This window comes from Cynocephalus volans, chromosome 1 (assembly GCF_027409185.1).
Source record: "Cynocephalus volans isolate mCynVol1 chromosome 1, mCynVol1.pri, whole genome shotgun sequence".
NCBI lineage: Eukaryota > Metazoa > Chordata > Mammalia > Dermoptera > Cynocephalidae > Cynocephalus > Cynocephalus volans.
Window position 1 is genome coordinate 206,822,889 of NC_084460.1, and position 144,179 is coordinate 206,967,067.

Consider the following 144,179-nt stretch of genomic DNA (forward strand, 5'->3'; position numbering starts at 1 on the left):
GTAGCTGACTATGGGAGTGTTGACATTGCCACCATTTGAGAAACTCCAGATATCCATCCATGGGAACTTACTTAGTGAAAATGAACTTGTTAACATAAATGAAGAAGTAGTTGTGATGGACAGGATTATGTCCCAGAGAAAGTGAAAACAGCAAAACATTTCACATTAAAATATCTCAGAGATATTTCATGATTTTGAAAGTACAGAGGTTTTGGAAGCTGATCTGAATTTAGGATGGAGTGTGACAATTTGCCAAATCATAGAAGAAATGGCCACTCTAAGTTACATGATAAGAAGGGACACTGTTCAAATTACTCTCAATTTTTTTTTCTTTTGCAAAGGAATAAACCACTTTAATTTTCATTGTTTCTAACATTTTAAATTACAGTGTACTACATAAATACTAGTTTTACTACTTTTTTCATTTCTCTATACTCTTATATGCAACAGTAAGAGAATTTTTGTTTTGTTTTGTTCTGGTTTTGGTGGCTTGCTGGTATGGGGATCCAAACCTGTGACCTTGGTGTTACCACAACCATGTTCAAAATTTTTAATGTTTGACAATTTTTAAAGATCTAGTACAATCATATTTTACTCTTTGAATATTAACATTGCTTTGCATGATTTTGCTTTGCATGGTCATTTTTACGGTCCCACACAACTTTGCAAAGTGAGGACTGCCTGAACTGTGTTTTTCAGTGGCTGATTAACATTCTATAAAATGGATTTAGCATTATTTCTCTATTAATGGACATTAAGCTTGTTTGAAATTTTTTCACTGGTACAAACAATGCTGCAATAAATATCCTTATACACATCTTTTTTGTGCATCTGTATTGTTAGAATAAATTCTAAGAGTGAGGGATTATTGGGTTAAAGGATATGTACACTCATGGTTTTTTTGCACATTCACAGTTTGATACATACTGCTAAACTGCCTGCAGACAAGCTATACCAATTTATACTCCTCAAAGCTCCGAATTCTCCATCCTGTGGTGAACGATAAGCATATTTTATCATCATTGCTAGTCTGACATCTCACTGTTGTTTCAACTTGATTACCAGGGAAATTAAGTATCTTTGAGAGATAAGATTTTGTTTGTTTGTCTGTTTTGGTGGCTGGCTGGATTGGGGGTCCAAAGAGATAAAGTTTTAAAAAGTTACTTGAAAGTTCCCTAAAGATTACTGATGTTGAAAGTAGACAGAGCATTTCCTTACTATAGGGGCATGATGATACCTTGATCCATGAGAAATCTTGTGGTGGCAGCCACCAGTCCAACTCTCTAGGTAGCAATTAAGAGTCTGGCGACTCATTTTAATTAAGCTAACGTATAAACAAACAATGATTTGAAGAAAGAGTGTAGAGAAAAAATGGTAGGACTCTGTAAATTGGTGACTACTTGTTAGCCAGATGGCTTATTTTTAAAGGTCTATGGGTCATATTTTGGTCTTTCAACTGAGGATATACACACAGTCAGATTTAAAGATACACAATCCACTATCAGATATAAAGGTAAAAACAAAACTTCTAGCGTAAATACATAGTATCTTGGGTTTATTAACAGCTTCACCCCTGAACTCCCCAAACTAACCAATCTGTTTATAATTAATATCAGGCACATGCCATATACTCATCATTTTGCTATAAATATGGGACTACAAAAACTTTGCCCTCACCATTAACAACAGTATCTGTTTAGCAAGTATATTTTATTTTTTTATTTTTATTTTTATTTTTATTTATTTATTTATTTATTTATTTTATATGGGATCCGAACCCGGGGCCTTGGTGTTATCAGCACCACACTCTCCCGAGTGAGCCACGGGCCGGCCCATAGCAAGTATATTTTATATGCCAGGAATTGTAGGAGAGATTTCACCTATGTGTCTCATTTAATCCTTACAATCCTGTAATGTAGGCATTGTTAATTTCACTGTATAGATGTGAAATCTGTACTCAGAATTATATACTTATTATCAGGTCAAGATTTGAACCTGTAGTTTTCTGATTCCACATTGCTACACCAAATTGTTTAAAATCTAGTTTAAAACCAAAGAAGAATTGTAGAGAAAAATTAGGTATAAAACTGTGTGGTCTTGATAGTAACATAGTATAGGTTTTTATGGACTAAATAGTCAATTAGATAGATGGGTATTTAGAAGATCCTGAGCAGCTCTGGGAGCAGAAGAGTTATTCTTCTAAGTGTTGGGAGACAGAAGCAGGCCTGCGAAAGAGAGGGTTGAAGGAGCTTTGCCAGGGTTTCATGATAAAAGGACAAAATTTTATGGCTGAGCAAAGGGAGGAAATGACAGATGTGGCCCATCTGGAGAGTCAGAACATCAGGGCTGGTGGCATAGGTTCTACTGTACTGATGAGGTAATATAAGATATCACACAGTGCAAAAAAAGGGTTACTCTGGCTAGTTAACCAGTCTTTTGTACAGGTGTTGACATTTGGCAGAAAATGGCAAAATAAAAATGTTTGGTTTAACCTGGGTCTATCCAACTTTTAAGAAACTGAGGCAGCAGATAACAAATACAACTCAAAATCTAGAGAAATCCTCAAGCACCAGCAGAATGAATTGAAACAGAAATTAGAATGTTGTATTTTCTCCTCAGACAGTGCCAAAGGCAGTGTCATTTAGAAGCTTATAACTATAGCCTTAAAAAAAACAACACAGGCCGACCCATGGGCAAGACTATTGTAATGACCTAAATACTTCCAGGGATTGCAAGAGTTATGTTTTGTGAAAAATATATTTTTATCTAGCTATCTATATAGTAATGTTCTGTTTATAAACATTCACTTAAAAATATTAATTAGTTAAAAGAAAAAAACTTTTTGTCTTAACAGGTTGTAGCTTGAGGTAGCAAAGTGTTCCTACCTATAAATGAGTGAAAAAGAAAAAATCTGAAACACAGGGAATTATGCAATACAAGAACTGGCCCATGACAAAAGCCTCAATACCAATTTGACTTCCCTTTGTTGTTCCAAGCAATAGCCCAACAGAAAACATCCCATAGAGCTTGCTACACCCTCAGTCACTGCAAACGTCAACTGGGCAACAACTTAAGAGTATGAAAACTACTGTGCTGGTGATGTGGAACAGAGTGGTGTTAGACACACCCTCGTCTTGCTCCCAATTCTTTGGGGAAATTTTTAACTATTTCACCATTGAATCTAGTGTTTGCTGTAGGTTGTTTTTGTTAATAACTTTTATCAGATTAAGAATATTCCCTTCTATTCCTCATTTGGTAAGGTTTCTTTCTTTTTTATTTGAATGACTATTGAATTATTTTAAGTACTGCATCTATTGATATGATTATATGATTTTTCTTCCTTTTTCTGTTACTGTGTTGATTAAAAGTGATTGATTTTGGAAAGTTAAACCACCCTTCCATGCTTACAATAAACTCCTGTTAAATTATCCTTTTTATATATTGCCAGATTAGATTTGTTAATATTTCATATTTTTTAATATGTTGCTGGATTCAATCTGTTGAGAATTTTTGTGTCTATATTAGTGAGAAGAGATTGGTCTGTAATTTTCCTTTATTGTAATGTCCTTTTCAAGTTTTGGAAATCAAGGTTACATTAACTTCATATAAAGAATTAGAAAAAGGAAAAAAAAAGAAAACTACTGTGCTGGAAAACAGCACCTAATCATTTTGTAAATATTATTTTCTTCTTTCATATTATAATCATCTACCTCAAGATGGTCCAGTGAGTTTATGTGTCATAAACATATGTATGTGAACACATAGCAAGAACAGACAAAAACAAAGCAAGACATAGGCAAGATATTTTGTAAGAGTCTGATAAGGAATTATTGTAAGACATAAATGAGGACATAACTGCCGCTAAAGAATGTATGAACAAAAATATTCATAAAGGAGATAACTAATTAGAAACTTTAAAAATGAAAAATATAGTCACTGAAATGAAAAAATGCAAAAATGGGGTTAATTTTTGACTAGGCATATTTGAAGAATAATTATATACATTAGAAGACAGCACTGAGGAACTCATCCAGAACACAGTATGGAAACAATGACGAAAAATGTAAGACACGATAGAATAGCTGAGAGGGCTGGCCAATTAGCTCAGTTGATTAGAGCGTGATGTTGATAATACCGAAGTCCACAGTTCAACTCCTGTACCAGCCAGCCACCAAGAAAACAAACAAAAAAAAACGAATAGTTGAGAGGCCCAATAGTTATTTAATTCGCATTTCAAAAGAAGATGGAGGAAATGGTATAGAAGCAATATTTGAAGAGATAATTGCTGAGAATTTTTAATAATTAAAAGCAAATGTTGGTCCTAGACAATAAATGCACTGAATACTGAGCAAGATGAGTAACTGTCAATCCTATACATAGGGAAGTAGTATAACAACAAGGATAAAAAGGCAACTTAAAAGCAAATAAAGAAAAAGGACAGATATCTATAAAGGAAAGACAATTAGAATGACAACAAAGTGCTCATAGGTACAAAGATGTCAGAATTACTGGTGTAACTTTTCAAAGTGCTAAGGGAAAATAACTGCTAACCTAGAATTTTATAGTGAGCCAAACTATCATTCCATAGTGTAGCATACTCCTAGAGTTTAACAAACCCTAACTTAAAGAAATATTAAAGAAGTATTTCAGTAAGAAGAAAAGGGAACCTAGATGAAACATTCAGATATAAGAAACAATGCTGAGAACAAAAACTGATAAAAACAAGTCAGTATATTTAATTAACTGTTGAGTATAAAAAAGAAAACAAAAATTTAGCAAACTAGGGAAAAAATCTTAAAGAAAGCAGATGGAAGGAAAATGATACAAGAACAGAAACAATGAACTAAAAAAAAAATACAATAGAGAGGATCATGGGATCAAAACTAAAGACATTAGTTGAACAGATTAAAAAAATAGACAAATGCCTAATAAGACTAATGATTATAAAGAGTTAGAGAAAAGGCACAAATAAAAAGGTGAAGTTAAATTTTTTAAAACCATAACAGAATACTATGAACATTATTTCATTAAATATAAAACTGTCTCATACAAACTGTTTCAAAAAACAAAAGAGCCTGGTATGTCATAGCAATCTAAACTGGAAGAGACAGTATAAAACATAAAATTATGGCTATAAACATAGATGCAGCATTCTTAAATATTAGCAACTATAAGTGGACTGTAAAAGTTAAAGATGTATATTGTAATCTCTAGAGCAATCATTAAAAAAAAATACAAAGTTTGGCTGAAACACCAATAGAAAAACCAAAATGAAATTCTAAAAAATATTTAAATGATAATTTTAAAAGAACTCCCACGATACCAAAGTCTGATACTCAAGTCCCGTATATAAAATGGCATAGTATTTGCATATAAGTAACACACATACTTCTATATACCTTAATCTCTAGGTTACTTATATATAATACAATGTGAATGCCATGTATACAGTTTTTATACTGCACTTTTAAAGCTTGTATTTTTATTGTAGTTATTTTTTATTTTTCGGATATTTTCAATTCATGGTTGATGGAATCTGTGGATACAGAACTCAAGGATATGGAGGGCTAACTGTATTTTGAAAGATGCTATAATTATATGAAACTGAGAAGAACAGCTCTAGGGCCATTATTATTGTACTACTTTAAAGTCTGGGAATTACACAATATAGGAAATAAGTACACCAAGGTCAAGGGTTCAGATTTCTGTACTGGCCAACCACCCAAACAAAACAAAACAAAACAATTCTAGGATGGCTAGTTAGCTCAGTTGGTTAGAGTGTGGTGCTGATAAAACACCAATGTCCAGGTGTCCAGGGTTCAATCCCTGTACTGGCCAGCCACCAAAAAAAAAGAGAAAATGATGGGTAGTGGTCCATTTTATTCTTGGTGTGAATTATTCAAACACTTTTGGGGTACCTACTATATTAAGTTACTCTGGTAGGATATGAAAGAAAGATATAAAAATTGAGTCTGTACTTTCAAAGAGCTCATAACCTAGGTATGAAATAATGTTCCCTTTAACTTTCAAAAATAATGGGCATATGTTTATGGTTCAGGGGTAACTTCCTACCTTTGTGACCCTCCTATTTTCCTGCATATTATTTTTTCTCTCCTTATAGGAAAATATCTGCATTACATTGTTATGCATTGCCCATTACTTATTTAATTACTGTAAAACCAACATCAGTATCAACATAATAATCTCGAAGGAAAGTGTTTCTAATTGTAATTCTAACAGAATTTCTTTTTGGTGGGTAAGACATAAGTGCATTTTAGCAAGATTCACTAAGTACTAGTATAAATTAAAAACGAAAACAGAAAATTCTGCAATATTTTTTAAACCATGGAATGATCTCTCTTAATCAACCTAATCTGTCAGCTTTAAGAGCTGTATCCTTACACCCATGAGTGAATATCTGTTAAGAATATATCAGTTTTCATACATTTACATTAAGCCAGTTGTATATTTTTTCTTTTGCCTAATTATAAATGCCAAGATAAAGTTATAAAATCAGACTGCCACAAAAGTACATGAAGACAAACTATAATTTAGCTTTAAAATTTTATTGAAATTCAGGTTTAGAATTCAACAATTTAATACAATATTATATTCAATATTTTCTCACCAGTATTTTCACCTGCTGTACATGATTTCTGGGCATAACTTTTAAGAAGTGATACTTTCTGGCTCATTTTCCATAATATGCCAATTATACATTCATTAAAATCTCAGATAGTTCCCCAATTGTTCTTATCTCAATGTCAAAATTTTAAAAAATAAACTCAAATATTTAAATGTAAGACATTAATTCTGTGTCCATTGTAATATAGAAAAGAAAAAAATTTTGCATAATCTTAACTGTTAAAAACTCTTGTTAACATTTATATTAGTAACGGAATATGAATTTTTAACATAACCATATGAAGTTCTTATTAAAATGTTCAAGCATTTCCTGCTAAAGCATTTCTGAAGTTATAAAAAATCTTCTCTTTTAAACTAATCTATACTCATTTAATCCAAAAATAATACTGGTACTTTAGATAAGACATTTATTCTCTTGCATATTTAAGTACCTAAGGTACAGCCTGATCAACACAGCAGGTTACTGGAAAGAATAAAAAGCAAGACTTTCTTTAAGGAGTGAGTCGTTTGGGATCACGAGGGAACATGGAGGTCTGACGAACATTATGCAATCCCAAAAACAGCATAGTCACTCGCTCCAACCCTGGGGAAACAAAATGATCATTAATTCTTTTTCTGAAAACCTCTAAGGGTCTTATTTACTTAGAACTACTAACCTAATATCATTGTTCAACTAGATACTTTTCCTTGTTAGGAAGGAAAAGTACTTATTTTACATTTATCTAAAATTGGATGTTTTGGGTATTGATTCAGAAGTGGAGATGATGCTGTATGTGGGAAGGACTACGTGAGATATTCTTAGTGGTATGGAGTCTGAAATGTGAACCACCAAAATCTGTATAAATGGCGGCCGGCCCATGGCTCACTCGGGAGAGTGTGGTGCTGATTAACACCAAGGCCATGGGTTCGGATCCCATATAGGGATGGCCGGTTAGCTCACTGGGTGAGCATGGTGCTGACAACACCAAGTCAAGGGTTAAGATCCGTATACAGGTCATCTTGAAAAAAAAAAAAAAAAAAAAACTAAATAAATGACCAAGTTCCACCTAAGAAGCAGAGCAGTACTAGCAAAAGAAACTCTTTGTGTGCATTTTGATTCATTTATTTCATTAAAGTTTTAGAAGGCTAACATATCACACAAAAAAGGCAAGGTCAAAGAATATTCTTACATAGCAACAACTTTTAAAGATTTTAAAGGAATACTGTAAATATAAATATAAATAAGAGAACTAACATTTTTATTGCTATTTCTTTACCAAAAGACATCTATCTGCAGATGAAAACTTGAGCCTTGTATTACAGTGATCTAAGACTAATCTTAAAAAAAAAAAATCACCATATCAAATAAGATTGTTTTCTTCTTTTTCAGATAGTTCATTGTTTATATATAGAAATGCTACTGATTTTTGTATGTTGCTTTTGTGTCCTGTAACTTTACTGAATTCACTTATTAGTTCTAACACTTTTTTGGTGGACCATAACTCTTTTTTTTTATTTTGTAAAACTGAAACTCTGTACCCACTAAATAGTAACTCCCCATTTATTCCTCACCTCAGACCCTGGCAACTACCATTCAACTCTCTGCTTCTATGACTCTAACTACTCTGAGTACCTTACATAAATATAATTATACAGTATTTTCCTTACTGTGACTGGCTTATTTTACTTAGCATAATGTCCTCGAGGTTCATCCATTTTACAGCATATGTCAAAATTTCCTTCCTTTTTTTTTTTTTTTGTCGTTTTTTCGTGACCGGCACTCAGCCAGTGAGTGCACCGGTCAGTCTTATATAGGATCCGAACCTGCGGCGGGAGCGTCGCCGCACTCCCAGTGCAGCACTCTACCAAGTGCGCCACGGGCTCGGCCCAAAATTTCCTTCCTTTTTAAGGCTGAATAGTATTACATTGTATGTATATACCACATGTTGCATATCCATTCACCTGTGGATGGATACTTGGGTTGCTTCTGTGTTTTAGCTATTGTGAATAATGCTGCTATTAACAGGGGTGTACAAATATTTCTCTGAGACCCTATTTTCAATTGTTTTTGACATATACCCAGAAGTGAAACTGCTGGATCATAATGATAATTCTATTTTAAATTTTTTGAGGAATTGCCATTCTGTTTTCCACAGCAGTTGGACCATTTTACAGTTTCACCAAAAGTATACAAGGGTTCTAATTTCTCTGCATCCTTGCCAACTCTTGTTATTGTCTGTTTTTTCTTTTTAATAGTAGCCATGCTAATGGGTGTGAGGTGGTATCTCATCGTCATTTTAATTTGTATTTTACTAATGATTAGTGATGTTGAGCATGTTTTCATAAGCTTATTGGATGTTTGTATATTTTCTTTGGAGAAATGTCTCTCCAAGTTCTTTGTGCATTTTTAAATCAGGTTTTTATTGTTGTTGTTGAGTTTTAGGAGTTCTCTATATATTCTGGATATTAATCCCTTATCAGATATATAATTAGCATATATTTTCTCCCATTCTGTGGGTTGCCTTTTAGTGGACAGTTCTTTTGATGCACAAAATTTTTACATTTTCTTAAGTTTAATTTGTCTATTTTTTCTTTTGTTGCCTGAGCCTTTGGCATCATATCTAAGAAATTATTGCTAAATCAATATCATGAAGCTTTTACTCTATGTTTTCTTCAAGAGTTTTATAGTTTTAGGTCTTACATTTAGGACTTTGATTCATTTTGAGTGAATTTTTGTATATGGTATTAGGTAAAGGTCCAATTTCATTCTTTTTGCATATGATTATCAGGTTTCTCTGTACCATTTGTTGAAAAGACTAGGGTTCCTTATCCTTTTAATTTGAAATTTTTGTTAAGTATATTACTTATTCACCAAAAAATCCCCAAACAACAAACAAAAACTTCAACAAAACTATACATTCAGAATTCTTTTTAAGAGTCTTTGATATGAACATCCAAAACATGAGTTAAATATTTACTCATTTCAAATTGCAGAGCAGTCTCTTACATATACTCTAGAAGTGGTCCTAAAAGTCAATGAAATGCTACATTTCAATAAAAACAGTTAGCAGCTCTTGGAGCTAATTACTGACAAAGCTTTAATTTGGGTTCATCTGAATGAGCTTATAGTAGCAGAAAGAAAACAGGATACTCAAGATTTTTAAGACACTTGGCTTCTAAACTTAAGAAAAAAGGGATGGCTAGAACTTTATTACAATAATATTTTAGAACACACAAATTAGCTGTTCATTTTGTTCATTGGAAATCAAATTTCCACTTAGTCATAACTCACTTAAAAAAATTCTTACAATTCAAATTTGTTTTATACTTAGCAATTATAGACTTATTTGTAAGCAGTAACAGAATATTACCAATGCCTCCACCGGCATGGGGAGGGGCTCCAAAGCGGAAGGAATCAATATAAGCCTTAATTTTCTCCAAATCTACAAAAAAACACAAAACAAAATATAATTTATTGTCTTTCTAAGCTTAAAAAATTACAAAAGCAATTACTTTTCTATGAAGATTAAAAAAAGACTAACAGGTTAAAAAAATTATCCTGACAAGGACCAAAAGATGTAAACCAAGTACATTACAAGATCATCTTTAGTGTTAGTCCAACTATTTCAGATATGGTATATTCATCACATTGGAATACATCTTTGTAAATAAAGTTAATGAAAGCATACCTTTCTGATACTAAAGCCCACTTTACTAGACACAACAGAATAAAATTTCCATAGAAATAACTACTTTCTAAAACAAAGAAACAAAAAAGGACTATGTTCCTGGAAAGTCTTTAAAATGTTTAAAATGTATTATTTCAGAATATACATTCTCCTAACTATACTTTGAGTTTTTTACCAATTCCATGATGTAATGCTCTCTCTGTTAGCAGCTGAGGATCATGTATTCTTTGAGCTCCTGACAATATTTCTTCTCCTCTCATGAACATATCATAAGAGTTGGACTGTTTCTGTAGGAAAAACAAACAAAAACACTACTCTTCAAGTGGCTATCATCCTATTTCAATTACACATAGGTGGGAAAAAAAATCTCTGCTGCATGAAGAGCAAGTCCATTTTTTTTTAGAATTAATGACGTAATCTATTTCAGTGAAAATAATTTGTTTCTCCAAAGTAAAATTAAACTACTGAGGGTTGAATAATACATCCTTTCTTGCCTGTATCATATTTTGTGCTCTTCACTCACATCCCCTAATAACAAATCAAAGCGCCACATCTAACTATTAAGAAGTAGTGCTGATCCTTATTTCACTTTATCATCTGAAATGGTTTTAAGTGTGACATGACTTTTGGGTCACTTTTGGAACTTCAATATAAACAGGTGTTAGTCTTTATAAGGAAATTAAATTGAAAATTAATTTACCAAAGCTTAACCTACTCCCTATCAGTTATCTGATAACAGTAGTTTTAACTTACTTCCCAGTCTTTCAATAAACCACATAAATGGTTCTCAAAGTGTGATTCCTGACCTAGCAGCTTCAGTATTTCCTGGGACTTGTTAGAAATGCAAATTATCAGGCCCCCACCCCACACCAACTACAGTAATCAGAAACTCTGGGTAGTGTGCCAGCAATCTATGTTTTAAAAAGCCCTCCAGGTGATTCTGAGGATCTCTAAGATAGGAACCACTATAATGGAAAAATACTGAAAGGCCAAAACATTATTTAGATTAACTCCCAGGAAACAATGTAAATTCTCAGTTCAAGGTCAATGACAAGATGATTTGCTAAAGTGTGCAAATCTGGTAGTACTATTTATCATTTATATGGTCTTTCTTTCTTATAAATCTTCATAAAAGTGACCCAGGAGAATGATTTAATATAGGCTTTGTAGGCTAATTTGCTAGAATACTCAAATTTCACAATATCATTTTGACCTATACTGACAGATACCAGTAGTAATACCTATAACAATGTGTCTATCGAAACTGCAAATTATTAATTAAAACCATTATTCCCATAATACAATTTGATACACTGACAATAAAGTCTTGCTTCTTCCCCCAAACATTTAAAACCAAATAACTTACAGGATTTCTTGGATCAGGCATGGTATAGAAAGGTCTTACTGCCAATGGGTATTTATCGAGAATATAAAAATCTGTGTCATACTATAAAGAGAATAAATGTAATTAATATACACTTTTTAATAGTTAAAATAAGGCTAACATTTGGTAATTAACTTACTTTTTTAATGCATAATTTTTGTTCTTAAAAATTATTGTAATTACACTGTATATACATACAATGAGTATCCTACTTTTTTCAAGTAACATCTGTATTCTATAGCATTTTGCCATGATGTCATAAATTCTTCTAATACCTCATTTTTAGGAGTTGTTTATTATTCAATTATAGTTCACATATTCATTTTTTTCTATTTCTTTTTGACATGTAATGTCTTTCCAATTTCTCCCCTATTGTAAATTATGCTGCAATAAACATCACTAATTTTCATTTTTTACTTTGTTATTCTAGCTCATTTAGTCTTTCAGATGCATTTTATAACTGTTTTGCTAAAGTATCCAAAATCCTTTTGGGTTTCATAGAAACTGTTGAATCTACAAATTATTTTGGGAAAAACTAACATCTTTTACAATACTCATCTTCCAAAAACTTGTATTATTTTCCCAATAATTTAAATTTTTGTTAGATATACAAGTGAAATATGGCAGTTTTCTTCAAATGAAAACTACAATTGAAAGAAATAAATAACATTAATATGAAACGATGACATTTTTCTTAGAAAGAATATTTACTACATCTTACATTTAAGCTAAGAAGAAATCAGTTACATTTCAACTTTTTTTGACGACTGGTACAGGGATTGAACCCTGGACCTTGGTATTATCAGCATTACCCTCTAACCAACTAAGCTATACAGTCAGCTCCCAGAAACAGCATTCTTTAAATGTATAAACTCAATATTGTAAGGTTTCAGAAACATGTGAGTCTCCAGTCAGTTTAACAATTTCAAGTGCAACCAGCAGGAGGAGCTCTAGGACTATTTTCATTTTATTACATCACTCTTAATTTTTAAAAAAAGACCACAGTAAGTTTAGCTTTTATCCTCTTTGGAATTTTAATTTTAGAAAATGAGATAGGAAAGCGGTGTTCACATAAGAGGCAGAAAGGAAGCTCATTCCTCTTCAAGTATCATGAGACAGCAGGGGCACCATTTAGCATTTAGCAATGGGAAAACCATTTCTAAATAATTTCAAGTAATTTTTAGGTCCTATCTAATCTGACTATCTGACATATAGGTATCACTTTTAGAGACACCTCAGTAGAGTTCAGTACAAATAACAACTATTGAGTTAATCAAACCATTTGGGCTGAGCTTATTTGCAAATATTTGTTTTTGTGTTTTCTAAAAAATATAGTTTCCCACTTGGTTTTTATTTATTCTGGAATCATACCATTCTAGGAAGATTAGTCCTCTCTGCAATTCTTCTTTAGTATCAGAATACATTTTCAGATTTAGAAAAAGAAACTCAGCATGTACAAAAGAATCCTACCTTTTCCTTTACCAAACGACCCAGCAGTTTTTCATTTGGTGTACTGAAAAAAAAAAAACAACATGAAATCGGGTGCTTGAAGATCAAATAACGACTTAAAAGAGTTTTAAGTTAATAAGGCACCACTTCTATTTGAAGTTCTCAAAGGATAAAAAATTCGATCAAAACACATAGTTGTCTATCGTACTCCTTTTTTAAAAGGCAAGTACTATTGAAAACCACTTATGAATGTACCTGGTACAGGGACTCAGTAGGTTCAGTCAAATATTTACTTAAAACCGTAAATAGAATTTAGCAATTCATTGATTTAGAAATATTATAAAGTAATTTCCTATAATCACAACTACTAAAAGTTCACTATACCAACATGGGCTAGTCTTGCCATTAAATGGGCTCCCTCTTTTGTTACTTTATCAAAAGTTTATAAAACAAAAATTGGTATTTGCAAGTCTTTAAAATGTAATAATGTTTATATAAATATGTCAAATTTCTATTGCCAAGAGCTAGCTACTTTAGGTTCTTTCTTATTTAAGAACAATTTCCAAAATATTAAGAAAATATTGCCCAACATAAAGTAATACCAATTTATGGTTTGCCTTAAAATGTCAACAAGCAATGCAGGGGGAGGCTTAAAACCATATATATATATATATATATATAAAAAAAAATATATATATATGGTTTTAAAACCATATATATATATATAAAAAAAAAAATATATAACTATATATATATATTTTTGTTACACAAGCAAAAATAAATAAAGAATTTTGGGTGAATGTTTTTTGTTTTTTGTTTTTTGTCTTTTTTTGAGACTGGCCACACCGCGCTCAGCCAGTGAGCGCACCGGCCATCCCTATATAGGATCCGAACCCTTGGCGGGAGCGCTGCTGTGCTCCCAGCACTGCACCCGCCCGAGTACGCCACGGGGCCGGCCCAGGGTGAATATGTTTTTAAAAAATTCTAAAAAATGACAGTAATCACCCCCTTTCTGTGATGGTTCCAATATTTTAACTAGGAACTCTTGAATAAAATATAAAGAGACAGTAATTTTTAATCTTTATTAAACTACATAGTTTGTATCAAAATTATAAGTGCTATGACCTGAATTTAGATAATATAATAGTGTACATCAAATAAAGAACAGTGATTTCTATAACTTTTGGAGATGTTAACGGTTTTATATCTTAATCCTCTGTGGGATGGATTTAGATTGCTGGATTTAGAGTGGGGGGCGTCTAACACCATTGACTTGAAAAGATGAGTTCTAGATTAGATGATAAAATTATAGGCAAAACTTACAAATATGAGGGGGGATGAAAAACGGTGTTTATTCATGAAATTATTGAAGCTTAAGCAAACCATATTAAACATAATATTTTTATTTCAGATCATACATTACATAAAATTGCATCATATTATATACTTCAGTTAATAAAATTTATCAGCTAGGTGAAAAATCACCACCATTTACTAATATATTCTTTCTTTATACCTTAAACCTAATTACTGAAGTGTTAACAATCACAAAGACAAACCTCAGGTCATCTTCATCTCCCATTTCGACTCCAGCTTCCCTAAGCATAGCCAATGCTTCACAATACTCTAGTCTTAAAGTTGGCTCCAAAAACTTGAAAGGCTCACATGGGAACTGTTTAGTCACCATTTGAATTTCAGTCTGAAACCTATTTGTATAATAATTTTGAGTTAGTGAAATGAGTGAGATAAATGCTTTCCCCACAAGAGGTCACTGTGGCAATATACAAAATCATTCTTTGAATCAGTATATGAACTAGGAAAAGCATTATCAAATTATTACGTTAAAGAATAAAATTTCAATACTTATAATATATAACACCATTTCTCAGTCTCATGTTTTTGTAACCAAAGAAGCATTAAAGAATTAAAACTTCATAACTTACATTGGCTACCACTGTTAGAAATATAAAATACCCATTTTATGAAGCATAATTTGACTCTTTAATCCTTTAACGACACTTGTTATCATCAAGGAAGACAAAATTAATGAATATGTGTCTTACCCTCCTCTATTCCCTTTATATTGGAAATTTGTTTAGGGAAGTGCCAATTTCTTTCCCATTTTGATAATCCCTATAGTGCCTACCCTATACACTGTAGGAAAAGACAAATGTTTACTGCATTGAACTGAATTCTGCTGTAGAAGATGAACTTTTATCAAGATCAAAAAAGTATATTTTTGCTAAAGTATTTATGAATAAAATGATAGCTGGGATTTGCTTCAAAGTAAAAGGGGGTGAAGGAAATGGGTAAAACAAAATTGGCCATTGGTTGACAGTGGTTGAAACTGGGTAATGAGTACATGGTGGTTATTAGGCTAGTGTTCATACTTTTCTATGTATTTTGAAACTTTTCATAATTAAAAGACTTAAAAAATATGCTTATATTCTACATACAGAATTCTCTATCTAGAATTTATATTCTAGAAATTAAACTCTATCACTTCTTAGTTTGTCTTGAGAACTTTCTTATTGGGAACAATAAAGCTTAGCCATAGATTTATTAAAATATTGATACAAGAAGAGTTAGGAAAACTCAATAATTGATTTTTAAACAGCTTTTCTTTGTTTTGGATATTAGTCCCCATTCATATCTATCAGTGATAATACAAAAATATGACTGATACCTTAAAATACATTTCTATATGATTTTTCTATGAGAGATAAATACTAATTAAAAACATGAGAGAAATATGACACAAGCCAGGTAACCCAATTTACAAGTGACACAGAAACTAAAAATTCCTAAATGACTTATGGAATATAGAAAGAAGGCTTTTATTTTCAATTGCCACTTAAGTCTACTGAAAAAGTTCAGCAATAATGGTGTCCAAGTCTATGATTTGCACATGGTCTTGATTAATCCCACGCACCGGATTCATGCTTATTATAAAAAAGTGGAAATTTCAAACACTGATATTAAATAGAGAAGCTATCACTATCTAAAATAAATGGGTTTCAGAAACGTTCTTGAATTATAAACATGAAGAGAAAATGAGAAAGGTTGTGTTCCTTCATCATCATGTTAAAGGATATTTTGTTTTATAAGGAAACATCAGTTGTTTCGTGGACTATGTGAATGAAAACTGCTTAAGATAAACTGCATCAAAATATTTCTGAGTACAAATTAGTCATCAAAGGTACAAAAGCAATGCCGAGAATTCCTGGAAAATATTGGTGCTCATGTTATAGTATTTTTATGTATGATCAATGATTAATTTCTGCATTCTTGAATTTACTCATTAGCCTTGCACTGGAGTAAATAAAATTCGTATTTTTGGACTCTTAAAATATCAGCGAAGCATATTAAATACATCAACAATAAACAGTTAAATTGGTGGTCTTCAAAGAAAAATTTCAAGTAGTTCTTCATTAGTTATTAAAATACTAGATAAGCCTATTATGATGTACCTAATGCTTGAAAAAAAAGGAGACTCTCTTGACCAACTTAACTTGCTCTCCATTTTCTTTTCCTATTTTCTCTATGTTAAACATCATCACATGTAAACAACTTTCAATGACCTTTAAGAGAAAAACTATTTGCCAGTTTAGAGGATGTACTTAAAGTGGACATTTTACATAATTAAATTTTCTAAACATCTTGAACACGTCTAATATTTCTATAATTCACCAAATAAGTACAAAGTCCCTTCAGTCTATTAAGTCTCTAATCTTTACTGAGCACTCATTGTAAATATAAACCTATTTAAGAATTAACCATTCCTGACACAGGCTTAATTTATATGTGGACAGATTCAGTAAAGATTAGAAACTAGCAGACTGAAGGGACTTTTTATCTCTGAGGTAAGTAATAATACTATTTTCACTTAATAGCTGAGGAAACTGAGGCACAGACAGTGTGTGGGCACAAAGCCCACACAGATAAGTAGCAGGGCTGAGATGTGATGTGAACTCAGGTTATCTGGAAGTAGCTGACCCACTAACCCAAACTACCTCCCAAATAATAAACTGCTATAAAAGTAACACATGCTCTATTTCTTCAGGTATTCAGGATGTTAGTATAAAGGAAAAAAACAAATATATTTGGGCTGTACCACAATCTGGTAAACTTCACCACCAAAAAGAGGCTAACTAGTTGAGGCCCCAACTGACATGGATCCAGAAACACTGTTTTCAGTGTGAATTTTTCCAACTAATTAAACGGATCATCTAAACGGAAAGTCTTTATAAATACTCCAATAAAAACTTCATTTAAAGAATTTTTTTTTTCCCCCGAAAACAACTCAGTTATAACACCAAGCTCAAGGCTTTGGATCCCCGTATCTGTACGGGCCAGCTGCAACCCCCCCCACCCCCGAAAACAAAAAGAACCCAAACTGATTTGAAACTAAGTCCATCTAGGAATATAAAATACTTTTTACCTTTCTTGAAGTCCTTTGAATATCTGTACCATGGTGTCAGCAATTTCTTCCATAACTTCATGGTAATGGTAATTAAAAGCCATTTCAATGTCCAAACCAACAAATTCAGTTAGATGTCTGTGGGTATTAGAGTCTTCAGCTCTGAATACTGTGAAGTTAATAAAAGAAACAAAGAGAAAACGGAGAAAATGGTGTTTTAAATTTTGAATAAGTTGGGATTTAAATACAAGATTCTATTTAGTAGTACTCAAGTGATACTATTTTCATATCATCATATAGCTGGCAGGACCTTTGATAAACTGTTTCAGCATTCTCTTGGACAGCAAGTTCATTACAAACTCCTACAGTCACGTAGCAAAAGCTCTACCAAATGTAAATTAATAAATTAGGCTCATAAGAACCCCGACGGAACACGAGATCCTAAGGTGCCTTCTCAATAATTAAAAATAGATTCAATTATGAGCAAGATAGTGAGTTCTCGATTTTATCAAAACTTGACTCAAGTTAAATGAAACTCTGTAGAGATGAAGTAACATTACATATATTCTAGCCATTACATCAGTCCAGTTCTTATTATTCTTATTTGCGTTTTCTTCTTTTCCAGTCTTCCTGACTAGCTCGGCTTATCACTGCCAGATTAATATTCCTATAACACATCCTCACTCAGTAACTTACAATGGTTCCCAAATGATTACTGTAATGAGACATAAGATGACAAAAAGTCTAAAACCTTTATGCTTTCACAATTTAATCCTAACCTGTACAAGGGTACTTCAAAAAGTTTGTGGAAAAATAAAAGATAATACATATCTTTCCATGAACTTTTTTGAAGAACCCTGGTATTTCTCATTTCTTCTAAATACTGATTAGTCTCATTTTTTTCTGCCGTAGTCCCTGCTGTTTACTTATCCTGCTTCCTCTGACTAGAATGCCATGTCTGTTGTCTATATATCTTACTGTGTTCTTAAAGCCCGTTTCAGTTTGAATTTTCTTTTATGGTGACTATAGCAAACTCCATTTTCTCCCTCTTCTTACACTTACTATCTATACTACATAATTAACATCAATGTACTGACTGTACAGCACAATCTGATTATTTGTTGTGAAAATTATTTGATTATTCCTTGTGACTGCTGTATGTATGCATGTCTTATTCAGCCTTGGAAGCAGGGACAATGTTTACTCCCTTGTCACTCAAAGCACAGTTTGCAAATCAGCAGCATCAACAGTATCTGGGAGCTTGTGAGAACTGCAGAATCTCAGACCTCACCCCAGATCTACTGATCAGAATCTGCATTTTAACAAGATCCCCATGTGATTTGAGTGCACATTAACATTTGATAAGTGCTGGTTGATTCTTCTTTTATGTACACGGTACCTAGCACAAAGCTATATATGCAGCAGGCGTTCAACAAATAATTGATCAATAAATTTGATCAGAAAATTAAAAATTTAACGATCATGCCAGTTTCTCTATTAGCAAGCTTTTAATTTTTATTAAGCTATCAAAAAACATATATAAAATAACTTGGCAAGTTCTAAAGAATGAAGTAAAGATGGTTTTTTGCTTACAATTAACTTCATAAAAGAATTTGCCATATGATTATGTGCACATGACTTTTAGCCAATATTATCTAAAAAACCATGTTAATGAAATCTATTTTATTTTAATTTTTACTTTTTATTATTATTTTTTGTGGCTGGCCAGTACAGGGATCGAATCCTGGACCTTGGTGTTATGAGCACCATGGTCTAACCAACTGAGCTAACTGGCCAGCCTTAATGCAATCTATTAAGACATTTGTTAGTAGTTTGTGATGGACATTAGCATATTACCAATACTAAGGACAGTGCAAGCAATAATAGAGACACAGAACAGCTCTTGAGTAAAACCGGTAGCAGAGTGGACAGAGGGACACTGTCAACTTACAACAATAGTAAGGGGTTACAAAGGACAACAAAGTATATTATTTGAAAGATAGCATCTACTTGTTCTTTGGTGTTGATAAGGAGTTGAAAGGACAGTTCAATCAAGAGCTAATTTTATACTAACTGCACTTAGGTATAATAAATAATATACTTAGATATATCTCAGATGGTGTACATTTTCAAAGCATGCATTTTTAAAGTGAGATATTCCCAAGATAAACATTTTCTTCAGCATTCCTCTGTAAGAATATATAATGCTTATGATTCTATTCACATTAATGATGTTCAAATGTTTAAAGAACTATTGAGCTTACTATTTTTTTAATGTCTACCCAAACATTGTCATTTCTACTTCAAAGTCTAGTGTTTGTGTAGTCTGAAGATGAAGTAATTTAAGCTTTCAAAATATCTGTACATTCTATATGTAAAATATGTTTCTAAAATCACAACTACTGTACAATTAATGAACTTGGAAAAAACCATAATCTTACCTGGTCCAATACAGAAAACCTTCTCAAAATCAGCACAAATGCACATTTGTTTATACAATTGTGGGGACTGAGCCAGATATGCATTATTTTTAAAATAGGACACAGTAAATACATTGGCTCCTCCTTCACTGGCAGCTGAAATGTAAACATTTATATTATTATAATTAACTGTAAATTTATCAGTGCAAACTCTAGTAAAAAGTTTATACTTTTGATTCAAGTAGTTCACTTAAAAAAAAAGAAAAAGAAAAACTGGAAATCAAGAAATGCAGATAAATTATAGCCTATTATACATTTTCTTATATATGATTCTAAGTAGTTTATATTTAAATCAGATTTACTTCTTTGGATATACATGCTCCCTTTCTGCCTCAGTTTCAAAGCTATTTAATCTACTTTTGAGGCTGGCCAGTTAGCTCAGTTGGTCAGAGTGTGGTGCTGATAACACCAAGGTCCAGGGTTTGATCTCTATACTGGCCAGCAAAACAACAACAACCCCCCCCAACACCTAATTTGGGCATGTAAAAACTTAAAAGAAAAAGATAATCACTTTTCTAATTGTTAAGAACGCAAAGTTCAATTTTTATTGGTCACCAAATGCCATTTGTAACACACTTTTTAGTGTTATTTAAGCAACTCTAAAAAGGGTAAAATAATTAAGATTCTCATATAAGAATGAGAATTAATTAGTAGTATTTAGTGATTTTACAATGCAGTTTGTGCAAAATTGCAATACCAATTTTGAAAGAAGCCTATATAATGAAAATAGTTCCTGGTGTAACTTATGTAACAAGAATCTTGCTTTGTGTGTTCTTGCCTCATTTTATACTCATTATCACAAAATGACTCGTGGAATGAGATGTGGTATCATTGTAGTATTTGATTGTTGCTATATAGATAGCATGGTCTTAGAAATAAGTAGTCTCATGGCAATAAACCTTAAGGGACAGCTGGGATTCTAAAATTAGAAAAATACATAAGCAACTTTGGGGAAAGCTATTTTTTTTTTTTTTTTTTTTTGTGATCGGTAAGGGAATCGCAACCCTCTGGCGTGGTGTCGCCCGTACCGCGCTCAGCCAGTGAGCACACTGGCCATCCCTATATAGGATCCGAACCTGTGGCGGGAGCACTGCTGCACTCCCAGCACTGCTGCACTCCCAGCACCACACTCTCCTGAGTGTGCCACGGGGCTGGCCCGAGCTAATTTATTTTTAAAAATGAAAAGAAATATTTTGAAGCATACCTGAAATAATTTTAGGAGTCTGAATTTCCACAAAACCTTTGTTAATTAAAGTTTCTCGGAAGAGATAGCAGATGCCAGACTGGAGTCGGAAGATTGCCTGACTAGTTGATGTCTATAAGACAAAAATAAAATCTAATTAAATCAATCTGACACATTTACTGAGTACTCACTATGTGTGGTATGCATTGTGGGAAACCTAGGGTAAATAAAACTATTCCTGCTCTAAACATTTTTTAAGTCTAATAGTCTAATATAGTACAAGGCAGAGGTGATAAGGCATGCTGTAATGACTATATATATGACTATATAGAGCTATTCTCACTAGAAATGCTTACAGAGCAGATGTTTTAATTTGTAAGAATTCCATAAAAGAAATATATTCCTTAATTAATGAAACACCTTACTTGTGAATTCTTAGTGGTTTTTTTTTTTTTTTTTTTTTTTAAGGCAACTCAATAAGTGAGAAGTACCAATGTTTGTGCAGCATAGCATACTAATGTTCTCCTAAGGAAAGTAAAATTTTAGCATTTGATAAGTGAATAAAGCTACCATATACTTCACTATTTCTTCTAGAACCCCCAGAAAAGATACCATGTACTTTTATCTTAACTATTATCAGCAATACATAAACTGCAGATAGTCATGTATTTGTTACAATTAAATTAAGAAATTAAGGGGAAAAAAACAATAAAAGGAATAGGCATCCCATGTCACTGATTTCCCAGAATGGCACAGAAAGCAATTAAGAGCAGTACTGTCTACCATAGTCAACTTTTCTTTCTTTTTCTCCTTTCCCTCCTTTCTTTCTCAGTTTTTTTGGTTTCCCTATTTTACTTTCAGCCTCAATCAGTTCTGATGGTGGCCAGAAAACTCCAGAGGTAGTTATCTCTGCTCTAGACTAACTTTTGTCCATTTTTCTGGCCAAAAGAAGTGGCTGCTGGGCCGACCCCGTGGCGCACTCGGGAGAATGCGGCGCTGGGAGCGCAGCGACGCTCCCGCCGCGGGTTCGGATCCTATATAGGAATGGCTGGTGCGCTCACTGGCTGAGTACCAGTCACGAAAAAGACAAAAAAAAAAGAAGTGGCTGCTTCTCTTTAGGTCTTACTTATTAAAAAAAAAAAAAAAAAAAAGTTACCCTACGACTACATATGTGTTTAGTAAAATACCTGACCTCAAACTACTAATTTAGCTGTGGACAGCTGAATTAGATGAAGAAGATGTCTTACTCATCTTATTATAGGAATTTCAATTACTTGCCCTATATGAAAGGGCTCACTCCTGACAGTGCACACAGCATTCTGCATTTAGACAGTAGCAACCTTTGAAAACTCTACTAATGATGAAATGGTTACTCTACATTTCTTTCACTGTAAAGAATGCTATTGAAATAACTTTGGATTCCTGCATATCGGGTATAAAAAAAATTCATGTAAATTGGGTATTATTTAAAACATTATTTTATAATTCAAACTCAAAGATACAAATCAATAATTTCTCAGAAAATAATGGAGATCATTTAAAAGATTTTTATAATTTGTTTTCATTTGAAAATGAATTTTTTATTCATTTTCAAGATGTTTACATCTTAACTAGAAAGACCTAAGGCTTTTTAAAAATGTGGTTTAGTGAACTATTTGGTTCATCCAATCAAAATAAATTGCATAATCTGCTTTCAAAAACCTAGCAACCTGTTTGAAACAAAAAGCTGTCTCACCATTACTGACACACATAAAGAGACATATTTCGCTTTCATAAAATAAATTCTATAAGTGGGTCATTGAAAACATTTTACTGCTACTTGCCTCTTTTAGCTAGCCCAAATAAATTCACTTCAACCTCTTATCAAATGGAAACTAAACTTCTGATCAGGTCACAGCTTATATAGTAGTAATAGAAATTGAAATTTCGCTGATTGTTTTTTAAAAATAATACTGTACCCACATTTTTTACTTCCTGATTATATAAATAAGTACGTTTATGTGTAACATTTATAGGGAAAATTATTCTATGTCATATATAAGAAAAAGCATTTTTTTCTCATTAGGTTTTTCAAGCCACTTGCTAACTGTTAGGAAGATGGGTACCTACTTAATTAGACAGTAAACGGTTATTCAGATGATAATTCCAACATGTCCTAATTTCCTAGATCTAGCATTTACAATCTGGAGAACATTCCCTAGGAGATTCTGTCTATGAAATGGTAATCTGAGAATTGACAATCGTAAAGAATGAGGATGGGGAAAGTTAAGCAAAAAGAAATTACTAAATATAATATGCTCTTTAAAAGTAAATAACAAGGAAGAAAAATAAAATATTTAAAAAGAAATCCTCAACTATTTTGGTTACTTATTATATAAAGAAGACTGTCCATTACTGCAAAGAGAATTACATTGTGCCAGTGAATTTTTACCAGCTATCTCTGCTAGTTAAAAGATAAATAGTTAATATTAGGAAATTTGAATGTCCCTGTAAGCCCTCCAACATCGCCCAGAGAAAAATACCATCCCGAAGCCCAGGGTGGTCCGTTAATTTAACAGAGGAATAGTGTTCAGCAGACTGTATCAGAGTCTGAGAAACTTTCTGCAGCTACCATGGATCATCTTTCAACATTTATTCCTCCTTCAAAAAGTATTATTATTAGATGAGAGGACAACACAGAGCAGTTAAAATTTAAGAAACAGAAAAGATAGTTTTTTTTCCTCTCTGGTCAAATCAGATCATCTGAAGAGAACTAAAGCAGTTTTATTAATAGACTCATTTTCAAACTATTTCCCTATAACATTGATTGCTACGATCAACTTCTCCATGTGTGTAAGAATTTGATGGTTAAGGTAGAAGTTAACAATGATCCAACTTCTCAGTAAGATTACAGAGCGTATAACATAAGAAATATATGTTTAATAAAGTATTTGTGTATTTAAACCTATTTCGACTAAAATGCTTCTAAAATAGTATAATACATAAAATTAGTGCAAAGTACAATGTTTATTTCAAGGTGAAGGTATAACTAAATCTTATTTTCAACTGGCTAAGAGCATGCAAATACACTATACATTTAATTTCCCATTACTATACTTATCCCTACCTTCAGATATATCAGTGAAAGAGAAAAAGGTTTTCTTTAGCATTTAAGTCATAAACCATACTAATGATGATGATGGTTTCCATGATGTTTAAACCTAAAAATTGTTTTGGGTCAAATAAATACTTTAATAATATGTTGAAAAATAGCACTAACTCATCACTCATTAAACAAATATTTATCAATTACCTATGTCTGGCACTGGGTTAGGTGTTAGATAATAGTGATGATCACAGTGGGCATAAGGTAGAAGACAAACTAAACAGAAAGCAGAAAACTAATCTTCCCATACTTAAACAATTTTATTTTTTTAGAAAAAACAAAACAAAATTAAAACCCAGTCCTTGAACTTCATTTCTAAAAAAGTTTGACAATCCTTATATTAAAACAGTATTTTTTGGGCTAGCTGCTTAGCACAATTGGCTAGAGCACAGCCTGATAACACCAAGGTTACAGGTTTGGATTCCTATGCCAGCTAGCTGCAAAACCCCACAAACCAAAAACCAAAACAAAACAAAAAAAGTAGGAAAAAACCCAGTATTTTTTTATTCCATAGCAAATTTTCCAAAAATATGATTATTAAAAATTAAAATGTTGTCATTCTGAATTACATAAAAGATCTGAAATAAAAGAAAAAGCAATATTCTGTATTTATAGAATTCCTTTCCTTAAGGTCCTCACAGCACAAGAAAACAAACATTTCATCTTTTATGAGAGAAGAGAGGCAGCTGCATGGAAAGTACTCAGGGTGTTAAGAGGGAGAATTCCAATAGAAGACAAAAGTTTAAACAAACCAAAAATTTATAATGAAACCTTTAACTACTCAGCTCCTTATAATTTTCACAAGAAATTACTTTTATGTTGCGATAGGCTTGTAGCTTAAAAAAATTCCTATTTATGTTATCATCTTAACTGGACAGCTTTTGCTTTTTGTGACTGTAGAAGACTTCTTGTCAGTTTATGGTTTGTAAAGTCAGTTTACAGACACTATTGTGAAGCTGGACTATGGATCAAGAGAGATAACTGAAAAGGGGGTAGAAAGACATTTCTAAAATATCTGATTTAATTCCAAAAGAAATGATTATTAAAAATTAAAACAGATTGATACAAAATTTCTAGTCAAGCAAGAGTAATCTCTGTGAGAAAGAATCTGAACTGTCTGCAATCGCTAATAGTCCTGTGCTGCATTAATGTTTCAGTCAAGGACAGTCCGTATACATGATGGTGGTCAGAGCAACAGGCAACATATAACCTAGGAGTGTAGTAAGCTATACCATCTAGGTTTGTGTAAGTACATTTTTGATGTTTGTACAATGATAAAATCACCTAACGATGGACACATTTCTCAGAATGTATCCCCGTCAGGAAGCGATGCACGACTGTATATTACTGTAATGAGGGGATTCTAGCAGTGCTCAGGTTTACTCTGTGTCAGGAACATTCCAACATATATCCATTTTAATTTACAACAAAAATGCTAGCAGATGAAAAATGTATGGCCTATAGATGGACCCTGTGATACATACAACAGCGCCGAGCATCCTTAAGAGATTTCTCTAATTGATGAGTTGGTCCTAAGGCCAACAGTTACAACATCCCCTAGGACACCTCCCCAGACTATTTCAGATCTACTCTCTTTTCTTTTTTCTTCCTGGCACCTTGATCTTGGACAGATCTACTTTCACAGAACCTCTATAGCTGCAGTGACCATACACCTATGATTTTCAAAGAAGTCTCAACTTCCCAATATTCTGTCCACTGCTGACACAAACCAGCATTTCTTCAACTTGCCTTTTGCGTTCTATTATCATTTTTGTCATACTGAGTACACTTGTACTATTATTTAATGTTCTTTAAATTATATTTTAAAACTCGGCTCAGCCTAAGCAATAATATCCATGAAAACACAGATTTTATTTGCTGGTTACATTACATAGCTATTAAAATATAAAATGTGCATATCTGTGTATCACCCAGAAATCACTGTGTACCTCCACTGGTAAGGGTACCACACTTGAAAAAAACACTAGAAAACCACTGAAATGTCATATAAATTCCAATATATTGGAATTAAAACTATATTGCCAAGGCCATCTCTTGTACTCTAAGAACACAAATATTCTTCAGGGGTGTGGAGACTTTGATTTTTAGTTTGGAAAAAATTTACTGAAAGTAATGAGCTAGGAAATGACTTAGAAGATGAGCACTTGATTATAAATTATCTAATTGTTCTCTAATTGTTTCAGGATTTTATGATTTTGTTAATGGACAGTTTCAGGGAAGAATGGCAAATAGCTTATTTGTAATCCATTTGTGGAGGCTGTGTGGAGTTCAGTGTGGCTACTCTAAGCTTACAGTATGTTGTGACTGACTGGGGGTATTTGCCATGGACGCAGGGGGATAATCATCTCATGTACTTGCCTTGATTTAAGGGGTTAATAGTTTGTACAGAGAAAAGAACAGTGGGGGAGGCATGGATGAAGACTAAGATGACCAATTTTAAAGTAAAAGATATATATAATTGATAAGAAGAAACCAAAACCATAATAGCAGATACTGTCCATTCATTAACCCAAAGGGCTCAAAGTGGGGTTCATTACTGAGCAAAAACACACATGATCAGATAGCTACCTTTTTAACCATCCTTCCCCTACCAGAATATAACTGAACAGATAGAAAGGAATATGCTATGGAAACGTATCATATGGGCTATCTTGGTAGTGAGGTTTTAAGAGATAGCACTAGAGTAGTGTGGTGTGTTGGTAAAGGAAGGGGACTTTAGGATAGCTATGGGGTATCCCATGGTGTCTCTTAAGGCTTAGGTTGCCTGTGAGTCCTGAATTGCCTACCCCCTTGACCATGTCAAACCAAGTGGAGAAAAAAAAAGCTAACATGATACACCTTTTAAAATAGCTCAGTCTTTATGCTTACCTGTCAACCAAAGAGAGAGCATGACTATATTGAGACTTATACTAATAGTCTTATTTCCTCAACAAAACTGTGAATTCTTTGAAGATAATCAATACATACTATACATTGTTTACATAGTATAAAACCTATAACATAAACATAATAAATATTTTGTAGACTAAATAGCTTTAGCAGAGGGGATTTAGATAAAGAAAAAAACTGTAGTTTTAAACCAACTAAAGTAATCCATTCCTATTTGGGAAAAGTACTTATTAAAAAATGATTCCTAAGACAGAAGACTAAATAACTACTACTTTGACAAACTTTAGCTGTACCTAAGAGTGAGGAGAAATAAAGAGAATAATTCCGATCTACATGGAACTCTCCAAACAGGTTCCCAGAAAACCCACATAAAAACCTGCCTAATAAGGATGAAGCTAATTTGTCAAGGCAATCCAGAATATAAGCTAGGTGAGTGCTGTGTACAAAAAGGGTTCCAGACAAAGAGATTTTAATTCAGACTTTTCCAGGAATGAAAATTGCTTTAATATTTTAACATTCCTGGGAGCCAGGAGATGGCGTATTTTTTAATCAGGCCACGTAGCTGGAAAGTTCGTAGAGAAAACAATTCATTATATGAGAGAAAAGTTAGGCTACACTAGAACCGATACGAGGATATATCTTGGAAAGTTCAAATTATAGAAGGAGAATGGAAATTTTGTCTTTTATTTCCAACCTCTCCAACACTTGACTTTGCTAAACTGATTTCTATAAAAGACCTGGTTTGGGGTTAAATGAGATAGTTTACACATAAACTAAGGAGTTCACAGACTTAAAGTTACTAATGTACATAATGCTTTCCAAAATGTAAAGTCAAAGTATGGGTTAAAAACATAAATACTTGCAAGGGCCAAACAAATACCATGTATAAAATAAATAAATGATACTTCCTGAGTGGTGCAGGGCAAAGCAAAAGACATATGCCCCATCTAGTGTGCTAGCCTACAGGGCCCCAATACTGCCAGATTCTCCTCCAATGTTTTAAGAAAAACATACAGATTTTAATATGAAAACTCCCATTTTTCAATGGTAGCAATAAACTTAAGTTAAAAAAACAAAACAAAACAAAACCTCAAAACTCTCTCAGCCAAATTCCAGAGGCATAAACCAATAATGACTTATGTGAAGAAATAGCCTGAGCAAATACAGAATGAGGTCTAACTGCTATGGCCAAAATATATTAAAAACCTGAGGTTTCTAGTCAGTATCAAGCTCACTTTTTCTAACCAAATTAAAATGAAACAGGTAAAAGCAGACAAAAAGCAAATAGTCAGGAGTAGCATGAGTATGTGGTAAGGGCATACCCACATGATTGCAGAAGAGTTCAAAAGAACTCTTAAGGTGACAAAGAATTTAAACTTTAGGTAGACTATTTAAGTAAAGGAGAAAGATATGTTCAAAACACTAAGGAAGAAAGATGACTTTGGTTTAACTACAATGATGAAACTAGTGAACTCTTTCACTTGCAACCAAACCAGAAAGGGAAACAGAAGACCCATGAGACTACTATATAAACCACCAGGGCCAACTACTTTTTTATTTTTAATACTGTGCTCAGATCAAATTCAAAGGATTGAGGCATTAATTACTCACCTCCCACCTGGTTGTTCTAAAATGTGCACATAATTTCTGTCATAATTTTGAAGTGATTATATTTCCATTTGCTGACTAATTTGTCCAAAACAGATATCACCTGGAGGCAAGCCCATTTATTGCCTTCATGTTCATTTGTCATTTTATTTATTTGTTTTGTTTTTTGTTTTTTTGTGGCTGGCTAGTATGGTTTATTTGTCATCTTAAAACAAAGCAAGTCAATATCTTGTGAACTAGTACTCAACTGTTCCCGCTTCCTACAGTTTTTTGGGGGAAGGATCAGTCAGACAGGTAAATAATTTCTTGTATTATCATACTTACATATAAGCAAATGCCAATTAGCTTTACAAGCCTAAGATAGATATAATATCCCTTGCCCATCTTGATTTTGGCAAAATCACAACATTTAATAAATAAATGAGGCATACCCTAAGATCAATGACTCTGTTGTCTAATCTTGTATCCTGGTTGACAGTAGCTCTTCCTTCCTTAAAAAAATGAAAAAACAGATTTTTAAATTTTTTGAAGAACATGAAAAGCATTTTTAGAAGCCATGTTTACTTTTAAGTGAGAATGGGTGTGTGTATCTTAATTTTATGCACAAAAATCAAAGATCCAAATAATGGTAGAAACAAGAAGTGGTGCCAGAGAGAAGTTAGTGTTAAAAGAGAAAAAGAGACAGAAAGAAGAAATGAGAATGAATAGATGTTAATACTTTCTTTCCCTAAAAGCCTTGCCTTATTATTGAGACATCAGAAGAATTAACCACTTGCACCTTCATTAGTTCCTGGATTTAACCTGATAGCCCCAGGTTAAAGGAACAGATTAAAGCTGACATAGCATACTGGTTCTCAAAATATGGTCTAGGGACCACTGAAGGTCCTGAGACTCATTCAGGGAGTCCATTAAGTCAATATATTTCATAATAATACTTTTTCACTCTCATTCTTCATGAGTGTACTGTGAAGTTTTCCAAAGGCTATAGAATGTGTACTATCACAATAGAATAAATGTAGAGGCAATATGAGAATCTAGCTGTTGTCTATTAAGCCAGACATTACAAAGATTTGTAGATATGTAATGCAGTGTCACTCTTGACACTAAATTATTTTTTGCTTTTGAAAATAGTTATTTTTCATAAAATGTTATTTAGTTATTTTTATTATTTATATAGGAATAATATATACAAACATGTATTTATTTTTTTAATAAATTAAAAAATATTTTTGAATTTCTGTTTTAACTTCTAAGACTATAAATATTCATAGATATATGAACAAAAACAACAGCTTGCGGGGTCCTCAATTATTTTTAAGAGTGTAAAAGGGATCTTGATACCAAAAAGTTTTTAAGAATTGCTGATATATGAATAAATTTTAATAAAAATGGAGCTCAAATCAGTTCATAGGCACTCTTAATACAAAAGCAGGGCATCAGGTTTTCAATGTTTTGCAAACTAAACATATAGAGGAAGCATAATTTCATAAGTATAATTTTTTACCTCTTCTTCTACCTCAGGTCGAATAGCATCATCCAGCTGCAGGGGCAGGCGGGGTTCAGCCAAACTGATCACATAAATCTGAAAGTGAGAGATGGCCAAAAATAGCAGGAAGCACACAAACCTGGTATCTTTTGCTTAAAACCATCTACAGTTGACTTAAACATGAAGCAATGTTTGTATACATCTTAAACAGAAACTACTTGCTGAAATCAAACAAAATGACACACATTTTTCACCTATAAAATGGGGATAATATTCTTTGGCAACCTCCATGGTTTGTTGGAACAGTCAAATGAGATAACACGTATAAAGATACTTTGTAAACGCTAAGGTGCATACCAATGCAATAATTCAGTAATGACTGGGGTGGAGGGCACTGAGAGTAAGGCCTAGCTTTGTCATACAAAAGCTGTTGTTAGGCAAATCACTTAATCTCAGAGCTTCAAATAAAATGAGATCTGCTGTAAGAATCAAATAGAGAAATGAATGTGAAAACACTCTATTCATGTGAAGAGGCCATTAAAATATAAGTTATTACTGTTAAAAGCATTTGGCCACTGCTACCACTAGGACCAAATTCAGTCTGGCTCTGCTATACCTCTTCTTTCTTTTCTCATTCTTTTTTTTCCCAAGTTCATTGCCTCCTCTCATCAAACATGTTACATCTCATTTCCTTCTGCTCTCTTGGTTGGGAACTACCACAGAAGATGTTCCTTTATGTTAAAATCCCTCAACATTCACTCACACTAATTTCACATTTTAATGATAAAAAGCAATTAGGTTATAAAGACTGAGGTAGGGTTTTTTGGCTGCCCTTAAAAAACATGTTATTGCATTAGTTATCCCCAACTTCTCCTGGAAAACATGCTAAAGCACAAAAGGGAAAGAGATCTTATTTAGTTAATTTAGGAAAGGGAATCATATTCTTCCAGCTGGCATTCCAGTTAACATTCAGCTCAGACACTTCAGGAAGAAGTTTCAGAAAGATACTCCCTCCAGTCAAAAGAGAATTATTTGTCACCACTCCCTATACCCAAAAGTTGTAGGGTTCTCTTTGATGAGTTAACAGAAACTTGATTTCCAATCCAAAGCTGAAGAACTGAAGAGCTACCTCTTCTACTTTTATAACTAGTGGAAATTGATCATCTCCTTCTTTAGGCTGTGAGTACTTTGATCCTCAGAACTTCACATAGTACTTGGCACAAGTATCTACAATCAGTAACTGCTTGTTGAATAAATAAATGATAAGGGAAAGTTATTGCTTATTATAAGATTCTATTTAGTATACAATACTTAATGCTTTGTGAAATACTTTATAATTAATTTTATTCAGGCAAAATTTGTCTGTAAGCTCCTTGGGCTTTATTATTACTAACATAATTTATTGAGGCTGTAATGCATGCTAGATAATAATGTAAAAGTACATTTGCTTGCTCTAGTCACTAAAATTTCCTTCATATAAAGTAATGAAAAAATATCACTTAGAGATGAGGGGGGATATCTTTCTTGGTCAGCATAAATAAATTTATTTACTTATTTCTACTCTTATCCTTTGGTTGATTTGTCTTTACAAGGTTATAGACTTCGTGGTGGGGCTGGTTCAAAGTGAGATTTACACAAAGAGAACAAAGTAATTTGTTAAGTTAGGTCAGTAAAAAATACAAGATTTTCTAACTCTTGAAGAGTTCCGTGCCAATCAATTCCAGTTAAATATAACCTTACTTCCATATTAGTGAGTACATATGGGTCTAGCTCTCTGAATCTGTCCACTTGTCAGTCTGCCTGACTCTCTTACATATACAAGCTCATGCATATGCACACACAAATAAGGGTGAGAGTGGGAAGAAGTCATCCTGTCTTAAAGACTACTCCTTAAGAGAAATTTAATGATGCATATTATAAACACAACCTAGAACTGAACCTGAGAACTGCAGGTTCAAAGCTGCAGGGCTATTTCAGTAACATTAAATATGTGTGTTTTAAGTCAATGATAATGAGCTCATTCAGTTTTTATGCCTGAGAAGAAAATAGATCAGGGATAAGTCTTGTACAAAAAGAAGTTACTGTTGGAATGTAAGACCAATGTGGTATTGTCTCTTTGACTTCTCTATGCTGTAAAAATATCAGAAATACAGTCAGCCCTTTGTATCTGTGGGTTTTGCATCTGTAGATTCCACCAGCTACAGATCAGATATATTAAAAAAACCCAAATGCGTCTGTACTGAACATGTACAGACTTTTTTTCTTGTCATTATTCCCTAAACAATACAATAACTATTTACACATTGTTTTAGGTATTATAAGTAATCTAGAGATAATTTAAAGTATATGAGCAGAGGTGCATAGGTTATATGTGAATACTATGCCATTTTATATCAGATACTTGAGCATCCATGGATTTTGGTATCTGTGGGAGGTCCTGGAACCAATCCTCCATGGATACCGAGGGACTACTGTATAATAATTATAATGAAATATAATGATTAAGAATTAGTATAATTAACCAACCTTCCAAAGTACATCATCAGAAGAAAATTCACAGTAACACAGGATTGTAATAGTGAATAAAGCTTTTCAGATGTGTTTTCTACTTTTCCCTATATGATTGTGGTAGACTATTGGCAAAAATGGTTGCAATCATTCTTCCTGTTCCTATACTTATGCTTCTTTGCAACAGTGTTACTTCTCCTCCCATTAAGAGCTGGAATCTATTTCTCCACTCCTTGATTCTGAGTTTTGCCATGTGACTTTGACCAAAGGGATATCTACCAAACGTGACACAATCACAAGCTTGAAAAGTGCTTGCACACTACGGCTTCCCTCTCTCACCCCTGGGAACCCTCCTGGTACCACATCAACATGTCTAAGCTAGCCTACCAGTTGAGGAAAGGCCACAGGAAGAGGTGCCCTAGATATATCTGCAAGCCCAGCATTGACTTTAGCAGATGAGCCATCCCAGATGGGCCCACTCTAACTACTCCTTAACCGTGAGCAAATTAATGTTTGTTGTTTTAAGCCACTAAGTATTGGGGTGATGTTATATAACAAAAGTTAATTGATTCAGTAATCAACTTACACATCTCAATATTTTATATCAACTAATTAAGAACATATAGACTTTACATGAAAAGTTGTAAGAACTATTCAAATCTATTTCTATACATAATTTTATATTTTGAAAAAAGTTACCTTGTGAACATGTAACTCAACATCTTGCTGTGTACAGCTTCCAATTTTCTGATTCACTTTTCTCACAACACCTTCTACATCTATGATACTCTCTTTGTTGATGCTGTCAAGAGAAAAAATTCCCAACTTTAATCATCTCATCAGAGGTGTCAGAACTCATTTGGTGTTTCAGCAGTAAAGCTGGATATGTTAAACCCTTCTTTAATACTGTAAGCCACTTGAGATAAAGCCAGTCTATTTAACCTACTTACAATAAGCTATTATGTAGCATACTGTGTGAGATTCCTTAAAGATATGATTTTTTAGATGCCATAACTTAGTTACCCTTTATAAAATACTCTAGACATAAAAGACCAATAGGACTAGAAATAAATTGTGAAAAACAGTAAGAAGTCTTTCAATTATTTATTAAAGAACATTTCTCTTTCTATATTTGAGATTTACTAAGATCAGCATTTACTATAACGAGCAACGCTGGCTTCAATAAATGCAATTACTGGTATGTAATGGAATTAAACAATAGAAGAAGGCCAAATGAAAAGATTTCAAGGTAATAAGGGGACATTAGGGTGCCATTTTGAATTAAATCCTCATTGCCTTCAGTTTTGGAGTATATTCTGTAACTGGACTTGTGATAGACAGCCTATTGGATTGTGTATTCCCACTTAAAACAATGCCTATATGAAGCTTGATATATGATGAATGTAAAATAAATGCATCTCCTGAGCTGTTTATTCTATAACAAACTTGAAGTTTGAACACCAGACACTCAAAATTCTGAAATATAAAATTGTGCAGTAGCTTATTAAACATACCAATTATTTTTTGATCTCTAGTACATAACCAAGGGAGAAAAGGTGTAATCCAAAATGGTGATTCCCATACAAAATGTACCACAGTATATTTGGTGAAAAGAATAAGATTTAACTTTAATGGAAAAATTCTATTCATTCTGAAGAGGAATTGGTCCTTTAATAGTTTTGGTGCTAACAGACATTCCAGACATCCAACAGTGCTTACTTTACACAAGAGAACACCACAATCTATTTCAATGAACATTTGCTTAGGGTCTGAAAAGGATCAAAATGAGGATAACAGCTGAAGAGTGGTGAAGAAAGAAAGAAAAATTTTCACTTCACTTTGCTACACTGCCTAGAATTCTATATGTCTGTTATCAACTACCTTTTAAAAAAAAAGTACACATATCTCTTGCACTCTCATGTCTCCTGCACTCGAGCTATCACCTAATACTTAGCTAAAATCTTTTATACTGAAGAAACTCAGAATTTATTATGGCAAAAGAAGTAGTTGGTTAACTAAGATAAAGCTCCTCTGAGACTTGAAGAGATCGAGGATTCAGTTTACTGTTAAAAGGGCTAATACTGGCAATCTTGTGTCATTGAATCATCTTCAATGTGACTGCCTCCTGTCAGTTGCCTCATCTTTTTGCATGAATAAACTTGATACCTGAGTATATGATTCAGGCCTTGTGAGGCTTCTACTGCTTATCTCACATGTCTCCAAGAGGAAGGTTTTCTCCTCCTCACTTGTTCTATTGCTTCAAGTAACTTGCCACACCCTGCTACCTTTCCGCTATGTCTCCGATCCCCTTGGTTCTCTTACCGCCCCTTTGACTCCCTAGTAGAAAGCATTTGCTGGCCCTCTGGACCTTCCATTATAAGACAGTCTTCTTCAAGTCAACTCAAGTTAAACACATCTACTCTTAAGGATTGAGTATCATGCTAGTGTCTTTCCAGAAAGAAGCTTGAATGTGGTTGAAGACAACCTGCCCAGGACTGGCTTTCTTTCTCCAATTGAAGAAAATGATATTTTCTCTTCTTTATCCCTCAGAAGTACCACATGACTCCTTTTATCCAGGACCTGAAACTTGGAACCAAATTTACCTTTAGTACTTTAACTTAGTAATACTACGTGCTAAAATACTTGATCAGCTAGACCAGAAAGCAACTACCATTTTAAAAACTGTTTCCAATACTAAACAACTTACTTACAAAATAACTTCTGAAAACATACCTATTTCTTAAACAAGTATCAAAGACAAACGTCTGCAATTACAAACTGGTCTACTGAATCTATCAGAAAGATGGCAGGATTAATCAGACATAAAGGATGCTAACAATTAATTTTTCACCCTTCCAATCTCAGTATTTCCCCTTATTATACTTAAGTATTAAAAGAACAGCCTGTTTAGACATTAGTAAAATAATTCCATGATTTTTTAAAAACTTTTGATAATTTAGCTCTAATAGCTCTACACATCTACATTTGTATCTATAACTATTCCTATTTGTAGACATGAGCGAATTCAGAAGAAAAAACATTAAAACAACAAAAAAGTTGGATTTATGAAAAAGGGTTAGGCTAAAACTTGCTAGCTAGAACTCGTAAAAGGCTATATGAGGGTTCTGTGTGTGTAATTAGAGTTAAAACAAGAGGAACAGGAATACTTGAGTACATTACTGCCAGTAGAAGGATATAATTCCACTTTGATTATAGGACACAGTCTAATTAATATGATTTTAACATTGATGTGAAGATGGAGTGATACTTAATGGTATACAGTTGTCCCCTCTTTTTTCAGTTTAGCTTTCTGTGATTTCAGTTACCTGTGGTCAATAGTAGTCTGAAAATATAAAATGGAAAATTCCATAAATAAACAACTCATAGGTTTTAAATTGTGTGCTGTTCTGAGTAATGTGATGACATCTTGCATTGTCCTGCTCCATCCTGTCCTGGACATGAATCACCCTTCTTCTTTTTTTTTTTTTTTTTTTGCGCTAGCTGGTAAGAGGATCCAAACCCTCAACCTTGGTGTTGTCAACACTGCTCTCTAGCCAACTGAGCTGACTGCCTATGAATCATCCCTTTGTCCAGCATCTCCACGGTGTGGATGCTACCTGCCCTTCAGTCACTTAGTAGCCATCTCAGTTATCAGATCCACTGTCATGACATTGACATGTGCTTGTATTCAAGTCACCCTCATTTTACTTAATGATGGCCCCAAAGCACAAGAGAAGAGATGCTGGCAATTTGGATATACCAAACAGAAGCCATAAAGTACTTCCATTAAGAGGTTGCTAAGATCTACAGTAAGAATGAATCTATTGGTGAAATTGTGAAGGAAAAACTGCTAGTTTTACTGTGTATCTCAAACTGTATAACTTTTATTACATTACATTGTTATAATTGTTCTATTTCATTACTAGTTATTGTTGTTAATCTCTTACTGTGCCTAATTTATAAATTAAACTTTATTGTGGGCATGTCTGTACAGGAAAAAAACATACTATATATGGGATTCACTACTTTCTAGGGTTTCAGGCATCCACAGAAGGTCTTGGAACATATCCCCCTTAGATAAAGGGGGATACCCTCTATATGCTACAGTCTGATTGCTATCATAAAAAGACCCTATTAAGGTTTCAGTTTTACATTTTGAAACTCATATGCCGCTATGTCCATATTTTCAAAAAAGAGTTTTATCTAACAGGCAACTAAAAGCCTTGGGTTTTTACAGAGGATGTGGCTGGGGAAAAAAAAAAAAAATCCACAGTGGCAAACAGAGAAACTCATGGGAACAACTTTATTGCAGGAAAAGTAGATGAAGTAAATTAAACTCATCTTTTCAAGAGATAAGTCAGCAATTTTTTATTACCACCCCCTCCAAAACACACCATCACTGCATTGTTTTCACACAACTTTCACTTTCCAACCATCCTTTTGACCCTCCATATAATTAATCACTCTACAAAAAAGATAAATTAGTACAGCCTTGATATTAAAGTGCCCCAGCTAATAGGCACAACAGAGTTCATGTCATCCATTAGAAACTGTCAACCATCAATTTAATAGCTTAGTTCTAACTAAAACTGTCTTTATAAAATTGTAAAAAGCACCATTCTTTATGTATTTTCTAAAAATATTTAGAGTTTGCTATCTTTTTTTTTTATTTTTATTTTTTTTATTTTTTATTTTTTATTTATTTATTTATTTATTTTTTGCTATCTTTTTTAAAAAAATAATATTATATGAATAACTCAAACAACTCGGAGGAAAATAAACAGTACACAGTTATCTGAAGGAAAAGAATTCATCTTTCCAACACTAGTGACACTAGTGACATATAATTTTACTACTTAGGGCCTCACTAATAACTTCGGGGACACTTACATTATCTTGATTATCAATCTTGATTATCAGTTTCATATCTACATTACTTGAAAAGAAACTAAAAAAAGTCCGATGGAACTATCAGAAGTGGGCATACCTGTTGGATTAAGTAACAGTTCACTGCTTAAGAGTATTTTATACCCATATGAGTACGAGGGTACTTCAGAAAGTTTGTGGAAAAACAGAATTAAAAGATAATACAAATCTTTCTGCAAACTTTTTGAAATAACCTTGTCTATAGGAAAGTGGCAGAGAGCCACATTATAACCTAGCACAGTAATTAATAGATGTTCACAATTATGGCTTTCTGTGTTAAGGAAAAGTTTGAAAGGAAGACTGTGTAAAATAGACTTCAAAGACTGTTAAAACGGTCAAAATGGTTTCAGTACTTGAAGGAGGTATAAGCTTCATAGTCTAAAATAATTTACTGATAAGTAATACTTTATCCTTTAATGTTGCAAAAAAATTTTTAAAGTTCTTAATCTCTGCGTATACTGAATTATTGATCTCACGTCTTCATTCTCCTATGGTAGTAGTATACATCTATACTCTTGCCATAGCTTCAAAGTACACTCAAAGTACTTCTCTGCCCCTTGACTTTGAGTTTGGCCATGTGACTTGCCACTGGATGGTGATGGCACTCTTGCTGAAAATCAACTGACCACATATGCAAAGACTTATTTTGGGGCTTTCTGTTCTACAGTATTGGTCGATATGTCTGTCCTTATGCCAATACAGTTTTGATTACTTTAGCTTATCATAACTTTTGAAATTAGGAAGTATGAGTTCTCCAACTTTGTTCTTCTTTTTCAAGATTGTTTTGGCTATTTGCAGTCTCTTGAGATTACTTATGTGAATTTTAGGATGGGCTTTCCTATTTTTGCAAAAAGTGCCATTGGGATTTTGTTAGGGATTGCACTGAATCTGTAGAATGGTTTGGGTGGTATTGTCATGCTACCGAGTTTTGAAGTGGTTGTTACACAATTTTTTCAACAGCTGACTAATATAATCTTAAACTTGAGACAGTTATGAAATTAAAAAAAATCCTTGAATTCAAAGCTATCATTCGATTATAAGGGCTTTGAAATAAGTAAAAGTTTATTAATACTTCATCCCATACACTGAGAACCTACAGTGTGTATTAAGCATTGTAAAGAGATTTAAAAAACAGATATATAAAATTTGACTATAAAAGGTTAGGGTTAATTTCTCATGAAACACAGTAGAATTTATCCATTTAAGTGAATATTGTTCTCTTCAAAGTGACTGCTCGGGGGAAGGAGGCAGGGGCTACAAACACATATTTCAACATCAGCCCTGCTCAAAATAATTTTAAAACTACTCATCTGGAATTACCTCTTGGTTTTGTCATGCAAATCAGTTTTTCGGAGGGCAATCTCATTTATACGTATTGTTTACTATCCTTCAGAAAAGCTGAAGACCATGATAGAACTCTGGGTGGAGAAGAACAGGAGACAATGAAAAAAGAATAAATGAAAAGAGAATGGTGCTCGAGAAGCCAAGGAAGTAACATGTTTCAAAAAGGAGAGAATCGTTAATATATCAAATAGGACTGAGCAGCTGTCTCCAAACATTTGAGACTATCAGTAAAAAAATTTGGGTATCCCAATATATATGTACATTTATTTATAAATTATATACATGTATTACTAAACTTAGGTATTACATTTAGGCAATTTTAAACTTGGGATAAGGTTCATAGTTAGTAATAGTGAATAGATGCAAATCCATACTTAACACAGTCTGTCTGATAATTTCTAATTTGGGGAATACTGACATCTTATCAGATCTGATTAGACTATCATTTTTTTAAAACCTCATAATGCAGCGAATACAAAGATCTCACTCTGTGAGTAAAAGTGTCAGCATTTTCTTGTTTGTGCTTACATTTTCGGTTTTATCTTCAATCTATGGCTTCTTTGTAGAAATTCTTTTAAGCCACTTGTCCATTATTTAAGTGTCAGTTTATTAAAATAATATAATCCCCCAAAACCAGTTAACTAGAAATTGGTAAACTGAAATTGGTTGCAATACACAGATAGTGAACCAGACAGTGAAGGTAACAGTGTTAGCTCCTTTTTGTTATTGGAACCATACAATTTTCCTTCAGAAATCTCACGTTACTGGTGACATGTGACTTTCTAAGATGCAACCCAAGTGACGGGCCCAGTGTTTATCTATAAACTAACTATTAGAAAAAGTCAAATTCTTTCTCACCCTTTTAGATAAAAAATGACAGGAAGGAAGAAAGGAAAGGAGGAAGCAAGGAACGATAGAAGGGAGGATGTTAATTATTTTCTTTACCCCAATGAGTAATATTGAGCATATCACATTTTGGAGACCACTGGGGTAGCAAACAAGAATCATGAACACTGATAAAAGGGTATGTTGGATTAGATGATTCAGAGGTCACTGGTGAAGGTATCATTTCAAAGAATACCTCCAATCCAGACTGCCCCTCATGAGTGAGTGATGGGAAATGGCAGGGTTTGTTCTCATGTTTTTAAGTTATTTTTGAAACAGTATTTTAAAAATACTGTTTCAAAAACTTATTTTCGTATTATAAAAGTACATATTTATTATCCAGAATTCAAATGTTAAATAAACATGTAAATTTAAAAGTTTAAGTCCTACATCATATACTCACCCCCCTTTTCTATAATCACTGTTTTCCATTTGGTCTATATTCCTTCACATTTTTTCTCATTTGCAGAAAATATGTAATGCTTCATAAATTTTGTGTTATATTTCTATAGTAGTTTTTGTTCATTTTCTCTTCATGTTTTTGTTTAATGTTGAAGAAACTAACACAATTTTATTTTTATAGCTCAAATGAAAGTGATCTTAATAATAAATCCCAAAAGTGTTATTATTGCAACTATCACTGAGTAATTTCCTTTTATGTTCCAGTTCCTGTGTGTTTTATACATATACCATATCATTTAAACTTCACAAAGGCCTACCAAGGTAGGTATTATCGCCATTTTACAGATGAGAAAACTGAGACTCTAAAAGGTTAAGTAATTAGCCTACTATCTACACAGCTAATAAGATCACTTACGATTATTGCACTAGTCAGTTCTGTTACAGACTTACAATTAGAATTAAATTTAAATACCTCAGAGTGTATCATCACTCACTTTGAAATAATACCTTCTCATCCTTAGAAGCTCACGAGCTGCCAGATTCCTTTACAGTTTATGTGACAGAGTGTGGAAATAACAAGCCTTTTACTAGTAGTTTCCCAAATACCCAAGGATCATGCTACTCTCCCCAGAAACACTAATATATTTTGATGTTCTGCTGCTGTTGCCAGCCTCAGTAGAAATTCAGCAGAATTTTTGTATAAAATATGAAGTTCTTATTTAAAGTTATATTTAACCTGGAAGAATTAACCTCATAAGCTATCTGGAAATTTCTGACACTAGATTTTAGACCTTTTTTTAAAGTACATCTTTATCTTTATCCAAGTTTTCAATACAACTGTTGAACTGGACAGAATATAGAAGTTGTTTCTCCTCTAATAGGTAAATCCCTATTCCAACAAAGAGGTATAAACCATGTAGGTGCAGCTGGTCAAGGAGTTGCAATACACTAAGTATACTGGCTTAGCCTATGTTCACCAACTTGTCCACACAGATGCTCAAGGGTTAGTACCCACATGTCCGCTTCCCTCTGGACTTCATCTACAGATAATATATACTCCTACCAAAGCACCTGTAACATGTCTCTGCACGCAGTTGTTTATCTACCTTTTCTTTCTCCTCAAATTAAGTTTCTTATATGATACACATATTATACATAAATCATTGTACACCCAAGCCCAGCAAAGGGTCTGGCCACAGCAGTTACTAAATAAAAGATTCCTAAATCAATGAGATTTCTTCTGAGTATTATTTTGGTATTTTCCCCATGTAATATTGTAGCAAACTGAAATTTTAACCTACCAACTGGTAAGATACCTATTTTTAGGTGAAAGATCTAGAAAAGAAAGAAAATAAACAAACATGTGTAGTTAGGTGACTCATTACAGGATGAGACATACTTGTGACTCACCAACTACCGATAAATCACTCAACCACAACGACAAATACGAAGAAAAAGAAAATGAAATACATATGTATACAAATAATGGTCCTGAATAAGCCCTATTTTCAGAATCAAAACATCTCTATGGGGAGGGGAAGAAGTATTATATAAGTACAAATAACAATATATAATTTTTACCTTTAAAAACTTCTAATCACACATTACTTGTGGCCCTTTATAGTAGTTGCTATAACTTTAGCTTTAAACTTTAAAAACTTGTGTTTACATTCATTGTTGTCTTCTACAGCAGTCAACACAAAAAGGCCTCCAGCGCTGCCTTTGTAGAATAAAACCTTGACTTTAGAAGATGCAACCATAACTAACACAAATTACTCTGTTAATTTCTTTAAAATAGCATGAAATAAAAAATAATTTTAAAAAGGGAATATACTTCTTGCCTCAACTCCAGTATCAGCTATTAAATATTGGATAATTAATGTCAACATAGGATTTATGTATGACTTGTATCATATAAGAAACTTAATTTGAGAGGGAAAAGGCAGATAAACTGCATGCAGACACATGTTACGGGTGCAGAAACACAGGCCTGGATATGTACTGTATCTCCCTGCTTCCAGACAAATTTCATTTAAAGACCTCAAACCATTTCAGATATACAATTAAGAATCTCCTCTTAACGTCTACAGGGAATTAGACATGCCAACCTCCCCTATGTAACTCATTCAATTTCTTCATTTTTATATGCACTCAGCCATGAAAAAATTGATCTTTCCAACAAATTGATTAAAATAACGTGTTGAAGAATCCTGTGGCATTTAAATCCAATTAGTGAGTCAACTTTCTGGATTAGTGTATTAATGAATTAGATACTCCTAAAACAGGTAATTTGGGGAAAAACAGCTGACTCCATATTAAACTCCAATGTTTCTTTTAAGGAAAACATTCAAAAGTTAGTAACTGGCAGCAGTAGCATCTAGTCAGTAAGGCAAAAGATAAGCACCTCATTTAATATCTAAAGTAAATGCAAAGTTCGTTATTTACTTAAGATATTAAAAGTCACCTCATATTTTGCCTTTTATCAGCACCGCATTCTACCAAGTGAGCCACGGGCTGGCCTTGTATATTTTGCCTTTTAAATGATTAGGAAACCCCAGCTGGAACTATCTGATTTGATATTTTTAATAGTGGAGTCCTTGCTCTTTTCCAGCTGGTATATGGCCAGAGGGAATACAGTTAAATGTAGGGCCTCATGGAATTAACATATAAATATCATTATTTCTCCCATTTTGTTGTGTATGTTTTAATGTCCAGTCTCTTTGGGTAGTAACGTTCAAAATAGAAACATCTTGAGGATAAACAAATAGTCCTTAGGCACTCCCCTAGTACTAAAGATAATTGCAAGCATTTCATATATAAAAATTGGTCTAAGACAGAATGAAATTTAAATGGAGATTAGAAATGGCCTTTTTCTATTCATACTTTGTTTTCAAACCAGATTCTGGCTGAGTGGTTAGATGGCCCACTAACTAAGCTGCTAGATTCCCAAAGGGAATGTGTTACTAAATATTCTTTTGAATTACCTCATGATTCATTGGTCCTTAAATTTCTAAAGTAAGCTGGAAACTTCTATAAGTAAGGATTTTCATTTGATTTAAACAGAGTCCACCAGAATTGGGTTAGATGTCGTTGGTTTTGTGCTCTTTTTAATCATCATAGATGGCTGACAGTACTAAAGCAATGAAACTCATAGTGTTTTCCAAATTTTTCCTTTCTAGTTATACTTAGAAACACGGGATAAAGAAGAATCATGAAGATTTCAGTGAAACAATGAAAATACAGGCAGCCTGTAAACTTCTATTTTCACTGTAAGGTAGAATATATACTACTGGGCTCAGCTGAGGAATGAAAATCAATCGTTAAGCCACAAATACACAATACACTCTAACCTTGGTATTAGATTATGGGATCAGGAGTCTGTTCGACAAGGGAGTGTGTAAGGTGTTTGCAGGGCAAGAGAAACAAAGAGACAGGGAACAGTGGATATAGGTGCAGTAAGAGTAGTTCTAGGAATGGAACATGGGGTTGCATGAGGGTTGCAAAAATACTGGGAGGAGATGGAAAGATTGATAAAGAGACGAGAGAAGTCTTGATGAGGTCCAACAGAAGATTAGGAGGCATGGGAGAGGTACACTGGTGGAAATTACAGTCAGAGAGAATGGCCACTGGAGTTTAAAATAGTGAAGTTCTGTGAGGCAAAATCCAAGCTGTGGCCATAGAAGTGAGGTGTTAAAATGGAGCAATGATGAAAACAGTGGAGGAAAATTAAGGAATTGTAAGACCGGGGTATTCCATATGGACACCTGAAAACATTTAGAATAAGGGGAAGATTCATAATGGGAGGAGCAGAATACTATCAGCCAGAAAAACTAAAGGGTTTTAGGTAAAACAATCTATTTCAGTCTTTGGGCTTTTCATGAACTCAAAAGGCTGGAACTGTTCTTCAATTTACTCAGCATAGATAAGCTTAGGAGACACTGCTGGCTGCCTACCCAGTAGACTGCCTTTCTTCTTTGCTAACAGAGCTCCACCCTTTATTTGGCCCAGTGCTCAAAGAGAAGGTGAGTACATCCCAGCTCCACAGTAGGTTGTGTCTAGTTAGTCCCAGCCCATCCTGGCAATTTACTCCAGATGAAGTGTCATTTCCACTTAGTTTCTCAAAGTAGAAACTTTGCATACTGAAGATCTTTTTCAAGGTAAGGTGCTGTATATTTATTGTAGTATTTAGGTATTTCTTAACTATTCATCATGCATAAAACTGTTCAACCTACCTTTAACAAGTTATCTTGCCTTTTAAAAAAATGTGCCATTGATAAAGCTTTTGATGTTATGACATTAACCCCGTTTTCTCTATAAACCCTGTGGTTTTTATTGCACAATTTTGCACAGCATGGTGATTTTTAGGAATGCATATGTCACAGCAGAATTGACAGTATATTAGCATCACTCTACAAAAAGCTAACCTAAAAGGACACGCATACGTGAATGTCCCAAGATCTGTTCTTGGTTGCTGAAGGTAGAGCAATTCTAGAAGAGGATTTCAATATGTACAAGGGTCTAATAAAAAGCCTTCAATCTGATGTGTTAAGGAACAGAATCAATCATCCAGCCACACTTTTCATTTCCTTCTTGTATCCAGAATCTTAGTAAATGATAAATCCTTATTTTAAATTCTAAGTCTGTGGTCTTATTTTCCACATCAGTTGCATACACCACACAGCTGCTTTGCTGAGTGACTTTGTGCCTCATTTCTCAAAATAAGAGTGATGAAGGCTGGCTGGTGGCTCACTTGGAAAGCATGGTGCTGATAACAAGGTCAAGGGTTCAGATTCCCTTACTGGCCAGCCACCATAAAAAAAAAAAAAAAAAAAAAGAGTGATAAGAATGTGTAAGATGTACTGGCAGTACTGAGGAAAAAAAAAAGTCAAAAGCATAAGCAAAAGTAGATGCAATTAATTATCAGATCTGCCTAGTAATGTTTGGATTTTGTGTTTATAATTATAACTTTAAAATTTTTATTATTAAAATTATTCAGGAAAAATAACTTACTGAAAGCATGAAACTCTCTAGGTTCCACCCCCCCATTGTTTTTATAGCACACTTTTTAACAGTGAGGTGATTCCTTAGGGAAGGCAACTACTGCTTTACAGTAAAGAGGAAAAACTCGTTACTATCACTAATGAATAAAATTTTAAAAAATTCCTCTTTGGAATTGTTTTTAGCATCAATTGATGACTTGAACATAAAAATATTTTTTATATCTTTATAATCTGGAGTTCCAGTCAAGATGGCAAAATAGACGGTCCCTAGCGTCACTCTCTCACACAAATCAACAATTTACAACTATAAAAATGCAACAACAGCCAAGCTGGGGCTGCTGGAGCTCAGAAGAAGAGGAGAGACCTACGGAGTTCATGAATGGGGAGAAGCCATGATGAGAGAAAGAAAAAAATTGCTCAAAGCATTTTCTGCTGCAGCCGCTTTAAGGCTGACTGCATGCTGAGTGCATGGAGCAGGAGCTAGCAGAAGCCGCAGCTGTGCACTTCGGATGAAGTTGCTTGGAGACCGCAGGGAAGAAGAGGGCCTTGGTGGCCCCAGGGACAGCAAGACCACTAACAGGGTTCCTGTGCACCCATGCAGGAGCAAGGAGCCAGAAAAGCTGAAAAAGGGGAGCCATTCAGAGGTGAGTCATCGCAGGGCCCGTCCCATGGGAAGTGTTTGGAGCACGGGTGGTGGGGGAGACAGGCCCACTGGGAGAACACTGGAGCACAGCAAGGACAGTCAATCCACCCCCAGTCAGCACAGGACCACTCAGAGGAGACTGGTCGGGAATGCAGAATTGCATGGGGTGCAGTTTGATAAAAAGACTCAGGCCCAGATCAGAGTTTCTACACAACCCAGGTGCACCCAGTCTCTGGAGAGCTGAAAGTACCTATAAGGTCAACCATTAAACCCTGAGCTACACAAAAAGTCTTCCCTAGGCGAAAGCAGCAAAGCAGCAATTTAACTCAACCACAAAGCTCAAGTACTGGTTCTCACAGGAAGTTCCTTCATTTTAAAAGCAAAGGACAAAAAATTAGTTCCAGCCCAGGCACACCATCAGTGCCTCTGAGTGCCAGGGGATCTGAGGCATGGAGCCAGGTATCGGACCACCCACCCACAACCAAGCACACCGCCAGTGCCTTGGGATCTGCCTGGGGACCTGAGGCATAGAGCCAGAGACCAGACACTCCCCACAACCAGACACACTGCCAGCACCAAGGAGCATGCTAAAAACATCACCTCCATGTGGGTGGCCCACTACAGCCACCACAGTAACCACAGTTGCTGCAAAAGCAGCTAGACGTCACAACCACCACACAGATGGTCTGCCAGCCACTGGAGGGCATTGACACCAGGAGAGTCACCAGCAGAGACCAAAGAAAAGACTAGGATGTCTCAAACCAACAGAATAATCATTACTCTTTCAGAGGGAGAGAAGAAATCTAGGGTTATCAGTGGTGAAAGGGGGGAGGGAGAGGGGGTTAGGGAGAGATTCGACAAGGGGTATAAAGAATAGGTACAATTTGTAACAATATACATACTAGTAATATTGATTTGGTCAATATATGTCAACACTGAATCCCAAAGATATGTATAATCAATTATGATTCAATTAAAAAAAAATCTTTATAATCAGATATACTTTTTAAACCAAAATTTTTTTCTCCGGATTTGATTCTCAATAACTTGGGGGCAGTGTCTAACTAACAGGTTATATTTTAAGTACAGCTACATTGTGGTGGGCTTTGAACTAACATCACTGAACTATCTCAGAGAGGCAGATGACACAGAGGCTAGAACATGAGCCCTAGAGTCAAAGAGACCTTAGTGAAAACTCTTAATATTTCAAATCTCAATTTCCTCACCTGTAAAAAAGCATAAAGCCCCCAAAATTTACGATAAACCATGGAAAGCTTGGCAAGACAAAGCAACAGCAGTCATTATACAAATTTTAATTGTGCATTGTTTCTTAAATATTAAAAATAACATTTCACATGCAATAAAAGTCCTCTGTGTGTGTGTGTATGTGTGTGTGTGTGTATTGGAGGCAGAGGACTTTTTTCCCATAACCTTTCATTTCAAAAATATATGGCACCTATTAGAGGTCACTGAAAAGTATCCTATCATTCACATCTTCATCACTCATATAATTTACTCAATCTACTCAGCATAATGACAGAAGGTGAGCAGTATAACCTATGTATGAATACTGTTTACCTTTTAATTCACATCGTTTTAAGTATCACAGATTTAAGCCCCTTGAAATACTTTATTATACTATGTAGGCACAATAAAGGCCTAAAATATGAGTATATAAGAAACCCTATATATTACACATGCTGACTTGTTAACAACAGGGATAAATTTGGGAGTTGGTAGAGTCTTGGTAATAAAATTATAATTTTGGTAATCATGAGCTCATATTTTTCAAAACTATTTCCATTTATCCCCCCCCAACCAAAAAAAAAAAAAAAAAAAAATCAATAAAGGTGAAAGAGACACTATCTACATTAATAGTTTTCCATTTGTATATTTTTATATTCTAATACCAATGAAAACTAATTATTAAAATTTTAACACTTATAGGAACTTGAGTATTAAAGGTTCTCAGCAAAACTGGCAAGGAATTTGTTAGCTTTCTGGTTGTCAGAAATAACTTGTTGAATCTTTCTATACTCAGTGAAAAAATGTACTCACCGATCTACATAACTAACCACCCATATCCAGATTAATAATTTTTAAATCTTTGCATGGGTAAAAGATTAGTTAGAAAAGAGGAAGACCATAAAGTTGCTACACACTAGTTCTTTGAATAATGCACTAACATAAAATGCTTCAATGTTGTAAGTTAAATGTATAATTCACTGAGTCAAGAATTAAAAATGCCCCCAAAACCAAAAACCATGTATTTGCCAGTTAAATCAAAACAGCATCCAAAAAATGAAAATTAGGTAAGTACTTTTAAAAATAATCAATACATTTTTTAAAAAATTGAAACATATTGATTATACATATTTGTGGGGTATAGAGTTGAATTTCAATTTCAATACTTGTATACAATGTAGCATATTCATCATTACCAAACAAAACACTATCGATACATCGTAGGGCTGCTGCGAGTGACCACTTAAATTAGTTTCATCATGTTACTTAAATACCTACAAATACAAAACTAGTATAAAAGCTTATGCTTACTTACAGCTCTTAACTTTAAAATAAAAGTGAATTTAAAAAAATTCAAACTAACATTAATTTAAGGTTTTACTAAAACTAAATTGCTGACATTTGGTTTATTGCTTAAAGCTGTAGCCTCCGTGCCAATTCTATTTTTAATGTTACTGTATTTTGACTTCAATACTAATAATGTGAAGAATGCCTCACAATTACATAAAAACATTAAACTCTGAGGTTGATTCAGGATAATTTGGCCTCACAACCAAATTCTGCAGAAAGCAATCCAAGAATGACAATTTAAATAAAGTATCTGTTGATAATTTTATTAAACTATTTTGTTCATGTGAAAATTAATAATGTAGCATTGTTAACTGAAATTTGCATTCCATGAGTTATCAAATATCTAATCTGATAACTATTGGAACTAGGAATGGAAACATTTTTCCTTGCATGGAAACTATTAAACTATTAGTGATCCGCTGTCCCTGTACAGATGAAAATAGGATTCAATACATTTACTTGAGAGATACAGGCTCTTTTGAGTTCAGAATGTCTCAACTACCAAGTACCATCTGGTAATTCTACTTTTCAGTGTCTATCTCTATTCAAATTACTGTGAAACCTCCACTTGTACAGACCACAGGTATCATTTGGCTTCAACTGGCAAGAACACAATTGTAAATGTGACAGTAAATGCTAATTGAAGCACTAAATTCACAAAGAAGTTCTCAGTTGTAAATTGGCCTTTAAGATGATACGGATGGGTGGCTGGTTAGCTCAATTGGTTAGAGGTGCTGATAACACTAAGGCCAAAGGTTTGGATTCCCATGCAGCCAGCCACCAAATAAAAAACAAAAAGAAAAACCCAAAACATGAAAAACACTAAGGATAACATGGAATAATTCCCTTATAAAACTTTAAGATTTATCATCAAAATGTATACTTAAATTAAAACATACATATACAGAAAATTTCCAGCTTCTTAAAAATATATATGTGGACACCTAAGAAATGAATAGAGAAACCAATCAATGAGGATCTTGAAAGATATGGGCTTAAACTAAATGACAAAGAATAAGGATTTAATTAATAAAGCTAAAGCCTTTAATATAAGAAGAGAGGCAGGCACGGAGAATCTGCCCAATCTGAAGAGTGTTTATTGAGAAGTAGTGGGAAATAATATTGTAGTGAGGGAACTAACAGGCGGAATTAATACTGGACATGGTTGGAAATAGGAAGCCATTAAAGATTTTAGATAAAACTAGCACTGAAAAAGAAACTTCTGGCAAGTATAAACATAAGGAAGGAGGAGAAAGTACATGTATCCCTCAATAAATATTAGTTTAATAAATGATTGAACTATTTTGTTTTATCCCAAATTGTATATGGCAGAAATGATAAAGAACAACACTAAAAAGAGACAAAAAATTTTGAAACCAAATATTTTTAAAAACTCATTTGGAGACACAAACAGAAGACTTTACTCTAAGTGTTTCTTAAATTTTGGTAAATAATCAAAGTATTACTTTCATTGTGGTGCCGTATTTGAAAACTGAATCATCCTTCATACTTAAAAACATAGAACATCCATGTGAGCTTAGGGTTTTTGCAGTATGGTATAACAACAATAAGTGAATATAATTAGACCACAGCAGGTTATAAAAATTCTTACACTTCATTTGTTAATATCAAATAGAGAAATTTATTTTAATTGTTGCTTATGATTCAACAATAAACTCACACCTTAGATTCTCGTTTTATAGAAGTGCATGCTCACCAAACAGTATTGCCAGAGCAAGTGACCTCAAAGATAAATGTATGAAAGCTACCTTAATCTTTGTTTACATGATGGAATCGATGCACACCCATTTTAAATAAAACACACTGTTTATGTTATGCCTAATGAGTACTAATCATTTTTAGGAAAAGGTTTCTGAAAGATGATAAAACCCATACATCTTTTTCCTAAATAATTTCTAAAAGTTCTTTAGAATTTGCATTACAACCTCAATTGATTTATTATCCACTAATAGAGCAGGTAACAATTTTCAAAGTAAAATTTTTCTGGCCTTCATTTTTTTCTTTAAAAATTGGTACTTTGAATATAAAGATCATAATGTTGGCTTTCTTTCAGAAAGGACATGTGCCCTAGACATCAATTACCAAGAAGGATCAGATTTCTAAATAACCTTAGTAGTATAGCCTAAAACCACATAATGACAAGCTGACGGACCCATCTGAAGCATGAAATCATATTCCTAAGAAAATTGGCTTATCAACCAACACAAAAACTAAAAACTCATCATTTTTCACTGGAGTCTTAGTCATTAGAATTTTCCTTTTTCACAAGGTAGCAAAAGCCATTAATATACCTACTTCTAATTACTTAGGCTTGATTCCTTAACATATTAGTGCCAAAAGTTAAATAATAATAATCTAAGTACCACATGTTGAGCCTATTGTATAAAATTGGCTCTATTCACTTGTATATAACCAAAGGCTTTATAACTAGCAACAGCTCAACCTTTTTCCACATGTAGCTAATTATATAAAGTCCATTTTAAAAAAGGACTAAAAATAGCTATATGTTCTTCGCTTAAAGAAAAAAAAAAAAAAAAAAAATCAAGTCATAACTGTTAAACCAGAACAGCATTTGGATCTTGACTGATCCTGAGTTCCACTTCAGAAATTATGAAATCTTGGTAAAATTACCTAAATTCTTCCCTTACCAAAAAGAAAAATCACCCTTATACTATCCCATTTGGATGAAAGATTTTCTTTAATTGATATATTACGAGGGCACTAGTGAACTAAGTGCTGTTTGGGAGACCATTTGCAAGTAGCTCTTCCAGAGAGTAAGCTTTGGTGGACATTTGATATGGTCAACTGCTGTTACTTAGTCAAGTCCCAGGAGTTTCTGATAAGATCCAAAATAGTGAAAATAACTTATCTGTGGACTACTTTAACTTGTATACTTCCAAAGATGTCACATGGATTGATGACTGCCTATCTGTCAGTAGAATGCCTCTCAGTGAATATTCTGGGTAAGTGGGATTTTCAAAAGACTTTTAGACTAGAATATTTTCTTTAGGAATTGAACACTGAGGTTATAATGCAGTTGAGTGGAAAAATATATTCTATATAAAACTGCCAGCTTCACATGTTTTCAGAACCAAACTGATACATAAAAGACAAAAACTGTGAAAATTATTTGTTGATTTGAGGTTGACTTTTTTCCAATATTTTTCAGTATATTAAATATAATTTAGCATACCTATCTGTGGCTTCCAGGGCCATCTTTTCTTCTTTTTATAGAAGGCTCTCTGTGTAGATAACACTTATTTCTAGAGATCAAACTCATTTCTGTCCCACTTCATAGGATAAACATTGATCTCAGAAGGCTGGATGACAAATGCACTCCACAAGCACACACCCTTACTATGAGATGTAAGTGAGAAAACCTAATTCCCAGAAGACACAGGTAGGAGACATGAAAGTGGCAGTCCGAGCAGCAGGACTGGGGGATAAGGAGAGGTGGGGCTAAGGACTAGTAGTACCAATACTACTGAATTTATCTATGAATTAGTGTAATTCATGGCACTGAAGTTTTTAAACCTGAGTGCACGAATTACTATGGTATAATAAAACTGAATTTGATAAAATAAATCTCTAAACCAAAACCAGTTGCTGAGCATCCACTGTAAAACATACTGGGAGGTCTGGGAGGGCCCAAACATAAATTAGGATATTGAATTAGATCATTTTTAGTTTTATTCTAACTCTAAAATTCATAATTCCATCTATATTAATCCATTTTTGAAAGCAGAGATAATCTATAAAAAAAATAACACTGACAAATTTCTTTTAAAAAATATTTACAATTATGAAAATTACTCTATTACTTAAAATGTAAACACCACCCATATTCCTATGTCTTCTTTGATCATTATCATAGAAATAAAATTCTGATTGAGAAAAATACACAACAAAACCAGTCACATCATCAACTACAAAGTACAACTACTCTCATTACTTCAGAGCCACAGCATGCACAACCACACTTCTATCTCTACATCCTGCCTCTTGCAAGCTGAACAAAACAACATGCTTCTACAGGAACTCTGAGCCAGACAGCAAGATTTACCTTTTTTATTGAGGGCAAAGCAAGTTTTACCTTTTTTTCCTAAACCCTTTAGGAACCATAGTTAAAAGTTGTTACAGGTTATATCATTTGTTTTACTTCCTTACAGAGGGAATAATTTGCAAAACTACACTCTTTTATTTTATACACTGAGCACTTTTATTTTATATACTCTTATTACTCAGAAAACTTGTTGCTCAATATGCAAATTTCAAACTGAGGGAGGGACGGAGGAAATGAAGCTCAACAAACACAACAAAATAAAGTCGCTCTACTATGTTGAGGCTGCCAGGCTTTTTGTTACTCCACTTGAAAGTAAATGTGACTTGTCTGTAGAGAATGCTGCTTCAGCAGTTCCAAATGAATTTCAAGCCTGCGCTCCACATTTTCTCTTTTGTGAGTTTAATGTATTCAGCAACACTGAACTGACAATTTAAATAACTACATTTTTAAACAAACGAAGCATTGATGTTAATGTATGAAAATGGTCCAAACCCCTGGGAGTCTTGGTTCCCACCATTGTTTATTCTGACAACAGGATATAATTGCTTACTTACTTGGCAGCAAATTTAACCATCTGCTTGCTTGCATGGTCTCCCACCGCCACAAGAGCCTGGACATTAAACTGCTGCTGACGTAGGACTAAGAAGCACTGCTTTCCTGAATAAGACAGAAGGATCACAAGTGTATTAACATGCTACTTCAGGTTTTACAAAGAAGGAAAATGCTTCTCCACTTCAAACTTGGGCAAAAATTTACTATACTCATCAGGCATGTACACACAGGTGTATCCATCTGGCTTCTACAGCCAAAATACTCATACTCAACTTTAAAGAAAACCCAAGTTCCTATTATGAGTAACAAAAAGTGTTTTAAATATGTTTCTTATGAGAACAAAGACAAATCACCAATTTCAAAAAAATATTCTAAATCAAGAAAATTATGTTGTCATTGCATTGATTTATTAAACAATTTCAAGTATTCAAATTTCAAAGTTCAGATCCCTTTCAACATCCATTCAATAACTAGTATATTCTACAGACAAAGGCACTGTACTAACCACCAACGGAGCTTCAATGACATAACCACAAAAGTACTAATGAAGTGCTTAATAACAAGGACACAAGCATTCTATGGGGGTGGTCCATCTACAGAGTTCTTCCTTTTTACCAAAGTGCATTTTTAAAAGCATTTAGATTGACAGGCTAATTTCTTTCCTGTTCCATTTTCCTCATTTTTCCTTTATCATCTTTCTAATCCTTCATCCTTTATAACTTCACACTTTTTTTTACTCCAAATAACTTACTCTGTCTATAAAAGATCATTCTCTTTATATCCTGTACCAGTTTTATTTTTTATATCCTGGGCCTCTTAATTCCCCCTCCTTTCATAAAGAACTATCATTCCTTATTTTTAACCTTCTGAAAAATACTATTTATAACAGATTTCAGTAACTTTGTATCCTTGTGACATCCCTTTTCCTCCAAAGCAGATCCTTTTTAAGTCTTTGATCAAATTCTGGGAAACTACTCATAAAAACGAGTTAAACATCTTCAAGACCACTTTTCTCATCAGATTGTCTTGCAAAACACCAAAAGATTTTGGTTTTTAAACTGAGAATTACCTTTTACGTTAAGAATTAGCCTTCCAGGGGAAAAAAAAAAAAAAAAAAGCAAAAACGGAAGCAGATATAACAGTATTTTGAAATGTAAATCAGATAGCAATCATAAGTAAAAAAAGACAAGTTGCAAACAAAGTGTCAACACATATATAATCTATTGATTTCAGAGTAACATATGATTGACAGGTTTTTACTACTAAAAAGACACTGTAATCTTCCCTTTTCCTTCAGCATATGATGTAGTAACAAAGTAATATCTTTAAAAAGGAAAGTTGTATTAACTAAACAAATTCAAAAGGATTTCAAAATATTGCATGGACAAAGGTGTCACCCAGAGAAACTTGCAGATGGATCAAAGTGACATTATCCTAGGAACTACTTCTGGAATCAGCCAGATATTACCCCACTCAGAAAAGAATGTTAGTGTGAAATGGAAGGTAATGTGCATACAATAGTGCTAGGCTAAACTATGATTTATAATGGACCTTGAACATAAATAGTGCCATTTTAGGCAAGGCCAAGCACAACCTGCTTCCCTTTACGAGAAGCCTCATGACTTCTGCGAAATAGAAACTCTTTTTGCTTCTGGATGGGTGCAATGCCCCTCCCTCACAATGCCCCTCCCTTGATTGCTTCAGCAAGCCCTTGGTGCCCTACGGTCTATATAAGCTCTCCCACCCCCAGGCCGGCTGCTGTCCTCCATTTTGAGGGCAGCCCTGGCTGCCCTCCGTTTTGAGCGCAGCCTGGCAGATTCTTTTTCTTTAATAAAGCTTGATCAGTATCTGGCGTTTTGGCTCACTTTCTTTCATTTTGGTGCCAAAACCTGGGAAGGGTCCTGGCTGGTACTTTTGGAGGATACCCTCTTGGGTTGATTGGCCCCCCAGCCGCTGTTCCCGGATGTGCCAAACCAGGTACATTCGGGACTATCTCCTTTTGCTGTTTCAGACCAATGCATCCAACATCGGCCTCAATTCAGGGTAAGTCAGTGGGTCTGTCCTATTTCTATGGGTCCCCCCAACTACTCTCTATGACTACTGTCTACTCACTATGAAGCCCAAGTGCCTGGCCAAGGGAACCCCTCTTGTGCCCCCCAGCTATTGGAGGATGCTCCTGTAGCTGGTTGGTGGCTCCTCTCTGGAAAAGAACACACGCACCAAAGAGGACACTCCTTGGTGTTACCCTCCTTCTACTGGGACTGATCACCCCCTTTCTCACCCTATAAATGGGATCCTCACAATCCAAACCTCCACTCTCTATGCCCTTGGGCTGTCTCCTGGCCAATTTACCCCTTGGCCCCCAGGGAGACATTAAACCTAACCGTCTCATTTTCTACTGTAATCCGCACTCTACGCCTCCAGGCTGTCTCCTTGCCAACCTCTTGGCTTTCAGGGAGATATTAAACCTGAACACCTCATTTTACAATCAGGTTTGGCCTAAGTACAAACTAGACAATGGATCCCAGTGGCCAGAAGACGGCAGTCTCAATTTAGATACTCTTAGAGATTTGAACAATTTTTGTCACTGAAACGGCAAGACTGGAGAGATTCCTTATGTTCAAGCCTTCTTCTATCTCCAAACGTGTCCTTCTCTTTGTCAAAACTGTCCTATGTCTCAAATTCTCCTAGCTAATGCCCGACCTCCCCTTCTGAACTTGGATCAATCTTTTGAACTGTCAGATCACTCTGCTCCCTGACCACCTCCTTATGCTCTAGATCCTTCACCAGCCCCTTCAACCTTTTCCCTCTCTTCTCCCTACCTGGCCTCGAGATGCTCATCCTCAGCCACCTAACCCCTCTCCTTCTCCCCCTTCATCAGGTAACAACTCCACCTCAGCTCCGGCTCCTTTATATCCCCTCCATGAGGTGGCTGGGATGGAGGGAATTGTCTGGGTCCATATCCCCTCTTCTCTTTTTGATCTCTCCCAAATTGAAAAATGGCTGTGATCTTTCCAGTCCAACCCGGACACATAGCTTAAGGAATTCAGATATCTCACCCAGTCTTATGATCTCACCTGGCATGGTATCTTTATGATTCTCACTACTACTTTGTCCGCTGAGGACAGGGAACGGGTCTGGATAACGGCCCAACAACAGGCAGATGAGATACAGGCTCAAAATAACAGGTGGCCTGTGGAAGCCATTGCTGTACCTTGCATGGACCCGAATTGGGACTACCAGGCTGGCAACGGGGATCAGAATCTCTGGGATAACATGATCACACACTTGATTTATGGCCTCCAAAAGGCTACTCACAAGTTGGTCGATTATGATAAACTTAGCAAAATCACACTGAGATCCACTGAAAATCCCAGCAAGTTCCTAACCTGCTTCTCTGAGGCTTTACATAAATACACACATATAGACCCAAACTCCCCTGCAGGCATGGCCCTCTTACACTCTCATTTTATTACCCAATCAGCCCCTGACATTCGAAAAAACTAAAAAAAACCTGAGGATGGTCCAAATACGACCCAACAAGACCTCCTCAATGCAGCTTTCAAGGTTTTTAACAATAGAGGGGAGGAGGAGAAGAAAGATTGTTACAAGAGATCAGGTCAAATACCAGTTCCTGGCTAATGCTATCCATGGTTCACATACCCCAAAGCTGGCTGCCTCTAGGGGCAAGCTACCAGGGAACTGCTTCAAATGCAGTCAACTGGGCCACTGGGTATGGGTCTGTCCTAACCCCTGGCTCCCTCCCAGACCCTGTCCTCACTGCAAACAGCCAGGTCACTGGGGGGTTGACTGTTCCGCTTGCCAGAGAGGGAGTGGCCCAGTCCCCAATGCACAGACTTTGGCTTCACGGCCACCCCTACCAGAGCTTCTTGGCTTTGCCCAGGAGAAGGACTGATGATGCCCAGGGCCTGAGGCCCCCACAGAGATCACCACACATGAGTCTAGGGTAACTCTCCTCATAGCGGGTAAGCTGATCTCTTTTGTCATTGATACAGGGGCCACTTATACTACCCTTCCGGAATATGCAGTACCAACAACCCCATCCTTTATCACAATAGTAGGGGTCATGGGATCAGAATACCACCCAGGGATCACTCAACTCCTTTCCTGCACCCTACATCACACCCAATTCACACACAAATTTTTAATAATGCCTCAATACCCAGCCACCTTACTGTGATGGGACATTCTTTTCAAATTCAAAGCTACTCTAACCCTAAATACTTTAACTCCAGCTACAATACTCCTGGTTACAGGTCACCCCAGATCTGGCCCCTGAGGCTTCCACCTTCCCCTCCCCCTTGGACAAGGTTAATCCCATAGTAGGAGACACTTCTTCTCCCTCCATTGCTATGCACCATTCACCTATCCTTGTTAAGTTGCAGAACCCCTCTTTGTTCCCTAATGTCCCACAATACCCCCTCGCTAACAAATACCTAATAGGCTTAAAACCTGTCATACACAAACTCCTTCTCATCTCTTATGGCCTACCCACTCGCCTTTTAATACACCCATCCTTCCAGTTATAAAGCCTAATGGCTCATACCATTTAGTTCAAGACCTCAGGGCCATTAATGTGGCCATTTTACCCATAACCCCAATTGTTTCTTGACCTCAAAGATGCATTTTTTTCTATCCCCTTATACCCATCTTGCCAAAACCTGTTCACTTTCACTTGGAACTGATCCTGACACGCGCTGTTCCCAACAACTTACTTGGACAGTTTGCCCCAGGGATTTTGGGACAGCCCCCACTTTTTTGGCCAGGTGTTAGCACAAGACTTATCTGAGCTCCCTTTGACTCTAGCACTTTAATACAATATGTGGATGACCTCCTCCTTTGTAGCCCCTCCTATGAGGAGTCACAGGCCCACACTGTTGCTCTTCTTAATTTCCTGGCCTCCAGGGCATATCGAGTGTCCCCCAGCAAGGCCCAAATTTCTTCTCTTTCAGCTACCCATTTGGGAGTCCACCTCACCCCCAACACCAGAGAAATAACAGTGGCTAATTTCTGAACTCCCTACTCCTACCACAAAGGGTGAAATCCTTTCTTTCTTGGGGCTTGCAGGGTATCTTTGCCTATGAATTCCTAACTTTGGTGTGCTAGCAAAACCACTTTGTGAGGCAGCCAAAGGGGATCCTGCCCTTCCCTTAGATCCCACAAAGCCCATTCATTCTCCCTTCCAGCAATTAAAAACCGCTCTCCTCGCAGCCCCAGCTCTATCCCTCCCAAACCTATCTCATCCTTTTATCCTATAAATGACTGAAACCCAACGGTGGTCATGTTTTTGGGACAAGAGGCAGGAGCTATTTTCTCCCTGGTTGCATACCTCTCTAAACAACTAGACACCACAGCCTGGGGATGGGCTCCCTGTTTGCAGGCCTTGGTGGCAGCCACCCTTTTAGCACAAGAAAGCTCTAAACTAACTTTTGGACAAGAGTCATTTGTTCCCCCCATCACCTTCAAGACTTCTCAGCCATAAGGCCATGTCAATTCACTCCCCTTTCTGCCTACAACTTACCCACCTTACCTTCACTGAAAATTCCCAGTTCTCCTTTAAACCTTGCCCTCCCTTAAATCCAGCCACTCTCATCCCAAAACACTCACAACCCTTAGAACATAATTGCATGGAGTTCTTAGACCTCTTTCTCAATCCCTTTTCACATATCTCCCCGCATCCCATTCTGCGGCCCCAACATACATGGTTCATAGATGGGAGTGCCACCTCCATGCCCACCCCCCCTGGGCAGGTTATGCCATAGTAAATCTAACACAAACTATTGAGGCTGCCCCTCTCCCCCCTAGCACCACTTCCCAACAGGCAGAACTCATTGCCCTCACCCGTGGTCTCACCCTGGCAAGTAACGAATGAGTCAATATATACACTGACTCTAAGTATGCTTACCACATCCTACACTCCTGCACGGCCATATGGAAGGAGAGAGGATACATGATCACTCAAGGAGGGCCCATAAAAAATGGACATCTTATCAAGATACTTCTTGAGGCTGCACAAATCCGAAAGGAGGTTGGGGTTATACACTGCAGAGGACACCAAACCTCCAATGACCCAATAGCCCAGGCAAACAAACTGGCAGATCTAACCGCAAAACAGGCTGCTCAATCTCCAGGCCCCCACTCTTCCTCTCCTGCTCAGGTCCTTCTCATGGCCCCTACGCCCTTACCCCAGTACACACCTCAAGAAATACAATACCTTCAATAGTTGGGAGCACAGAGGAAGGACAACTGGTATACTATTTCCAGTCGCTCTGTCGTCCCTACCACATAAACTGAGCAAATCCTTTTAGATTTCCATAATTCAGTTCACATAGGCTATGAACCCCTACTATGCCTTCTTCAGCCCTTATATTACTCTCCTCATATGGCCAAGTTACTTAAACAAATCACTCAAAATTGTCCTTTGTGTACCAGTTGCTCCAATCAAGGTGGCCTACAAGTTCGGTCCTTTCCCACCCACCAGGCCAGAGGATACAATCCTGGCCAGGACTGGCAAACTGACTTTACTCACATGCCTCCCGACACAAGGACACACTATCTTCTAGCCTTAGTAGATACCTTTTCAGGTGGTATTGAGGCCTTTCCCTGCACTTCAGAGGATGCTACAGCAGTAATGCACGCTCTCACCTCTGAAATCATCCCTCGTTTTGGCTTGCCCACCAGCCTCCAGTCTGATAACGACCCAGCATTCACTTCCCAGATTACACAAGTCACAGCACAGGTGTTACATATCAAATGGGACTTACATATACCATATTGGCCTCAATCATCAGGCAAAGTAGAAAAAGCCAATCACCTCATAAAAACATACCTCACCAAGCTGTCCATGGAACTTCACCGCCCTTGGACCCAATTTCTCCCTTTAGCGCTCATTCACCTGTAAGCTGCCCCCCACAATCCCACAGGCCTCAGCTCCTTTGAGCTTAGGTATGGTAGACCCTTCACTCTCACCCCTCTCCCTTCCAGCTCATTGCCTTTAGGCCAGTATCTCCCTACTCTTTCACTCATTAGGGATCTTCTTCGGGAACAGGCCAACCTTCTATTACCTCATCCTATCCCCACCACGCCCTCAGACTTTAAATTGAGCCCAGGACAGCAAGTGTATATAAAACCCAAATCCAAAATCCCCACTCACCATGTTGGGAAGGGCCTTATACAGTACTTCTCACCACCCCCACGGCAGTAAAAGTACTAGGAAAGGCCCTTGGTATTACTTATCCTTGGTAAAACTAGCACCTGAGACTTTACCCAAAGAATCTGTTAACACCAAGCCAGAGGGGTCCCTCTGCTCAACCCCCAACCCAACATCTCCTTACACTTCATCCATTTTAGGACACACAAAATTGAAAATCTCCAGGACCTCTGCTCTTCCCCCAATCCCAGAAGAAGGATGATCTTTCCCCAGGTGATTATCCTCTCACTCTTTCAGGCCTGCTTCACGTCCTTCACACAGGAGCTGCTCCAAGACTGGTCCTGACCTGCCAGCTCCAGTGTTGAAGACATCCTTGAGTGGGTAACTGAATTAGCCTGGCAGAGCACCCTCTGCAATTACATCCTGACAAGGTTACCCTCTACTTCTTTTTTCTACTGTGCACCCTCTCAACCTCTCGGTCCCTCAATGCTTGCCTTCTCTCTTCTTCTTGCTTCTTTTCCTAACAGAGACATATGCCACACTCTGTTCACAATGTATAACCAAGGTCTTGGTGGGTGGAAGGACACCTTCCAACCTCCTGGGTCTGCCACCCAGAATCTTCAGGGGAACCCCACAGGACACATTCACATCCCTGACATACGTTCCCACAACATGCTATGACCAGACAACTGTCACATCATGTTCTTACGGGGGTAAAAACTACTGGATAGCTCTTTCCAGAGGACATTCTGCTGGAGTCCAGTGCCCCTCCTCTGACAACAACATTTCTGCTTCACCCAAACCACTCACCTAGGCTATAGCAATTAGGGAGGACTTCAGGACAAAAACACGTTGGACCCCTGACCATGATGGGACTTATCCTTCTTCTTGGTCCCTGCCTCTTTCAGTGTTTCTCTAGTTTCTTACAGGAACGTATGCAGGCTTTCACCAACCAAAAGGTCACCAAATTCTTCATGGGAGGAGGATATCAGCCCCTCAGAATCAGCGACCCTTCCCCAGAAGAATACAGCCTCCCCACACAAGACCAATACCCTGCCACCTAATTGTTTTACCTGCCAACATAAATCTTTTTTTTTTTTATATCTTCACCCATCTTCAGCAGGAAGTAGCTCCAGAAGAATGAGACCTCTGCCCCTTTTCCCTTCTCCCTATACTTATAAGGTGGGAATGACAGATCTTGAACATAACCAGCGCCATTTTAGGCAAGGCCAAGCACAAAATGGCCTCCAACCCCTCCCTCCTTTCCTTTATGAGAAGCCTCTTGACTTCTGCGAAATAGAAACTCTTTTTGCTCCTGCATGGGTACAATGCCCCTCCCTCACAATGCCCCTCCTTGATTTCTTCAGCTAGCCCTCGGCCCCCTACAGTCTATATAAGCTCTCCCACCCCCAGGCCTGCTGCTGTCCTCCATTTTGAGAGCAGCCCCGCCTGCCCTCCACTTTGAGCGCAGCCCAGCAGATTCTTTTCCTTTAATAAAGCTTGATCGGTACCCGGCGTTTTGGCTCACTTTCTTTCAATTTAGAGTACTTCAGCTCCTTGCTGTGGATTGACTGAATTGTGTCCCTCAAAGTACATATATTAGAAGCTTAATTCCCACTGTAACTGTTGAGTGTGGGAAATCCTATTATGGTAACTGAAAGGTGGGTCCTTGAAGGGGTGATTGTAGGACCATGCTATAGTGAATGGATTAATAATGGTGGTCAGGGGCGTGGTTCTGAGGGCATTAAGAGAGTCTCTCTCTGCACCACCATTTCTGCCACGGGAGACCACTGGGTCACTGTCACAACCACCAGATGTGTTCCTTGGACTCTGGACTTCCCAGCTTCTGAAACCATAAGCAATAAGTGTCATTTTCTTATAAATTACTCAGTTCCACTTATTTTATTATAAGCAACGGAAATGGACTAATACAGAAAATTGGTGTGGAGAGTGAGGTGTTGCTTATAACAGATACTTGAAAATGTTCAAGTGGCTTCAGAACTGAGTAATAGGCAAAGGCTGGAGGAATTTGAAAGATAGGCTAGAAAAGGCATAGATGCTGGAGAGAGTTTAGAAGACAAGAAAACCAGGGACAGTTTGGAACTTCTTAGAGATTGGTTAAATGATGGTGACCAGAATGCTGATAGAAATATGGACAGTAAAGGCCATTCTGAGACGATATCAGGTATAAATGAGGAGGGACTTATAGAAAACTGGGGCAGAAATCACCCTTGCTATGAACTGGCAAGGAACTTGGCTGCATTCTGTTCATGCTCAAAAGTTTTATGGAATGTGGAACTTCAAGGTGCCAGGGTATTTGGCAGAAGAAATTTCTAAGCAGCAAAACATTCAGGATGCTGCATGGCTACTTGCAACAGCCTACACGTGAGTTATGGCAGCAAATGCATGATATGAAGCCAGAATTCATAATTAAAAGGGAAGAAGAGTGTAAAGATTTAGAAAATTTGCAGCCTGGCCATGTGGTAGAGAAGCAAAGAGCATTTTCCGGAGCAAAATGCAATGACGCTAAGATTAGTACAAAAGAAAGAGATTATCAAAAGAAGGGAGAAAAGGCCCTGAAGGCACTGCAGAAGCCTCTGGGGCCAACCCTTTCAGAGGCCCAGGGAGATAGAATGGTCTTGAGGAACAGGCCCGAGGTGCCCTCCACAGGCTTGCTGCCCAGGACCACCTCCGGAACCTGTTTCTAGCACCAGCACCCTAGCTGCTTTGGCTGCTCCAAGTACAGCTAAATTGGCCCCAGGTGTGGCTGGACCTGTAGCTTTGGAAAAAACAAGCCAGAAGCCTTGGCAGCAAGCACATGGTGTCAGATCTGCATGCCTGCAGAATGCCAGAGCTCTGAAGGCTTGGGAGCTTCTGTAAGAACCCAAATGCCCCAAGGGATCACACTCTGATCCTTCTCGGCCACACCCACCCCAAGCCCCATGCGGTATGCTAAGTAGGGATTGTATTTTAAGCCAATCAGCCTTCACTTAAAGCCCTATATATATGTGTGTGTGTGCTGCCTAATAAACGGGCTTTCTCCAGTGGATCGTCAACTGGTGTCGACTCGTCCTTTCAGCTTCCACTCCAATTTCAAAGGATGTATGGAAAAGTCTTGGGGGCCCAGGAAGAGATCTATCACAGGGGCAGATTCACTGCAGAGAACCTTCACCAGAGCAAGGCCAGAGGAAACATGGGGTCAAAGTTGCAGCAGAGAAACCCCATCAGTGCCATGCCTAGTTGAGCTGTGAGTGCGGGACTGTCATGGAGAGCCCAGAATTGTAGAGCTACCAGTGTGCAATGCCAGCCTGTGAGAGCTAAAGCATCACCTGAGACCAGGAAAGCCATAAAACTGGAGCTATCCAAGTTCTTGGGGATCCAACCCCCACACCACAGTGCAGAGGACATGGAACATGGAGTCAAGGTACAGGATTTACCAACTCTGAGATTTAATGCCTGCCCTGCTGGATTTTGGACTGTTTGGGACCTGTTACACCTTTCTTTTGGCCTATTTCTCCCTTTTTGAATGGGAGTATGTGCCCTATGTTTGTCCCACCATTCTATCTTCGAAGTAGATAACTTGTTTTGATTACTTAGATAGGATTTTGAACTTTGTACTTTTGAGTAAAACAAGCTAAGACTTTGGGGATGGAATGAATGTATTTACCTGTGAGAAGGACATGAATTTTGGGGGCCAGGGACAGAATGCTGTGGATTGATTGAATTGTGTCCCCCAAAGTTCATATATCAGAAGCTTAATTCCCACTGTAACTGTCAAGCTTAGGAAATCCTAATATGGTAATTGGAAGGTGGGGCTTTGAAGAGGTGTTTAGATTGTAGGACTATGCCAGTGAATGGATTAATAATGGTGGTCAGGGGAGTGATTCTAAGGGTTTTAAAAGGAGAGCATGTGAGAGTCATTCTCTCCCTCTAATCTGCCATTTCTGCCATGTGAGAGCCCTGGGTCACTCTGTCACAACCACCATATGTGTTCCTTGGTCTACGGACTTCCTAGCCTCTGAAACTGTAAGTCATAAATGTCATTTTCTTACAAATTACACAGTTCCATGTATTTTGTTATAAGCAACAGAAATGGACTAATACACTGCTCTAATAGTACAGAGGAAGCACAGAACTGACTGCACTACAAAGCCATCCAGTGATGAACTCCAATGCTACACAAAAGAGTTTGAGAGAGAATAAGTGAGTTCTTAAGGACTTACAAAGGGTTAGAATAGGAAAATGTCTATGAGTCAGCATTAGGGAGTAAGAGTTAGTGTAAGGACTTGGTAAGGACTAAAAGCTTTGAAATTAAAAGGCTTTGGGTCATATCCTATCACTTCTTATGTAGGGGCCTGTGGGAAAATTACTAAACCACTTTATATCTCAGTTCATCTGTAAAATGGAGAAAATAATAGTATATTACTCGTGGGGTTTTCTTGAGTTTTATTATATAATATTTAGGATTATATAAGTAATATGTTTAAAATCAAGATGATTACCAATTAATGTTAACTATTAATTAATGTTTACTATAATTATTAATAGCACTTCTACCACTGGCTACTTATTTGAGGATTATCATTACTGTTTCACAGCTGGATGATGAGGTACAAAAGTTGGACTCTAGGAACACAAAGAGATTTATGATTGACTATTACATGAAAAAAAATGATAAAACCATATGTAGAGTATAATCCCAATTCTGTTTGTGCACAAGTATATTAAGATTGTTTTTATAGGGAAAAAACACCAAAATGTAGTTACTGATGGATGGTGAAACTACAGGGAATTATTCTGTCCTTTGAGTTTTGTATTTTCTGAACTTACTACACTGAACATGTACTACTTTTCTAAACCTCGGCCATACTTAAGATTAAATACAAGCAGTTTCAGCAAGATGGCGGAATAGACAGTCCCCAGCGTCACTCTCTCGCACAAACCAACCAATTTATAACTATAAAAATGTAACAACAGCCAAGCTGTGGCCACTGGAGCTCAGAGGAAGAGGAGGAGAGACCTACTAAGTTCATGAAAGGGTAGAAGCCATGATGAGAGAAAGAAAAAACTGCTCAGAGTGTTTCAGGCCACGGCTGCTTTAAGGCTGGAACTGTTGAGCACATGGAGCAGTAGCCGGCAGAAGCCGCAGCTGTGCCCTTCCGATGGTGTTGCTTGGAGGCAGCAGGGAAGAAGAGGGCCTTGGTGGCCCCCAGGACAGCAAGACCACTAATAGGGTTCCTGTGGACCCACATAGGAGTGAGGAGCCAGAACAGATGAAAAAGGGGAGCCATTCAGAGGCCGGTGAGTCATCACAAGGGCCCGTCCCAGGGCCCATCCCATGGGAAATGTTTGGAGCACGGGCAGTGGGGGAGATGGGCCCATTGGGAGAACATTGGGACACAGCAAGGACAGCTGATCCGTCCCCCAATCAGTACAGGACTACTCAGATGAGACTGGTTGGGAATGCAGACTTGCATGGGGCGCAGTTTGATGAAAAGATTCAGGCCCAGATCAGAAGTTTTACACAACGCAGGTGCAACTGGTCTCTGGAGAGCTAGAAGTTCCTATAAGGTCAACCATTAAACCCTGAGCTGCACAAAAAGTCTTCCCTAGGGAAACAGCAGCAAAGCAGCAATTTAGCTCAACCACACAGCTTAAGTATTGGTTTCCACAGGAAGTTCCTCCTTTTAGAAGTAAGCAAAGGACAAAAAATTAGTTCCAGCACAGGCACACCACCATCACCATCTCGGAGCCAACAGGGGACCTGAGTTATGGAGCCAGTGATGAACTCCCCCAGCCCACAACCAGGCACACTGCCATCACTCGGGGCCCTGCCCGGGAGCTCTGGGCATCGAGCCAGGGACTAAACCCCCCCGCCCACAATCAGGCACCCTGGCAGTTCCTCAGGGCCTGCTTGGGGACCTGGGGCATGAAGCTGGGGAATGGACCCCCCGACAACCAGGCACACCACCAGCATCAAGGAGCATGCCAAAAACATCACCTCTATGTGGGTGGCACAGTAACCATGGCTGCTGTGAAAGTGGCTAGATGTCACAAACACCACACAGATGGTATGCCAGCCACTGGAGTGCACTGACACAAGGAGAGTCACCAGCAGAGACCAAAGGAAAGAACAAGATGTCTCTTTCCACAAAGCCCATTCCAGAGTGACAGAAGAAGCATCTGCTCTATGATAATATTGGGGGACCTGAACACACCTTTCAGCATTGGACAGATCATCTAAGCAACAAAACAACAGAGTGACCATTACTCTTTCAGAGGGAGAAAAGAAATCTAGGGTTATCAGTGGTGAAAGCGGGGAGGGAGAAAGGGTTGGGGGGGTTGGACAAGGGGCATAAAGAATAAGTACAATTTGTAACAATATTACTATGTAGTAATATTGATTTGATCAACATACGTCAATACTGAATCCCAAAAATATGTATAATCAATTATGATTCAATTAAAAAAAAAAAAACGAGACCACCACAGCAATTTCAGATTTTGGAGGATTTCAGATTTCCAGGTTTGGGATGCTCAATCTGTATAAGTTTTTCGGAAGAACAGTATTGAAAGAGAATTATTTCATGCCAGAGACTTACACGTAGTATGCATAAAATCTGAAAGGAACCATAGACATGCTTGAAAGAAACTAATTTTAAGCACATTGTTTAGATTAAATATTTCTCCTTGCTCCTACCTAAAACACTTCACTTTAGGGATGTTACACATCAACCTACTGTAAGAAATTTGACTCTAATTTTTAAAAATGTTGAAGATACTGCCCTTAAAAAAAATACATGTTATATAGACTTTTTGGATTTTTTTTTTGCAAAATAGGATTCTATTGTCACACTATGATTTTGACACCTCTACTTCCTTATTCATGAGTTTCCAGAGCTTTGCTCTAAATTGCCAGCATTGGTTGTTTTTCCAAGTCCAGCTTTAATGTATTATTACTTCTGGAGTTAAAGCACATGAATGATCCCAAACAAGTAATATGTATCGATATAATTTTTCCTATGTAAGATATGAAAAGAAGGAAGTAGTAGCAATCAGGGTTTTGAAAATTCACAGCACAAGACTTTATTTATTGTCTAGATAATCTACATTGGCAGAAATTAAAAACATTGATAATCACTATTGGCAAGGATGTGGAGAAAGTGGTACTGTTACATACTTGTTGGAATATAACTGAGTATAGCCTTTTTGGAAGTAAATCTGATATTAAAAATTTTAAATGTGTGTATGCATACCCTTCAACCCAGCAATTTTATTTCTAGATCCTGGTAAGATTTCCAAGAAACACTATTATTTGAACAGAAAAAAAGTTGAAAAATATTAAATTACAAGACAAACTAAAAACTCACACACAAAAATCAAAACTGTGTGTGCACATACATGCCTTAAAAACAAAGATTTGGCAGGACTCTGAACAAATTATTAAGAATGAATAGAAAGGGTTGGGGCAGAGGATAGGCAGTAGAGAAGAAAAAAGGGAATATCACTTTTTCTGTATTCTCTGAAAAATTCATGTGAAAGAATTAATGTATTACTTGGGTAGCTTATATAAGTATTATAACTTAAAAACAAGATGGGATTTTTCTAGTTTAGAATGATGTAAACTAGATCGCAGATGCAAAATTAAAAAAAAAAACAACCCTGAAAGTTAAACTAGCACCATATTAAAAAAATACAACCCACACCTTTGCCAAATTGAGTTTACTGCAACAATCCAAAACTGGTTCAACATTAAGAAATTCATCACTGTAATCACTATTACTTACATACGGTTGATTCTTATTATTTGTGACAGTTATCTTCTTTAAAAGATGACCGGTAAGGGGATCTTAACCCTTGACTTAGTGTGGTCAGCACCACGCTCACCCAGTGAGCAAACCGGCCATCCGTATGTGGGATCCGAACCCGGGGCCTTGGTGTTATTAGCACCGCACTCTCCCGAGTGAGCCACGGGCCGGCCCTGTGACAGTTATCTTCTACGAAGCTGTCACAACACTGATTTAGTGAATACTGAATCATTACTGCTAAAGAAAACCACAACTACTTGAAGTTGATACGACAAGCAAACAGAAAGGACATTGTTGGGAGGGAAGGGGGGAGGGAGAAGGGAGGGAGGTTTTGGTGGTGGGGAGCAATAATCAGCCACAATGTAAATCGACAAAATAAAATTAAAAAAAAAAAAAAAAAAAAAAAGTTAAAGAAGGTTAAAAAAAAAAAAAAAGAAAATACAGAGTTAGGTTCCTTTGGACCTATGGTCACAATCTTTTTATGAACAATACATAATCAACACATGATCAATACATAACCTTGTTTTGTATTTCTGTTTAAAAGACATCTTATCGAATAATATATTGTTGCTTCATTAACATTTAACTAATGGCCAAGAGCACTGTAATTCTTGCCTGAACAAAGTTTATCTAACACATGTATTTTGGTCTGTAAGGCAGAGCACAGCCTTTTTGTGCTTAGGAACACTAGAAACACTTCAGCACTATAGTTGGGGGGCCATTATTAAAATGTAAAATTACTAACAAAAACACAAAAACATGAAAAATGTGGCATTAAATAGACTGAAATATAAATTGAATAACTCGTCAGGAGTTTAAATGATACCACTATCTACCTACAATTCCATGAACTTCAATAATTATTAACTTATGGCCATGGCCATTTTTGTTTTAGCTTTACCCCACCCATTTATCCCTTAACTCTGGTACTATTCTGAAGCAAACCCCAGCTATATTATTTCATCTATACATATTGCAGCATGGATCTCTAAAAGATAATGTCTTTTAAAAAACAATGTTACCATAGTACTATTATCTCAACTAAAAAAATTAATTTATTAACATCAAATATCCACTCAATGTTTAAATTTCCAAGAGTCTGAAATGTCCTTTTGTTTTTTATTTTACATTTAAATCAGTATCCAAAGAAGTGATGAGTTGAGAAGAGTCTTAAATCTGTTTTAATACATAGGTTACTCCTCCCCTTTCAATTTATTTATTGAAGAAACTAGGTTGTTTTTGCCCAGTAGTTTCCTATAGTCTGGGTTTCACTGACTGCATCCCATTGTCATTTAACATGTTCTTTTGTTCTGTGTTTTTCCTATAAATTGGTAATTAGATCTAAAGGCTTAATAAAATTCAGGTACAATTTTTTGGGTAACACAACTTCATAGGTGGTGTTGTGTTCTTCCATGACTAGAAATAGAATATCTCTGGTTGTCTGTCTTCTGTGATGCTAGCAATCACTGATAATCAATGCCTAGATCATTTACTAGGGGCAAAATGGTGATGTTCTAACATTCTTTTTTCATTTTATTAGCTGGAATATTTTTCTAAACAGACACTTCCCCATTTGGTTAGCTAGTGATATGCAATCCATACAGAATGATACTTTCCCTTTATTTACAAGTTTTCAAAAAGGTGAACTTGTTCCACTAGTGACCAGCTAGGTTATCTGTTTGTCTGCCTTAGCATTATTATAAACTTATGGATTTAAACATATCTGATGTGTCTCAAGTCACTGTAATTATCCTTACTGATACTCAAACTGTTTTCTTTTTGACATATGATAGTCTCTTCAAGTTGGTCCCTGAGGCATTTTCACAGGGACTATATAGTCTTTTCCAGCTTCTTTGCTACCTATTATGACTAGATATTCCAGGATCATCTTGTACAATTCCTGCCCCCAAACTAATATCTGCCATTTTTCCAGGTAGTATTAGTTTCCTTTCAGGGGCGATGGCTGGTATGGTTTGGATATGTTTATCCCCCTAAAGCTCATGTTGAAATCTGATCCCCAGTGTGGCAGTGTTGCAGGATGGTGTCTCGTGGGAGGTGTTTGGGTCATGGGGGCAGATCCCTCATGAATAGATTAATACCCTCCCTCCCTGGGATGAGGGAGCTCTCCTGGGAAAGGATTTGTTCCTGCAAGAGCTGGTTGTTAAAAAGAGCCTGGCACCTCTCTCCTTCTTACTTGCTCTACTGCAATGTGATCTCCATGTGATATCCTTGTACCTGCCAGCTGCCTGCCATTCTCCGCCATGAGTGGAAGCAGCCTGAGACTTGCGCCAGATGCAGCTGCTCCAGAATTGTGAGCTAAGCAAATCTCCTTTCTTTATAAATTACTCAGTTTTAGATATTCTGTTATCAAGCAACAGATAATGGACTAATACAGTTGCACTTCAAATTCATATGATTCAACCACTCTAAAAAAGTTTGGCCTTTTTATGGAGTTAAACATATACATATCCTATGACCCTGCAACTCCACCCAAGAGAAATAAAAGCATATGTGCACACAACGATTTTTACATAAATGTTAATAGTAGCTTTACTGAGAACAGTCAAAAATGGGAAATGTTCTACTGTAATATCCATCAAGATGTGTTTGGATAAATAAGCTATAGTCTATACAATGATATATTACTCAACAATTAAAATGAACAAATTACTGATACATATGATTAGTACCATATAATTCATTTATATGAAGTTCTAAAGCAGGCAATTTCAAGCCTCTCTTCCCCTCAAAAAATTGAAATGTAAAGAAACTTAGAGAAAAATATTTGTTCTTGTGTAATAACAATATGAACAACAGGGCAAGAACAAACAATATACAAAAGAAATTTGAAATAACTAACATCATGAAAAGAAGTTTAATCTAACCAATGACTGAAATGTGAATTAAAACAACAATGGGTAAATATAAACCTTACACAAATGGGAATATACTCATATATAAATAGATATAGTGTTAACTATTCTATGAAACCAACAAAAAATAATGATGCAGGACTATATGCACAGACATGGAAAGATGTGCAAGATAAAATAAAAAAGTGCAGGTTAAAAAACAGTACAGTATTATAAAACTTTTGGTTCAAACACACACACAGACACACACACCCTCTCCACAAAAACAAATCTGAAAGGGATTATAATTGATATTATATTTTATACTTGGTTTACTTCTATATTGTCTGAGTATTTCACAAACTATTATTATTTTTATAATCCGTAAGAACAAATGTTTCTATATTACAAATATCACTCTATATGGTGATGTAGAGCTACATAAAACATTGATATAGAGTATGAACTAGTTTCTGTAAGAGAAAATAAGTGTCAGGTTTAGTTTAAAATAATTTCTAAATATCATTTCAAACTTCTACAGTGTCTTTTTATCTTCTTGGGAGCAGAGCAACAAGTGAGTTACACTTTCTACTCTATTCTTTAGTTTTTGTACTGTTTGAATTTTAAAATACTGCATGTATACTAATTTCCAATTATAAGAAAATAGGTATTTCCATCTAACCTCTCCAAAGTTCCTACCACTCATGAATAACTTATTTACATATAGATATACAATACAGAAACAAAACTACTATGGAATCCTTAAAAATTCTTTCAAGAGAGCTTTAAACCTTTTGGTCTGTTGATAACACTGACATTCACAGACAGACTTTTCTCCCTCTATTAGCTGGCATCATCACCATAAAGTCTTTGCAATGTGTTTTAGATTTTTAGGCAGGCACTGTTATTAGCAGACTAAAATATTTGTCACAAATGTCCCTAGCAGATGATATATTTTTTCTCTTATATGATGCTTTATAATTGTCTTCCAGTTTCTTAAAATAATGCTTCATCTTCTCAATTTCAGTGAGCTACTGAACAGTAAACATTAGACCCAGAAGACAATGCTCTATTTTATGTGTATAAAACACCTAGTTTAGAAGTGCTGAGGGCAGCTCCCACTGCCTGGAAACAGGCAAGAAGCATGCCCAGGGTACTAGGCAGGAGCCAAGGGTAGCACTCCCCACCCAGAAGCAAGCAGGGAGCATGGTGAAAACACTACTTCCACACGGGTGGCACAGCACAGCCACCACCACAGCCATGGCTGCCACAAAAGCAGCTTGCCGCCACAGGAGTAGCCATAGCCACCATGCTGGTGGCCCATCACACTCAACTGCATTGACACAATGAGAGCCACCAGTGGAGATCGGAAAAAGAAGAGAAAGTCTCCTTAAAGCCTTCTCAGAGTAACGGGAAAAGCAACTGCTCTACTTGACGAGCAGACATCAACACAGAGATACTAGAAATACAAAAATCCTAGAAAATAGGACACCACCAAAAGAATACAGTAATTCTCAAATACCAGACTCTATAGAGCAGGAAATTCTTGAAATGACAAATTCCAAAAACAAATTCCGAGCAACAATCTTAAGGAAACTCACTGAGATAAAAGAAGACTCAGACAACATAATGAAATGAGAAAAAAATATATAAGATATGCAGGAGGAAATTCACAAAGAGATTAATACATTAAAAAAGAACTCATGAAACTGAGAGATTCACTCAACAAAATAAAAAACACAGCCAATAGTTTAAGCAGAAGGCTTGAACAAACAGAAGAATTTCTCATCTTGAAGATAAGTCTTTTTGAAGTAACCCAGGTAGACAAAAACAAAGGAAAAAAGAATTTTTTAAAAATGAAGAAAATCTAAGAGAGTTAGCAGACAACCTTAAGCACACAAACACTCAAATCATGGGTGTTCCAGAAGGGGAGAACAAAGGAAAAGGCATGGAAAACCTATTCAAGGAAAACCTATTCAAGTAAATAATAACAGAAAAATCACAGACCTTCAGATCCAGGCGGCTCACACATCCCCAAACAGATTCAACCCAAAAAGATCCCCTCAAAGACACATTATAGTCAAACTGGCAAAGCTCACAGACAAAGAGAGAATCTTAAAAGCAGCAAGAGAAAAGCATCAAGTCTCCTATAAGGGAGCCCCTATCAGACTAACAGCAGAATGCTCAACAGAAACTCCACAGGCCAGAAGAAAATGGGATGATATATTCAAAATACTAAAGAAAAAAACTGCCAGCCAAGAATACTATACCCAGCAAGGCTATCCTTTAGGGAGAAACAGTATATTTTCCACACAAACAAAAGCTACAGGAGTTCACCAACACATGACCAGCCCTGCAGGAAATCCTCAAGGGAGTCCTCAATCTGGAATCAGAAAAACAATCACTACCACTAAAACACAAAGAACAAAGCCCACTGGTAGAACAAAAATACAAATGAGAAAGAAAAAGAAACTACATCTCACCATTACAAAAAACAAAATGACAATGAAACAAAAGCAAATAAACTTTCAGTCTCTTTGGAAGATTACAGAGAAACAATTCATTTTCTAAAACTAGTAAGAAAGGGAAGAGTTGATCATTTATCTTGTCTTTCCTATATGAATTGTTCCTCAAGGTAACCATAAATAGCTGAGGAGGGAACATTTCTGTCTATTGAAGTATCCCAGCTAGTAAATAAAGAAGGAAGAAAATAATTAGAATATGGCATTTTGCAAACCTCTACTGAAATAATGGATCCAGCAAATAATCATGCTAACATCACAGAGAGATAATCAGACATAATGGGCCTCCTGCAGTAAGAATATTTACCTCTTTTTATTTATTTATTTATTTATTTATTTTAAATTTTATTTTGTCGATATACATTGTAGCTGATTATTGCTCCCCATCACCAAAACCTCCCTCCCTTCTCCCTACCCTCCTCCCCCCCAACAATGTCCTTTCTGTTTGCTTGTCGTATCAACCTCAAATAATTGTGGTTGTTATATCTTCTTCCCCCTCCCCCCCCGGTTTGTGTGTGTGTGTGTGTGTGTGTGTGTGTGTGTGAATTTATATATTAATTTTTAGCTCCCACCAATAAGTGAGAACATGTGGTATTTCTCTTTCTGTGCCTGACTTGTTTCACTTAATATAATTCTCTCAAGGTCCATCCATGTTGTTGCAAATGGCAGTATTTCATTCGTTTTTATAGCTGAGTAGTATTCCATTGTGTAAATGTACCACATTTTCCGTATCCACTCATCTGATGATGGGCATTTGGGCTGGTTCCAACTCTTGGCTATTGTAAAGAGTGCTGCGATAAACATTGGGGAACAGGTATACCTTCGACTTGATGATTTCCATTCCTCTGGGTATATTCCCAACAGTGGGATAGCTGGGTCGTATGGTAGATCTATCTGCAATTGTTTGAGGAACCTCCATACCATTTTCCATAGAGGCTGCACCAAGAATATATACCTCTGAAGCCAAATCTAACCTGACTGAGACCAAGCCTCAGGATCCAGCAACCAATCATCAGGAAACACAGGGGACGCTGGAACATATTAAATGACACTACTGGGATGGAGCCAGCAAATCTAGACCTTGTGAAACTTTATGGGAAATTACATAAAGGGGGAACCTACAGATTAAAAGAAACATAAGAGACAGCTGACATAGCAACCAATCCAACAAGTAGAACTTGTTTGGATCCTGATGTAAACAAATCAATTTTAAGAAAGAGGAAGGAGGAGAGAATTGGAGAAATTTAAACATGTTTAATGTTTGATTATATTAAGGAATTATTATTGATTTTTAAAATGTGATTATATACAGCAGTTATGTCTTTTGGAAAAGAGCTCGTATCTCTTAGAGACACATATTGAAATATATACAGATGAATGCTATGACACTGGGATTTACTCAAAATAATCCAGGCAGAAGGCAGAAAGTGGATGGGGGGTACAAATAAGATAATGAGTTGTTGATTGCTGTAAATAGATTTATTGTATATATATTAAATTTTTCATAGTAAAAAGTTAAAAATAAATTTAAAAATTAAATAAAAAATAAAACACCTAGTCTATTACTTATTTATTCATCTATTATTCAGTACCGTTCTTATTAGATGTTGTGTACCAAACAAAGAAATAAAATAAGCAGCTGTGCCTTCCAGGCGCCTACAACAGGAAGTAAGATACGCAAAAAACTACAATGAAAGGCAAGTAAGTAATAATCATATTCATTAACAATCACTCAATTATTGAGGCCTTACTTTGTACCAAGTTAAAGGCTTTATAAACACTACTACATAACATCATATAAGCTAGATATTATCTATATTTGTTTTAAGAGAAGTCACTGAGGATTGGAAAGGTCAGACAATTTGCGTAGGGTAACAGAGTACAAGCTCAGATTCAGATGCAAATATAGATCTATCTCACTCAAAATTCCCTGTTCATAACCACTGGGAAATATCACTCACTTACGTGTTTTAAATGTTGAGAAGAAAGAGAGAAGGAAGAGATAAAACGAAAGGACAGGTGTGAAGGGAAGTATTCTTGGTTCAAGCTTACATACAGCATCCATTCTATCTTTTAATTTGCTAAATAACTATATTTTGAAAACAGAGCCCAATTTGAGCAGAACAAAAGACTTCCTGTCTAATGGAAGAAGGACAAGTAAATGAAGATTTACAATACAATGTGACTATCTGTTGGTAGAATAAATGGCCCAACTTTTCAGGAACGCAAATCAACATTATTTGTAAATTTAGAATTACACCAGTACTGTGCACAAAGTCCACCAGTATTCATCTGTTTATGTGGGGAGGATATTGTAAGAATAGACAAACTCTTAATACTAGTGACCCTGAGAGAGTGAGATGTATGCATAAAATGTTAGAATTTTAAAAAAATGGGACTTCCAGTCAAGATGACAGAATAGATGGTCCCCAGTGTCACTCTCTCCCACAAATCAACCAATTTACAACTATAAAAAAGCAACGATAGCCAAGCTGGGGCCACTAGAGCTCAGTGGGAGAGGAGGAGAGACTTACGGAGTACAATAAGGCAGGAGAAGCCATGATGAGAGAAAGAAAAAACCGCTCTGTTTCAAGCCCTGGCCACGTCCAGGCTGCAGCTGCTGAGTGGATGGAGCAGGAGCCAGCAAAAGCCACAGCTGTGCCGTTTGGATGAAGTTGCTTGGAGGCAGCATGGGAGAAGAGGGCCTGGTGGCCCCCTGGCCTACAAGACCACTAATAGGGTTTCTGTGGACCCACACAGGAGCAAGGAGCCCCAACAACTGAAAAAAAGGAGCCACTCAGAGGCTGGTGAGTCATCACAAGGGACTGTTGCACAGCCCATGAGTGGTGGGGGAGACGGGCCCACCAGGAGAAGACTGCGGCACAGCAAGAGCTGATCTGCACCCCAATCAGCGAAGGACCACTCAGAGGAAACTGATCAGGAATATAAAATTGCATGGGGTGCAGTTCGATGATAAGACTCAGGCCCAGACCAGAGTTTCTACAGGACCCAGGTTCACTTGATCTCTCGCGAGCAGGAAGTACCTATAAAGTCAACCATTAAAACTTGAGCATCACAAAAAGCCTTCCCTAGGGAATGAGCAGCAAAGCAGCAATTTAGCTCAACCACAGAGCTCTAAGTACTGGTCCCCACAGGAAATTCCTCCATTTTAGAAGTAAGCAAAGGACAACAAACTAGTTCCAGCACAGAGTTTAAACGGTGGGAACAGCAAACAATCCAACACAGAAATGAAAGAAAAAAACAAAGTACCTGCAACCAGAGACAAAGTTTCATATTAACTAGTAAAGGTCTCATTTCACCTTTAACACCTATAACACCTAGAAGGACTGGAAGTCCCCTGGGCTACCAAGCCAGAAAGTGGGGAGGGCCGGGGGCCTCAGCAATGCCCCTGACACCAGCAACCAATCCTGAGGGTGGGTGATGAGGGCCTCGGCCACATCCCCCCAACATATGCAGCCAGCCCAGCGGCAACTACTGATTCACCACAGGAAGCTCCCCAGAATCTCCCAGCTGAGGTGGTGGGGAGCCTTGGCCTCAGCCATGCCCACCCCAACATGCGCAGCCAGCACAGCAGCAACCACTGAGCCACTGCAGGATGCACCCTGGGCTCTCCTGAGCCGCGGCAGTGGGAGGCCTCAGCCATGCCCCCCTGACACCCACAGCCAGCCCTGTGGCAACCACTGAGCCACCACAGGAAGCGCCACGTGCTCTCCAGACCCAGGGCAGTGGGGGCCTCAGGCCTCAGCCACACCCCCCGATACGTGCAACCAGCACAGCAACAACCACCAAGCTGCAGCAGGAAGGGCCCCAGGCTCCCAAGCTGGGACGGTGGGGGGCGAAGGCTTTTGCCACATCCCCCTGATATGTGCACCCAGCCCAGCAATGACCAAGCCACTGCTGGAAGCCCTTTGTTCTCCCTTCTGCAGGAATGAGGGGGGTGCCACAGGCCTCAATCCTGCCCCTCCTCCTTCCTCCTTCTTCCATCTCATTTCCTTCCCCTTTCTCCTCCACCTCCCTCCCAACTGCTCCACAACAACATCCTAGAATATAAAAAATAATATTAATAAAATTACATTAAGAAAAAAGAGCATATATTAATTCCATAATAATAAAAATATTTCAAAATACAATTAAGAAATACTGTTAGATGGTGTAGGTTAAATATTATAGAAACAAAGAACTTTGCTAAAGACACAGAGATGTCTTAGGAAGCTTCCATATTCTGTCTGTATTCTACCAATTACTATGAGATTTTGGGCAAGGAGCTTCATCATTCTGAACCTCAGTCACCTCAATCTCCTCATTCATAAAGTGGAATAGCAATGCCTGTTTTGCCTACTTCACAAATTTGTAGGGATGATCAAATCTGAAAATGTGTGTGAAAAATATAAAGTTATTAACTAATATATGCGTCATTAACATTTTTAGAAAATTCTGAACACTATGTTAGGCCAATTTTCCATAAGAAACTGAGGTTTGTTTAAAATATCCTAACCTTTCTTCTGTTATTAATGGTAAATTCTTAGCTCAGCACTGTCCAAAAGAATTATCTACAATGGTGAAAATATTCTGGATTTGTGCTATCTGTCCAATATGGGAGCCACTAGGCAAATGTGGCTATTAAGCACTAGAAGTACAGCTAGTGTGACTGAACTACTAACTTTAAATTTAAATAGCTACATGTGTCCACTGGCTAGTGTATTGGACAGCCCAGTCTTAGCCTTATCTCTATTTCATCTCTTTCCCTATCTAAATAATTTCAAATACAAGAATGTTAATAAATGAGAAGCTTATCAAAACATGCCATTTAAATAATCAAAAAAAATTTTTTTTTAAAGATGACCGGTAAGGGGGTCTTAACCCTTGGCTTGATGTTGTCAGCACCACGCTCAGCCAGTGAGCTAACCAGCCATCCCTGTATAGGGTCCGAACCCATGGCCTTGGTGTTATCAGCACTGCACTCTCCCGAGTGAGCCATGGGCTGGCCCTTAAATAATCAAATTTTTGAAAGATGCTAGAAAAGTACCTTGACGTCTTAGTTTTCAAAGTCTTTAGGGTCAAATTATTTTTAAGGATGTCTTATACGAACCCATAATTGATTAACCACAGACTAATACTTTACTGTGATTTAATAAAGAAAACAGTTATGTTTTCATTTTGTTCTGTTTTGTTTTTGCAGATTTACTTTGGTCTGTGAGGAACTGCAAGACAAAAAAATTCAGAGTCCTTACGAAAAGGGTTTTGATTATTAAATCAATCTTACCTTTAGCTCTGCTTGTATGAACTCTTGCACGCACCCAAACAACTTCATCAGCTTTTTGTACTGTCAAATCTCTAACCCAAACCAAAACTCGATCTGTAACAAATAGTGAAACAACTTTTAAAATCAGAATTTACAAAGAGATAATTATTTCTGACAGCAGCTAGCACAAATACGTGGCATCATCTTAAATAATTCCCAATCTTTAACAACACGTTCTTCTCTATCACCTTCCACGTGCAATTTGCCTCAAGTTTTGTGAATTGTACTTTCTAAATGTATCTCTAAAGTCCATCAATTCTCAGCCATCTTCACTGCCACCTTCCAAAACCCAGCTATTATCTCTTGCCTAAACTACAGCAATAGCCCTCTAAGTGGCTATCCTCTGGTCCCCTTCTAATTCAGTCTACATTGCAATCAGACTGTTTCAAAATGCACATCTGCTGAACACTTCAACGACTTATAAGGCCAAACACAGCCCGTCTTCACTTGCCTATGCCCAAGTGGACACAGCATTTGTGCATACCTGCTTCCCACTGTATGTAAGTCAACTACCCACAGGGTAAGATTCTCTGCCAGGCCTGGACAGTCATAGTACCCCATTCCCCAGGACACAGTGACTTGACCCAAGGAAGGGCATGTTACTAAAATTGAGCTAATCAAAGTCCTTCTATGGGACTTAATATATAGATGTTGGAAATGAAGCTCTCTTCCCTACGGTTGCTGAGCTGGGGTGGTATAGGCCCAGGGCTACAGCCACCAGCTTTCCCACAACATGAGTTTGCAGGATGGGAGAATGAAGCCAGTATCCTAAAGGATGCAGAGCCAAGAGGTAAAGAAAAAAAGCCCTGAAGATGGTGCTTGAGCCCCTAGATCCAGTCATGCTTGATGCCATTTCATACTTTGTTCTTATAGTTATGTGAGCCTTTGGCTGTAAGTAGGCCCCAACTATCATGCCCTCTAACACTAAACAAAATATGTCATCCATCTAGAGTCCCCCAAACAGGAAAACAGCAACAAAACAACTATTATGTAAAGACAGCTGTATGAGGCAACATTCAGGAATCACTTTATTGTTTTAAATATGCAATAATTTGGTTAGAGAAAAAATTAAGTATTCGTTAAATACACAGTAACAGACATGACATTATAACATTAAGACTAATACCTTTTAGGATACATAGCATAATGAAATCAAATTATAAATATATTTTACCTAGTTTGTCTAAACGTACATATAATTTCTCTCTTGAAGCAAAGACGCAGTTGTAGAGAGAATCTGATTTACAGAACACCAGGGTTCTCACAGCCAAAAGCAAAGAGAATGAATGAGGAATTTTAAAGCCATTCAGCATCATAAGAGGATTTGTGCAAAACACTGTCAACAGACTTTATGAGTTAATAAGCTAACTTCCAAGTCTAACATGTAAACTCATGTAAAAGAAATTGTGAAAGAAAAGAGAAAGCAGGGTAAGATTTTAGAACGCAGATTTGAATATGCCAAGACAGAAAAAGCAAATGGTTTAAAGAGGTAATCAAAACTCAAAACCAAACAAAACAGAATAGCATAAATCTAAGAGTGGACTTATAAATATATGTGATAATTAGGGTAATTTTAATAGTTATTTGGGAAAGTGGGGTTTAAAACCCTAATTACAGCACTGCCAAAGGAGCCAGAGAACATGGAAAACCCCTGGGCTGTAGGGTCAGATGGCCTTGGTTCCAATCCTAGGTCTGGCGGATTCTCACTGTGAGAGGCAAGTTTATCCTTCAACTTTGGTTCCTTAGAATTTTTAAGGATGTTGTAAGGATTAAATGAGAAAATAAATATTTGGAAAGAGTCAAGCAGAATAGAAATTTAATAAATATAGCCAAGAACAGTCAGAGAAGTAAATGGGGGAAGTAATGGGGGTAGCTTCATTACAGCATGCAAAAAGCCTGCATGTGATGAAGTAAACGGGGGAAAGTAATGCGGGTAGCTTTATTACAGCATGCAAAAAGCCTGCATGCGATGAAGGCAGTTTTATTAACTGCTCTTCTAATCATTTAGGAATATTTAAAAATAGAACCTATCATTGAAAATATTCCATTTAACCTACAATACTCATTTAACACAGTTTCTTCCTTTTCTAAACGAGGAAACCTAAACTGACAATGTTTACAAAGGGTTATGGCATCTACTTGGGTTACTAATGTCCTTTAAGTTTTTCAGAGTTATGCCTTCAGAGTTACACCTTGGGTTATGCCAACCTTACTTAAAACTTCATGAAAAGCTTTCCTGGAATTAGAAAGAAAAAAAGCTTTATTTATTATCACATGCCTACTAACCTGGCTTTTCTTGTGATTGTATCATTGAAGATATTCCATATCTCTCTTTAGCATAATCCTACAAAAAAAGTATTGTGGAATTCTGTCATTCATTTACATACGTACGCTACTGAAAAAGAAAAACCACCCATTGTCTGGTTAGTTTGTTTTGAAGATCCTAACTCCTGGATGGATATGCCATACATAACAGCACTCTCAGGTGAAATTTACACAAATGTACAACACATCTTAACTACCTTCTTCAAAAAGGACATTAAACTACTTCAAAGCAGGGATATAAATTTCCTCTGTGAAGAGTAGGATGAAGTACCATAGTTTTATTAGCTTCCTATTACAGGAAGAGATGTTCAAAAGAACCAACATTTTGGGTAAGCTTTCTGAGAACCAGATGTCTGCAGTTTTTTGAAATTTGACATGTTAGGTATAAGTTAACTATAACTTTCCTTTTGTAAAAAATCATCAAAAAACTCACCAGCTTCCTGTTTCCAAAATCCATCTTCAGGATTCCAGGTTACAAGGGCTCAACAGTGACAATAATATCAAATTTCTTGTTACAGGCTTAAAGTAAGGAACAGGAAACAGGATACCTAGGGTCCAGACTATCAACAAACTATACCTTTACACAGATAAGTGTCCTTTTATTTTAATCTTACTTTATCTCTAAAACAATATCAAGATCCTTCTAGTTATGACACAACTCTACCACAATCTTTACCTTATATCTAGGCCTATGCTGTCTGCAAAGGGTGCACTGCTAGCTTGTATAATAAAGGTCAAGAATACACAAAAGTAATTTCCTTAGATTTTTACAAGGTAACTTAAGATCTGTATGAAACAATCTGTTTCTGTCACTCTACAGCTACCTGTTGGAATCCCTTCCTTTAGGTCTGGAGGATACTGGATTTTGTGTCTATACCAAAATAAAACAGACAGGTTAAGGTGCTTACTGAACAATTTTTTTTTTTTTATAATGTAAAATACACTTTAAGGACAGATAACTCTGGCCAGAGTAGAGAGATCCAGTCACACAATGAAGCCTGAGGGCAGTATAAACAGGTTAAGGTGTGAGAAGACAAAAAAAAGGTGTTACCCATTCTAACGAGCACCATTCACATTTCAGCAACCCTTATTCTATTTAGTTTTCTGCGATGACCTATTCCTTATATAACTACAACAAATTCATAATTCCTAAATAGAAAAATTAGGAGCGGCTCAAGAATTATACAGCGCACATAATTTGTGGAATGATTTCAAACTTTACTTTCTGAAAAGCTGTGAAGGATCCCTGGGTGTTATGAATTACCCACCTGATTCTGGGTCACTTTATCTCAAATGCATTCTCCGCAACCTTCACTACCTACCTCACTTGGGTCACCAAGAGACAGAAAGCAAATAAAAATGACGTGTGTTCTTTAAAGCTGTCACATGGAAAATGGTCATTAAACATAATGGCAGAAGGTTTTACAAAGTAGTGTCATTACCTGCCAAAACACTAGGAACACGAGGGCTGAGAACATATCGATTACTAGTGGTTATTAAATTTGCCGGGGTGGGGGGGTGCATTACGTGCAGGACGTATCTAGCCCAGAGAAGCTTAAGTGTGACCCCACCGTTCCTACTTCTGGGGTAGTTGGGCCTTCACGTCCACCCCACCCCGGGGACACTCTACTTGTAGACCAGGACTCCCAGGCGACCCTGTGAGAAATGCGGTCCGGAGTGGGTTTGGCCACGCGACCTGCAGGGAAAGTGCGGACAGAGACTCCGATAACAGGGCCCCGCTCACCCTACTACCTCCCTCAGCGAGGTCCCGCCCTGGGTTCTGTCCTCCCAAGACCGCGGAAGGAGGAAACCCACTTCTGCCGCGTCCATGATCTCCCGCGGCTTCTCCTGACTCTTGCGGCCGGCGCTGGCGCTGGGCATCGGGACACGAAACAGGGCAGTGGACACCACCGTCCCTCGCAGGCTTCCGTACGACAGGCCAAAGGGGATTCTCCCTCCCTCACAATCTCCGCCCTCCCGGCCCTCTGGTCTCAGCACACGCCGTCGGCCACCGCGTGGAGGAGCGGCACCTGAAAGATCGCGAGAGCCACAGCTCTCTCGAGATCCTGAGTTCGGAGAGGCGGGTGACGGCGTGCTGTCGTCTACTCCTGCACTTGCCCCACCCATACTGGAGTTTTCCTGGAGTTGGAAGGAATTCCCGGGAACTCGTTATTGTCTCGCGGGATTGGCCCTGAGGGGCGGGGTCACAGGGTAGTAGCTGGGGCCGGGGGGAAGAGGGGTGGGCACTTTACTTCTGTCAGCTTCATCCTTACTGCAACTTGAGCTCCGTTCTCCTTTCAGCCCTTCCAACCCCCACCGGTTTTGGCAGACTTCATTAAAACAAACCCCAACCTCAGGCCCGGTTTTTCCTCTCGAACTTTCCCGTCTTCATTCTCCCTAGTGGCGGTGTAGCTGCCTGGGGTCAGAGGAGGCCTTTTCCTAAATCATTGCTCTGCGTGTTGGGACACAGGAGTACTGGGTTACAAGCAGTTGGCTTAAGGCAGGTTGGGGTACCCGTACCTAAGTGATAAGTGAGGTGTAAACATAATGGCAACAACAAAAACCTTCACACAATTGCACCGATTGCCTGGACCCGTTGCGTTGTTAGAGTGCATAGTGTTGTTTGTCCAATGAATGAATCTCCCCAAGTTTGACTTTTTCTAAAACACTGTCATTCATGAGCCTTTTATTGAAATTGAAAGTAATTTGGGCACTTGGTTAAATACTTCAAGTTTCAACTGTGTGTGATGTCTTAACCTGGCACAAACTGGCACTCTCAATATTTGTTAAGGGGTGCAGGTGGACCCCAGAGCAAATGAAAGTTCTCTGGAGACTCCCTCATTCAGGTCTTGGGATACAGTAGTGAGAAGACAGACATAGTCCCTGCCCTTGTGTAGCTTACCCTCTATTTGCAAGTGAGGTCAAATTTTATTCCCCATGTAATGGATCAATAATTATTTATAAGCATCTACTTTGTTCCAGGCATTATGTCAGGCACTGGCAATAAAAAGATAAGTCATGATTCCTGTTCTGTTACAGAGGGACCAAGGCTGATAGATGCTCCATCTTGATACATGCTGCCATGATCATAGAGGAAGGAAGAGAAGCTAGCTCTTAAAGTGGCTGCGTGGAAGTGACATGTTTCAAATTCTGCTCCTATTTTGTTGGCCAGCAAGCCATATGGCCATTCCTGAGTTCAGCAGGGCAGGAGAATTTACTCATTCCTCTAAGAGCAACACTGAATATTGGCGTTCATTTTTAATGGTCTACATTCCATTAAAAAATACATTCCATCGGGCCGAGCCCGTGGTGCACTCGGAAGAGTGCGGCGCTGGGAGCGCAGCGACGCTCCCGCCGTGGGTTCGGATCCTATATAGGAATGGCCGGTGCGCTCACTGGCTGAGTGCCGGTCACGAAAAAGACAAAAAAAAAAAAGGCCGGTGGGCCGAGCCCGTGGCGCACTTGGTAGAGTGCTGCGCCGGCAGCGCGGCGACGCTCCCGCCGCGGGTTCGGATCCTATATAAGACTGACCAGTGCACTCACTGGCTGAGTGCCGGTCACAAAAAAAAAAAAAAAAAAAAAAAAAAAAAAAAAAAAAGGCCGGTGCGCTCACTGGCTGAGTGCCGGTCACGAAAAAGACAAAAAAAAAAAAAAAAAAAAAAAAATTCCATTATACTCATGGGATTCCAACATAGAAGGAGTTTGTGAAGTTGCTTTATCTTGGCATTTTTTTTTTCTAAAGCTTTTATTCCCTCAATTAGGTATACAGTCATGTGTTGCATAACAACATTTCGGTCAGTGAGGGACTGCATATACAACAGTGGTCCCATAAGATCATAATGGCTATACCATATAGCCTAGGTGTGAAGTAGGCTATATACCATCTAGGTTTGTATAAGCATGCTTTATGATGTTTGCACAATGATGAAATCACCTAACAATGCATTTCTCAGAACGTATCACTAGTTAGGTGACATATGACTGTAGTCCTAACATATGAACTGATTGTCAGAAATCTGAATACAAGTTCCATCTGTTGTCGCTTTGCTCTGTTTGGGATCTTATCTCTCCATCTTTCCATTTGTCCTTGAGGCCTCTCCATGCACTTCTTCCTTATTTTGGTCCTCATGCCTTGATATATTATTCTTATTTAGGTCCTATGCCTGTAGTAAGACTGTAAATAAATACTCTGACTTCTGGCCCTCCTTCCTGATAGTGATAGAAAAGAAGCATTTGCCAGATCAATGGCCACATATCACTTGCCTGAGGTCTTGTGAATCTGCTCTAGTAAAGATACTCCAGCTGCAACTGAGGCTACGACTTGGTTGAATTTGCAGTAGTCTGTTGTCAACCTCCTGGGTTTGTCTGTTTTTTGCAGGAGACATACTGGTGAAAACCATCAGGTCTTTAAGGGTTGTGCTAATCTCTGCCATTCCTCTGAGGACATGATTTACTATCTTAGTTGATGGCTGGGGAAGCCATTTAGTAGTTTCCTCTTAGCTTTTTGCAGTATGGTAGCCTTATCCCACAAGCCAAGGAACTGTAGATGAACAGCTCTGCCATGTCATCTTGGCCACTTTGCAGGGTTCAAATAAGCCACATAGGCAGGTGTTTGAACTATAACTAATTCGAGTCTTTGGAGAACACTCGGTGATCCTCCTGGAACATGAGAGGATGGGAGGCCATCTCTCAATTCCTATCCCTCTGGTAGGTTGTCATGGGATGATTTCTCATCACCTACAGGGTTCTCTGATGAGGTATGAGGCTTCTTGCCCCCTTCCAGCAATATAGCTCCAGAGTATAAAACTGCTTAGCTGGAGTTTAAAAGTGGCTCTTCATCAGTGGGGTTGACCACAACTCATATTGCAGTCATATGGTCCCTTTTGGTTCCAGCGTTGTCCTTTTTGGTGTGTGGGACAATGATTGTAAGGAGCTGGCACTTTTGGCTTACTCTTCTTTTTACCGTCTATGTGAGTAATAAACTGTCTAAATCAAAGTGTCTTGTAATAGCTTTACAAATGCAGTCAGTCAGGTCTTGGCCTTGGCCTTGCTTGTCTTGTGTGTTCCTGTCTTGGCAAGAGCCAATGTGGGGTTCTGTCCACTAACAATATGTCCATTCAAACTATACATTTAAGGACCAGGAAAATGACTTATGGGTAGGCCCATGAATCCACTGGACCCATTCTAGGTTTTGAGAGTTGAAACACCATTGTGATTCTTGATCCTTTGTATGTGATTCTTATCCCTCTGGAAAAAAGAAGCTCACAGGATATCTGCTAAGTAGATGACTGCTAGTCCTTCTCTCTGTCTCCAATGCCCTACAATTTCATAATGTATGCCAGTCTGTTGGTCTAAATTCATGATTGTGCTGGACATTCAGTGGCCTTTTGATCTGGAAACTCATTTAGTTCTGGGGCATTTTCTTGAGAAATGTATTTGATGGTTTTCTCCCTTCCATTTCTTCTCTTCTTTCTTTAATTCTTATTATCAAATACATATTAGCCTTTCTGAGCTCCTCTTCTAATTTTCATATTATTTCTCTCTATTTTCCATCTTATTGTCTTTTGACCTGCTTTTGGGAGATTTCTTCAGTTTTATCTTCTAATCTTTCAGTTGAGGTCTTCTTATTTCTGCCATCATGTTTATAATTTCCTAAAGTACTTTTATGTTCTTTGAGTGGCCCTTTAAAAGATTAGAATCCTGATCTTTTAATAATATGTAATATCTTCTCATCTTACTGAGCATATTAATAAGGTAATCTGGGGAGCAGTTTTTAAAAGTGTTTTTTCCACATAGCCCATTTCTTACAAGTTGCTTTTTTTTGTCTGTTTGGTTGTTTTGGTTAGAGACCTCACTCAGCTGTCTGGTTGATTATCTGCTTATGTTAAAAGTTGGGGTTAGTCAATTTTGAGTTTTACTGTATGATGGTCTGGTTGGGCCATTTGATCAGCAACTTCTGGTATCATATCTTTAGATCTTCCCTTTTGACTGGTTAGATTGTTCAGGAAAAAACTCTTCTGATCTCCTGCCCTGGACAGTAAAGGCCTGACTGCTAGTTTTCTGGGTATACTCAGCATTCAGCACGTATTTGGTCACCAAATCTCCTAGTTTTGGTACAGTACCAGTTTTTGAAATCAAAGGACCTACCTTTTTACCCTCTCCAGAGATCATGTCAGGGTGGGAGAGGACTCTTGCCAGAAGAGTGGAGTAGGGAGGGATCAGAGATCAGTCTTCTCATGTAGCTTTCCCCAAGTATTCCTTATTATAATTCCTACTCCCCACCTACATTTCCAGAGGTGCTTGGTGCTGCTTGTTCTGAGTCTTTTGAGGTTTCTATGATATAAATTATGTTGTTTCTCAGTTTTTCTGATTGCTACCTGAGAACTCAGCTTTTCATACCTGCTAAGTAGGTTATCACTGGTCTGTCTGTTTTCTAGAGTCCCACATTTTGAGGATATTGTCTCCTCTCCTGTCCTCTCATCCTCTTAATTATAGTTTTTGTGGGATTAGGGATGGGAACAAAACATGCACAGAAGTTACTTTGCATGTCTTATTTTGTAATGTCATTGTATACAAGGTTTCTAGCAGATTACTTGTAGTTACCGTAACAAAAACCAATGCTCATTCATTCTTTCGACAAGTATTAATTGAGTGCGGACCATGTACCAGGCATTAGTCTAGGCATTTGGGATATGTTGGAGAACAAAGGAGATAAAGATCTTTGTCTTGTGGATCTTATGTTTTAAAGGATGAAGACAGATAATAAATAGTAAACACAACAAGTAAGTTATATAACATGTGAGAAGCTGATAATTAAAAAAAAAGAAAAAGGTAGGGTAAGGGGAATGGAGAGTGCTGGGGGGCTGGTGGTGAGTTGCAATATTAAATACAGTGGTCAGGGTAGGCCTCATTGAGAAAGAGATATTTGAAGATCTGAACGTGGTGAGAGATGTGTTCATGTACATATCTGGGATAACGGCATTTTAGGCAAGAGACCAGCCAATGCAAAGGCCCTAACATGGGAAGCCAATGTTCTCTGTATAGAGTAACATCTTCAAGGCTTCTGAAGTGTGCAGGATTGTCTCTCCTAAATGACTCCAGTTTGCCAGGCCTTTTTAAAAAAATATTGTTGTAAAAAATATATATAAAATTTACTCTCTTTTTTAAGTGTACAGTTCAGTAGTGTAAACTATATTTACATTGTTGTGTAACAGATCTCTAGCACTTTTTTACCTTGCAAAACTGAAACTCTATACCCATGGAACAGTAACTCCCCATTTTCCCCTTTCCCCCAGTCCCTGGCAACCACCATTCTATGTTCTGTTTCCATGATTTTGACTACTCTAGATATCTCATATAAGTAGAGTCATATAGTACTTGTCCTGTTGTAAATTGCTAAGCTTTTTGAGTTCTGTATTGCAAATTCATTTTGGCTCCAGCATTGCTGTTGTGCTGAACTAAGCCATTACTTCTCTCATGCCTGCATGTAATTCAAATCTTAGCACCCCTATTAACCAGCAGAATCAGATGGGATGCCTTTGGTTGTGATGAAGAGAAACCCTGACTCAGACTGTTTCAAACAATAAAGGAACATAGTGCTCACATAATAGGAAGTTTGGAAAAAGGGAGAGTCAAAGTTTGGTTGGTGCAGACATTCAGCAATATAATCAAGGACTGAGCAGTTCTTTCCTTCTTTCAGGTCTGTAAACTTCATCCTCAGGTTGGTAGCAAGATGGCTGCAGCTAATTCAGGCATCACATCCAGTCATGACAGGAAGGGAGAGACCCCCTACTTTCCTGTGCCTCTCTCTCAGACATGGAAATCTTTTCTCAAATTCCCCACAGCAAGCTTTCCTTCACATCTCATTGGGCAGAAGTACAGCACATGCCTATGCTTGAACCAGTTACTGGTAAGGGAAATGGGATCAATAGGTCAATCAGACCTACCCCAGCATTTGTGGGATGAGTTGGAGGTGTTGCCTCACTGAAGCATGTGGATGCATGAGAGAGGGGCGGACACCTAAATGAAAGCAGATTCTGTTAGGAAGGAGAAAGGGGAGAATGGATACTGAGGAGACAACCAACAGTGTCCACTACACTAGCTGTGTGATTTAAGGAAATCATTTAACATCTCCGACTCTCAGTTTTCTCAAGAAAAGGAGATAATGGTATTTTTCTCATGTAAGGATTAAATGACATAAACATTAAAATGAGAAGGCATACCTGAAAATACCCAGAATAGTCCACGGCACACAGTATTGCTTAGTTCAGTGGTTCTCAAATCATGGTCCCTGGACCAACAGTATCAACATCAGCATTGTCTGGTGTTATGGACTGAATTGTGCCCCCCCCCCCAACCGCAACTACCCACCCTCCCTTCATATGTTGAAGTCTTAACCCCCAATACTCAGAATGTGACTGTCTTTGGAGATATGGTTTGCCTTGGATTGAGTGTCCCCTCCCAAACTTGACCTCCTCTGTGACAGTGTTAACAGGGTGGGAAATCCTATTACGGTAATGAGGTTAGTCTCTCTCTCTCTCCACTCCACCATTTTCTGCCATGTGAGACCCCTGTGTTTCTGTAAAGCCAACACCAAAAAGACTCTCACCAGATGCATTCCCTGGACTTCAGACTTTCCAGCCTCAGAAACTGTAAGCAATACATTTCGTTTTCTTGTAAATCACCCAGTTCCATGTATTTTGTTTAGAGCAACAGAAATGGACTAATGCAGGGTCTTGAAAGAGGTAATTAAGTTAAAATGAGGAAATTGGGGTAGATCCTAATCCAATATGACTGATGTCCTCATAAGAAGAGAAAATTAGGACACAGACACACACAGAGGGAAGACTGCATGAAGACACAGGGCATCTATGAGCCAAGGAGAGAGACCATGGAAGAAACCAACCCTGCTAACACCTTGATTTTGAACTTTCAGCTTTCAGAACTGTGAGAAAATAAATTTCTGTTGTTTAAGCCACTCAGTCTGTGGTATTTTTTTATGGCAGCCCTAGCAAAGTAATATACCTGGGAATTTGCTAGAAGTGTAGTCTCTGGCTCCATCCTAGACCTACTGAATCAGAAGTTCTGAGGGTGAAGCCCAGCAATCTGTGTTTTAAAAGCCATTTAGGTGATTCTTATGCATACTTAAGTTTGAGAAGAGCTGGTGTAGGATGTAGGAACCTGACTAGCCTGGGTTCATATCCCAACTCTACCACTTACCACCTGTGTAATTTGGGGTACTTTTAAAAATCTCTTTGTATTTCAAATTTCTCATCTGTAAAATGAGGGATAAACTTCGTCCCTGCTTCTTAGATTGCTATGGTGATAAATGAATCCATCTGGATAGAATGTTTATTTTTTCAATATAAATGATGTTTTATTAGTAGTTTAAACTTAGCACCTCTTTTCCTCATTAAAAAAAAACTCCATGAAGATTAAACTTCATTTACAAACTCTTCAAATTCACATATTCTTAGATAAAATTTATAACAGTGCTTGGTGCATAGCTAATACTCAACAAGTGTGTGTTACTGTTATGGTAGATAACATGTAAACGTTGAGTCTGAATCTTTTTTTAAGTGGTGGGGTTTGGAAAGACAGGTAGCCAAGGTTATTGAAATTATATATAAAGAGAGGACCTGAGGAATCCGAGGAGTAAAGTCAAATATTCCAACCCCTATTTTGGCTGTTAGAAATCCTTTTGATCTTACATCCTGGTTTGTGATTGTGATGCGGAAAATGTAGATGGTGTCAAGTTCTTTGGGGTTTATGCAAATAATACACAGCACACATTGTTATGTTGCTCTTCATCCTCTATGAAGGCCTATTGTCATCAATTTTATATCCTGTTCCCATGAGAACTTTACCTTTTCCTCCTCTTTGCATTCTGTTCTTGATGGATTGTCTAGTTTCTTACTTGGACAACTTATCCTCTTTCCCTGACGGCCCATTTAAAACTACCTTCTATTAAAAAAAAAGTTTTCCATCAAGACATCTAGATACTCATTTCCCTGGCTTTTCATCTGCCTTTATCTGAGGCAATGCCAATTGTTTTACAGTATGCAGCTGCCACTAGATTCCAATGACATTTTCACTGGGCAAGTTGCATTTCCCAGCCTTGTTTCTGTATATTTGATTGTCTTCAGTATTTTATGTGAGTTGTAAACACACTGGGTAGAAACAACTCAATAAGTGACAAACAGTAAAATGAATAATAAAAAGTTATAGTCTCATAAAATGAGAATGAGTGGGGCCCCTCTCCCAAATAGTAGTAAGCCAGGGATACCAGGATGTTATGAAAATGTCAGCTGGCTACTACTTTCCCTTAAAATATTTCTTCAGTTGCAAACTTGTTTTGTAATCCTCCCCTGCAATACACAATTCTCTTTCCCTTCCACTCACCTTCTATCACTCCAGGAAATATAATCATTCATTTATCATCTAGGTTCCAAATCTTGGTGTCATTCCTTACTGTTTTCTCTTCTCCCCAGTATTCAAAAATTATCAAAATCTTTCTGCTTTTTCCTTAACATTTTCATCTCTAACTTCTCTTGAAGTCCAGACTTCCTACAACTGTGGGAATTGGAGAGTTCAAGGCAAATAATAGTTCATTTAGCTAGATCATCTCCAATCTTATAATTCCGTATATGACTGTAGCAATATCCAGAAATTCTATAAAGGCCTTTAAACCCCTTCCTACCAAATAAATTGAGATGTAAAATACAAAGCAAATGTAAAGTATATTGCACTTTTTAAAGAATTGTACACGGGTGAGGAGGTGGAGAAAAATAAAAATCTCAGCAATAGCAATTACAAGACAATCATGGGCCCCTTGTTGGCTGACTCTTCCCATTTGTTATTGAGGCTCTCTTTTATTTTCTTCTTTGTTCACTTTAACATAGGACCCTTCAGTTTTTCACTATAAGCTCACCATTGTCACTATTCAGAGAGTATGTGGTTTTAAAAATCTACCTTTTCTTTAAGGAAAGTTTTCACTTTTAGAAATGTACTTTACTGATAATCATTTTCTCTAATTAATGTATTTTCATTAATTCTGAAAATAATTTTAGACCTGTAGGAATGATTTTCCATATTCTGAAGAATAACCCAATTTAAGTCATGAATAAATCATTTATACTAAGTTAAAAACATTTAGTTCCATTTATTTCTTTATCTTAGTAGGTATCTCTGTGCTCAAACTCAGAGTGGTCTCCCTAATTGAATTACTCAATCCAAATGTTGTTAAGAAAATGTAGTTCTTCACTAGTCCCTTTGCTGTGGTAGATTGTGTTTCCAAAGATGGCTGCAACAGTATCTGCCATCCCATATGTTCTTTTTCACTGTGACTGAGCCATTCCCTCATCAAGATGTAGAATCTATTTTCACTTCCTTGGAGTCTAGACTGGCCTTTGACCTATTTTGATCAATAGAATTCAATCTTCAAGACTTGGCCTTAAGAAATCTTTAGCTTCTGCCTTCATGTCTTGGAGTGTTCTTGCTTGAAACCAGTCTCCATGCTGTGAGGCTGCTCAAGAAGCCATACGAAAGACCTCCTGGAGGATAACCCAGGACCTTGGCAGACGAGCCCAGCCACGCTCCCAGCTGCAATGTGAATGAGGCTATTTTGGACATTCCTGCCAGCTCAGAACCCTAACCAACACTCTACAAACTAGAATTGCTTGATCAACCCATAGAATCATGAGAAATAATAAATTGCTGTTGTTTTAAGCCACTACATTTTGAGGCGGTTGATAATGCAGCCATAGGTATGCAGTACCGCTGGGGCTCCACTCATCTTGTGTTTGAGGTCTTAAACCAAGTTTACCTGCTTACCTCATCACCCTCAGACCTCTTCAAGGAAGAATAACTTCCTGGGTCTTCACAGTCACCTTTGGCTCTATGGACAAAGTGGCTCACCCTTCAGTGATTATGAAAATAGCCAAATAATAATCACAATACTAATGAACACTTTTTGAATGCTTATGATATACCAGGCCCTGTCTTAAGAGTAATATATTTATTAATGTATTTAATCTTTAGAATGACTTTTTGAGCTAGGTACTATTATTATCCCCATTTTACAGAAGGGAAAACTAAGGCACAGAGAGGCAAAGTAACTTGTACAAAATCAAATGGTGAGTGGTGGAATCACCATCAGAATTCAAGTATCAGGGGGTGGATCCTAAGATGGCAGTGGCTGCGGCGGTTGGCGCGGAGTAGCTGAGGTGGAAAAGGCAGCCACTGGGCCTTAGGCAGCGGGGAAACTCGTGGACCTTCCTCTTGCCGTCTCTTAAGGGAGGACTGCTGCTGGTGGCCGGTCATGGGGGCTGACCGCCGCTTTGCCCTTGGCAGGAGAGGCTGCCTCGTTTACAGGCAACAGCTTTGAAGTGTGGAGCAGGAAAAGAACTGTTTCTTAGCTGCAAAAGCGAGTCTCTAAACAGGGAACATGGCGCCGGGGCTGCTGTTGATGCTGCCAGGACCCCGGAGGCCGGGGCCGTGCTGAAGGCGGCCAGCTGCCCTATTCAGGATTCGAGGTTTCAGTCCGGCATAAAAGAAGATTCCTGGGAGCGCCTGAGCCTCGCCGCGGGACCGAGTAAGCAGCCCGAGGCGGCGGTGGCCAAGGACGGGGATGGCAACGACGCAGAGGCAGAGAGGGAGCTGACTGGCCCGGCACAGCCCCGTGAGTGACCCCTGGCCCAGCCCTGCTCAGGGGGCGGACGCCCGCCCGGCTTCCGCCTGCCCCACCGGGCCCCTCACCAGCCCCGGGGCTGCCTCCATTTTCTCAGGTAGTGGGGGCTCCGGCCTGGCTTGGCCAAGCCTGTCCTCCTCGCCCGGCTCGGCTCCTCACTGAACCTTCCCACTTGCTTGCCCTGGCGCGGGGCTTCCCGGGGCCTGTGGGCCGGCCTCCCCTCCCACTCCCTCCGCAGTTCTCTGATGGGGCTGGTGGGGTGGGGCGTCCCCGGCCAGCGTCAGGAGGGCAAGGAAGTACGGGCTGGGCTGACTGTCACTCCACTGCACCCTGGGCTCCGGCCCCCGGTAAACTTCCTGTTACCGGGAGGCAGATACCATCTCTGTGGCCACCAGTTTGGAAAAATGCCTAACCGATTTCTGGTTAGGAATAGTGTGGTCGGAGAGTTCCCGAGTTCACTTGAACCTGTGGGAGAGCTGACTGTGGGCGGGCACCGGAGTTGGTCCGCGCTGGGGGGATTCAAAGGTGAACTGTGTGCTGCGGGCTCCTCCCCTGAGGAGCTCACGCTCTGGTGTGGGAGATAAGACAAGTACACAAATAACCGTGATACCAGGAGGAAGGTGATAAGTCCTGAGAAAGATCTACACAGTGCTACAAAGGCACCCAGAGCGACCGGTCGTCTGCACCTAGAAGAAACCTGGTAGACTTCCTGGGCAAGGCGGTGCTGAGCAGGGTCTTGAAGGCCCAGCTGATAGATGAGGGTTGCAGAAGATACATCCCAGCCCAGTCCAGTGCGCACAGAGCGGGGAGACGTCTGGCTAGGGAGGCGGAGACTCGACAGAAACCACACACCCTGTGGGGCTGCCACTGCGTGATCCAGTAGCCCGGTCCAGAGTGCACGGAACAGGGTGAAGTCCTGCATGGGAAGTGGAAGCTCAGCAGAGAACACACACCCTGTGGTACCGCCCCGTGATCCAGCAGCCCAGCAGAGTCCAAGCTGACCAGAGAGGTGGCTCCCGGGAGAGGCCCAAGACCCAGGGAACCACACACATAAGGCACTAGAGGCCAACTGAGCAGTCACGGAGGTAGCCATACCAAATTGGCAACCACAGCAACATCTTAGTTAGTCAATAGTGTCAAACTGGTGGACTGTGAAACCCCCTGCCACAATGAATAAACATCAAAAAAAAAGATACCAGAAATACAAAAAATCAAGAAAGTACACCACTGAAAGCTAATAAATCTCAAACTCTAGATCCTATAGAACAAGAAGCCCTTGAAATGACTGACAAGAAATTTCAAGTGATAATTCTAAGGAAACTGAATGAGATACAAGAAAACACAGCTAGATATCATGATGAAATGAGGAAAACTATATAGGACCTGAAAGAGGAAATGTACAAGGAAATCAATGTCCTGAAAAAAAATGTAGCAGAACTTGCCAAACTGAAGAAGTTATTCAGTGAAATAAAAAACACAATGGAGAGTTTAACCAGCAGGCTTGTCGAAGTTGAAGAGAGAACCTCTGAACTTGAAGATGGGCTGTTTGAAATACCACAAGCAGACAAAAAAAAAAAAAAAGAAAAAAGAATCAAAGGCATTGAAGAAAATCTGAGAGAGATATCAGACAACTTTAAGCGCTCAAATATCCAAGTCATGGGTATTCCAGAAGGGGAGGAAAACGGAGATTGCATGGAAAACATATTCAACAAAATAGTGGCAGAAAACTTCCCAGGTATAGGAAAAGTCACAGATCTTCAGATCCAGGAAGCTCAATGATCTCCAAATGTATTCAACCCAAAAAGGCCTTCTCCAAGACATGTTATAGTCAAATTGGCAAAACTCAGAGACAAAGTGAGAATCTTAAAAGCTGCAAGAGAGAAGCGTCAAACCACCTATAAGGGAGCCCCAATCAGGCTAACATCAGACTTTTCATCACAAACCCTAAAAGCTAGAAAGGAATGGGATGATATTTTCAAAATACTAAAAGACAAAGATTGCCAGCCAAGAATACTCTACCCTGCAAGGCTATCCTTCCGAAATGAAGGGCAAATAGTATATTTCTCAGACAAACAAAAACTGCGGGAGTTCACTACCACACAACCACCTTTACAAGAAATCCTCAAGTGAGTACTGGGTTTGGTTCCTGAAAAATAACTACCACTGCCATAAAAACCCAAGAAAAATCAAAACCCACTAGTATAATAAAAATGGCATTCATGAAGAGAAAACAAGCAAACAAAAACGCTATCTACAACCTAAGGAACCAACAAACACAGAAACCAAACAGTAAATCAGAAAGCAAGGAACAAAAGACACCTAAGACAACCAAACAACCAATAAAATGCTAGGAATAAATCAATACCTTTCAATAACAACTCTTAATGTAAAAGGCTTAAATTCCCCAATCAAAAGACACAGACTGGCTGACTGGATCAAAAAGGAGGACCCAACTATATGCTGCCTACAAGAGACCCACCTCACCCATAAAGATTCACACAGACTAAGAGTGAAAGGATAGAAAAAGATTTACCATGCAAACAGAAAAGAAAAACGAGCTGGAGTAGCTATTCTTATATCTGACAAAATAGACTTTAAACTAAAAACCATAAAAAGAAACAATGAGGGACACTACTTAATGATAAAAGGACTGATCCATCAAGAAGACATAACAATCATAAATATGTATGCACCCAATGTTGGAGCAGCCAGATTTATATAACAAACTCTATTAGACCTAAAGAAGGAAATAGACACTAATACCATAATAGCAGGGGACCTGAACACTCCACTGTCAATATTAGACAGATCATCTAGGCAAAGAATCAGTAGAGAAACACAAGATCTAAACAAGACTCTAGACCAATTGGAATTGGCAGATATCTACAGAACATTCCACCCAACAACCTCAGAATATTCATTCTTCTCATCAGCACATGGATCATTCTCCAGGATAGATCACATATTAGGTCACAAATCAAGTCTCAATAAATTCAAAAAAATTGGAATTATTCCATGTATTTTCTCAGACCACAATGGATTGACACTAGAAATTAATAACAAACGAAATTCTGGAAACTATATAAACACATGGAAATTAAACAGCATTCTACTTAATGACATATGGGTCCAGGAAGAAATCAAGCAGGAAATCAAAAAATTTATTGAAACTAATGAATATAATGATACATCATACCAAAATCTGTGGGATACTGCAAAAGCAGTACTGAGGGGGAAATTTATTGCATTAAACGCTCACCTCAGAAGAATGGAAAGATGGCAAGTGAACAACCTAACACTTCACCTTAAAGAACTAGAAAAACAAGAACAATCCAAACCTAAAGTTAGCAGACAGAAAGGAATCATTAAGATCAGAGCAGAACTGAATGAAATTGAAACCCAAAAAACAATTCAAAAGATCAATGAATCAAAAAGTTGGTTTTTTGAAAAGATAAAAAAAATTGACAAACCATTAGCATGGCTAACAAAAAAAAAAAGAAGACAGAAGACTCAAATAACAAAAATTAGAAATGATAAAGGTGATATTACAACTGATTCATCTGAAATACAAGGAATCATTCGAGACTACTATAAACAACTATACACCAACAAATTTGAAAATCTGGAGGAAATGGATAAATTTCTGGACACCCACAAGCTCCCAAAACTGAACCATGAACACGTAGAAAATCTGAACAGACCAATAAAAATAAAGGTGATTGAAGCTGTTATCAGAAGGCTCGCAACAAAGAAAAGCCCAGGACCAGATGGATTCACAGCAGAATTTTACCAAACATTCAAAGAGGAATTGACACCAATTCTCTACAAACTATTCCAAAAGATTGAAACAGACTCAAATCTCCCAAACTCATTCTATGAAGCAAACATCATCCTGATACCAAAACCAGGTAAAGATATAACCAAAAAAGAAAACTACAGACCGATATCCTTGATGAATACAGATGAAAAAATCCTCACTAAAATACTAGCTAACAGAATACAGCAAAACATACGTAAAATTATTCACCACAATCAAGTGGGATTCATCCCAGGGATGCAAGGTTGGTTCAACATACGCAAATCAATAAATGTGATACACCATATTAATAAAATCAAACACAAGGACCATATGATCATCTCTATAGATGCTGAAAAAGCATTTGATAAAATTCAGCACTCATTCATGACAAAGACCCTCTATAAGTTAGGTATAGAGAGAAAGTATCTCAACATAATTAAAGCCACATATGATAAACCCACTGCCAATATCATCCTGAATGGGGAAAAGCTGAAAGCTTTTCCTTTAAGAACAGGAACTAGACAAGGATGCCCACTCTCACCACTCCTATTCAACATAGTGTTGGAAGTACTAGCCAGAGCAATCAGAGAAGAGAAGGAAATAAAGGGCATCCAGATTGGAAAAGATGACGTCAAACTGTCCCTGTTTGCAGATGACATGATCCTATATATTGAACAGCCTAAAACCTCTACAAAAAAACTGTTGGAATTGATAAATGATTTCAGCACAGTAGCAGGATACAAAATCAACACACAAAAATCAGTAGCATTTTTTTTCTCCAATAGTGAACATGAAGAACGAGAAATCAAGAAAGCCTGCCCATTTACCATAGCCCCCCAAAAAATAAAATACTTAGGAATTGAGTTAACCAAGAATGTGAAAAATCTCTGTAATGAGAACTACAAACCACTGCTGAGAGAAATTAGAGAGGATACAAGAAGATGGAAAGATAGTCCATGCTCTTGGAATGGATGAATCAACCTTGTGAAAATGTCCATACTACCCAAAGTGATCTAAAAATTCAATGCAATCCCCATCAAAATTCCAAAGACATTTTTCTCAGAAATGGAAAGAACTATCCAGACATTTATATAGAATAATAAAAGACCACGTGTAGCCAAAGCAATGCTGAGCAAAAAAAATAAAGCTGGAGGCATAACACTACCTGACTTTAAGCTATACTACAAAGCTATAATAACCAAAACAGTATGGTACTGGCATAAACAAAGACACACCGATCAATGGAATAGAATAGATAATCCAGAAATCAACCCACACACTTACTGCCATCTGATCTTTGACAAAGGCACCAAGCCTATTCACTGGGGAAGGGACTGCCTCTTCAGCAAATGGTGCTGGGATAACTGGATATCCATATGCAGGAGAATGAAACTAGACCCATACCTCTCACCATATACTAAAATCAACTCAAAATGGATTAAGGATTTAAATATACACCCTGAAGCAATAAAACTTCTTAAAGAAAACCTAGGAGAAACACTTCAGGAAATAGGACTGGACACAGACTTCATGAATACGACCCCAAAAGCACGGGCAATCAAAGGAAAAATAAACAAATGGGATTATATCAAACTAAAAAGCTTCTGCACAGCAAAAGAAACAATTAACAGAGTTAAAAGACAACCAACAGAGTGGAAGAAAATATTTGCAAAATATACCTCTTACAAAGGATTAATATCCAGAATATACATGGAACTCAAACAACTTTACAAGAAGAAAACAAGCAACCCAATTAAAAAATGGGTAAAAGAGCTAAGTAGGCATTTCTCTAAGGAAGATATACAAATGGCCAACAGACATATGAAAAAATGCTCAACATCACTCAGCATCCGGGAAATGCAAATCAAAACTACACTGAGATACCATCTCACCCAGTTAGGATGGCTAAACTCCAAAAGACTCTGAACGATAAATGCTGGGGAGGTTGCGGAGAAAAAGGAACTCTCATACATTGTTGGTGGGACTGCAAAATGGTGCAGCCTCTATGGAAATTGGTATGGAGGTTCCTCAAACAATTGCAGATAGATCTACCATATGACCCAGCTATCCCACTGTTGGGAATATACCCAGAGGAATGGAAATCATCAAGTCGAAGGTATACCTGTTCCCCAATGTTCATTGCAGCACTCTTTACAATAGCCAAGAGTTGGAACCAGCCCAAATGTCCATCATCGGATGAGTGGATATGGAAAATGTGGTACATCTACACAATGGAATACTACTCAGCTATAAAAACGAATGAAATACTGCCATTTGCAACAACATGGATGGACCTTGAGAGAATTATATTAAGTGAAATGAGTCAGGCACAGAAAGAGAAATACCACATGTTCTCACTTATTGGAGGGAGCTAAAGATTAATATATAAATTCACACACACACACACACACACACACACACACACACACACACACACACACACACACACAAACCGGGGGGAGGGGAAGAAGATATAACAACCACAATTACTTGAAGTTGATACGACAAGCATACAGAAAGGACATTGTTGGGGGTGAGGGAGGAGAGGGAAGAGGGAGGGAGGTTTTGGTAACCACCATGTATATCGACAAAATAATATTAAAAAAAAAAAAAAAAATAAACTTAAAAAAAAATTAATTAAAAAGAAAAAAAGAATTCAAGTATCAGACCTTAGAGCCATGTGCTTAGCCATTGTGATGTCCTTTTTTCCATAAATAAGGCCTCAAGCTTACCAGGTTAGTTCTAAAGTGACTTAGGTAAGTGGAGTGTTATTTTTAAATTTATGTTGTTTGATCTTCCTCCTTTATTTAAGAAAGTGGTGTAAGGATTGGATGTCCTCATTCATTTATTCTACATTTTGGGCTGTGTCCCAGGACACGTTACATTTAGAAAGGTCTAATGCTAGAAAATTCTAAATGTTTGACTATTTTTATATTCATGGTTCAGGGTAAGGGAGAGTGTTTGCAGGGTTTTCCCAGGCTCCTCATTCCCTATGTGGCCACTGCAGAGGGCAGCAGAGTGACAATCAAGCAGCCAGAAAGCGAAGGCAGCACAGAAGAGGCCCCAGGTGGTGCAGGGGTGGGGCGGAGCTCTTTACACGTCCTCTAAGTGGGAGCACAGCCCCAAGTCCCTCACTTCCCACCCAACTGAAGGAAAGGACAGCTTCTTATAATAGCAGAGGTCAAGATAGCAAAAGCTGTGGCAGTCAGACTTGAAGTGGAGGAAAGTCTCAGTGCTTGTTACGCAATCTCAGCCTTAAGGCAAGCTCCCTAGTGCCACTTTCTAACCGTACTACTGCATTCACATCCCTCCTGGACAGACACTCTGGAGCTGTCACTGCAAGGGGGTATGATTTGCTTCAAGCAGCCCTTGAAGTCCTCTTGCTTCCTAAATGCCTGATAACTGCATCAAGGACTCTGTAGGAAATTAAAAAAAAAAAAGCTAATTATAAAATTCAATAGGCCTGCATTCTTACACTGTATTAAGAGCAAGGTCTTTGGAGACAGACCCTCCCCCGGGTCAGAGTCCCATTGCTGCTGCTTAATTGCTGTGTGGCTTTCAGAAAGTTGTTTTCTTCTCTGAGCCTCCGTGTCCTTAGCTGTAGAATGGATTAGTGATATTTACCATGTGTGCTTGTTGTGAGGAATAAGTAAATCGTATAGTCAAAGCCTTTGGCCTCATATATACCAAGTGACCAGTAGGGTATCTATTACTTACATTCCCAGTATATATTGTGTATCTATAGGACCATTAACATAACATGTGACCTTAGAATATAAGCTGCAAAGGGTAGAGGTAATGTTTTATGCTCTATTATATAATGTTTGCTCAGGAAAAAGACAACCATCACAATCTATCTCAGAAAAGTACTATTTTTTAAACTCTTTATTTTAGTTTCATCCTCTAAATGCTTTGGAGATATGTGGTATGAAACTGCTATAAATTTAAAAAGTGTCTAAGTCTCGATCAAATGTTCTTAATCTGAAGTTTATAGGTTTCAAAGGGTCCATGAACCCCTTGAAATTGTATGCAACATTGTGACTACGTGTTTGTGCATTTTTGAGGAGAGATGATTCATAATTATCAACAGACTCTCAAAGGGGTTCATGCGTGGACAAAAGACTAAAGAACCCCAATATAGAAACATCCCTTTAAATCTTCTACTGAAAGTAATTTGGAGGCCTTCCCTGACTTAAGACAAAGCAGGCACAGCTTTGGAAAGCGCTGAAAATGGATCTTGTCTTTCTCAGCTAAGAATAGGTCTCTTTTCCTCAGTGTGTCCCTTACAGAGTGGTGAGGTTGGCTGTTCCCCCTGGCACAGGTAATGTCATAAAGACAGGACCACAGATGAAAAGGTGTTGCCATCTCTAATTATTGCTAACAAAGACCAAAACCTAACCTCAGCTGCACCTTCTGTCTCTGGGAAGTCACTTATGGAGTAGTCCTATAATTAGAATTTGCTACCTGAAACATAATTCTCAGGATGATGAATCTAAATTATGTCCCCAGACACATACCTGAGGCAAAACCCCTAAGGGCTAATGGCCATAAGGGTGTGTGTGTGGTATTCTCCATTCAGAGATTAATAAATTAGGATGATATCACTCAGAATCTTGGAAGGGGCAGATGTCCAAGAGGCCCTTTTGACTTCTCCAATTGGGCCTGACAGCCCGTGCACCGAGCTCCATAATTTATGCCTCCGGCACAGGATCTGCACAAAGCAGGAATGACCACATCAGCATTTTGGGATTAAAGCCACCTTCTGTTATGCACAGACCCTTTTACCCAAATTGTAAGGTTGATTCAGCTCACTGATTTCATTTTTAAAGAAAATTATTGTTGGTGTGTAAAGTAAATGAAAAATACAGTCAGGGGGTTGTGTATAACTTAAGGTAATTAAAGAGTTCAATGGATGATGACCATTTTTGCAATTGTTATTATTGCATCTCTTTAATTAACAGGTAATGCATGAATTAAGGAGTATATAAGCCTCATGGAATACATAGGGAAACATTTTTGATCATGCAAATAAATTGAGATAAGCTGTGGGTGCACCTGTCTGTTGTCATGTCCTGGGAATATGTGAAACGCCAGCACAGGATGAACGTGTGTTGGTATTAGTATAACAATGACAAACACATTTGGCAGTAGGGTAGGGAAGTGCTTGGTGGGTGGGGAGTCCCCGTCTGCAGCCAGAGCCCAGCCTGGCTGTGTGTTCTGATGCCCATCAACCAGGAAAGGGAGGATAAGGCTTCCACGTTATTTTCCCCCTTCACAAAGCTGTTGTAAAACAAAATACAAATCCTTCCTGAATGTTCCTAGCTTTCCTTCCTTTAGGAAGTTTTCAGTCAATGGGAAACAAAGCCTTATTCAAAGGATTAAAGCCGTAGTCATTCCATTGTTTATAGCTTCAATAACGTGGCTTTCCTTCCACGGACAAAATTTTCAATTCACAGATCATCTAAAAAGCAGGAAATTTGGGGGAAACGTGTTTATGATAACAAACAAGGGCTCTATCGTGTGGTATAGAAGTTTACACAAAGAGGCATCCGATTTTACTTAAGATGTTTTGACACTGCTGAGCTTCTGGATGCATTCTAGGAAGATTATCCCTTGAAAGAAAATGCCGTATGGCTTATAATGTAAAAGTACTCAGTTCTCATCCCTGCTCCTGGAAGAGCATAGAGGAGGGTGTCAAGTAAGGCAAATCATAACTAAAGCCAAAATGTTTCATTATTTTAGTTATACTAAATTTCGATTTATGTTGTCAGAGCTAGGGCTCAGACCCTTCAAACCCACTGTACAGACTGGGTCACCAGACCCCTCACATGCCAGGCTGGATTACCAGATCCCTCACACGCAGGTCCATGTTAGGTAATTGGGAAAGATTCCAGCAGCTGTTGGCAGATGACATGAGCTCAGTCCTCAGCTTCCTCCGTTGCAGTAGCTTACAGGTCCGGTAGCTTACAGGTCCGGCAGTGGCGGTGGCCTTGCAGAAGCAGCCCAGGGGCACTAGCAGAAGCAGCCTCCAGCAGCAGTAGTAGCCTCCCCATGCCACCCCCCCACGGAGGGGGGGCATCCCAGGGATGTAAGTCACCGTGGATCAGAGCCACTCATCCTTAGGTCCATAACCCAGGACACCTGGGTGCACATGCACAATTGCACTGAGGATAACCAAGGAACACCTGAGCGCATATGCCTATTTACTTCAAATGCTCAGCAAGATTCTGAACATCTGAGGGGCCCTGACCGTTTTTCCTATACTTTCCCAACAGGAGGGGAAACAGACTCTGGCTGTATTTTCATGGCTGCCCTTCAGGCAATACCGAAGAGGCAACAGGCAGTTCTCTGAAATACACTCTTCTCCCTGCTATCCTTATGTGGTCTGTGTCCCCCTCTCAGCCCATCCAAATCCCGGACCTTTACTTGGATATGAAGGGAGAAGGGCCCACAACACTAGTGTACAGGGCTGGAGAGAATGTAAGTGGGACAATGGCAGGCAATAGCCATTGGGAGCAATAGGTTAACGAGGTTGTGGAAACAGTCATTACTTTTGCAGGCCGGGCTGGTAGGGTGCGAGGATAAAGTAGCAGCACTAAACTGTGAGCAGACAAACTCACTTTGGAAATCTATCCTTGCTGATTCTAAACAAACTACCAAGAGAAATATTATTTTATTTAGATTCCTTTTTTTTTCGTATGTAATGATGACCGGTAAGGGGATCTCAACCTTTGGCTTGGTGTTGTCAGCACCACGCTCAGCCAGTGAGCCAACTGGCCATCCCTATATAGGATCTGAACCCGTGGCCTTTGTGTTATCAGCACCGCACTCTCCCGAGTGAGCCACGGGCCGGCCCTAGATTCCTCATTTTGATGACAATTTTTAATCCTTTGATCTACTCAAAGGAACATTACAGATCTTCCTGAGTAATAATTTTTAGTGTCCGTAATTCCCCCAAACCATGATATTTTCCTCAGTCCTTATCTTCCCCCATTCTTTTTAATTTTTATCCATAGTTTTCCCTAATTGAAGGAAGACAGAACCTACTTCCTGACATTTTCTTCTATTGCTCTTGCTACTCAAAGTGAGGTCTGGATGCCAGCAGCATAAACAGCAGCATTTTGCTCGTGTGAAATGCAGAAACTCAGGCCCCAAACTATGACTACTGAGTCAGAATCAGCATTTTAACAGGATCCTTGGTGATTTGCATGCACATGAAAGTTTGGGAAGTGCTCATTTATACAGACCCGATCTACAGAAGAGACTCATAATCCATACTCCCCAAGGTCAGCCAGAGCCTTTATTCTCTAGCCCTGCCCACTTCTCCAGTCTCACCCTATGTTACTCTATCTCTCATTCACCAGTTCCAGCCTCCAGTCCTTTGCACTCACTGTTCCCTCTACTGGAGTGGTTAGTATCTTAGCATGGCCACTCCTTTAATTCACTGCGTTTTCAGCTTAAATGTTACTTAAGAGGAGGCTTCCCTGACCACACTATATGAAAAACTACCCACAACCCAGCCACTCTCTATCCCATTACCATTTTATATTTTTTAATGGCACCTATTGGTATCAGAAATCATTAATTCATTTTTGGGTCTGTTTTATTCAGGGTTATATTTCCAGCGCCCAGAGCCTGGTACACTGAAGGTGCTGAGTAAGCATTTATTGGGTGAATAAATAAAGTTTTGGGCATCATGAACAGTGAGAACCTAGGTCCAGACAACTCTAAGGTAAGATCTGGTACCCTTTGAACCAACCCAACAGCTTTCAGTAATTCACCTAAGACCAGTGTTATTTGAGTCCCCAGATCAGTGGTTCTTAAAGCCTGGTCCCCAGACAAGTGGCATCAGCATCCTCTGGGAACATGTTAGAAAGGCAAGTTTTCAGTCCTCCCCCCTCCCCAGACCTACTCAGTCAGATACCCTGGCAGTGGGGTTTAGCAATCTTCCAGGTAATTCTGGTGGGTTGCCCCAGACAATACATCTGTAGGGAAAGTGAAAGAAAATGGTCAGGGCCCCTCAGATATTCAAAATCTTGCCGAGCATTTGATGTAAATACACACGTGTGCTCATGTGTTCCTTGGTTATTGTCTAATGCAATTGTGTATGTGCGCCCAGGTGTCCTGGGTTATGGACTTAAGTAAAAGATGAGTGGCTCGGATACACAGGGCCCCCCCACCCCCAGGGGACCACAGGAGCCTGTCACTACTGCTGGAGGCTGTTGCTGCTAGTGTCCGCGGGGTTCCCCAAGAGGCCACTGCTGCCACTGACGCTTCTGCTGTAATCTGCTGCTGCTACTGGCAAGACTGAGCTCATGTCATCTACCAATGGCTCCCAGGATCTTTCCCAATTATCTAGCATGGACCTGAGTGTGAGGAGTCTGGTGACCCAGCCTGGCATGTGAGGGGTGTGGTGACCCAGTCTATACAATGGATTTGAAGGGTCTGAGCCCTAGCCCTGACAATACAAATGGAAACTTAGTATAACTGAAATAATGAAACGTTTTGGCTTTAGTTATGAAATGCCTAGCCATATTATTAGTGTAGCTATTGCCTCAACCCAACAACTGGCGTAGTCGTGTAGCTTTACAACGTCTTACCTGTGTTGCAGTGTTCAAAGCCCCCTTGTTGTAATATCACTGTTGTTCTGAACTTCACAAAAGCCCTGAGAGGTAGGCAAGGCAAATGTCATTACTCACACTTGATAGGTGAAGAAATTGAGCCCTAAGAAATGATTTGATTTGCCTAAGGTCATACAGTTTTATTAGAATCACCTGGGATGCTTGTTAAACTTGTAGAAACCCCAGACTTAATCAGAATCAATGGCACTGGGGATCTGAAATCTAGATTTAAAACAAAACAAGCTCCACTGGAGATTCTGAAGCTTCCAAAAGTTTGAGAACCAATTAAGATAGAAAATAGTGGAACAGGAATAGAACTCATGGTCCCTTACTCTTAATGTGGTGCTTTTAGAGGGTCTTGAGAAGAGTAAGTACGAATAATACTAATTTTTACTGAAAATAGTTAAACTGTCAGTAATTCTGTTGCTTTTATTAGATCCTAACTCTATTTGCTACCCTTGTTAGCTAGGGAAAAATCAAATTCCATAACAATGGGCTGTTTTTGAAAAAAAAAACAAACGCATAATTTAGTTGATTATTATGGAATTAAATGTATATCAACTAAGCTTTGGTAGGTTTTGTTAGTTTGTGATACAGGAATTTTAATTTGTTTTCTGCTGTGGGAACAGTTGTAAGATATTTGACCTGTTTAGTGTACACCTGAAGTCCTTTAACAACTGCTATGCTTATTTTCCTTTACTTACATCTAATAAAAATTTGAGAAACAGAAGAAAAGTCTTTACATCCAACAGCTACAGCTGTTTATGCCATCATTACAACCTCAGACATCATTAATTTACCTGGCTAGCCTGGAAAATATTAACTTTTAAAAAGACTTCTCCAAATTGGTAGGTTATTCCCAAATCTCTCTCTCCGGTGCAAACAGCTCCTCCAAACCCCAGACCCATAAATTCAACTGCATATAGAACAAATCTCTTCTAGCTGTCCTGCAGGCATCTTAATCTCGATGTATCCAAACACCAAATTCATTACCTTCTTTCCCTGGATACACTCTACAAGCTAATGACTATACGACCCACTGCATCTCAGCCAGAAATCTGGCTATTGTTTCTGAATCCTGCATTGTTAGGGCTATTGTCTGAATCCTGCTGATGTAGCCAATTGTATTGCTAGGGCTAGGGCCCATAGACCCTTCAAACCCGTTGTACAGACTGGATCACAGACCTCTCACATGCCAGGCTGGGTTACCAGACCCCTCACATGCAGATCCAGAGCTAGGTAATTGGGACAGATCCCAGGAGCCAGTGGTAGACCACATAAGCTCAGCCCTCAGCTTCCTCAGCAACGGCAATGGTGGTGGCCTCTCAGGGCATCCTGGGGGCCCTGGCAGCAACAGCCTCCAGCAGCAGTAGTGGCCTCCCTGTGTACCCCCTGCCCCACTGAGCATTCTGGGGGTGGAGGGGTCCTGTAGATCAGAGCCACTCATCCTTTATACTTAAGTCCAATAACCCAGGACAGCTTGGTGCAAGTCAGACATCCCAGGAACACCTGGGTGCACGTGCACAATTATATCAAATGCTGGGCAAGATTCTGAACATCCAAGGGAGCCCTGACTGTTTTCTTTTACTTTCCCTACAGATCCCTTCCATCCTCTCTCTGAATAGCCAACCAGTCCTTTCATCTCTGCTCAGCTTTAGCTCTAGCCCTCATCATCTCTTGCATAGGCCACCTTAATGGCTTCCAAAGTGGCCCCTTGTCTATGCTTCTTGTGGGCTTCATTACCCTTTTTCCTTGCTTCTCACCGTATGGTTCAGCACTACCAAACTGCTTTCATTTCTACTTTTAAAGAGATGTCCATTTTAATTTCTGAGACACATCACACATCTATATCAATGTTAGGTTTCTGACAGGTTCTATTACCTTACAAGACATGTAGGGCCCTTCTCTCCTGGCAGTGAAAAATTCAGATCCAAAGCAGAAGGGAGCTCCAGGGAGTTTGGTTGTTGCCCAATAGAAGCTTCAGTTTCTGAATGTTTGGGCTCTCCACACCACTGAAGACCACCAACACTCCCTGCCTGTCTGGCCCTGTGTGTTGGTCTTTCTTCATCATCTTCACAACTCCCCCTATGATGACTGGGAGTGTAGGAAGCTGAGGGACTGACTTGAGCTTGGTTTGTATTAACATAAGCTTCTTTTACCCATGTAGTACTAGAACACAATAGAAAGTCTATCTTTCCAAAGTGAGTGGTTGTGGAGAATTTAAATCAACTTCTTGTTGAGGTTCATACACTGCTACATCTCTATATTTTCCAAAATTAAGAGTATGTGCTCTTGTGTTTTGGTTAACCATTTCATAAATGCTCATATAAAAACTTAGGGTCAAACATATCCTGAATCATGCAACAAAATGTAACAAAATGGTTAGGTTTCAAATAATGAAGGGAAGTGTAATTCAATGATGGCACCCATTTAGAAGCATTATTTTCTTTCAGCTTTTCCTCAGAATATTCAATGACTTGTTTCCCTCCAGTTAGGATTAATTCCATTTTGGGCTCCTTTTGAGGGAGGAGCCACTGCACCCTCACTGTCAGACTAAAACTACTTTCACTTCCTAATGATGTTTTATGCTTCTGCCCCTTTGCACATGCAACTCCTGCTCTATTGATTTTCCTTTCTCTGTCTCCTGTGCATGGCTAACTCCTATTTGCTTTTCATGATTCTACTCAAGTATTCTCTTCTCTGCGAAGCCTGCCCTGAAAATTCCTCTACCGAGTGGATTGTTCCCTCCTTTGTGTTCCTAAATTATCGTGTGCTCTGCCTTCATTATAGCACCTTGCTTACTAGGTTGCATGCTTTGTTTTTATTTTATTCTCCTCACTGGAATATGAGCTCTGATTCGTGCTCTAATTAACATGCCTTACTAATGCCTATATTATCACTCCCGATACAGAACCCAGCCCCTCAGAGACACTCAAACATGTGTTCAATGATTATCTGTCTAAAGGTTTGGATTCCACAGATGGCCGAGAGTAAGGGGAACCAAAATGTATTGAGCAACTATTATATGTGAAGAGGTTAACACCCATTATTTATCTAATTTTTACAGATAATACTTTGAAATAGATGTTATTCCAATTATATATATATATTGAAAGTCAGATGCAGAGTAGTTCAGTTACTTGCTTGAGGTCTTATTGTTAGTAAATGATAGTGCTTGGAGTTGAATTCAAGCTTTTTCTAACTCCAAGCTCTATGTTCTTCCATCCATTCTATGCTGTTCTTTGTCTTGTTACTCTGGCACAAGCCATAGGTTTTAGAATGATTTTCCACTCTTTGTTTGCAAAAATGCTAAAACATTTCATGTGTAGAGGTAGTAGTGATACCATGTGTACTTTGGTGGTCTACAAAGATAGTCCCCAGTAAGCCCTGCCTCCTGGTATTCATGCCCTTTTATAGTCCTCCTCTCCTATATCTAGGCTGGTCCTGGGTAGCAAATAGAATGTAGCAGAAGAAATGCTGCTGGGCTTCCAGAGTTGGATTAGAAGAATCCTCTCAAGGCCCACCTGGAACACTTGCTCTCGAGGAAGCCAGCTGCCATGTAAGATATCTGACTCTCTGGAACCACCATGTTGTGAGGAAACTCAAGTTATCCACTAGGAGAGATGTCTGGCCAAGCTGTTCCAGCCATCCCAGCTCAGGCACCAGATGTGTGAGTGAAGAAGCCATCTTAAATGTCCAGCCCCAGCCACCATCTGACTGCAACTGCATAAATCACCAAGTGAGACCCACCTAGAGGAGTGTAGGATTATTCTCTCTCACAGAACCATGACAGATAATAAAATGTTGTTTGAAGCCACTGTTTTGTGGTATTTTATTAGGCAGCAATAGGAAACTAGAACATCATGACTTTTTAAAATATTTATAAGCACAGCTTTTTAAGCTTCTTATATTATTTTTTCTTTATATGAGTAGCTCAGCCTTTAACAAGGTTTATGAACTTGATCAAGTCTCTTTATAATAATGTCACTGAGCATCACTTGCTTCAATTCTAAAATGAAGCATTGCACTAGTTAATAACGAAGGTCCATTCTAGTTCCAAAATTGTATCATCCCCTTCAAACTATCAGAGAAAAGTTGAGTCCTTGTTTGATAAGTTTTAATTTACAGTAAAATTTTATGGGCACAAGAATATTAAGCAAGGCACTGAATGCCAGGGAAGTCTGACTCAGCACAATGCTGAGAATTGACTCAGCACAATGCTGTCTGTTAGCAGGCCAAAAAAAAAAAAAAAAAATGTCAGGAACAAGTATAGATCTGATCCTTTAGCTCCTTCTCTCTGAAGCAAAATTCAAATAGATGATTATCTGTAACAAGAGACTTGAAAGAGGATTCTCACTTTCCCCCTTAAAATCTGTTACTCAAGTTTGTGGGTAACTTCAGGATTTTTGGTAGACTATTCAGATTTGCATAGTTGAATCTGCCTCTTGAAGATCCCTACACTCAAATGCTAAGTTTAGGGTAAGTGAACTGAGTGATTCCTAGAGGAAATAAACTCTCGCCTGAGAACAACAGCTGAAGTAAAATCCCATAAGCCAGGAAAACAGTCACACAATCACAGTAACAGGTGGTTGGTTTCAAAACAAATTTCAAGGTCTGACTTGCCCGGCACCTGCTGTAGAACCACAAACGGCAGCGTAACTCTGTCTGGGTCCAAGTTATGTCATCCCTGCCACACCATAAGGAAGATTAACTACCATCATTAGCAGAGCTAAGTCATGGTAGGTCAGATGACTGCCTTTCTGTGGTAGTAACCCTGTTTTCCCTGGCAGAGAGGAGGAGGTAATGAGAGAATTTGGGAACCAGAAGAGATCTTAGAAATTAATGAGTTTAACCCCCTTAATAGCTGAGCAAAGTGAAGCCCAGATGAGCTAAGTAGAGACTCATTCAAGGTCACACGACCTATGGAAACAGAACCTTCCCCTCTCCCGTTTTATAATGAAAAAATTCAAACACAGCAAAGTTGAAAGGATTTTTACAGGGAACACATGTATACTCATTTCCTGGATTCTAATGCTAACATTTTATTAAACTTGTTTAACATCTACCCATTTATCCATCTCTCTATCATTCTACCTTAATTTTTGGATGCATTTCAAAATGAACTGTACTCCTTCCCTGAAAGCAGCATGGTGTTTTATCACTGCTTGTCTAATTACTTCATACCTCAATTTTATGCACATTATGGAACCGGAAAAAATTACAAAAGAAACCACTGGATCTAATAAATGTAAATTGGCATCAGTTAGCTTCAAAGAGAACCCAGCTTCCTATGGCCCTAACTCCAAGGCACTCGAAGATTCTTATTAAGAGCAAATTCCAGAGATGGCAGAAATACTAGTCAATATACATCACAGCTTATGTTCTCTCCACCTGGAATCCTGCTCTTTCCCCTGGCTGCTCCATCTGTAGAAATCCTCTTCATTCCTCCAAGAACAATCTCAGATGTCTGCAAGGAACATAAACTACCATTATAAACATATTCCTATTATAAGGACAAAAGTCACATGAAAAATCTGAAATGCCAGCTCCTACCCAGTGCCTTTTCTAAACCCTTAATCTTTCTCATTGGAATGCTCACAAGCCTTCATTGCTACTTTTCTGACCTCATTCTACCTTGTTACAGTTTAATGTGTATTTATCACTAGTACTGCTCCTCTTACTACTAATACTTATGGTTAATTCCTCTTTGTGAAAGACTGTATCTTAAGACTTACTTCTGAATTCCCTGCAGTTCTTTGCATAGAGTCAACACTGAATGATGAGTAACTTCAAATTTCAAATCAACAAAACTATGTTCGGACAGCTTTCTGAAAGTAAGATCTTAACCACCTGTACCAGAGTCCCCTTACGGGCTTGTTTAGTGTGCAGATTTATAGACCTCCTATCCTCAGAAATGCTGATTCAGTAGTTCGGGGGCTGGGGGTGTCCAGGAGGCTGCAGCCTTAACCAAGTGCCCCTGGTGATTACGATGCTGGAAGCACAAGAAATTTGTTCACAGGTCCTCATCATCAACCTTACTTTATGTTAGGCCTTTAATCACTTCTAAACCAGCAGCCCTAATCTGCCTGTCCCTTGAATGGGTCCAGATAAAGGTGTGGCAAAAAAAAGGCGCCTGTCACAGCGGGGTGTGACCATCAAGGCATCACCCCCTTACCACATCATGTGCTGCCACTTACCACTTCTGCTGTTGCCACCAACCCCTGAGTTTCCCTTTGTCACTTCCCCCTTGCCACCACCAACGGCCACTACCCCTCTCGCTCCTCAACCTCCAAGGCTGAGTCAGATCCAGTGTGAGGCACGTGAGGAAGAAGGAGCCGTTTTGGAAGACTGGATGAAAGTGATCCCATTCTACGTTCACAAGCCCATGTCTGGGAGCAAAGGAATGCCTACTTCTGACCCTGGCTTCTTAAGAAGCTCTGCAAACCTAGTGAGAAAGTTGCACCCATGATTTGAAGTTCCTGCTGCCTTTGATTTTACAATGAGTGAAAAGTGAAGTTGAGTAACAGGTCTCTTGCCCAAGCATTAAGGGCCACCACAAAGCATAGAGCAATGGAGGCAGCAGCTGATAACATATGGTTGGTTCCCTCCTCTAGGCTAAGTATCTCTGTGTAGGGAATGCCAGCCTCAGTCATTTCCACTGTCCCACCTCAATGGAGTATTTTTTTATATATGCTGAAATTTACTATTTGTTGGGTGCCAAAAGGATAATACTAAAAAAAATAAAAAATAAAAATAAATAAAAGGAAAAAAACAAAACAAAACCCTACAGACCAGAGAGTTGTTCATGAAGTATAACTTGCTTTGTTTTGAGTTAAATATCCTTGAAATCAGTTTATCTAAGACATTCATAACATTGCCATTTTTAGTTCAATGTAGATTTCTTTATATCAGTGGTTCCCAAACTTTAAGAGCCATCTGATTTACCTGGAGAGCTTGTTAAAACACAGATTTATGGACTTTACCCACAGAGCTTCTGATTCTCTAGGTCTGGGGAAGGGCCCAAGAATTTGCATGTCTAACAAGTGTCTGGATGATGCTGATGCTGCTGGTCCAGGAGCCACACTTTGAGAACCACTGCTCTAAGAGAAAGCAAAATGGTAGTACTTATCAGACTACTTGCCAATCTGCCTGCCTGTCTTTTGTATCACAATGGCATATAGAAGTGGTTCTCAGCCCTAGCTGTCCATTAGAATTAACTGTGAAGCTTTTAAAACATAGGGTCTAGGTGGAATGCTCAGATCCTACCTTAGACCAGTTAGATTTACAACTCTGGGGATGGAGTCTGGGCATTTAAAAAAAAAAATTCTCAGGTGATTCTAATGGGCATCCAGGATGGAGAACCACAAGCATATAGCAAACTCTGGCCCTATTCTGTGTTAACACATGATTCACATTTGACAAATGTATGTTGACCACCTAACATACATCCTAGAAAATGACAAAGTGCATAAGAAATGGTCCCTGATGTCAAACAGAGATAGATCACATGCCTAAATATTTAAACAAAAAGGCTGGTGTGTGGTGAGTGTCAATTAGAGGAATAAACCACTACTCAATGCAGAAGGCTAGATGATCCAAAGTGAATCAGTGTCGCACCTGATCCTCACATTGTTGGCTATAAGTTATGTATGGCTCTGCTACACGAAACATGTCCCTTTGGTGGGGGAAATTGCTCATTTATTGGTTCATTGAGGATGCTTCAACTGATTCACCATGGAAGGTGTGACTGAACCATGGAAATGATGGAACATTAAATCAATAGCTAGTCAGCTGGTGACTATTCCTTTGCTAAGTATGCTATTAAGGTTCTGTTTCAGAAGTCCTGTGCTCGATAGAGGTGAACCTTTTCAGTGGAGAAATACAACATGAATTATGTTTAAAAAATACTTCAATCTGGGGTTTTAAATAAGCATTCCTTAAATATGTAAAAAAAGTCTGAATTTATTTGAAGAAAAAAACAACTGTGTTCAAAAATCAAATCATTTTTAATTTACCTTAAAAATCTGTTCTTATTTGCATCCACTAGAAACAAAAATAATTTATTTTTTGCAGAAACAAAATAAGTTAATGATTCAATGACAGCTGGGGGAGTCTCCATGAAGGGGAGAGTTTCTAGAAAGGAGAAAATACTTTCTTTGCATGTTGCTTATGTATTAAGGGCATTATTTAATTCATTGTCTTATTAGTTTGGTTATATCTTTTTTTTCTGAGATTTTGTTTTTATGTTGGGAGTTTTTCTGAGAGTAAGAGATCCCAAAGAGAACAAAAGGATTGTTTTTCAGAAAAGGAAATAAATACTTTTAAACCGTTATATTTATTTCCATTAAAAAACACTGGAGGCATCATGTTAGCCATTGAAGGAAATAACATGAATAAGACAAAGTTGCTCTCCAAGAAACTTACTGTATAACTTAGTAGAAGGGAAAGATAAGTATCTATCTGAAGCACATGCCTTTAGAGAGGAATAAATTTTAATGAGGCTTCAAAGAGCTGGAAGAAGAGGAGGTCCGGGATCAAAGCGCCTAAGAAAAGGCATAGAACTGGAGTTCTGGTACAATGCATTACTGCACGGCCAATTTTCAAAGGCCAGCTGTTCCCAGTCAAATGAAGACCAAAGATGAGTGTAGGTGCAATCAATGGGAAAATCAGGCCACCCTCCCCTATTTTCCTGAAGATGATATTTCCGGATCAATAGTTTTACAATCTCATTTCAAGAAGCAAAATGAAAGTGAATAGGATGCATTCTTCTTAGTTCACTTCTTAGTAATAAAATCCAATTTAAAGGCTTTTGCGTGTTGGCTATCTGGCTATTAATATTTGATCAAAATGTTTACTGTCATTAATAATCAAAGAAATGAAAATTAGAATAACAATTCAATCTTTTTTTTTTTTTTTGGCCCGTCAGATTGGTAAAAATTTAAAGTGACCACCAAGTGTTGGGGAGGTTAGGAGGAATAGGCCTTCTTCTCCACCTGTGGAGTACTCCTCGGTATAGCATAGCTGGAGGACAATCCATATCCTATAGCTCATCAAGTCTCCTTCTAGGAGTATATTCCAAGGGAATAGTATAGATATGTGCAAAAACTCGTGCAGAAAAATATTCCTCAGAGCTTTGCTTATTATAGGGATGAATAAAGAAGTAAATGCCCAACAACAGGTTAACAAATATAAAAGGTATTATGCTAGGAAGGGAACAGTGGTGGCTACTATGCCTATAAACCACAGCCATGGCAAAAATCTTCCTGAGTGTTTTAGGTAAGTTAGTCCCTTTTATTCAAGGTCAATCCCTTTCTTCCTCTTCAGATAATCTGTGCTTCTGCCAAATAGGACCTCTTGCTATTTGTGCCCTGAACTGACCCTATATACTTTCTTGCCTCTTTGCCATTGCCTATGCTTTTCCCACTGCCTGAATGCCTTTCCTTGGTCTCTGAGGTCTCACCTCTTCAAGACCTAGTTTTGTATGGCAACTTACATGATGTGACATTCATGTTCTCCATCACCCAGCCAGAAAGGTTTACTCCCTTCTCTGTACCCTCATAGCAGTTTCTCTTCTATGGCCCTTCTCACCCTGTGTCCTGTATTAGAATTATCTGAATATATATTTTATTTTCTCTATTATATTTTGAAAAACTTGAGGGAAGGGGCCAATCTTGTTCAGGTTTATACCCCCCCTAGTTAGGAAGCATGCTGGGTAAATGGTTGTTGACTGAATGAATGAGCCAATGAGTCCCAATGTAGAGGAAGTACACCTCGAGCCAAACGCCAATGTTCTCTACAGACATGGAATGAACTTAGGTGCTAAAAATGCTCTTTGATTTGTCTGCAGTTGAAAACTTCCATCTAAGCCATAGGGAGGAAAACCAAGACTGAGAGGTAGTGGATCTGAGAGGGGAGACAAGAATGGTAAACTGAACTATAGTCTTTCCCACCTTTAACCCAGCCCCCACTGCCTCGATTTAGTGGAAGAGGGGTAGATTGGAATTTTAATTGAGAGGGGGAACTGATAATGACCTTTGCAAAGGAGTAAGCACTTCTGATAAATTATTAATTCTTTTACCATCTCAACAAAATTTGTTTTAATCAGTAGGTCTGAAAGACAGTATGTATGTCCACAAAATGAAGAGATGAGAATTAACCAGATAGTTGAGGGGCAAAATAAAAAGGCAGTGTTTTCAGAGTAGAAAAAGAGGAATTTGAAAGAGTTTTAATGATGCATATCGGTTTATATGAAGGGTCTTCAAAAAATTCATGGAAGGATCTGCATTATCTCTTAATTCAATTTTTCCATGAACTTTTTGAAGTACCCTCATCCATTCCCAGATTCAATATATAGCAAAAATTCCATTTGTGTTGATGGTGTAAATGCCTCAACACTGTTGATAAGGAAGTTATTGAGCTGAACAGCTGAACTACTGTTCAAAATAGTCAAGCTTAAGTCTTGCTAAGGCATTTTCTGTTCCCACCTGGTACAACCTATACCTGTATGTCCTGTTATACTTGGCAATACACCTGCATGCTTTCGTAGGCCTTTAGGAAATGCCTTTACTTCCTGAAGAATAGAACAAACTACAACACAAAACACCACCACAGCCAGCTGACACCAAACTATGAACTGTGTTCCCATTTCTGACAGTTTGGTAGTTGAGTGATTAATACTTGCAGGTTGTGCTGTGGCCAAGTTCACAAAAGAAATTCTTATGTATATATATGAAGAATCTACATAGTACGGATTCTACTATGTATGTATGAATTCTTATATGTATGAATAATTTCTGGGGGGAGGGGATCATTACTTTTTTCTAAAAAGTTTCTTAGTGTGGTAAAATCTCACCAAAGTGAATGATTTTTCACAGTAAACAACAACAAAAACTGATTTTCACTGAAGTTCCTCTCCTTCTGCTAAGTAGCAGTGATTTACAGACCCATCATATGTGCGAATGGGAAATACTATATTTTCACACTTGAACTTTTCTGAGGGCTTGAACTTTTCTCTGTTCCCACAGACTGTATCCACAGAGCAGTGCTCTTGTCCTGAAAGGAAGGATTTGCCCCGGTTTGGAAGGAAGTGGAATAAATAGAACTGGAAGTGGCAAGGTCACCTTTAATATCTATGAACTGCCTCTTAACAAGCTTCACAATTGCTTTGTTTCTTCCTCCCCCAGTGCTATAAACAGGCAAAGTCAAGGCAGACTCTTAGAGCACACACAGTGTGCAGAGGTGGCTCCCAGAGCTGTGAGGAAGGGGAGGCTTCTGGCTCGACGGGGTCCATCAGACGTGCCAGGCTTACAATTTTGTTATGCTGAGGTGGCCAGAAGGGAAAACTGCCTGTTTTTAAAGGAAGGAGTTATATTGTCCTAAATTCCTGTGTATAAAATATAGAGCAAACAAGTTATGGTGGGAATATTTAATTGGAGTTCGTGGAATATATGGAATATTTTGCCTTTCACTTGGCCTTTCCCTACTGTAAGTATCATAGGGTGGTTACACAAATGTTTTAAAAATCCTTCTCCTTAGGACCTTGTTCAGTTGGTATTCTAAACACAGGACAAGCTCTCCATTGGCATTCTGCTTCACAGAAAGATTTTCCTTTCTTTCTAGGCTCTTTCAGGCACATCCCGTTGGGCTTCCCTTCACCTTTCCACTCTATTGTTTCCCAGCCCTTCTGTTTGAATGTCTCTGTACTGAGGAGCGGGAAGACTTGCCGGGAGGTATGGAAAAGGCACTAACAAGGATTGGATGCCAAAGGATTGGGCAACGAACAGGTCTGGAATTTCAGTGTCCTGGCTTTCAAGAATTCTTAGATAGTCCAGTATATAACTCATCTTGGAAGATTTGAGAGCAGCACTGTCATAAAAAACAAACAAATGAAAAGACCCCACAAAGTTTAGGGTGGGCTTTGCATCAAAGATAACTTCATATGGCTTCAATGCAGATAGTCAAACGTAGCATAAACCAAACAAAACCGAGTTGGCATTTGTAGATTGTTACTTATCCCTCTACATGGATTCTCCACAGTTAGCAAAGGTGTTTAGGAAAACCTCCTCCCTAATATTGTGAAAGTACTGTAGAGCTATGAACTCCTGTGATTTCAAAAAGTGCGATTAAAACAATTTAAGAAAGATACAATAAGAGTCTCAAGGGGGTAGAAAGAGAAAGCTAAAGGGCATTCTCTATCAAATCTGAATTTTGGCTACTTCTTTACAATTTCAGGATGATATGCATTCTTGGCATTGCAGATAATGGGTCAGAGTTGAGCTATTACGGAAATTGATAGAGCTAGAGCTATTATATGGCCAACTATGTTGATCTGTGGATAACACATAATATCAAGACATTCTGATTTCTGTCTGGTAGGTGCGTTAAGTGTTTGGGGGGCAGACATTGAGGCATCAGTCTAGAAATTCTAACAGACATGCTCTACTAAAATGCTATATTAGGGGCTGGCTGGTTAGCTGAGTTGGTTAAAGCACAGTATTATAACACCAAGGTTAAGGGTTTGGATCCCCATACCGGCCAGCAGCAAAAAAAAAAAAGTGTTGTTAGAGTGGTGCTGACCGAGCTAATCATCCTCTAAAGTGCCTCCTGTGCTACAATAGCTGGAAGACATTTTCTCCCTGACTCTGTAAGAGGTGGGGTGGAGGGGGGGAGGAGCTTTTCCTTTGTCCTTAATTGGCTTTGTCTAGTAATAAGAAATCTCACAGTGTATTTAGTAGTGAAGATGACACACACATTCATGTGCTCACACTCCCTTTATACCTTAACATTTTTTCCCACCTTTTTGAAAATATGAAAGCAGTGAATCCAGATTGAGAAACTTGCCATGCTTTTCAGTCCGACATTCCCTTTCCTCTGAGGACAGTGGGACCTCATCCAAAGGCGACAACTGTGCAGTTGTGTTGTTATTTCTTTTCAGGCGACAAAATAGCAGAATGTTCTCCTGTGATGATGAAACCCAGTTTTATTTTATTTTTTCTTTTCCTTGTAGTTCTGTTTCTAGCAGGAATCTGACACCACTTACTCCTTGGGCAGAAAGTCTGAACTATGTGATTGCATGAGTCCTGCTCCCTGTTCATTAAGATGGAATTCCCTTGAAACAGAATTGATGAGTTTTCAGTGGCCATTTGTAGCATTTGAGATCCATAGGCATCAGGGCTTGATGCATGGCCCTCATCTCCGTGGGCTCCTGCACAATGATTCTCATCCGTCTTAGTTAGAAAGTGAATTAATCTTGACCCTGGCCCCTGGGGTGTGGTTCCCTGCCCTCTCACACATCTTTGACTCACTTCTTTATCAGAATCACTTCTTATTTCAGGTCCAGGCTCCCCCAATTTCAATCATGTCTGGCCGTTTGTCTTTAGATGACACTGCTTTGGTTTTAAACAAAATCTACATTTCTAGTATTATATATTTCCAGAAAGTTCTCATTCTGAGTTGTAATTTAATTACATGGGTCATTAAAGCTTTGAAGGATGCTAATGGGCAGGAAGGGACTTAACAAAACAAAAGTTATTATTAGGAATTACAAATCACTTAGCATTTCAACATCATTCTTCGGATGTGGGCATTTTGTTGAAAGAGACCTTGTTTTGAACAGTGACAGTGCAGAAGACCTACAGAAACAGGCTTCCAACTTGATTTCTATTGTTACAGCATGCATAGCAAAAATAAATTATAAATTATATTTTATATGAATAAGGAAATAGATTTAGAAATGCTATTAGAAAAAAAACTTATGTAGTAGTCAGTGCTAGACACCAGCTCAGTCTAGCCACTCAATTGTACTTATTTCATCCATACTTTCTTTAGATGTAAATGAAATTGATATTTCACAATGAAAGTAAAATTGCCAGATATTCTTGTTTATGCCTTCAATGAGCTGAAGAGTTAAACCATGGTGACAACACTGTTGGTAAGGAAGGTGGTAAAAACTTCAGTTAGCTTAGAATTATTCTTATTAGCAAGCATTAGTTAGAAGTTAAGTTTAGGAAGCAGTTATCCAAATATTTAAAGTATATGAACCATACCATGGTACATAAAGTTAATAATGAAACATTATATGATTGCATTTATATTTTTACCACATTTCATTGAGTTTGCATATTCTTTTTTTTTTTGGTGCCATAGGCAGAGGTACATTGAAAGTAGTGCTTGTCTGAAATGAGGAACAAAATACTATTTCAGTTACACAGAAAGTAGACATAGCTGGGAAATCACAGGTAAGTGGTTTGTTATTCACATCAAGTTTAAAGCTTTCAGGTTCTGCTGATGAGTCTTGCAGAGTAAGTTAGATGAACAGAATGGTTTCTAATAAGAACATTTACTACCATTACACTCTCACCCCATTCCCACAGTGTGCCCTTACTTGATTCCCCTTCACCCAGGCTGATTCAGGGAAGGATGCTGAACAGGAATTGGTATATTTCAAAAACAATGGGGATCATGAACATGGTTAATATTGAATTGCAAGTCATTGATACTATTTTCCAGAGGATAGCCAAGCTTATAACAAGTGATAACATATCCACAGAGAGGTAAGAATGCAGATAAATGTAATGGAACATAGAAAAGTACCCTCACCTTGTACTGTAGGTTCTGTACCTCCAGACATATAAGAGGGAGTGAAATGAGATAAATTTGGGTGGGGTGGGGGTTAAAAAGAGGGAAAAGAGGGAAGTGCCACTAAACCTCAAAGGGCAAGTGGAATGCTATAAGAAGAGAGTTTCTTTTGAATAAAAAAGGCAGGTACCTTCTAAATATAAAAGGAGTAAGAAAAGAAACAAAAGAAACATATTGAAAGGTGTAGTTGTCCAAAAAGGGAGGCAGACGGTAGAAAGAGGCAAAATGGGCAAAGACTATACAAGTAAGTTTTAATTTAGTGGAAGGTTTATTTTATTTTACGTCTTATAACTTATCCCTCAGATAAAGGTTCCAGCTTCATCGATTCAGTGACCAAGGACCTAATTGAAGATAGCTGCCCCCAAGAAGACTTGAATTAAATGACATCTTCCCTTTTCAAACCTGACTGGTTTAATCAGTTATTTAAAAATTGCGCCAGAGTGTATAATTTCCCCTAAGTCCCAAGTTCTGTTAAACTACTTCGAGGAACTGAGAGTACATTTTTATGTAATTTGCACACCAGAGTAATTTGTGGAGCCCTGGAAGGGAAATGTGAATTCTGATGGTATCTCAGCTTGAAACAAATGGAGCGGAACCAGAGGTCACACTCATAACCCATCAGAAACTAAAGGAAGTGATTCCACTTGAAAGACCCTAATGTATAGCAAGACTGGAGGAGATAGGCCCCTCCTTGGAGGGGGGAGAAAGAAAGAACTAAGGTAGAGAAATGACCAAGAGGGAAAACAGTTATATGTATTGTGCTTGGGTAAGTGATTATCCTGTCATGTCCTAAATTCTGAATCTGGATGTCATTGATATCCTGTTCCAACTTCCTCTGAATCCATTAAATTGTTGAAGCTACTGCTTGGTTCCTGCACCAAGCTCATAGTGTTGGTTAATATGTGTGTTTATTGGACTTGGATCTCTCTTGCTACCAAGGCTGAAAAGGGCAAGCTGAGGGAAGGTTAGATTGATGCCAGGTGGGCTGAATTTAACCCTGGGGGAACAGTGTGCTGCTCTCTGTATCAGGCCACGCAGATCTTCCCAGGGAAATTCTTCACTGGCAGCAAGTATGTGCTTTTGGCTACTTGAAGAGCACAGACTGAGTTTGGAACCAGTTGTCCCTTCTCTGCTTCCTTACTTCCTGGTGTACACTTGTCTGATCACTTCTCATGGCATCAGGTCCCCTCTGGCTTATTAGAAGGCAGGTGACCAAAGTACCTTATTAAGAGCTCCTGGAGCCAGACTGCCTGTGTTCACATATGGGTCCACCTTGTATTAGTTGTGTGGCAGAGGGCAAGTTACTTAACCTCTCTGTTCCTCAGTTTCTACATATGCAGAATGGAAATAATCACAATATCTACCTCTTAGAGCTGCTGTTGGAATCAATGAACTAATTTGTGTAGCATGCCTGGAACAGTGACAAAATGTTAGCCATTAATATTATTATAACTCTATCTTTTCCACAAGAATGTGAGATTCTAAAAGGCAGGGCAAATTTGTATAGCTATAGCATAATAGGATAGTCAATGCTTATTGAATGTTACAAGATCGTTTAGGTAGGTTTGGTTTTAGAGCTCTGAACCACATTATTCACTCATTTATTCATTTAGTCAATCATTCAGAAAATGTTTTTTGAACTCCTACTAGGCAGTGAGGATGTTGCCAAGTGCTGGACAGAGATGGTGAACCAAACGGAGGAGATCCCTGCCTTCGATCAGGGAGTTTAGTGGTGGAGACTATAATAATAGAATAAACACCAAAATAAATTTATAATTACGATTTGTCTTAAGTACTTTGAAGAGAAAGACTAGAGGGCTATGAAAGAGAGAAACATTTTGTTGACTTCAAGTCCCATATCTGTAATACAATGGGGAAAAGTACTGGAAGATGAAAGAGAATTTGTGTATGTGCTCCTCATATTGTTAATAAATATGGTGACCAAGGTAGAAACATTGTATAACTGATCTTTTGCTGGTTCTTCTTATGCTTTGGCTTAATCAACACATAATGCTCTCTGATGTCCATGGCTAGTTATCTCATTTGGTTAGCTAATGAGGTCAAGGTCAGAGGTCAGCATGGGTCAGTGAGCTTTTCTCCTTTCTGTGGCCAGATTGTACTCTTAATCTCAGCTATCTTGCAAAAGTGAGTTTTTGGTCACAGGAAGGCTAGGTTAAGAGGAAGGCTAGGTCCTTCAATGTGGATGAAAGGGTCTCAGAATTACTTGCATTACAAATGCAAGCCTAACTGATCATAGGCCTCTGCTGGCATTTTATTATACAAATGATAGCATGCTGTATTTTATTTTTCTCTGTCACTAGGATAAGGGTCCCATTTTTCACTGATGTAACTAATAATTTCCACAGTTATTTTTTTTTCCAGAAAAGAAAATTGTCATTTCATTTTTTTTTTTTTTTTAAAAGATGACTGGTAAGGGGATCTTAACCCTTGACTTGGTGTTGTCAGCACCACGCTCAGCCAGTGAGCGAACCGGCCATCCATATATGGGATCTGAACCCGGGGCCTTGGTGTTATCAGCACCGCACTCTCCCGAGTGAGCCACGGGCCGGCCCTCGAAAATTGTCATTTCAAAATAAGCAAACCACTTTCGAACATCATCTCTACTGGATGGATGCTGTAGACTACAGCAGTTCTTCTCTCGTGGGGTTCTTGTTAAAATGCATATCCTAGTGCAGGAGGTCTGGGTGGGGCTGGAGATTCTGCAGCTCTACCAAACTCCAAGGTGATGCTGTGGGTGATGATCCAAGGACCACACTCGAAAGAGCATGGGACTAAATAGACAATAATGAATTAAAGCGAAGTCTAGCTTTTAGAAGTAAACAAATAATAAGCCAAAGCATAGTGAGTTTGAACACTGGTACAATTTGCTGGAACTGTTTCCTCTATAAAACACTTCATCGTTTGTGGATAAGCTCTTCCCAAACGATGTTTCCTTTTAACTATTTTTTTTCCCTTGCTTCTAGTGGGGGAACAGGAATCGAACCCTGGACTTTGTTCTAACCAACTGAGCTAACCAGCCAGCACAATCCCCTGCCCCTTTTTAAAAATGGTGTTCCATTTTCCTGGGAAGGATCTATACGGAAGAATTCAATATACTTTCAATTCAGAATATACAAGAGTACTTCAAAAAGTTCAAGGAAAGATTTGTGTTATCTTTTAATTCTATTTTTTCACAAACTTTCTGAAGTATCCTCGTGTGTGTGTGTGTGTGTGTGTGTGTGTGTAATACTCAAAAGGCTGGAGTTGGAGCTAATTCCATGTTACGCAACATCAAATGCCTTGAAACACACACAAAGCCTTTTGTTTTATGGAGAAGATTTTAATTTCATCTTCAACTTACTCCACCATATGTGACAAATGTGGTAAAAATCTTTTGTGTCTTCTGTATTTCTTTTTTGGTAATAAAAGGAGACAGCTCCTTTTCCCCACTACCCAGAAAAGGCCTATTCTGCTGACATATCTGCACAACTCCTACTGATATTAACATGATCACAAGCTTGAAGTTGCCAAAGAAACTGCTAAGGAAATTTCCATGAGTGTGAAATTATGGGAATGAAAATTGATGGGAAAGTCCCTCCAAATTTGTAAAAATTGCCAGGATTCTTATAGGAAATACTGTGATTATTCCCTTCACCATTTATTGATACACCTTTCCATTAACTTTGGAGAAAATTGCCAAGCTCTGCTCAGTGCAAACTGCCTTATATATTTTTCTTCAAGTACATCTGTTTGTAAAATTTGAATTTTCATAATTTAGATGATTTAGTCCAACCTCAGAATTTAACAGACAAGGATGCCAAGTGCAGAGGAACTAAATGACATTCTCAAGGCATTATATCCCAGTTAGATGCAGAACTAGAACACAAACCCAAGCTCCCTGCTCCTGCAATGGGAACACTGCACTTCCATGCCTTGGATGCCTTCATATAGTCACCATGGCAGAAGCTGAAAACACATCGATTTGAAGAAAAGTTTAGGATTTGCACACATCTTCGTACCTCCATTTATTTAAGCAGTCAATCAATAAATACACAATTAGTTTCTGCTATGTGCCCATCACTGTTTTACATAACATAAAGTAATTTAGTATTTATTTATTGGTTCAGGTTTTCTGCCCATAAAGAAGTCAGGGGTGAGTTAGGCACCTTTGGTTGCTGAGTTAACTCTGATAGCCCACTTGAGAGCTATTTATGACAACAAACTTCTGCACACTTGAAAATGCCACCCTTTTTACTTTTCTGTCTCACATCCCCCACATAAATCAGTGGCCAAGATTCTTTCCCAAGTGCCTCTTACATCACTTCTTTCCTTTCTTCATCTGCTTGTCTTGAAGGCCCTGTTACTCAATTGCCACCTCTGGTCTGTGGTTGAGGCTTTGAGCCCCTCCTCCTAGGGATCCCTCACTACCCTGACATTCTTTTCTCTTTTCCATCAAAACATAATTATTCCGTTTTTTGCTCTCCTGAGTTTGCTAGGTAACTGAAGCTAGTTTACAACCATCACCCTAGTTTCCTTCCTAATAATCTTTGATCTAGACTCTTCCACATTTCTCCTAACCAGGGTCCTTGATCACAGATTTTCTTCTTCCTATTTGTCCTACCCATGGCTGCTAAATCTGTTTCTAAAGTGTTGTTGTTTGTATGAATGACCTATCTTGCCTGAACTGCACCTGAAACACTGCAGGCAATTAATAAATGTCTCCCTCTTCTTTTTTTCTGTCAATCCTACATATACAAAAGCTGGAGGAAGAAATCTTTAATGATTCTTCCAGTTTCCATATATGTAAAATGGGGATAATAATAATAATACTAATGATTTCACAGGGTTGTCATGAAAGTTTAGCTATTATTATTGAGAAAAATTCTACACTATTAATAGTTAATTTTGTTATCTTCTAATACTTGGTATCATTTCATGTGTGCTAATTTTATTATTATTTTTTAACCAAATAGTAAATATATTGAGGGAAAGACAATGTTTTGCCTTTGAGGCCTCCCTTTTCCACCTACCAATTGTCTATTGTGGGGCTGTGATCACAGTGGGCATCAGGGGTAGTGTTCCATTGGTTCACCCTCATGCGGGCTATGCCCATTGGTAGGGTGTCTGTTCTGATGGGTCAGTGCTTGAGCCGTATCAGTTGACAAATATTTGCACATCATCTCCGCTTTATTGATTCATGGTAACTGGAATTTGACATCGACCGACTGAACAAGTTAAAATAGATGAAAGGCTTTTGCTCGCTCCCTTCCACCCCATAATATGAACTGTGTATTAAAAGTAAATTATCACTGTATAGTTTGAATCTCTCTCATTGTGCTTTGCTTTTAGCAGAATATTATGAGGAGGGTAGTGGGAATAATGAGAGAAACACAAAGGGATGGCAGGAGGCTGCAGGTGCAAGGTACACCTGGATTCCCCCTGGATTTCCTCACCGGCAGCAGCCAGTGTGCTGATGCGGGGCAAGCGCCTGTGGGCCCCTCCCGCTCCCGCCGCCCGCGGGCCTGCGGATGGCGCTGCGGAGAGGGGGGAACAGCCCACACTTGGAAATCTTAGCTGAACGACAGGCATTTCACATTGATAACAATATTAAAAATGCCAGGTAGTTTAGTATTACCTTCATGTACTTCTCCCTCAGCAAGCAACATTTGGTATTAAATAGCTGATATAACACTCTGTCCATGCTACGCTGTAGATGAGAAACAAACTTGTACCTCGGGATGTTTTCCCTTTGGAGGGAGACCCCTTTCAGCTTTTACATGCAATTGCTCCCAAGCGCGACTTAAATGCTCTCTTCCCAATGCGCTACTGAATTTCCCAGAATCCAAACACGATCTTGAACACTGGGCCATGGCGTAGAGGGTGGTGAGTTAAATGTAACTCTCTTCAGACCGTAGGAGAGGGGAGCGTTGGGAAATCCCAAGGACTTTGAGCCATTTTCATCCTTTGCGTTTCGGGGCTTTGGCAGACACCATAGAAAACCTCCCTTCGGCACTCAAGTTGTTTGAGTTCCATGGCAACGGCAGCCTTAGAAATTTGAGTGGGGAGGGGTGGGGTGTTTGAGAAAGAGATAGCAGAAGATGATTGAATAGGTCTGGGATTTTATATGCGGCCCTTAACTTGCGAGTGAAAGGAGCGGGTGGGGGAGGACTGCCCGAGACCCAGACCGCCGCCAGCGTGATCTCAGACCAGCCAAGAGGCAAGCGAGGGCCTGGCCGCCAGCTGAAGGGAACAAAGGCAGTAGGCGGGTGGAGCGGCGGAGGGAGGGAGGGGACAACTCGCAAACGCTGGCGAGGCGCGCATCCGCCTGCCTGGGCCGCGCTCGGAGTTCTGGCGCTGGGAGGCGACGCATCCCAGGCCACAAAGGCTCCAGCCCAAAGAATGGCCTGGCGTGTCATTCAGCGCAGGCCCGGTGACCACACTGGAGTTGTAGGCTTTTGTGTTAGCAACGACAATGCCAGGGGAGAAATCAGGCCACAGGCTCACGGCGCAGACTGGCTGGTGCGGCTGTGTCTCGGGCCTGGCGGCAACGTGAGCTGCCTGTCAGGCCGTTGCCCGGCAACCGGACGCAGCCCGCCCGCGCCTGCGGAGCCCGCTGAAAGCCTCGGCAGCCAGCGTGTGAAAGGGAGAGCCGGCGTTCACAGGCCAGGCCCGGGAGGAGGAAACAAAGGACAGGGAGCTGGCGCAGGGATTGCGTGTAGCCAGAGGAAGGCCTCACGCCATAGGAGCGGGGACAGTGGGAGCCCTTTTCTCCAAGGGCTGAGTTGATACACTGCCTTGGCCCAGCGCTTGGACGGCTTCCTCCCTTTTCAAGTTCACAGCTTTCCTAGTCCAGATGTTGCATTCAATTGTATCTGCCTATTGTGTAAAACACATAAACAAACCCAAACAAACAGCAAAAACAAACCCTGTTCAAGTGGCCAGCTGAAATTCATTTGTTAGGCCGGAATATTTTCCAAAGTGGGATCTACTGTGCACCTGGTGGGTAGAGATTCACCGTACAAAAGTATTTGCTAAATGCTGTGTGGTTCCTGGATTGCATAGTGAAACATCAGTGGGAAAACTAGTGATGTAAAGCCTATAGTTTAGTTAATAACAATGTAACAGTGTTAATTTCTTAGTTCAGACCAGGAGACAGCAAGCCTTTTATGTAAAGAACCAGAGAGTAAAGACCTTGGGTTCTGTGGGCCTGATGGTCCCTGTTGCAACTACTTAATTCGGCCATGGTAGTGCTAAAGCAACCAGGTAATATGTAAAGGAATGGGAATGGCTGTGTTCCAATAAAACTTTATTTATGGACACTGCAAGTTAAATTTCATATAATTTTTATGTATCATGAAATATTAGTCTTGATTTTTTCAACCTTTCAAAGTATAAATACCTTTTGCTTGCAGAAAACAAAAATAGCAGGCTGGATTTGGCCTGCAGGCAGCTGTAGTTTGTCATCCCCTGGTTTAGACAAATGGACCAAGGTTATGTAAGACGTCAACATTAGGAGAAATTGGTGAAGAATGTAGGAGAACCCTCTGTATTCTCTTTGCAACTTTTCTGTAAATCTAAGATTATTCCAGAATAAATTTGAATAAATTATTTAAATGGAAAGCTTTGTAGATAGAATATATGGAAAGGCATTTGTTGTGAGGAGGAGAGTAAATGTGTGTGTGTGTGTGTGTGTGTGTGTGTGTGTGTGTGTGTGTGTGTGTGTGTGTGTGTGTGTGTGTGTGTGTGTGTGTGTGTGTGTGTGTGTGTGTGTGGTAGACATGAGGGAATGTTTTTCTTAGTATTTGTTGACATATGATATTAAGATCTCCCAAAGAGAAATCTTTTGCTACATCATTATGTTGGTAATCAAGCCATTAACATCAAACAGCCTGAAAACAAAATACCATTCCAATAATACAGAACTCATTGACCCTGAGGGTTGGGCAAAGAATATTCTCAGCTTCCACTAAACCAGGGTGGGAAACAAACACCAGGACAAAGAATCAAACCCATTTTGCTCCAATACAAAACTAGAAAATTCTTGGCTAGCTCATTTTTAACTGCACATGCACATAAGTGCACACACACACACTTTTTTCTTTCCTAATCTGGCTAACATCTATAACAAACAGAGCACACACAAGACTTTACAAACCAGAATCTATTCCTTTCCTGAGTTTACCAGTTGTGTGAATACAGAATTTCCTTTATATTTTTCTAAAAGTAGTTTGATATTATCAGACTCTCTCCTCACCTTATTTCAAATAAGCTTTAAAATATTCTATCTCAACCTGGGCACTACTGATTTTTAAGAATGGACAATGATGAAGTTCTAGAGATCTGTTCTACAACATAGTACTTATAGTTAACGATACTGTATTGTCACTTTAAAATATGTTAAGAGGATAGATCTCATGTTGTGTTCTTACCAAAGAAACCTCCCCCCCCCCCCGAAAAAAAAGCACAAGGAAATTTTCGGAGATGATGACTATATTTAGTACTTTGGTTGTAGTGATGATATCATGGGTGTATGCATATGTCCAAACTCATTGAGATGTATATACTCAATGTATGCACTTTTTAAATATCATTTATAATTCAATAAAGCTTAAAAAAAAGAATGGATGATGAGAATGTACAGGAGAGCATTTAACATAAAGCACACCTTCTTCCTGACTGTAGTATTAAAAGGGTACGGGGATGCAGTATAAAAATGATACAAAAGCCCACAGGTAGCTGACTGGTGTAACCCCAGGCATGGTGGGCAGAGGGAAGCTCAGAACCGGGAGTCAATGCTGAAAGTGAAGGAGAGACTTGCATAGCGTTCTTTGGCAAAATGTGAAGCAACTGGAAATTTTTAAAAAAATTTTATTTTCTCGATATACATCGTGGCTGATTATTGCTCCCCATCACCAAAACCTCCCTCCCTTCTCCCTCCCCCCTCCCCCCCAACAATGTCCTTTCTGTTTGCTTGTCGTATCAACTTCAAGTAATTGTGGTTGTTATATCTTCTTCCCCCCCCCCGGTTTTGTGTGTGTGTGTGTGTGTGTGTGTGTGTGTGTGTGTGTGAATTTATATATTAATTTTTAGCTCCCACCAATAAGTGAGAACATGTGGTATTTCTCTTTCTGTGCCTGACTTATTTCACTTAATATAATTCTCTCAAGGTCCATCCATGTTGTTGCAAATGGCAGTATTTCATTCGTTTTTATAGCTGAGTAGTATTCCATTGTGTAGATGTACCACATTTTCCGTATCCACTCATCTGATGATGGGCATTTGGGCTGGTTCCAACTCTTGGCTATTGTAAAGAGTGCTGCGATGAACATTGGGGAACAGGTATACCTTCGACTTGATGATTTCCATTCCTCTGGGTATATTCCCAACAGTGGGATAGCTGGGTCGTATGGTAGATCTATCTGCAATTGTTTGAGGAACCTCCATACCATTTTCCATAGAGGCTGCACCATTTTGCAGTCCCACCAACAATGTATGAGAGTTCCTTTTTCTCCGCAACCTCGCCAGCATTTATCGTTCAGAGTCTTTTGGATTTTAGCCATCCTAACTGGGGTTAGGTGGTATCTCAGTGTGGTTTTGATTTGCATTTCCCGGATGCTGAGTGATGTTGAGCATTTTTTCATATGTCTGTTGGCCATTTGTATATCTTCCTTAGAGAAATGCCTACTTAGCTCTTTTGCCCATTTTTTAATTGGGTTACTTGTTTTTTTCTTGTAAAGTTGTTTGAGTTCCTTATATATTCTGGATATTAATCCTTTGTCAGATGTATATTTTGCAAATATTTTCTCCCACTCTGTTGGTTGTCTTTTAACTCTGTTAATTGTTTCTTTTGCTGTGCAGAAGCTTTTTAGTTTGATATAATCCCATTTGTTTATTTTTCCTTTGGTTGCCTGTGCTTTTGGGGTCGTGTTCATGAATGTCTGTGTCCAGTCCTATTTCCTGAAGTGTTTCTCCTATGTTTTCTTTAAGAAGTTTTATTGTTTCAGGGTGTATATTTAAATCCTTAATCCATTTTGAGTTGATTTTAGTATACGGTGAGAGGTATGGATCTAGTTTCATTCTCCTGCATATGGATATCCAGTTATCCCAGCACCATTTGCTGAAGAGGCAGTCCCTTCGCCAGTGAATAGGCTTGGTGCCTTTGTCAAAGATCATATGGCAGTAAGTGTGTGGGTTGATTTCTGGATTCTCTATTCTAGTCCATTGGTCAGTGTGTCTGTTTTTATGCCAGTACCATACTGTTTTGGTTATTATAGCTTTGTAGTATAGCTTAAATTCAGGTAGTGTTATGCCTCCAGCTTTATTTTTTTTTGCTGAGCATTGCTTTGGCTATTCGTGGTCTTTTATTGTTCCATATAAATGTCTGAATAGTTTTTTCCATTTCTGAGAAAAATGTCTTTGGAATTTTTATGGGGATTGCATTGAATTTGTATATCACTTTGGGTAGTATGGACATTTTCATTATGTTGATTCTTCCAATCCAAGAGCATGGAATATCTTTCCATCTTCTTGTATCCTCTCTAATTTCTCTCAGCAGTGGTTTGTAGTTCTCATTATAGAGATTTTTCACATCCTTGGTTAACTCAATTCCTAAGTATTTTATTTTTTTGGTGGCTATTGTAAATGGGCAGGCTTTCTTGATTTCTCGTTCTGCATGTTCACTATTGGAGAAAAGAAATGCTACTGATTTTTGTGTGTTGATTTTGTATCCTGCTACTGTGCTGAAATCATTTATCAATTCCAGCAGTTTTTTGTAGAAGTTTTAGGCTGTTCAATATATAGGATCATGTCATCTGCAAACAGGGACAGTTTGACTTCATCTTTTCCAATCTGGATGCCCTTTATTTCCTTCTCTTCTCTGATTGCTCTGGCTAGTACTTCCAACACTATGTTGAATAGGAGTGGTGAGAGTGGGCATCCTTGTCTAGTTCCTGTTCTTAAAGGAAAAGCTTTCAGCTTTTGCCCATTAAGGATGATATTGGCAGTGGGTTTGGCATATATGGCTTTAATTATGTTGAGATACTTTCCCTGTATACCTAACTTATAGAGGGTCTTTGTCATGAATGAGTGCTGAACTTTATCAAATGCTTTTTCAGCATCTATAGAGATGATAATATGGTCCTTGTGTTTGAGTTTATTAATATGGTGTATCACATTTATTGATTTGCGTATGTTGAACCAACCTTGCATCCCTGGGATGAATCCCACTTGATCGTGATGAATAATTTTTCGTATGTGTTGCTGTATTCTGTTTGCTAGTATTTTAGTGAGGATTTTTGCATCTATATTCATCAAGGATATCGGTCTGTAGTTTTCTTTTTTGGTTATATCTTTACCTGGTTTTGGTATCAGGATGATGTTTGCTTCATAGAATGAGTTTGGGAGATTTGCGTCCGTTTCAATCTTTTGGGATAGTTTGTAAAGAATTGGTGTCAATTCCTCTTTGAATGTTTGGTAAAATTCTGCTGTGAATCCATCTGGTACTGGGCTTTTCTTTGTTGGGAGCCTTCTGATAACAGCTTCAATCTCCTTTATTGTTATTGGTCTGTTCAAATTTTCTACGTGTTCATGGTTCAGTTTTGGGAGCTTGTGTGTGTCCAGGAATTTATCCATTTCCTCCAGATTTTCAAATTTGTTGGTGTATAGTTGTTTATAGTAGTCTCGAATGATTCCTTGTATTTCAGATGAATCAGTTGTAATATTGCCTTTATCATTTCTAATTTTTGTTATTTGAGTCTTCTCTCTTCTTTTTTTTGTTAGCCATGCTAATGGTTTGTCAATTTTATTTATCTTTTCAAAAAACCAACTTTTTGATTCGTTGATCTTTTGAATTGTTTTTTGGTTTTCAATTTCATTTAGTTCTGCTCTGATCTTAATGATTTCTTTCCGTCTGCTAACTTTAGGTTTGGAATGTTCTTGTTTTTCTAGTTCTTTAAGGTGAAGTGTTAGGTTGTTCACTTGCCATCTTTCCATTCTTCTGAAGTGAGCGTTTAATGCAATAAATTTCCCCCTCAATACTGCTTTTGCAGTATCCCACAGGTTTTGGTATGATGTATCATTGTTTTCATTAGTTTCAATAAATTTTTTGATTTCCTGCTTGATTTCTTCTTGGACCCATATGTCATTGAGTAGAATGCTGTTTAATTTCCATGTGTTTGTATAGTTTCCAGAATTTCATTTGTTATTAATTTCTAGTTTTAATCCATTGTGGTCTGAGAAGATACATGGGATAATTCCAATTTTTTTGAATTTATTGAGACTTGATTTGTGACCTAATATGTGATCTATCCTGGAGAATGATCCATGTGCTGATGAGAAGAATGAATATTCTGAGGTTGTTGGGTGGAATGTTCTGTAGATATCTGCCAAGTCCAATTGGTCTAGAGTCTTGTTTAGATCTTGTGTTTCTCTACTGATTCTTTGCCTAGATGATCTGTCTAATATTGACAGTGGGGTGTTCAGGTCCCCTGCTATTATGGTATTAGTGTCTATTTCCTTCTTTAGGTCTAATAGAGTTTGTTTTATAAATCTGGCTGCTCCAACATTGGGTGCATACATATTTATGATTGTTATGTCTTCTTGATGGATCAGTCCTTTTATCATTAAGTAGTGTCCCTCATTGTCTCTTTTTATGGTTTTTAGTTTAAAGTCTATTTTGTCAGATATAAGAATAGCTACTCCAGCTCGTTTTTCTTTTTTGTTTGCATGGTAAATCTTTTTCCATCCTTTTAGTCTTAGTCTGTGTGAATCTTTATGGGTGAGGTGGGTCTCTTGTAGGCAGCATATAGTTGGGTCCTCCTTTTTGATCCAGTCAGCCAGTCTGTGTCTTTTGATTGGGGAATTTAAGCCTTTTACATTAAGAGTTGTTATTGAAAGGTGTTGATTTATTCCTAGCATTTTGTTGGTTGTTTGGTTGTCTTAGGTGTCTTTTGTTCCTTGCTTTCTGATTTACTGTTTGGTTTCTGTGTTTGTTGGTTCCTTAGGTTGTAGATAGCGTTTTTGTTTGCTTGTTTTCTCTTCATGAATGCCATTTTTATTATGCCAGTGGGTTTTGATTTTTCTTGGGTTTTTAGTGCAGTGGTAATTATTTTTCAGGAACCAAACCCAGTACTCCCTTGAGGATTTCTTGTAAGGGTGGTCGTGAGGTAGTGAACTCCCGCAGTTTTTGTTTGTCTGAGAAATATACTATTTGCTCTTCATTTCGGAAGGATAGCCTTGCAGGGTAAAGTATTCTTGGCTGGCAATCTTTGTCTTTTAGTATTTTGAAAATATCATCTCATTCCTTTCTAGCTTTTAGGGTTTGTGATGAAAAGTCTGATGTTAGCCTGATTGGTGCTCCCTTATAGGTGGTTTGACGCTTGTCTCTTGCAGCTTTTAAGATTCTCTCTTTGTCTCTGAGTTTTGCCAATTTGACTATGACATGTCTCTTGGAGAAGGCCTTTTTGGGTTGAATATGTTTGGAGATCGTTGAGCTTCCTGGATCTGAAGATCTGTGACTTTTCCTATACCTGGGAAGTTTTCTGCCACTATTTTTTTGAATATGTTTTCAATGGAATCTCCATTTTCCTCCCCTTCTGGAATACCCATGACTCGGATATTTGAGTGCTTAAGGTTGTCTGATATCTCTCTCAGATTTTCTTCAATGTCCTTGATTCTTTTTTCTTTCTTTTTGTCTGCTTGTGTTATTTCAAACAGCCCATCTTCAAGTTCAGAGGTTCTCTCTTCAACTTCGACAAGCCTGCTGGTTAAACTCTCCATTGTGTTTTTTATTTCACTGAATAACTTCTTCAGTTTGGCAAGTTCTGCTACATTTTTTTTCAGGACATTGATTTCTTTGTACATTTCCTCTTTCAGATCTTGTATACTTTTCCTCATTTCATCATGATGTCTAGCTGTGTTTTCTTGTATCTCATTCAGTTTCCTTAGAATTATCACTCGAAATTCCTTGTCAGTCATTTCAAGGGCTTCTTGTTCTATAGGATCTAGAGTTTGAGATTTATTAACTTTTGGTGGTGTACTTTCTTGATTTTTTGTATTTCTGGTATCTTTTTTTTGATGTTTATTCATTGTGGCAGGGGGTTTCACAGTCCACCGGTTTGAGACTGATGAATAAGTAGGATGTTGCTGTGGTTGCCAATTTTGTATGGCTACCTCCGTGGCTGCTCAGTTGGCCTCTAGTGCCTTGTGTGTGTGGTTGCCTCGGGTCTTGGGCTTCTCCGGGGAGCCACCTTTCTGGTCAGCTTGGACTCTGCTGGGCTGCTGGATCACGTACCACAGGGTGTGTGATCGCTGTTGAGCTTTCACTTCCTGTGCAGGACTTCTCCCTGTTCCGTGTGCTCTGGCCCAGGCTGTTGGATCGTGCAGTGGCAACCCCACAGGGTGTGTGGTTTCTGTCGAGTCTCCGACTCCCTGGCTGCACGTCTCCCCACTCTGTGCGCACTGTGCTGGGCTGGGGCGTGTCTTCTGCAACCCTCGTCTATCAGCTGGGCCTTCAAGACCCTGCTCGGCACCGCTTCGCCCAGGAAGTCTACCAGGTTTCTGCTAGGCCCAGACGACCGGTCGCTCTGGGTGCCTTTGTAGCACTGTGTAGATCTTTCTCGGGACTTGTTCACCTTTGTATCCCCCCGGTATAAACCGAGTCTAGCGCCCGCCTGCAGCCAGCTCTCCGGCAGGTTCAAGGAGACCTGGGAACTCTCCTACCACACTATTCCCAACCAGAAATTGGTTAGGCTTTTTTCCAAACTGGTGGCCGCAGAGATGGTATCTGCCTCCCAGTAACAGGAAGTTTACCGGGGCCGGAGTCCAGGGTGCGGTGGAGTGACAGTCAGCCGGCCCGTACTTCCTTGCCCTCCCAACACTGGCCGGGGACGCCCCCCGCCACCAGCCCCGCCAGAGAACCGCGGAGGGAGTGGGATGGGAGGCTGGCCCGCAGGCTCTGGAAAGCCCTGCGCCGGGCCAAGCAAGTGGGAGGGCTCAGTGGTGGCCGAGCCGGGAGGCGCTGCCCGGACCTGGGAAAATGGAGGGAGCCCCGGGGCAGTGAGTGGCCTGGTGATGCAGGTGGGAGTTGGGTGGGCGTCTGCCGCCCACAGGACTGGTCCAGGGGTCACTCACAGTGCTGTGCCAGGTCGGGTGCTCACTCTCTGTCTCTGGTTTGCCCCCTTTCCCGTTCAGCGCCGCTGCCGCCTCGGGCTGTTCAGTCGCGGCGCAGCTCAGACGCTCCCAGGAATCTTCTTTAATGCCGGCCTGAAACCTCGAATCCTTAATAGAGCAGCTGGCCGCCTTCAGCGCGGCCCCGGCCTCCGGGATCCTGGCTGCATCCACAGCAGCCCTGGCGCCGTGTTCCCTGTTTCGAGACTCGCTTTTGCAGCTAAGAAACAGTTCTTTTCCTGCTCCACACTTCAAAGCTGTTGCCTGTAAATGAGGCAGCCTCTCCTGCCGGGGGCAAAGTGGCGGTCACCCCCCACGACCGGCCAGCAGCAGCAGTCCTCCCTTAAGAGATGGCAAGACGAAGGTCCACAAGTTTCCCAGCTGCCTGAGGCTCAGTGGCCGCCTTTTCCACCTCAGCTACTCCGCGCCAGCCACCGCAGCCACCGCCATCTTCTATTACGTCCAACTGGAAATTTAATATCGAGGATTTTCTGTCACCCCTGCCTTCTAATTTCTTTTCCTGCTTTCACACTCTCGGCCACTCCACATCAAGACTTTGATGTTTGTCTTTTCAATCAGGGAGGTTTCAAGAGTCATTGATTTGGCAACTTTTATGAAGAATGAACTTTTCTTTCACTAGGTCCTGGACCAGGGCTGGAGATATGAAGATGAATTGAAGATGGCTCCTAGCCTTGAGCACCAAGGGGCTTGCAGTTATAGACAAGGCTGAGTTCTCAGTGTGGTTTGTGGACACTAACATCAGAATCACTAGGGATCACAGGAAGACAAATATTTCATGATATCACTTATTTGTGGAATCTAAATAGTGGAATTTAGAGAAACGGTAGAATAGTGGTTGCCAGGGGCTGGGGGGTGGGGAAATGACGAGATGTTGGTCAAGGGCACAAACTTCCAGTTACAAGATGAATAAGTTCTGAGTCCTGATGTACAGCATGGTAACTATAGTTAATAATGTGTGTCGTACACTGGAAATTTGCCAAGAGACTAGATCTTAACTTACCACATACAAAAAAGGTAATTATGTGAGGTGATGGGTATGTTAATCAGCTCGATTATGGGAATCATAACACAAGGCCTACTTATACCAAAACACCATGTTGTATGCTTTAAATACATACAATTTTTAAATTTGTCAATCATACCTCAATAAGGCTGAAAAATCATTAAAAAAGAATCACTAGGGAAGGTTATATTTACAAATGCATTCTCCTGGGCCCACGCCACAATTACTGAATCAAAATCTGCACAGGGCAAGGGAGTCTCTATTTTTAGCAAATTCCTCAAGTGAATATTTCACTCCCTAAACATTAGAGATCCACTGGAAATGTGAATGGATGTGAAAATGTCTTAGGTATAATGATGATGTTATAAACTGATAAACTGGTTGTTATAGAAACACAGAAGAGGGGTGGGGGTAGGGTCAAAGGGAAGTTCCCTAAAAATGACATCTGAGCCTAATCTTAACGAGAGGGAAGACAAGTGTAGATGAGGGTGAGAGATAGAGTGTTTTCCACCAAGGGAATAGCATGATAAGGGGAATGGGGACAGGAAACAAAACCCTGAAGTGTGAAAAACCACACTTCCCTCTATAGCTGGAGTATATGGAGCTAGGAAGAATTAATCTCTGACGGTGGACTTTCAGGCATTGTGACAAACAACAGAAAACTTATTTTGAGCAAGGGTCTCTCCTTTATGCCACTCTGCCTAATTGTAAGTTCAAGTCCCCTCCCCATATAAGGGTATACGGTTTTTGGTAAGAGCCTGGCCTTTTCCCTCACATTGTATTCTCTGTTACCCAGGCACGTGGAGTGAAAATATGCCGCATGTCAAAGATGATACCAGATAAAGGCTTTTAGGCCTTATTCTCAGGTCATTAGGCCACTCTGCGTCCAGACTCAACATCCCTAGAAATAGAGTTATCTATCAAAAAATAGGGCTGTGATTCTGTGATGTGTAACTGAGGGAGGGTGTGGATTATCCTTTGCACTTTTAAAAGAGCGCAGGCATGCCTGTATTTGGGGAGATGGTTATGAAGCAGTTAATGGGAAAAGAATGTGGTCTCCTCTGCCCCCCAACCTCTATTTCTATTTCGCCTATCATTGTATCCTCAGCAGCATTTTTATCTTCTTCCAGTGCTTCTTATCCTAGACTTTAGCAGGTGGCTTTGGCATTGAAAGACTTCGATTCTTCTGAAAACACGATGATTAGGTGGTTAGCCTTATCTTCTTTCCCATGATTTCATATTTCCTTCCAGGTTGATCTGGTTTCTCTGACTACCCTATTTTAGGAATGAAACATTTTGCTTGGTCAAGTGCATGAATTGATGTAGCCAGGGCAGCTAATTTAGACAAAAAAATATGTACAATACACAAACTTCCCAACAGCTGCAGAGACCATTATCTTGGTTGTTTTTCTTCACCAGCTAGAGAAGAAGTTCAATTCATCAAAACAGTTGAAGTTACTTGAAAAGTTAGCACTTATCGTTTGGCTGCTGGAAGAGAGAAACATCTGTTTTGTTCTAAAAGTGACCCTTTGTGTCTTTCTGTAGGCAGCCATGGATTTAGGTGAAAGCAGAATGATGACTAGTTGTGCAAAGGTAGAGGGGGTGGAGAAATATGGGAGCAAATAAATACATTCCTATCCCATCTTTGCACACCCACATACATGCTGATTTCCACAGAGCATCTATAAGAAAAAAATAGAACTTAATGGTTAAGGGTATCTGAATCTTGGCACTATTGACTTGTTGGGCAGGATACTTTTTTGCTGCGGGAGGCTGTTCTATGCCTTGCAGGATGTTTAGCAACATCTCTGGCCTCTACCCACTGGATGTCAGCAACCCCCTCCCACCCCCAGTTGTGCCAATCAAAAAGTGTTTCCAAATGTCCCTGGGGGACAAAATCACCCGACGTTAAGAAACACTGTTCTAGTAGAATCACTTACCACGTTAATAAATCAAGCAGTATCCAAAGTGCTATGGTAGTGAAGGGAGGACAAATGCTCAAATGGCTGTGTATTTGTGGCTGGTAGCTTTCATGGACAGATCAGGCTTAAGTGGACATGGAGCATAGTCTCACCCCAAGAATGTGACGATCACAGCTGTGAGTTGACAGTGGAAAGAAGCAAATCCTTTTGGACAGGATATCCTGTATGCGTAATATGTGACATTCATTGGTTTTCAGTAGTGGCTTTAAAGGTTTTTTTCTTCTGAGGCTTTGTTTGGTTGCTGTCCCCAAGCGTAGAATTTCAATTCTTCACAGTTCATAGGAGTTGCAGGAGAAATCTTTTCTTTTCTTTTGTGTAGTCTGTGGGTCTCCTTGACAATATGCTGGTTTCCATAAAAAGAGAAAGTCACCCAAACTTCTAACTTGTGGTATTTAATTTTACCCAGAGTCGAGGAATTTCCATCCTCCAGATCCCATTGATTTTATGGTGAAAATGAAGTTATAGGCTGCTACATCCTTCAGTAGGAAATTCCCATGGTTCCAGGCCTTAGGGTGGGTCCCTGTGCTGATTTCGGAGGAAATCCATGCTGCCTTCTCCAAACTGTGTTAAGCCTTTCATTTGCTCTTATCAGGCTTGTCCTGCCCTTTAATACAATAAGGCAGAAACAGTGAAAAAGTAATGGTGAGATTTAGACCAAAAATTCACAAAGGAAGGAAATTTTGAATTACTGCTTTCACTCAGGCTCTCATTCAATGGGTCCTAGAGTTATCAAAAGATTAAGGAATCGTGTTATACATCCCACAGCATGTAATTATCTATAAATATGCTATTACAGGCTTAGATTCTTAAACTATATCAATCCCTGAACTATTAGGTAAAATATGTCCAGAGTACTAGTCAGGATGTCTTGGAGATCTCAGAAATAAATGATGGGTACACTTGTAATTAAAGTTAATGGTTGGCCCCTGCCCAGCTGTTCCTGGAGATGCAGCCAGCTTTGTACCATAGCATAAATAAAGTTCTGTTGTCAAAAAATAAATAAAAAATTAAAAATAAACTTAATGGAATGCAGTTAAGATTGGTAGTTACAATATCTTTGGTGTTTGACCAAATTTAATTTGGTCTAGACTTTAACATCATGCTTTAATATCCTGACCTCTTTCATTTTTATATTATCATCATAGTCAGATATGCATTGACATATTGACATTAATATGTAGGGATCAAGTCACTTTCCTCTTTCCAATACTGACATTAGTTATGTCTCCTTTAGAATGGCAGTTTAAGTCTGGGTTTGTGTTTTTTGTTTTGTTTTGTTTTGGGTTTTTTTGGGGGGGGAGTCAGTTGTAAGTCAGTGATTGTAGTTTCATTCTATTCTCATGAGTGTAACTTAACACTGTTGGGTTTAGCAGAGCATGTGAGATAGTCATAATAACATTAAACTTCAAAATCACTAAGACAAAATTTAGGGTTTGAGTTTCCCTAACCCATTGCAGAGCTGTAACTTTGCTGGAAAATTACATTTCAATTGAACATTCTATAATGCTCTGAGGTATTTCAATAAATGAGTGTGAAAATGCCGAGCACATCCCATCCTGGCACTTCTTATTAGGCATATAACATCCTTGAGTGAAAGTAATATCACAGAGTAATTTGGTTATTAAGGTAATAATAGCATATCTTGTCCTGGTGGTAAAGTTACCTTTTGTTAACAGTTTTTCTCCCCCATTTTAATAGCTGCATTAAGGAAGGTACATAATAAATTTTCTCTGAACAGTCTGCCTGATCCACGTTATTTTTTTCTGATTCAACAATTACGTTGAAGGCTGGATGACAAAGTCCTATCCTTAAGACTAGTAAATCCAAAGATTTCACATAAATATTTGATAAGGGCTTCTTAAGTCAGATCTTAAGGATATATTCCAAGTGTTATTCCACAGGTGGTAGGATTACAGATGAGTAAAACATTTTTTTTCTTTGTACTTGTCTGTTTTCAAATTTTTCTGTAATTAATATATATTATTGTGTGTTTCAAAAGCTTTATTGTAAGAAGGTTAGTGGATCAAGTTTCCTAGCTCTTTAAAACTACTCAATCACAGAAATCAGTATAAATTTCTTTTATCCCAGGAAGATATTTTGATTTTATTTCATTGTTTAAGAATGCATAAAGGTAATATTTTCACTCCTAAAGCTCATTTAACAAAGAAAGGAGCAAGTCATTCTTAACTTTTGGTTCAGGATATTCCTAGGGAGATGTAAGTAAATTATGTATTCATTTAAGCATCTCAGGTTGATCAAATTGAAACAAATGGAAAAGTTCATTATGCATTCAAAAGACATGCTTTTTTAGGATAAATGATGCTTGGAATGTATTCAGAAACATTCCTGATACATGTTTTTAATTTGATTAAATATGATTTAAGAAGGCCACATTTGCACAAGGGCAGCCTTGTATTGTAAAGCTATGAGAAAATGAACACAGCTACCTGCAACTCAATTTGCTTTGAACTTTTAAGTTCTTATACTGACTCTATTATTACTGGTTTAAAAAAAAAAGAAAAAAAAATCATAGGTAAGAGGCAAAAATGCCTATTAATTGCCAATTAGTTAATAATTTTTGTTTGACTTGCAGTCAAACAGTGTAAGTCATTTGCCTGAGTGGTATGGGGAGTTCAAAGCCATGTGAATTTCCTACTATCACAGTACCTGACACATAGTAGGTGTTTAATACGTATTTGTTTTGAGTGAATGCATGAATTCGTAGAGGATAAATTGTGATAATGAATTTAAAAATGCAGAAATTCAGAGAAAAGAATCTTATCTGTAGTTTGGGAAGTTTTCACTGAGGTGGATTTCAACTTGACCGTAAAATATGGGCATTTCTTAGGTGGAGAAGGCAGAGAATACTCCACTGTATGTCCCTGGATTCATGAAGATCAGATCTTTCCTGAGCAGGAAGTGAAGTAATGCTTAGGAAGAGAGAGAAAGTGTCAGATCAGGGAGGAGCTGTTCAGCCACAGAGATGACACAGACCTGCACGTTCCACTTCCGTGTCAGGAGGGCCCCAAATTCTGTCTTGAGGGGACTCTTGGGCCAGTCTTCAGGGAGTTTATTGAAGTCTGTGGCCTTATGTTCAGATTCTGGTTTTTGTCTAATTCTTAAGCTCCACAGCTGGGTTGACAATTTAAAACACATGACACCTACCTGGCTACAGAGTTTTTCTCATGGGTGTGACTTCAGACTCATTGCTGCTGAGAGCTTAATAAAAACTGAGTGGAGAAAGCACTCCGAAGGGAAGGGTGTCTGGGGAATTCCTTTAGCTAGTGGTTTTCATGGGAAAAAATACATTGTGACTATAAGATGGATATAATCTCATTATGTCAGGTATATGTCATAATTATGTGATATATATGCAGCCATGTGTTGTTTAATGATGAGGATATATTCTGAAAAATGAGTAGTTAGGTGATTTTGTCATTGTGCAATTATCATAGGGTATACTTCCACAGACCTAGGTGGTATAGCCTACTATACACCTAGGCCATATGGTATAGCCTGTTGCTACAACCACCATTGTATATGCAGTCCTTGTTGACTGAAACATCTTTATGCAGCACATGGCTGCATATACAAACACATACAAACATGTATTTTAGGGAAGGCTTATAGTCAATATGGCGGAATAGACGATCCCCAGCATCACTCTCTCCCACAACTCAACCAGTTTACAACTATTAAAAGCAACAGCCTCCAAGCTGGGGCTGCTAGAGCTCAAGGGAAGAGGAGGAGAGACCTACAGAGTACATGAAGACAGGAGAAGACACGATGAGAGAAAGAAAGGATCGCTCCTAACATTTTGAATCCTGGCTGCTTCAAGGCTGGAGCTGCTGAGCACATGGAGCAGGAGCTGGCAAAAGCTGCAGCTGTGCCCTTCATATGAAGTCGCTTGGAGGCTGCAGGGGAAAAGAGGGCCTTGGTGGCCCCCAGCCCAGCAAGACCACTAACAGGGTTCCTGTGGACACACACAGGAGTGAGGAGCCACAACAACTGAAAAAAGGAGCCACTCAGAGGACAGTGAGTCATCGTAAGGGACCAGCACACAGCCCACCCCATGGGAAGTGTTTGGAGTGTGGGCAGTGGGGGAGATGGGCCCACCAGGGGAACACTGGGGCACAACATGGACAGCTGATCTGCCCCCCAGTCAGTGCAGGACCACTCAGTGGAGACTGGTCAGGAATGCAGATCTGCAGGGGATGCAGTTTACTGAATAGTTTCAGGCCCAGACCAGAGTTTTCACACAACCCAGGTGCACCAGAACTCACAAGACCCAAAAGTACATGCAAAGTCAACAATTAAAACCTGAGCTGTGCAAAAAGCCTTCCCCAGAGAATCAGTAGCAAAGCAGCAATTTAGTTCAACCAAAGGGCTCAAGGGCTGGTCCCACAGGAAGTTCCCCCAGTTTATAAGTAAGCAAAGGACAACAAATTTGTTCCAGCACAGAGTTTAAGTAGTGGGAATATTAACTAATCCAACAAAGAACTGAAAGAAAAAACAAAAATCCCACAGACCAGAGACAGAGTTTGATATTAACTAGTAAAGGTCTCCCATCATCAAAGATCACCTATAAAACCTAAAAGGACCAGAAGCCCCTTGGGCTCCCAACCAGGGATGGGGGAGGGCTGGAGGCCTCAGCCATGCCCCCACCTGACACCTGCAGCCAGCCCAGCAACAACCACTGAGCTGCAGCAGGAAATGCCCTGAGCTCCCCAGCAGGAATGAAGCGAGTGTCTTAGGCCTCAACCTCACCACCCCTTCCTCCTTCTCCCACCCTATTCCCTTCCCCCTTTCCCGCTCCCCCTCCCCCCAATGCTCAGCAACAAAATCTTAGAATGTAAAAAAAAAATCATATTAATAAATTTAAAAACAATCAAAAACAACCATGTCTTTTATTTATGTTAAATTACATGTATTTCATATAGTGATA

General features: G+C 38.4%; 1 protein-coding gene across 2 annotated transcripts; it reads right to left on the minus strand.

The window, feature by feature from the left end:
- Nucleotides 1-6,550: 6,550 nt before the first annotated feature.
- DARS1 (aspartyl-tRNA synthetase 1) lies at nt 6,551-83,393 on the minus strand. Of its 2 annotated transcripts, none has more exons than XM_063094945.1 (16): nt 83,071-83,393; nt 81,280-81,337; nt 78,955-79,047; nt 53,320-53,422; nt 33,586-33,688; nt 30,397-30,474; nt 29,324-29,383; nt 21,251-21,362; nt 20,008-20,142; nt 17,588-17,735; nt 14,706-14,852; nt 13,168-13,210; nt 11,680-11,760; nt 10,489-10,600; nt 9,996-10,067; nt 6,551-7,228 (listed from the first exon to the last, which is right to left on the minus strand). In XM_063094945.1, the coding sequence occupies exons 1-16, from the start codon at nt 83,197-83,199 to the stop codon at nt 7,137-7,139; spliced, it is 1,566 nt and encodes a 521-aa protein (XP_062951015.1). In that variant the 5' UTR covers nt 83,200-83,393; the 3' UTR covers nt 6,551-7,136. The 2 variants fall into 2 exon arrangements, with proteins under 2 accessions (XP_062951015.1, XP_062951022.1); XM_063094952.1 differs by having other exon boundaries at nt 83,134-83,390.
- Nucleotides 83,394-144,179: the final 60,786 nt, after the last annotated feature.

Bases quoted from the DNA above. Each gene is read 5' to 3' on its own strand.
- DARS1 (XM_063094945.1), bottom strand. From the start codon at position 83,199: ATGCCCAGCGCCAGCGCCGGCCGCAAGAGTCAGGAGAAGCCGCGGGAG. The intron at 53,423-78,954 runs GTAAGATTGATT...TGTCTTATTCAG, and splicing joins TCATACAAGCAGAGCTAAAG to GAAAGCAGTGCTTCTTAGTC. The intron at 7,229-9,995 runs GTAATATTCTGT...TTGTTTCCCCAG, and splicing joins CCATGCCGGTGGAGGCATTG to GGTTGGAGCGAGTGACTATG.